This window comes from Oncorhynchus keta, chromosome 15 (genome assembly GCF_023373465.1).
Source record: "Oncorhynchus keta strain PuntledgeMale-10-30-2019 chromosome 15, Oket_V2, whole genome shotgun sequence".
Classification (NCBI taxonomy): Eukaryota; Metazoa; Chordata; class Actinopteri; order Salmoniformes; family Salmonidae; genus Oncorhynchus; species Oncorhynchus keta.
The window spans coordinates 21,160,019-21,271,764 of record NC_068435.1 but is presented as its reverse complement, the minus strand read 5'-3'; the positions used below and the strand labels follow the sequence as shown (position 1 = coordinate 21,271,764).

Sequence of the window (111,746 nt, the reverse complement as noted above, 5' to 3'; positions counted from 1 at the left end):
TATACACCATACTCCATCGTGACAAAGCAAAACAGGTTTTTAGAGATTTTTGCTAATGTATTTTAAAATAAAATACTGAAATCACATTTATATACCCTTTACTCAGTACTTTGTTGAAGCACCTTTAGTAGCGATTAAGGCCTCGAGTCTTCTTGGGTATGATGCTACAAGCTTGGCACACCTGTATTTGGGGAGTTTCCCCCATTCATCTCTGTAGATCCTCTCAAGCTCTGTTAGGGTGGATTGGGAACGTCGCTGCACAGCTATTTTCAGGTCTTTCCAGAGATGTTTGATTAGGGTTACATTTTGGGCTCTGGCTGGGCCACTCAAGGACATTCAGAGACTTGTCCCGAAGCCGCTCATGCGTTGTCTTGGCGGTGTTCTTCGGGTCGTTGTCCTGTTGGAAGGTGAACCTTTGCCCCAGTCTGAGGTCTGTATCTTTCTGGAGCAGGTTTTCATCAAGGATCTCTCTGTACTTTGCTCCATTCATCTTTCCCTCGATCCTGTCTCCAATGTCCTTGCAGCTGAAAAACTTCCCCACAGCATGATGCTGCAACCAACGTGCTTCACCGTAGGGCGGGTTCCAGGTTTCCTCCAGACGTGACGCTTGGCATTCAGGCCAAAGAGTTCAATCTTGGTTTCATCAGACCAGAGAATCTTGTTTCTCATGATCTGAGAGTCCTTTAGGTGCCTTTTGGCAAACTCCAAGCGGGCGGTCATGTGTTTTTTACTGGAGGAGTGGCTTCTGTCTGTCCATTCTACCATAAAGGCCTGATTGGTGGAGTGATGATGATCAGTCTAAAACTTTGCACATACACGGCCTCCATCTAGTGGCCAAAATCTCAATTGCATCTCATTTTTTTATTTATTATCTTTTACCAGATCTCATGTGTTATATTCTCCTACATTCCTTTCACATTTCCACAAACATCCACAAAAGTGTTTCCTTTCAAATGGTATCAAGAATATACATATCCTTGCTTCAGGGCCTGAGCTACAGGCAGTTAGATTTGGGTATGTCATTTCAGGCGAAAATTGTAAAGAATATTGTTTTGTTTGTGACTAATTATTTGGCTACACAATAATATTGTCACGCCCTGGTCAAAGTATTTTGTGTTTATCTTCATTTATTTGGTCAGGCCAGGGTGTGACATGGGTTTTTGTATGTGGTGTGTATGTAGTGAGATTGTAGCTTAGTGGGGTGTTCTAGGTAAGTCTATGGCTGTCTGGAGTGGTTCTCAATCAGAGGCAGGTGTTTATCGTTGTTTCTGATTGGGAACCATATTTAGGCAGCCATATTCTTTGGTTGTGTTGTGGGTGATTGTCCTTAGTGTCTTGATGTCCTTGTCCTGTGTTAGTTGACACAAGTATAGGCTGTTTTCGGTTTTCGTTATGTTTATTGTTTTGTAGTGTTTTTGTATTGATTCGTGTTACGTTTGTTCTATTAAACATGGATCGCAATCTACACGCTGCAGTTTGGTCCAACTCTCCTTCATCACCATTAGAAAACCGTAACAGAATCACCCACCGTAAACGGACCAAGCAGCGTGTCAACAGGCAGGAGCAGCCCAAAGAGGAGATACGTAATAACAGAGTCAGCCGGAGAGAGGAGCCGGCGATATGAGGGAACACGGTTGGCAAGGAAGCCTGAGAGTCAGCCCCAAAAATTTATTGGGGGGGGGGGCTCAGGGAGAGAGTGGCAGTGTCAGGAATCAGACCTGAGCCAACTCTCCCTGTTTATTGTGAGGAGCCAAGGAGGAGACCAGAGCCGGTGTTGGAGGTGAGCGAAGCAGAGACTGTGAAGGAGTTAATGGGGAAATTAGAGGAGAGAGAAATGAGGGAGTTGCTGTGTTGGTGCTTTTTGCATGGAATTCGCCCGACGGAACGTGTCAGGGATTTGATGGCACCTGGGTCAGCGCTCCATACTCGTCCTGAGGTGCGTGTTAGTCGGCTGGTGAAGTTGGTGCCAGCCTCACGCACCAGGCCTCCTGTGCACATCCCTAGCCTTGCACGTCCTGTGCCAACACTGCTCTCAAGATCTCCAATACGCCTTCACGGTCTAGCCCATCCTGTGCCACCTCCACACACCAGCCCTCCGGTAGCAGCTCCCCGCACCAGGCTTCCTGTGCGTGTCCTCGGCCCAGTACCACCAGTGCCAGCACCACGCATCAGGCCTGCAGTGCGCCTCGCCTCTCCTGCGCTGCCGGAGGCTCCTGTCTGTTCAGCGCATCTAGAGCCTTCCTCCTCTACAGCGCTGCTGGAGTCTCCGGTCTGTTCAGCGCATCTAGAGCCTTCTTCCTCTACAGCGCTGCGGGAGTCTCCTGTCTGTTCAGCGCAGCCAGAGATGTCAGCCTGCATGGAGCAGTCAGAGCTGTCAGTCTGCATGAAGCAGCCAGAGCTGTCAGTCTGCAAGGAGCTGTCAGTCTGCAAGGAGCTGTCAGTCTGCAAGGAGCTGCCAGTCTGCAAGGAGCTGCCAGTCTGCAAGGTGCTGCCAGCCTGCATGGAGCAGCCAGAGCTGTCAGTCTGCAAGGAGCTGCCAGTCTGCAAGGAGCTGCCAGTCTGCAAGGTGCTGCCAGCCTGCATGGAGCAGCCAGAGCTGCCAGCCTGCATGGAGCAGTCAGAGCTGTCAGTCTGCATGGAGCAGCCAGAGCTGTCAGTCTGCATGAAGCAGCCAGAGGTGTCAGTCTGCAAGGAGCTGCCAGTCTGCAAGGAGCTGTCAGTCTGCAAGGAGCTGTCAGCCTGCATGGAGCAGCCAGAGCTGCCAGTCTGCAAGGAGCTGCCAGTCTGCAAGGTACTGCCAGCCTGTATGGAGCAGCCAGAGCTGCCAGCCTGCATGGAGCAGTCAGAGCTGTCAGTCTGCATGGAGCAGTCAGAGCTGTCAGTCTGCATGGAGCAGCCAGAGCTGTCAGTCTGCATGAAGCAGCCAGAGATGTCAGTCTGCATGAAGCAGCCAGAGCTGTCCGTCTGCATGAAGCAGCCAGAGCTGTCAGTCTGCAAGGAGCTGCCAGTCTGCAAGGAGCTGTCAGTCTGCAAGGAGCTGTCAGCCTGCATGGAGCTGTCAGAGCTGCCAGTCTGCAAGGAGCTGCCAGTCTGCAAGGAGCTGCCAGTCTGCAAGATGCTGCCAGCCTGCATGGAGCAGCCAGAGCTGCCAGCCTGCATGGAGCAGTCAGAGCTGTCAGTCTGCATGGAGCAGTCAGAGCTGTCAGTCTGCATGGAGCAGCCAGAGCTGTCCGTCTGCATGAAGCAGCCAGAGATGTCAGTCTGCATGAAGCAGCCAGAGATGTCCGTCTGCATGAAGCAGCCAGAGCTGTCAGTCTGCAAGGAGCTGCCAGTCTGCAAGGAGCTGTCAGTCTGCAAGGAGCTGTCAGCCTGCATGGAGCTGCCAGAGCTGCCAGTCTGCAAGGAGCTGCCAGTCTGCAAGGTGCTGCCAGCCTGCATGGAGCAGCCAGAGCTGCCAGCTTGCATGGAGCAGTCAGAGCTGTCAGTCTGCATGGAGCAGTCAGAGCTGTCAGTCTGCATGGAGCAGTCAGAGCTGTCAGTCTGCATGAAGCAGCCAGAGCTGTCAGTCTGCATGAAGCAGCCAGAGCTGCCAGTCTGCAAAGAGCTGTCAGTCTACAAAGAGCTGCCAGTCTGCAAGGATCCGCCAGTCTGCCAGGATCCACCAGTCTGCCAGGATCCGCCAGAAGTGCCAGTCAGCCAGGATCCGCCAGAAGTGCCAGTCAGCCAGGATCCGCCAGAGGTGCCAGTCGGCCAGGATCTGCCAGCCGGCCAGGATCTGCCAGAGGTGCCAGTCAGCCAGGATCCGCCAGAAGTGCCAGTCAGCCAGGATCCGCCAGAGGTGCCAGTCGGCCAGGATCTGCCAGTCGGCCAGGATCTGCCAGTCGGCCAGGATCCGCCAGTCAGCCAGGATCCGCCAGTCTGCCAGGATCCGCCAGAACTTCCTGTCGGCCAGGATCTGCCAGTCAGCCAGGATCTGCCAGTCAGCCAAGATCCATCAACCTGCCTGAGCTTCCTCTCACTCCTGAGCTTCCCCTCAGTCCCGAGCTGCCCCTCAGTCCCGATCTGCTCCTCAGTCTAGTGGGGTTCTGGGTGAGGACTACTAGGCCATGGTCGGCGGCGAGGGTGGACTATCCAAGGAATCGAGGAGGGACTAAGACAGTGGTTGAGTGGAGTCCACGTCCCGCGCCAGAGCCGCCACCATGGACAGACGCCCACCCGGACCCTCCCTATTGTTTTGAGGTGCGTTCGGGAGTCCGCACCTTAGGGGGGGGGGTTCTGTCACGCCCTGGTCGAAGTATTTTGTGTTTATCTTCATTTATTTGGTCAGGCCAGGGTGTGACATGGGTTTTTGTATGTGGTGTGTATGTAGTGGGATTGTAGCTTAGTGGGGTGTTCTAGGTACGTCTATGGCTGTCTGAAGTGGTTCTCAATCAGAGGCAGGTGTTTATCGTTGTCTCTGATTGGGAACCATATTTAGGCAGCCATATTCTTTGGTTGTATTGTGGGTGATTGTCCTGATATCCTTGTGCTGTGTTAGTTGACACAAGTATAGGCTGTTTTCGGTTTTCGTTTCGTTTATTGTTTTGTAGTGTTTGTGTTTATTTGTGTTTACGTTGTGTGATTAAACATGGATCGCAATATACACACTGCAGTTTGGTCCGACTCTCCTTCACCACATGAAAACCGTGACAGAATCACCCACCGTAAACGGACCAAGCAGCGTGTCAACAGGCAGGAGCAGCCCAAAGAGGAGATGCGTATTAAGGATTTCTGGATATGGGAGGAAATCCTCGATGGGAGAGGACCCTGGGCTAAACCAGGGGAGTGTAGCCGCCCAAAGGTGGAACAGGTGGAGGCAGCGAGGAGAGCAGAGGCAGCCGGAGAGAGGAGCCGGCGATATGAGGAGGGAGCACGGCAGTGCGACAGGTACGAGAGGCAGCCGAGGTGTGGTACTAAGCCAGGTAGCAGACCTGAGCTCACGCCTCGTGCTTATTATAAGCAGCGCATTACTGGTCAGGCACCGTGTTATGCGGTTAAGCGCACGGTGTCGCCAGTGCGTGCCCATAGCCCGGTGCGCTATAGGGCAGCCCCCCAAAAGTGCCATGCGAGTGTGGGCATTGAGCCAGGGCGTATGGTGCCTGCTCAGAGGGTCTGGTTGCCGGTACGCAGTTTTGGTCCAGGTTATCCTGTGCCGCCTCTGCGTTCTGTGTTTCTGGGGCGCTGGGAGGGTGCAGTGCGTCCTCTGCCTGCGCTCCGCTCGTGCCGGGCAAATGTGGGAGTGGAGCCTAAGGGAGAGGTGCGTGTAGTAAGCACTAGATCTCCCGTGCTTACCCACAGCCCGGTTCAACCTGTGCCTGCGCTCTGGAGGGTCCGGGCTAGAGTAGTTGCCCAGCCTGGGGAAGTGGTGCCAAGGTTGCGCACCAGAGCTCCAGTGCTCCCCCACAGCCCGGTCCTTCAGGCTCCTCCTAACACCAAGCCTCCTGAAGGTTCTCCCCAGCCTGGTGGTTCCTGTGGCAGCCCCACGCACCAGGCTGTCTCTCTGTCTCCTCCCTGCAGGTGGTCCCACCTGTCCGGCGCTGCTGCCGGAGTCTCCCGCCTGTCCGGCGCTGCTGCCGGAGTCTCCCGCCTGTCCGGCGCTGCTGCCGGAGTCTCCCGCCTGTCCGGAGCTGCTGCCGGAGTCTCCCGCCTGTCCGGCGCTGCTGCCGGAGTCTCCCGCCTGTCCGGCGCTGCTGCCGGAGTCTCCCGCCTGTCCGGAGCTTCTGCCCCTCTGTCCAGAGCTTCTGCCCCTCTGTCCAGAGCTTCTGCCCCTCTGTCCAGAGCTTCTGCCCCTCTGTCCAGAGCCTCTGCCCCTCTGTCCAGAGCTTCTGCCCCTCTGTCCAGTGGGGTCATTGATAAGGGTGGCCATGGTGAGAAAGCCATGGAGGCGGACAATAAGGCGGACAAAGACAATTGTGAAGTGAGCTCCACGTCCCGCGCCGGAGCCGCCACCATGGACAGACGCCCACCCGGACCCTCCCTATTGATTTGAGGTGCGTTCGGGAGTCCGCACCTTAGGGGGGGGGTTCTGTCACGACCTGGTCGTAGTATTTTGTGTTTTTCTCCATGTAATTGGTCAGGCCACGGTGTGACATGGGTTTTTGTATGTGGTGTGTAGATAGTGGGATTGTAGCTTAGTGGGGTGTTCTAGGTTAGTCTATGGCTGTCTGAAGTGGTTCTCAATCAGAGGCAGGTGTTTATCGTTGTCTCTGATTGGGAACCATATTTAGGCAGCCATATTCTTTGGTTGTATTGTGGGTGATTGTCCTGAGTGTCTTGATGTCCTTGTGCTATGTTAGTTGACACAAGTATAGGCTGTTTTCGGTTTTCGTTACGTTTATTGTTTTGTAGTATTTTTGTTTTGATTTGTGTTACGTTTGTTCTATTAAACATGGATCGCAAACTACACGCTGCAGTTTGGTCCAACTCTCCTTCATCACCATTAGAAAACCGTAACAAATATTATCCTGTTCGCTGCTCTGGCCCCCCAATGGTGGAACAAACTCCCTCACGACGCCAGGACAGCGGAGTCAATCACCACCTTCCGGAGACACCTGAAACCCCACCTCTTCAAGGAATACCTAGGATAGGGTAAGTAAGGGTAAGTAATCCTTCTCACCCCCTTCTCCCCCCAAAAAAAAAAATATTTAGATGCAAGTGGCTGTTCCACTGGATGTCACAAGGTGTATGCACCAATTTGTAAGTCGCTCTGGATAAGAGCGTCTGCTAAATGACTTAAATGTAAATGTAAATGTATCCTAACATCATCAAATACATTGATTTGAATACAAAGGACTATTGTTCTGTGTTAACGTAATGTCTTTCATTTACAGCTTCATTGGAACCTAGATTAATGAATCATTACTTAGCCTTTCATAGTTTATTCATAATTTATATATTTAGTTTTATTGAATTATTGTCACGTCCTGACCATAGAGAGCCCTTATTTTCTATAATAGAGTAGGTCAGGGCGTGACTGGGGGGTTTTCTAGTCATTATTTTCTATTTGGGGTTCTAGTTTAGTTTTTCTATGTTGGTGTTTGGTATGATTCCCAATTAGAGGCAGCTGGCTATCGTTGTCTCTAATTGGGGATCCTATTTAGGTAGCATTTTTTCCACCTGTGTTTGGTGAGATATTGTTTATGTGTAGTTGCATGTTAGCACTCCATTGTCATCACGTTTCGTTTAGTCTTTGTTTTGTTGTGTGGTTCACTTATTTTTAATAAAAGATGTGGAACCCAGATCACACTGCACGTTGGTCCAAGTATGCTTCCAACAAACATGACAGAATATCCCATCAAACCAGGACCAAGCAGCGTGCCCAAAGAGGGAAGGATTTCTGGACATGGGAAGAAGTGATGAGGAGATGTGAAACCCTTCGTTGGCGACAGACGGAAGGATATTATGGAGGACAGCGACGACGACAGGGTTCACGGCTACAGAAAGCCCAAGGACACCCCAAGTTTTTTGGGGGGAAGGCACATGGAGCTGGCGGCTGAGCAGAGGGAAGAGCCAGAGACTGTCAGGGAGACAATGGCGAAGTTGGGAGAGAGTGAGATGAGAGAGATGTTGTGCAAGTGTGTTCTGCTCAGCATCCGACCAGAGGATCCGGATAGCAGTCTGGTGCAACCTGTGCCGGTTCCACACATCTGGCCTCAAGTGCACCTTTCCAGTCCGGTACGTCCTGTGCCTGCTCCTCGCACTCTCCCTGAAGTGCGTGTCCCCAGTCCAGTACGTCCTGTGCCTGCTCCTCGCACTCTCCCAGAAGTGCGTGTCCCCAGTCCAGTACGTCCTGTGCCTGCTCCTCGCACTCTCCCTGAAGTGCGTGTCCCCAGTCCAGTACGTCCTGTGCCTGCTCCTCGCACTCTCCCTGAAGTGTGTGTCCCCAGTCCAGTACGTCCTGTGCCTGCTCCTCGCACTCTCCCTGAAGTGTGTGTCCCCAGTCCAGTACGTCCTGTGCCTGCTCCTCGCACTCTCCCTGAAGTGTGTGTCCCCAGTCCAGTACGTCCTGTGCCTGCTCCTCGCACTCTCCCTGAAGTGTGTGTCCCCAGTCTAGTACGTCCTGTGCCTGCTCCTCGCACTCTCCCTGAGGTGCGTGTCACCAGTCCAGTACGTCCTGTGCCTGCTCCTCGCACTCTCCCTGAAGTGTGTGTCCCCAGTCCAGTACGTCCTGTGCCTGCTCCTCGCACTCTCCCTGAAGTGTGTGTCCCCAGTCTAGTACGTCCTGTGCCTGCTCCTCGCACTCTCCCTGAGGTGTGTGTCACCAGTCCAGTACGTCCTGTGCTGGCCCCACGCATCAGGCCTCCAGTGTGACTCCCCAGTCCATTTCTTTATGTACGGGTGGTCCCGTGTTATAGGATACTAGTGTCACAGTTTGGAAGAAGTGAAATTTGATGGGAAAAAACGGGAGAACGCTTCCTCAGCAGTAAGACAGCACAACTTAAACTATGCTGTCTTACAAATTAACAATGCTCTGCAACAGGGTCAACAACAGGGTCACTAAAGCTTCATGTTTGTTCACTGATCACAAAAACAAGCCAACAGTGGTTTCACTAAACTACATTATCTCTTAGGAGGCGTTTACTATACTTTTCACCAAACAACATTCAGTTTGTGTAGTTTAAACACAAGTATATGCCCCAAAAAGAATGTTGGAGAGTAAAGTTTCACACACTGTTTATCTCTAGAATGTGATCTTTATCTGAGGTATGAGTGTTGAATCGACACTTAGCAACAGCTCTGATCAGTAGGTAGAACCTTCCAAACATGTTTATGTGTTTTTCATATTGAATCATTGTTTAACCATATCACAGCAAATACAACTTCTAAGAAAGGATTTGTCCTGAAAAACAACATCTTTGAACAAAGTACAGTTTCTCATATAATTAAGTAGTTTTACTTTGCCTACTCACAGGAAGGTTCACAGGTCTGTCTGTCTGTGAGCTTGCTTCATTGCGCTCCAAGTACAGTCGGCATGTCCTGTGTGGGAGGTTCTAGATAATAAGAGGTGCCCGAAATTCATTGTCCACTCTGCTGAAGGGAAAAAATATTTAGCCTTTGACTGAGCCACTGCGGACATATTGTAACGTGTTCGGGCAAGCTGGACTCCTGCCCCTAGTTATCATTTTTACAGGCCGTTTTTCCTCGACGTTTTGCAATTTTGTACGAGGCAATTATTATTTACGGATAGGCAACGTCACTGATACTTGGGGTATTTTCTTCCGTGAAAAGAGTAGTCTACAGAGTAGGGACACCTCCGCGAGTTAAGGTTTTTTTATCTAGAAAAAGCGCACGGAATAGTTTGCCTCAAATGAGGTTCTGAAATTATTTCAAAAATATATATATTTTAGAAAACACGAGTCAAGGTAAGATGATGTACGTTATTTTCTAAAATGATTATCCAGCATGTCTGGTAGGTCTATGAAGGCTATGTCAAAAATGTACGAAAAATGTATGAATATCCAAGAGATTCTACAAAAGGGGATGGGGAATGGGCTGGGTAACTTTGGGTGGGTATAGCGGCAGTCGGACAGGGCTAAGCGAAACCGATTCACTTTGGAAATTCACTCGTATTAAATAGGCCTACATTGACGTTTCTGTGTTTATCTTTACCAACTTTACGTTCCTATATTGTCCAGCCGTAGTCCCAATATTAATGGCAATTTGACGCATTTTGGTTGGTATACTTTGTATTTGTTTGTCCCCCATTTTATTCTACTGTCTGTCGGCTACTTTCTATAACAGCGTAGGCCTTCCTCCCTACCATAAATGAAGTTTTCTTTGACATGTTTCAGAGGCTGAAAGTTAGTTAGGTTAGTCTATTCTTAAATCTAGGCCCTATTCCATGATGTCATTTTGTGATTTTGAAGGGGATATATTGTATCAATAATAGTTACAGCCTATATTAGGCTCCCGAGTGGCCATACTTCGAGTGTGTCTCCCCGAGGTAGCCTAAAATGTACCATGTCAATCGATATGTGCTAGATTATGTACAGTATACATAGATTTCTAATGTAATCGCACAGATGCTTAAATGGCAGATTGTTTAATTGAGCTAGACTTTTGCATGGGAGTGTCTCACAGCACTCATTGATATATATATATATAATAAATATTTTATTATTTTTTATTATTTAACCTTTATTTAACTAGGCAAGTCAGCTGCAACAAATTCTTATTTACAATGACGGCCTACCCTGGCCAAACCCACAACGGCCCGTTGTGATAGAGCCTTGAATCGAACCAGGGTCTGTAGTGACGCCTCTACAGACGTATTCAGACCTTTTGCTATGAGACTCAAAATTGAGCTCAGGTGCATCCTGTTTCCATTGATCATCCTTGAGATGTTTCTACAACTTGATTGGTAAATTAAATTGATTGGACATGATTTTGAAAGGCACACACCTGTCTATATAAGGTCCCACAGTTGAGTGTCCATGTCAGAGTAAAAACCAAGCCATGAGGTCGAAGGAATTGTCCGTAGAGTTCGGTGACAGGATTGTGTCGAGACACAGATCTGGGGAAGGGTACCAACAGTTTTTTTGAAGCATTGAAGGACCCCAAGAGCACACTGACCTCCATCATTCTTAAATTGAAGAAGTTTGGAATCACCAAGACTCTCCCTAGAGCTGGCTGCCTGGCCAAATGGAGCAATCGGGGGAGAAGGGCCTTGGTCAGGGAGGTGACCAAGAACCAGATGGTCTCTGACAGAGCTCCTCTGTTCCTTTGTGGAGATGGGAGAACCATCCAGAAGGACAACCATCTCTGCAGCACTCCACCAATCAGGCCTTTATGGTAGAGTGGCCAGACAGAAGCTACTCCTCACTAAAAGACACATGACAGTCCGCTTGGTGTTTGCCAAAAGGCACCTAAAGGACTCTCGGACCATGAGATGATGAAACCAAGATTGAACAAGCTTGTAGAGTCATAGACAAGAAGACTCAAGACTGTAATCGCTGCCAAAGGTGCTTCAACAAAGTATTCAAGGGTCTGAATACTTATGTAAATGTGATATTTCAGTTTTTAATTGTTTATAAATGTCCAAAAATGTATAAAAAAACGTTTTTGCTTGGAAGTTATGGAGTGTTGTGTGTAGATTGAAAAAACAATTAAATCCATTTTAGAATAAGGCTGAAACGTAACAAAATGTGGACAAAGTGAATGGTCTGCATACTTTATGAATGCACTGTAGATTTTCGATGCACCGATTGCATGGCGTTCCGCACCGAGGCGCAGAATGATTTGTTGAGCTGCTGTGTAAGAAAGCACTGCCACCAATCCTGATAGCAAGCGTGGCACAGACAGCACACAGCTAATGTTATTCATTGTGATCTAAAAGCCGCAACGTATCCTAAGTCAGCACTCCTACGCTGAGACGCTTGACACATACGCCCCTCCCCCCACCTAGTCCGGTGTGTGTCCCCAGTCCGGTACGTCCTGTGCCTGCTCCTCGCACTCTCCCTCAAGTGCGCCTTCCCAGTCCAGAGCTTCAGGCGACGGTCCCCACTCCAGAGCTTCAGGCGACGGTCCCCAGTCCAGAGCTTCAGGCGACGGTCCCCAGTCCAGAGCTTCAGGCGACGGTCCCCAGTCCAGAGCTTCAGGCGACGGTCCCCACTCCAGAGCTTCAGGCGACGGTCCCCACTCCAGAGCTTCAGGCGACGGTCCCCACTCCAGAGCTTCAGGCGACGGTCCCCACTCCAGAGCTTCAGGCGACGGTCCCCACTCCAGAGCTTCAGGCGACGGTCCCCACTCCAGAGCTTCAGGCGACGGTCCCCACTCCAGAGCTTCAGGCGACGGTCCCCAGTCCAGAGCTTCAGGCGACGGTCCCCAGTCCAGAGCTTCAGGCGACGGTCCCCAGTCCAGAGCTTCAGGCGACGGTCCCCACTCCAGAGCTTCAGGCGACGGTCCCCACTCCAGAGCTTCAGGCGACGGTCCAACCGAATGCGAGGCGCAGAATGATTTGTTGAGCTGCTGTGTTAGAAAGCACTGCCACCAATCCTGATAGCAAGTGTGGCACAGACAGCACACAGCTATGTTCTTGTTTTAAGGACAAAAGTGGCCTTGTTAAAAGGCCTTAGTCAGAGTAGGTGGGATAAAATGACTGTCTTTGATTAGGAGATCCTGTCTGGTAGATATAACTAGAATGTTTAATAACATAGTATTTACATTGTCTTAAGGACAGGAGTCAACAAGTGAACCCCCTCTTGTATTTGATTTTACACACACACACACACACACACACACACACACACACACACACACACACACACACACACACACACACACACACACACACACACACACACACACACACACACACACACACACACACACACACAGTGACTTCAGAGGCTTGTTAATAGCACACAGAGAACTAGTGGTGTTGTTGGGCTGACCCAATCAGTCACTTCCCCTAGTTACATTGTTATGACTTAACAGCGCCATTATCACTGGGCTGACCTAGGACAGTGTCCCAAATGGCCCCCTATTCCCTTTATAGCACACTACTTAAAAAGTAATGCACTAGGGCTCTGGTCAAAAGTAGCACACTATAAGGGAGAAGGGTACCATTTGGGACACTAGACTAGGAGTGTCTGGATAATATCATACTGTAATCATGGGGTCATAGACCTATTACTATATGAAGCATCCCAGAGTAGGAGTGCTGATCTAGGATCAGGTCCTCCCCTGCCATGTAATGTTATTCATTGTGATCTAAAAGCCGAAACGTATCCTATGTCAGCACTCCTACTCTGAGACACTTGACACATATGTCTCCCCCAGTTGTCCGACTGATTCAACAGATGGCTGACGATGCCCTTCAGATTTCCCAGTCACATATGAGTCACATTTCAAGCTAGACCCCCAGTCCTGGCAGTGTTGACTGAATTGAGTGGTCCTAGATTCTTCATGGGGGAAATTCTTATGAGTCATGGACACTGCGTTTCATGGGTTGAGGTCTGGATCTGGAACAAGGGCCTATTAAGTTGGAATGTATTGTCTCATTCTCTGAGTACAAGCTAGACCAGCCCCCACCCCCAACTCCATTTCTGAGAGCAGTTACACGTTTTGTGTTGAAAGGGGGCTTTTTGTATCAAGCGTCTCAGAGTAGGAGCGATGATCTAGGATCAGTTTAACCTTTTAGATCACAGTGAATGAGATTCCTTGAACAGGAGGAGACCTGATCCTTGATCAGCACTGCATTACAGCTCATATCATCTTAAGAAGGCAGCTCTCATTCACATGACTGAGTAGCTTACTGGCTAGTAGCTCGGTAGATGCCCCCTGTTAAACATAGAAATTAACTGGATAAAGAAGAAAAAATCCTCAGTTTAGGTTGGGTTTCCTCAATATTCCCTTGTACTCACCGGTATAACTGAATGCTCTTCCTGATCCATCCACACAGTGCTGTTAAGAGAGCACGGCGTGCACAGCAGTTTAATTAAGGAAATGGCTTCATTCACTGCCCTGCTGCTAGGAGAGCTAATGGACAGAGGGAGAGGGGAGCGGGGAGGGGACTGTGACACAGGCAGTGGGGGTTGGGTGTTCGTTCACCTTACTTAGACTGCTAACTCAGCACAATTAAAGATGCAAACATATTTTGTGTGGTTATCATTCATAGCAACCATTCCCGCATTAAAAGTGTTGAGATAATCTATAGACTCAAAAGCACGTACAAATTTATTTAACACGCTAATCTTCATAATGAATACCATCAAATGTACTTGTTTTGTACTCCTCCCTATTTGCATGCACCGTGCAGTCCAAGGTGGTCTGTGGACGAGAACATTTTCATGTGGTTAACCGGCGTCGTAGAAGTAACAGCGAGGTGAGTGAGGCCGTGAGAAAATCCATGCAGGTGTGCTCTCTGTTAATTACAGTCAGGTTCAAGTGGCTACATCACCAGATCAAAGTGTTAGATAGTTTAGCTACCACTTAAGATGAAACATCCCATAGACACAACCAACTGACTTAGGGAATAGGTGTTAGGTCTTGTACTTTCTCCCCCTCTCTAAACAGGTTTGTGTTATTCATTTTTTTTAATGAAGTAATGTTTGTTTTTTAAACGGAGCTGTTGATCTCTGCTTGCTTTTTGACTGCGAAAATGATGTTGACTCAGAAAATATTGGTGACCACTGGCTTAGAGGATTGAGTTACCTCTAGTGTCCTCTCTGGGCTCTGTTTTAGACCATAGAAATCAATTTGTCTGGTCAGTGGTAGACTGGGGTAATATAATGTAGAATTTCTTTTGAGTAGGGTTTTCATTGCAGTGAGCTGTGGTTGTCTTACCTACCTTAGTTGAATACACTGACTGTAAGTCACTGTGGATAAGAGAGTCTGCTGAATCACCAGAATGTTATTGTGAAGTCCTTCAGTCTTCAGTTGTCTCGATCTTGGAAATGAGCAGACCAAGGTGCAGCGTGAGTATAAAACAAAAATAACTAAACTTACAAAGACCGTGAGGACGTAGTGCCCAAACACACTAACAAACAATCAATAATCCCACAAAACACAGGTGGGGAAATAGCTACCTAAATATGATCCCCAATCAGAGGCATCGATAAACAGCTGCCTCTAATTGGGAACCACATTAGCACCAACATAGAAATAGATATACTAGATCCCCCCCCAAAGGTGCGGACTCTGGCCGCAAAACCTGTAACCAAATGGGGAGGGTAGGGGGTGATTAGTGGCGGTGGCGGCTCCGGTGCAGGTCGTAGCCCCCGCCCAGACCCCGGATCCAGCCAGGGCGCCGGGCTGAACGCCGTGCCTGGACTGGGCACCGGTGCAGAGGAGGGCTCCGGCATTGGAGCGGGACTGGACGCCATGCCTGGACTGGACACCGGCGCAGAGGAAGGCCCCTGACCTGGAGCTGGGTTGGCCTCCATGCCTGGACTGAGCACCGGCGCAGAAGAAAGCTCCGGCCATGGAGCTGGACTGGATGCCGCGTCTGGACTGGTCATCGGTGCAGAGGAAAGCTCCTGCCCTGGAGCTGGACTAGACGTCGTGCCTGGACTGGGCACCAGCGCAGAAGGCTCCAGCCATGGAGCGGGACTGTACACCGTGCCTGGACTGAGCACCGGCGCAGAGGAAGGCTCCGGCCTTGGAGCTGGACTGGGCACCGGTGCAGAGGAAGGTTTCAGCCTTGGAGCTGGCCTGGACACTTTGCCTGGAAGCTCCGGAAGGTTGACCCTCGCTGGAGGTTCCGGACCGTGAACCGTCTTAGGAGTTTCCGGACCGGGGACCACCACAGGACGCTCTGGACCGCGGACCGTCGCCGGAAGCTCCGGACTGTGAACCGTCGCCGGAAGCTCTGGACTGTGAATGCGCACTGGAGGCCTATTGCGTGGAGCCGGTACAGGTGGCACCGCACTGGAGATACATACTTCAGGGCGAGTGCGGGAAGCTAGCACCGGACGTACCGGACTGGGAAGGCGCACTGGAGGCCTAGTGTGTGGAGCCTGCACAGGTGGCACTGGACTGGTGGCACACACTTCAGGGAGAGTGCGAGGAGAAGGCACCGGACGTACCGGACTGGGAAGGCGCACTGGAGGCCTGATGCGTGGATCCTGCACAGGTGGCACTGGACTGGTGACACACAATTCAGGGTGAGTGCGTGGAGCAGGCACAGGACGTACCTGACTGGGGACACGGACCACAGACCTTTAATGACTGGCAGAACGGGTGTTGTATGTGGAGGATGAGGGCTGCAATAGATATCTCAGATAGGGGGGAGTGAGGCCTAAGAGAGTTTTATAAATATGCATCAACCAGTGGGCGGGAGCATTGGTGGCAAATCTGATGGCCGAATGGTAAAGAACATATAGGCGCTCGAGAGCACCCTTACCTGCCGATCTATAAATGATGTCTCCGTGATCTAGCATGGGTAGGATGGTCATCTGAATCAGGGTTAGTTTGGCAGCTGAGGTGAAAGAGGAGCGATTATGATAGAGGAAACCAAGTTTAGATTTAACTTTAGCCTGCAGCTTTGATATGTGCTGAGAGTAGGACAGTGTACCATCTAGCCATATTCCCAAGTACTTGTATGAGGTGACTACCTCAAGCTCTAAACCCTCAGAGGTAGTAATCACTCCTGTGGGGAGAGGCTACCCTCTCAATCCACATCAAAATGGTTTAAACTATAAACACATTGACAGAATGTTGCTCAATTGGCGGAATTGTCTCTTATTGCTAAATTTTGCATACCAGTTCTAGCATGCTCTCCAGTGTGGATTAGTTTAGGCTACATGAGAAGGATGGGTCTATATGTGGTGCTATCTGCTGTTATCAGTGCAGAGGTTAACATGCATGTTTTAGTTTTCTGGGCTCTGTTTCACCAGAGATATCCCCTCTCTCCAACGGTCGATCTGAGCCTCATGGGTAGTAGACCTAGACTGCTCTAGGGTTGCGTCCCAAATGGCACCCTATTTCCTACATAATGCACTACTTTTGACATTGGCCCTGGTCAAAAGTATTGCACTATATAGGGAATAGGGTGCCATTTGGGACACGGCCTAGATCAGTCAACCCCCTACATTTTTGGTGCTCTATACAAGATGATACCCTGAGCTGCAAACAAAGATACTGTTCAGGAAGTTTGGGAGGAGTCTAGATTATTCGAGGGACTGGCATTGCTGCCTTTGGGTTGGATCATGTTTAACTGTCAATTTCATTAGTGCACATCAAACTATAGCAAAACTTTTTGCAAAGGAAAAAGAAGTTCCGGTAGATCCATTTTTCACTCCATTTTCTTCTGTTTGGTGTCTACTAGTGACTATGACCCTGATGTCTCCCTTTTGGATTTCATATTTTATCAAAGCAGCAGCTACTCTTCCTAGGGTCCGCATAAAACATGACATAATAGCTTGATAACATTTAAAGGGAAATGGAAACACTAGGCTTTAGATCACTAGCTAACTCGAACTGTAAATCGCCATATTGGCATTGTTATATCACTGGCTGAATCCCAAAAATGTCTGAGAGACCTGAACTCTGCATGCATTATTGAGCTAAATTTGCTGGTGTCAAACCATATATGAAAACATGATGCATATTTTGAAAGCTGAGAAACAGCCCTTTCAATTAAATGGTTATCAGTCAAACACCTATGAAAATGTGTCTTTTATGCAAAAAAATCAACAAAGAAAATTCTAAACAACTGCCATTTACTCAACTTCCTAATGAAGATTAGAGAATAAACTAAGAGCAGAGTTTTCCTTATTTAGTAAGGATGAAAATTAGTAATATCTTTTACTGTGAATGAGTTATAGCTGTTTTAATGAATTCTATGGAATGTTCCGTTATCAGACGCATATCTGAATCAAAACATATTACAAATGGCATTTAGGAAAGAGATACACAAATAATATAATATGAATAAGTCAATAACTTTATTGATAGCACCCCATAGACCCAAATTTAACCAGGCAAGTAAGTTAAGAACAATTCTTATTTACAATGACGGCCTACCCTAATCTTGTGATTCATAAACGCTACTGATGATTTAGGCTAGGTCTAGATGGCCAACATCCCTCTCTCTCTTTTACACTTTTTATTTCACATCTTGGATGGGACTGCTGAAACCACTTGTGACCGAGTGAAGATTTGAAGTCCGCTTGCTCTCTCTCTCTCTCTCTCTCTCTCTCTCTCTCTCTCTCTCTCTCTCTCTCTCTCTCTCTCTCTCTCTCTCTCTCTCTCTCTCTCTCTCTCTCTCTCTCTCTCTCTCTCTCTCTCTCTCTGATGGTTATCACTGAAGCTCTTTGGGGGGCTTTGAATTAGATGGCCTGGCCAGTACTCACAGGACGTGGTTATTTTTCTATAGGCTAGACAACACGACTGCATTCATAGTTGTGTACAAAATCAAATAGCTGTAGAGTCTGTGGTCTAAACCAGAGACAAAGCTCCTGCCCAACCTCATCATTTTTCCAAGGTTAACAAACATCACATTTCAGGGTGTACTTTGACATATTTCAGTGATATGTTTGGATGACAGACATACTTGTCGTGTTAGTGAGGAACAGGAACAAAGCCTTTCCTAACCCTCAGTCAGACATACTGTAGGTTGTGTCAAGAAGAGAAATGGTTCATGCTCTCTGACTGCTCTCTAATCAAGTTGTTGCCGGCACTGTTTGTCTCTCTGGTATGCTGTGTGTCTTCTACCGGGCTGAGAGAAGACCGGGAGGGAGGAGGGTGAGGAAGAAGAAGAGGAAGAGAGAGAAAGGCTGACTTCATCATTTAAATGGGAGGAGGACTTGGCAGGCCATCAGAGGAAATGTGTCACTGGTGGGAGAGCTGGAGTGGGTAGGAGGAGGAGGACTGGGCAGGGCAGGCCATCAGAGGAAATGTGTCACTGGTGGGAGAGCTGGAGTGGGTAGGAGGAGGAGGACTGGGCAGGCCATCAGAGGAAATGTGTCACTGGTGGGAGAGTTGGAGTGGGTAGGAGGAGGAGGACTGGGCAGGCCATCAGAGGAAATGTGTCACTGGTGGGAGAGTTGGAGTGGGTAGGAGGAGGAGGACTGGGCAGGCCATCAGAGGAAATGTGTCACTGGTGGGAGAGCTGGAGTGGGTAGGAGCAGGAGGACTTGGGGAGGCGTGTAGCTGCCTGACCAAATATGGGAGTAGCAGATCCGCACCTCACCATTCTCTGTTCTGTGTTAGGAAGCAGTGGACTTGTCAAGGCCTGCTTCCCAAATGGCACCCTATTCCCTACATAGTGCACTGCTTTTGACCAGGGCCCATGGGGGACTTTCTATGGGATATTGATGCCATTTGCGACAAAGCCTAGGTCTGTTCTGCAAAGACATAGTCCAATAGTAATGTTAGTCATAATCAAGCCTGTTTCCTAGGTGTTTTCAAATGCAGACCTCTTATGATGACAATGATTAGAAGAATTCCGTTGATGACTTTTTCTTGTCCTGTCTTTTGTTCAGTGCCAATGGGGGAGTCGTTGGTGGAGTGCTGCATTAGTGGCCAGGCCTATTTGTGTTATATGTGATCAAGTGGCACGAACTTAGACAATGTCTTTAAAGTGCTTCTGAAAACGCAATGACTTTGTTATGACCCTGGGGTGTGGAGCTCCTTATCTAAAGATTACCTGACTAGATATTCACATCCCTGCCACTCTCCGACTACCTTTGGCTTGCTTAAACAGCAGTCTATCCATGCAATAAACTAACAGTCTTTGTTCATGTTGTGCTGAATGCATTACACACTTCTCAAAACTCCTCATGATATAACCGAGTATAATCTCTTGGTCTCCCGAGACTGATATTCTCACGGTACAACACGTCCTCACACTTAAAAGCATGTGACTTTTTTTACCATGTTTGTTAATCAAGCAGGCTGTAGGCCAGTGAAACAAAGAAACATGTCCTTGCAGTCCCTGCAAAGCTATCTGTGTGAGAGAAGCGGCTGGAACGATCCTAAGTGGTTGTTTTCATGCTGTTTGAAGACAGGTATACCATATGAGATTTGCTTCACTAAATTCATGTCCAGTAGTGTGAATCAACCACTCTGTTTTGTCTCCTTTCAGATGGATCTGAGGCTATTTTCAATAGCAACATTATTAGGAATATTATGTTCCTGCAGTGCACAGCAAGGTAAGGTTATTTGACTTACACACACACACATTGTTTTAGGGCTACATTTGACATTTTTGTGATACACCTAAAACATGAGTCTACTTTGTGCATCAAAAAGCAATGAATAGAAGACATTCTTCAGACTACGATATTGTGGTAGAGGAGGTTGGACTAATGGGATGATGTCATATATTGAGCTGCCTACAGATACCAGCTGCCTGTCCTCAGCAACATGACTCGCAATTGAACAGATTGGAAGAAATTAAAAACCATGTTGAGCCAGGAAGAGAGGAAAAATGTAGTTAAAAATCTGCATCCCAAATGGCATCCTATTCACAATGAATTGCACTACTTTTTGACCATAGTAAAGCAAAATAGTGCACTATGTAGGGAATAGAGTGCCATTTGCAATGCACATTTTCTGAATGCTGCCTCTTGGCAAATAGTTGTGGCTGTCTTCAAAAAGATGTATTGTTTCTTCCTTTCAGAGGGCAGTGATTGCATCAAGGCCAATGCACAATCATGTGGGGAATGCATCCAAGTGGCAGAGAAATGTGGATGGTGTACAGACACTGTAAGTTGTTTGAAAGCACATGCTTACAGAGGCACAGTCTTGAGACTTATCTCACTGGAAGCAGCGAACACAAGTGTTTGTGTTAGGAGTTGAACAATGGCAGGGATATGATTTGAATACCAGTGTATGGGCACTTGCTGTGAAATAGTTGCCGCCAGCCCAGAGCTGTTGTGAGTCACGGGAACAGAACTCACCCTGACGCTTCCTGAGGTTTACCGGTGGTTGGCATCTAATATGTTGCATTACCGCTGCCAACTGAACTATACATTACTCTTTGTGATACAAAATGGGAAAAGGGGAACCCCAAAAATGTATTATATACAGTACCAGTCAAACGTTTGGACACACCTACTCATTCAAGGGGTTTTCTTTATTTTTACTATTTTCTACATTGTAGAATAATAGTGAAGACATCAACACAATGAAATGACACATGGAATCATGTAGTAACCAAAAAAATGTTGAACAAATCCAAATATATTTTATATTATTCAAAGTCGTCACCCTTTTGCCTTGACAACAGCTTTGCACAGTCTTGGCATTCTCAAATCAAATCAAATCAAATTTTATTTGTCACATACACATGGTTTGCAGATGTTAATGCGAGTGTAGCGAAATGCTTGTGCTTCTAGTTCCGACAATGCAGTAATAACCAACAAGTAATCTAACTAACAATTGCAAAACTACTGTCTTATACACAGTGTAAGGGGATAAAGAATATGTACATAAAGATATATGAATGAGTGATGGTACAGAGCAGCATAGGCAAGATACAGTAGATGGTATCGAGTACAGTATATACATATGAGATGAGTATGTAAACAAAGTGGCATAGTTAAAGTGGCTAGTGATACATGTATTACATAAGGATGCAGTAGATGATATAGAGTACAGTATATATGTATGCATATGAGATGAATAATGTAGGGTATGTAACATTATATTAGGTCGCATTATTTAAAGTGGCTAGTGATATATTTTACATCATTTCCCATCAATTCCCATTATTAAAGTGGCTGGAGTTGAGTCAGTGTCAGTGTCAGTGTGTTGGGCAGCATCCACTCAATGTTAGTGGTGGCTGTTTAAGATAGAAGCTGTTTTTCAGTCTCTCGGTCCCAGCTTTGATGCACCTGTACTGACCTCGCCTTCTGGATGATAGCGGGGTGAACAGGCAATGGCTCGGGTGGTTGTTGTCCTTGATGATCTTTATGGCCTTCCTGTAACATCGGGTGGTGTAGGTGTCCTGGAGGGCAGGTAGTTTGCCCCCGGTGATGCGTTGTGCAGACCTCACTACCCTCTGGAGAGCCTTACGGTTGTGGGCGGAGCAGTTGCCCACCAGGAGGCTCTCGATTGTGCATCTGTAGAAGTTTGTGAGTGCTTTTGGTGACAAGCCGAATTCTTCAGCCTCCTGAGGTTGAAGAGGCGCTGCTGCGCCTTCTTCACGATGCTGTCTGTGTGAGTGGACCAATTCAGTTTATCTGTGATGTGTATGCGGAGGAACTTAAAACTTGCCACCCTCTCCACTACTGTTCCATTGATGTGGATAGGGGGGTGTTCCCTCTACTGTTTCCTGAAGTCCACAATCATCTCCTTAGTTTTGTTGACGTTGAGTGTGAGGTTATTTTCCTGACACCACACTCCGAGGGCCCTCACCTCCTCCCTATAGGCCGTCTCGTCGTTGTTGGTAATCAAGCCTACCACTGTTGTGTCGTCCGCAAACTTGATGATTGAGTTGGAGGCGTGCGTGGCCTCGCAGTCGTGGGTGAACAGGGAGTACAGGAGAGGGCTCAGAACGCACCCTTGTGGGGCCCCAGTGTTGAGGATCAGTGGGGTGGAGATGTTGTTGCCTACCCTCACCACCTGGGGGCGGCACGTCAAGAAGTCCAGTACCTAGTTGCACAGGGCGGGGTCGAGACCCAGGGTCTCGAGCTTGATGACGAGCTTGGAGGGTACTATGGTGTTGAATGCCGAGCTGAAGTCGATGAACAGCATTCTCACATAGGTATTCCTCTTGTCCAGATGGGTTAGGGCAGTGTGCAGTGTGGTTGAGATTGCATCGTCTGTGGACCTATTTGGGCGGTAAGCAAATTGGAGTGGGTCTAGGGTGTCAGGTAGGGTGGAGGTGATATGGTCCTTGACTAGTCTCTCAAAGCACTTCATGATGACGGTACCTTAGCTTTCTTGGGAACAGGAACAATGGTGGCCCTCTTGAAGCATGTGGGAACAGCAGACTGGTATAGGGATTGATTGAATATGTCCGTAAACACACCGGCCAGCTGGTCTGCGCATGCTCTGAGGGCGCGGCTGGGGATGCCGTCTGGGCCTGCAGCCTTGCGAGGGTTAACACGTTTAAATGTCTTACTCACCTCGGCTGCAGTGAAGGAGAGTCCGCATGTTTTCGTTGCAGGCCGTGTCAGTGGCACTATATTGTCCTCAAAGCGGGCAAAAAAGTTATTTAGTCTGCCTGGGAGCAAGACATCCTGGTCCGTGACTGGGCTGGTTTTCTTCTTGTAGTCCGTGATTGACTGTAGACCCTGCCACATACCTCTTGTGTCTGAGCCGTTGAATTGAGATTCTACTTTGTCTCTATACCGATGCTTAGCTTGTTTGATAGCCTTGCGGAGGGAATAGCTGCACTGTTTGTATTCGGTCATGTTACCAGACCCCTTGCCCTGATTAAAAGCAGTGGTTCGCGCTTTCAGTTTCACGCGAATGCTGCCATCAATCCACGGTTTCTGGTTAGGGAATGTGTTAATCGTTGCTATGGGAACGACATCTTCAACGCACGTTCTAATGAACTCGCACACCGAATCAGCGTATTCGTCAATGACGCAATACGCAACATATCCCAGTCCACGTGATGGAAGCAGTCTTGGAGTGTGGAGTCAGCTTGGTCGGACCAGCGTTGGACAGACCTCAGCGTGGGAGCTTCTTTTTTTAGTTTCTGTCTGTAGGCAGGGATCAACAAAATGGAGTCGTGGTCAGCTTTTCCGAAAGGAGGGCGGGGCAGAGCCTTATATGCGTCGCGGAAGTTAGAGTAACAATGATCCAAGGTTTTTCCACCCCTGGTTGCGCAATCGATATGCTGATAAAATTTAGGGAGTCTTGTTTTCAGATTAGCCTTGTTAAAATCCCCAGCTACAATGAATGCAGCCTCCGGATAAATGGATTCCAGTTTGCAAAGATATATATATATTATTACCCTACCAACTAACCCTATACTCATTAAAACCATCACCTTATTCCACTACTTTAAACCTATCTGATCCTACCCCAGGCCAACGGCCTGAGAGGACGGGTCACTACCACTCAACACAAGTCAAATCTCGTACCTCGGGCCGCCCAAGTGGCGCAGAGGTCTAGGGCACTGCATCGCCGTGCTTGAGGCGTCAATACAGTACTGGGTTTGATCCCAGGTTGTGTCACAGCCTGCCACAACCGGGAGACCCATGAGGCGGCGCAGAATTGTCCCAGCATCATCCATGTTATAGGCTGACCAGACCGCTCGCATCGCGTGCGCTAACGAGCGTCTGCGTTGCCAAGGGCTAAAATAGAAGTCATTCCTATTTCTGATGCAGATCGCGCTGCAAGTCCTGCCTCTCTCATCTCCTCATTGGTTTATAGAAGCAGGCACCCACGTGCTATCTCCTCATTGGTTATACCCACGTGGGTGATTGAAAGACTAACTGTTTTGCCGGTTGTCGTGGTAATACTATGAAAGTGTAGATGCCAATCACCATATAAGTTCAAAGATGAAAAAGCCTGGAAGGAGGAAAGATAACGAGAAACGATTCGGTTGACCGTTTTATGTGTGGATTAATTGTCGGAGTAGAGGACCTTGTGCATTTCAGGTAAAATAACAACTCAATGTTTATATCCCAGGACAAATTAGCTAGCAACAGCAAGCTAGCTAAATAGGACAAATTAGCCAGCAAGTGCAAGCTAAATAGCTAAATTGCCATACATGTTTAATGCTCTATGTCCCCAAATTAATGTTGTCATTGGTTCAGAGTTTGTTTTGATAATTTAACCTGCTTGTTGTGATCGCGTTTGGTGTAGGGGGACAAAATAAATGTGTGCACGATGGCACACGATGGTGCACGATGGCGCACGATGGCGCACGCACCCAACGGGTTTGGGTTCCCTGTTAGGGGAGGGTTTGGCTGGCCGGGATGTTCTTGTCCCATCACGCTCTAGCCACCCTTTGTGGCGGTCTGGGCTCATGCACTCAGACTTCGGTCACCACTTGTACAGTGTTTCCTGGTGTGGCTGGTTTCTGGGTTAAGTGAGCAGTGTGTCAAGAAGCAGTGCGACTTGGCAGGGTAGTGTTCCGGAGGACGCATGCCTCTCGACCTTTGCCTCTCCCGGGTCCGTTTGGGAGTTGCAACAATGGGACAAGACTGTAACTACCAATTGGATATCACGAAAAAGGGTTAAAAAAAGTAATCTCGTACCCGTAAATATTTCTCTGCAGCTGTCACCACAACATCTATCTTCTGTGACTTACCTTCCATTTCTGCAGTACAGTTGATAACCATTGCTATGAACACTAAGAAGCCAACCTTACTGAAACATACAAAGCGGACAACCCTTCAAATGATTTGATTCAGGTTTTTCAGCAACACCCGTTGCTAACATGTGTGTAAAATCGAGCACACAGCCATCCATCCAATCTCCATAGACAAACATTGGCAGTAGAATGGCCTTACTAAAGAGCTGTGTCTTTCAATGTGGCACCGTCATAGGATGCCACCTTTCCAACAAGTCTGTTCGTCAAATTTCTGCCCTGCTAAGGCTGCCCCGGTCAACTGTAAGGGCTTTTGTTGTGAAGTGGGAACGTCTAGGAGCAACAACGACTCAGCCGCGAAGTGGTAGGCCGCACAAGCTCACAGAATGGGGATTCTGAGTGCTGAAGCGCATAGTAAGTAAAAATCGCCTGTCCTCGGTTGCAACACTCACTACTTAGTTCCAAACTGCCTCTGGAAGCAACATCAGCACAATAACTGTTCGTCAGTAGCTTCATGAAATGGGTTTCCATTGCCGAGCAGCCGCACGCACACAAGCCTAAGATCACCATGTGCAATGCGAAGCGTCAGCTGTGGTGATGTAAAGCTCACCGCCATTGGACTCTGAAGCAGTGGAAACGCGTTGTCTGGAGTGATGAATCACACTTCACCATTGGCAGTCCGACTGATTAACCTGGATTTGGTGCATGCCAGGAGAACGTTACCTTCCCCGATTCATAGTACCAACTGTAAAGTTTGGTGGAGGAGGAACAATATTCTGAGGCTGTTTTTCATGGTTCGGACTAGGCCCCTTAGTTCCAGTGAAGGGAAATCTTAACGCTCCAGCATACAATGACATTCTAGACGATTCTGTGCTTCCAAATTTGTGGCAACAGTTTGGGGAAGGCCCTTTCCTGTTTCAGCATGACAATGCCCCTGTGCACAAAACGAGGTCCATACAGAAACGGTTTGTTGAGATTGGTGTGGAATACCTTGACTTGCCTGCACAGAGCCCTGACCTCATCCCCATCTAACACCTTTGGGATGAATTGGAATGCAGACTGCAAGCCAGGGCCTAATCACCCATCATCAGTGTCCAACCTCACTAATGCACTTGTGGCTGAATGGAAGCAAGTCCCTGCAGCGATATTCCAGCATCTCGTGGAAAGCCTTCCCAGAAGAGTGGAGGCTGTTATAGCAGCGAAGGGTAGACCAACTCCATATTAATGCCTATGATTTTGGAATGAGATGTCCGACGAGTAGGTGTCCACATACTTTGGGTCATGTAGTGTATATCACTCATTGCCCTATACCTCTGTTCTGGTACATATGTACTATTCAGAGGGATCCTCTCAGAATCCTTTATTCATCTTCACCCTTCATCCTCCCTCCTCTACTTTCTTCTACTTTCTTCACTGCTTCAGCATACCACACCTTCTGCACTACTCTGAGGCTGGCAACCTCAACCTTCCTTTCTCGCACCGAACACCGCCGATCCCCAGCAACATGAGCACCCCTAGAGTTGACCCGCAGCTTTTCCCACCGAAACTATACCACTCCTCTGTCCCATCTCTGCACATATCCCACATTTTGGAATCCCCCGACTACACACTGCTTCTACATGCCCATAAACGTGACACCTAGAACACCGCAGTGTAGTCGGCACAAAAGTTCTAACAGCATAACTCATATATCCTAACATTCCTTTGTCAGGTAAAAACTAAATCAAAGTTCAAAATAGCAGGCTGTCACCTGTTTCACCACGCTCTCCACTGGGTCTGAGTCACACCAAACGGCAGGTGTCACAAACACCAGGAATCTTCAACTTCAATTGCTTCACCTCCGCACTTAACGGTTTCCCAGAAATCCCTCCATTTAATGGTGCCCTGTACCTTAGCTCAAAGCAAGATACAGGTCTTTCCCCAAGTTGCGTCGCACGGAGAGCCTGCTCCCTCTGATCTGAAGAAACACAAACAAACGTGACAATTCACTTCGGGTTAACTTCACCCACTCGACAGCACCCACAATATTTTCCACCCAACTTGAAACCACTCATGGATCTGACTGAACTTCTGACCGAACTTGCTCCTTCTTCATACTGCAAAATCATCAGAAATGTCATATCACAATGAGTGCTTCAACATACACTTCAATGAGTGTATGTTGACTATTTTGAAAACCAATAAAAGAAGTAATTACAAATAACATAACCCACATTTTCTTGTTTTTTATTTGTCATATTTGTCTCTGTGCAGGACTTCCTGAAGCAGGGAGAGTCTAAGTCAGCACGCTGTGATGAGCTACAGTCCCTGATCACGAAGGGCTGCACTAAGGCCAGGATTGAGAACCCCCGGGGCAGCATCTCCATCAACAAGAACAAGGCTGTCACCAACCGCAAGAAGGACATGGCAGAGAAGCTGAAGGCTGACCAGATCACTCAGATCCAGCCTCAGAAACTCACCCTCAACCTCCGATCCGGTAATGACCTGACTCCTGACATGTGCTGATATTTGATCAGTTTGACCTTTTAGATCATAACGAATAAGATGGACATAGGAGGACCTGATCCTCGATCAGCACTCCTACTCTAAGAGGTTTTGTGAATATGGGCCCTGCCTCCTGACCTGACCAGCTCATTGGCCATGTAGCTATATGATACTTTATCTAAACATGGCATATTAGAATATGCAATCTTTCTTTTCTGAATCCAAGTTTTCAGGCAGAATCCTGTTGATGTTTGTAAAATATTGAATGATGAAGAGTCTTCATGTTCTCTTAATCTATTCCATTCCCTTCTCACATGAAGGTGAGGCCCAGACCTTTAAGTTGAAGTTCAAGAGAGCAGAGGACTACCCCATCGACCTCTACTACTTGATGGATCTCTCCTTCTCCATGAAAGACGATTTGGAGAACGTCAAGAATCTGGGGACTGACCTGATGCGTGAGATGAAGGAGGTCACCTCAGACTTCAAGATCGGTAAAAGACATGAAACTTCACATACTCAAAATGTTCAAAGTAAGGTCATTCAGAAAGAAGGAAGGTAAAACCGCTCATTGGGTACTTCACTGTGGCTATCCTCTGTTCCAACCTGTGTTTGTGTATTTTGTAAGGGGTTGGGATCAGAGCAAAAGACAGATTTCAATGGACTGCAAGGGAAATGGATCAATGAAGTATCTTGTTGTTCTTCTTCTCAACATTGGCTGTTTTCCTGACCAGGTTTCGGCTCCTTTGTGGAGAAGACGGTGATGCCATACATCAGCACTACCCCAGCCAGACTGCTGAACCCCTGCACCAGCACCAACAACGACACCTGCACCAGCCCCTTCAGCTATAAGAACGTGCTGAAGCTGACTGAGAACGGGCAGGAGTTCAACAGCCTGGTCAGTAAGCAGCAGATCTCTGGAAACCTGGACTCCCCTGAGGGAGGATTCGATGCCATCATGCAGGTGGCCGTCTGTGGGGTGAGTGACCTGACCTGGGCCATAGTGGGATAGTCTCACTTCAGGGCCTGTAATCATAAAGCATCTCAGAGTAGGAGTACTGATCTAGGATCAATGTAGCCTTTTTGACCATGATGAATAAGAGTACATGGACGGGGGGACCTGATCCTAGATCAGCACTTCTAATCGAATACACTTTTTAAATACCAGCCCAGAAGTACAGAAAGCTTCATAATCGGCTAGAATGGTTCATGATTGGTTCATGACCAGTCAGTCCAATGCATTACAACAAATAATTAGGATTCACTGAAAAAGCTGGATGCATTTGTTTTCTTTTGGGGGCTCTAATTGGATGTGTTTTACCCCTCCCCCTGCAGGATGCCATTGGCTGGAGGAACGTCACACGTCTGCTGGTGTTCTCTACTGATGCTGGCTTCCACTTGGCTGGAGACGGCAAGCTGGGCGGCATCGTTCTGCCCAACGATGGGAAGTGTCATCTGGAGAACAACATGTACACCATGAGCCATTACTACGTATGTGTTTCTCTACTTACTCTATACTTTCCAGCCATTTTGTATTGCATTTGTTTTTATTGTAGTGTATTGACATTGTGTATTTTGCATGCTGAACTCACAAAATGACTTTCCATGTACACGGACAATAAAGTTTAGGGCTGACCCCATTTAGTTTACTGGTCGATTGTTGGGTCAATGGGCTGTTGGTCAACCGATATTTCTTATTGTTGGGTCAATGGGCTGTCGGTCAACCGATATTTCTTTAGTCGAGCAGTAGCAAAAAATGTTATCATAATAATATCATGGTGTACAAGACACCTGTCGGATTTGCGCCTATCTGAGTGGACTGATCCATTGTGGAGGCTGTGGGGATGGCACAATCCATCACTCTAAAACATGTGCTGCTGAAATTGTATATGGTTATATTACACAAGAACAGTGGTGCAACACAAATAAAATAATATTATTTTATAAAAAATAAGCTTTCTCCCATGTTAGATAGTGGTCACTGTCTTAAGTCAGTTAGGATCGCCACTTTATTTTAAGAATGTGCAATATCAGAATAATAGTAGAGCGAATGATTTATTTCAGCTTGTATTTCTTTCATCACATTCCCAGTGGGTCAGAAGTTAACATATACACTGAATTAGTATTTGGTAGCATTGACTTTAAATTGTTTAACTTGGGTCAAATGTTTTGGGTAGCCTTCCACAAGCTTCCCACAATAAGTTGGGTGAATTTTGGCCCATTCCTCCTGACAGAGCTGGTGTAGCTGAGTCAGTTTTTTAGCCTTACTTACTCACACACACTTTTTCAGTTCTGCCCACACATATTCTATAGGATATTCTATAGGATTGAGGTCAGGGATTTGTGATGGCCACTCCAATACCTCGACTTTGTTGTTCTTAAGCCATTTTGCCACAATTTTGGAAGTTTGCTTGGGGTCATTGTCCATTTGGAAGACTCATTTGTGACCAAGCTTTAACTTGACTGATGTCTTGACATGTTGTTTCAATACATCCACATCATTTTCCTTCCTCATGATTCAATCTATTTTGTGAAGTGCACCAGACCCTCCTGCACCAAAGCACCCCCACAACATGATGCTGCCACTCCCATGCTTCACAGTTGGGACGGTGTTCTTCGGCTTGCAAGCCACCCCCTTTTTCCTCCAAACATAACGATGGTCATTATGGCCAAACAGTTCTATTTTTGTTTCATCAGACCAGAAGACATTTCTCCAAAATGTACAATCTTTGTCCTCGTGGGCAATTGCAAACCATAGCCCTTTCATGTACTCCCTGTTCACCCACAACTGTGTGGCCATGCACGCCTCCAACTTAATCATCAAGTTTGCAGATGACACTACAGTGGTAGTTTACCAACAACGACGAGACGGCCTACAGGGAGGAGGTGAGGGCCCTCGGAGTGTGGTGTCAGGAAAATAACCTCACACTCAATGTCAAAATAACAAAGGAGATGATCGTGGACTTGAGGGAGCAGCCACATATCCACATTGACGGGACAGTAGTGTAGAGAGTTGAAAGTTTTAAGTTCCTCGGCGTACACATCACGGACAAACTGAATTGGTCCACCCACACAGACAGCGTTGTGAAGGTGGGGCAGCAGCGCCTCTTCAACCTCAGGAGGCTGAAGAAATTCGGCTTGTCACCAAAAACACTCAAACTTTTACAGATGCACAATCGAGAGCATCCTGACGGGCTGTATCACCGCCTGGTACGGGAACTTCTCTGCCCATAACCGTAAGGCTCTCCAGAGGGTAGTGAGGTCTGCACAACGCATCACCGGGGGCAAACTACCTGCCATCCAGGACACCTACACCACCCGATGTCATAGGAAGGCCATAAAGATCATCAAGGACAACAACCACCCGAGCCACTGCCAGTTCACCTCGCTATCATCCAGAAGGCGAGGTCAGTAAATGTGCATTAAAGCTGGGACCGAGAGACTGAAAAACAGCTTCTATCTCAAGGCCATCAGACTGTTAAACATTTTTGGTTTGTTTTTGGTCAAAAAAAGACTGAAATCACAAGGAATTCAGCAAAAATATATATATATATTTAGGAAATCTGTTCCCAAGTATTCCTGCAAATAAAAAAAAGAGACATGATCGTGTCTCAATGTTATCGAAGTATGAAATGATTGTTATTTTCAAATACATTACATTTTTGGGCTAAGTTGTAGTCAATTTGCAGTGTACAAATTATTACAATTATGTTCCGGCGACTCTACCATCAGCTCTGACAAAAATCATCCCTTGGCTGAATCTAGTTGCCTACCCCTAGTATATGGTATAACATGCTGTATGACTGGCACGTCTCAGTGGTATGGATCATTGGATCTTTGTTTTGACATTTTCATCTTGCATTTCTTTTCAATTGACAGGACTATCCATCCATTGCCCATTTGGTCCAGAAACTGAGCGACAACAACATTCAGACCATTTTTGCTGTTACTGAGGAATTCCAGCCTGTTTACAAGGAACTGAAGAACCTCATCCCCAAGTCAGCAGTAGGAACTCTGTCCTCCAACTCCAGCAACGTCATCAAGCTCATTATCGATTCTTACAACGTGAGTTTAACTCCCTAACTTTGACTTGGAATGGCTGTTTGATGTAAAGCTAATAATTACTGTGCAGGAAATAAATACCTGGGATGGTTCCCAAATGGGACCCTATTCCCTATATAGTGCACTGGGCCCTATTCCCTATATAGTGCATTGGACCCTTTTCCCTATATAGTGCACTGGGCCCTATTCCCTATATAGTGCATTGGACCCTATTCCCTATATAGTGCATTGGACCCTTTTCCCTATATAGTGCACTGGACCCTATTCCCTATATAGTGCATTGGACCCTTTTCCCTATATAGTGTACTGGACCCTATTCCCTATATAGTGCACTGGACCCTATTCCCTATATTGTTCACTGGACCCTATTCCCTATACAGTGCATTGGACCCTTTTCCCTATATTGTTCACTGGACCCTATTCCCTATACAGTGCACTGGACCCTATTCCCTATATTGTTCACTGGACCATATTCCCTATATAGTGCACTGGACCCTATTCCCTATATTGTTCACTGGACCCTATTCCCTATATAGTGCATTGGACCCTATTCCCTATATTGTTCACTAGACCCTATTCCCTATATAGTGCACTGGACCCTATTCCCTATATAGTGCACTGGACCCTATTCCCTATATTGTTCACTGGACCCTATTCCCTATATAGTGCACTGGACCCTATTCCCTATATAGTGCACTGGACCCTATTTCCTATATTGTTCACTGGACCCTATTCCCTATATAGTGCACTGGACCCTATTCCCTATATTGTTCACTGGACCCTATTCCCTATATAGTGCACTGGACCCTTTTCCCTATATAGTGCACTGGACCCTATTCCCTATATTGTTCACTGGACCCACTGGATTCCCTTTTCCCTATTCCCTATATTGTGGCTACTGGATTCCCTATATTGTTTGACCCTATTCCCTATATAGTGCACTGGACCCTATTCCCTATATTGTTCACTGGACCCTATTCCCTATATAGTGCACTGGACCCTATTCCCTATATTGTTCACTGGACCCTATTCCCTATATAGTGCACTGGACCCTATTCCCTATATTGTTCACTGGACCCTATTCCCTATATAGTGCACTGGACCCTATTCCCTATATTGTTCACTGGACCCTATTCCCTATATTGTTCACTGGACCCTATTCCCTATATAGTGCATTGGACCATATTCCCTATATAGTGCTTTGGACCCTATTCCCTATATAGTGCACTGGACCCTATTCCCTATATAGTGCACTGGACCCTATTCCCTATATAGTGCACTGGACCCTATTCCCTATATAGTGCACTGGACCCTATTCCCCATATAGTGCACTGGACCCTATTCTCTATATAGTGCACTGGACCCTATTCCCTATATAGTGCATTGGACCCTATTCCCTATATAGTGCACTGGACCCTATTCCCTATATAGTGCACTGCTGTTCTTCTATTGACATATTTTGTGGAAATTATCTGTATGTTGTTTGATATTCTCTGTCATCTGTAAACTTCTCTGTGTGTTGTTTGATATTCTCTGTCATCTGAATAACTTCTCTGTGTGTTGTTTGCAGTGCTTGACTTGTACTAAAATAAGTGCCGGTAGTCATTTTGGATGCCGGTACTGTTTATATTGAGGTGCAGGAGCTCCACAATACTTTTGATCTAATATTCTAGAAGAGGAACAGGAACTCAAGCAGCAGAACATTAGAGGTGCTTGTACTCCGCTCCAGTGAGCTCCTGCCCAGGTCAAGCATTGGTGGTTTGATAGTCTCTGTCATCTGAAGATATTCTCTGTATGTCGTGTGATAGTCTCTGTCATCTGAAGATATTCTCTGTATGTCGTGTGATAGTCTCTGTCATCTGAAGATATTCTCTGTATGTCGTGTGATAGTCTCTGTCATCTGAAGATATTCTCTCTATGTCGTGTGATAGTCTCTGTCATCTGAAGATATTCTCTGTGTGTCGTGTGATAGTCTCTGTCATCTGAAGTCATTCTGGAAAACGGCAAGCTGCCTGAAGGTGTATCCATAACATACAAGTCCATCTGCGAGAACGGTTGGGTTGGAACAGGAGAGAATGGAAGAAAATGCTCGAACATCTCCATTGGAGATGAGGTAAGTGTGAGCTAGCACAGCCTTCCTTAGTCATCTGGTCTCTATTGAAATATGGGTTGAGAATAAAAATGTGTTACATCTGGAAAAATGTCTAAACCATCCAAGATATTTTAGGAGTTTACTAATGAAAAACAAGAAGAGGGGATATCGTTGAGACTATTTATTGTCAACTTTTCTGCTCAAGAGGTCTTTCCCAGTGCCAGTGTCCAGGAGTTTACTGACGGGTGATTCCAGCTGTTGAGGAAAACTCGTTCCAAGGATCAGGCAGAGCTCATTATCCAGTCAATAAGAGTTTATTCAATCAAATGCATGGGAGATTACACTCAGAATACATCTGAGAGGAAACTCAAAGTTACAGAGTCACACACAGTCATTATATACTTCTTACACAAAGAGCTGCTTGAGAGATGAAGGGTACTTAGCTCCACTTCCTTAAAGCATTATACACCAGTTCTCACAGCCTACATGTCTAAGAGAGGGGTGTGATGAGTTCTTTACAGCCTATTCAGCTGCATGAAGATTTTAACATTGAGCAAGGCCTCTGGAGTCCATAGAGATAAAGAGCCAGCAGCAAATCACTCCTGTGAGAAGAGGAAAACTAAACAGTCATGGAAAATTACCAGTTGAATAGCACTATATAACTCAACCATTTTGCATATCATTTAGACTGTAACAAAACCATTTTACACAGCATTTAGACTAACAAAACCATTTTACATAGCATTTAGACTAACAAAACCATTTTACATAGCATTTAGACTAACAAAACCATTTTACATAGCATTTAGACTAACAAAACCATTTTACATAGCATTTAGACTGTAACAAAACCATTTTACATAGCATTTAGACTAACAAAACCATTTTACATAGCATTTAGACTAACAAAACCATTTTACATAGCATTTAGACTAACAAAACCATTTTACATAGCATTTAGACTAACAAAACCATTTTTTGCCGCAATACAGCATAATGGACGTTTAGTTTGGAAATGACTAACATTTTGTGCATGCGCAGGTTGACTTTTCGACTAAATCGCCCTAATACCTTCATCCTATCATCTAGGTGTCGTTTGAGATTGCCATCAAGTCCGAGAAGTGTCCGCCTCAAGGCAAGTCCGAGACCATTACAATCAAGCCCCTGGGTTTTACTGAGAATGTAGAGATCGTCCTCAACTTCATCTGCGAATGTGAATGTTCCAAAGATGGAAAACCTCTCAGTGAGATGTGCCACAATGGCAACGGGACCTTTGAGTGTGGAGCCTGCAGGTATGATATAAAAACAGTTGTTTTAGTTCTACTTTTTTGGGTGTGAAATGTTGTTCTGAAACCATACGCTGAGTGCATGTGTGCATCCCAAATGGCACCCTATTCCCTATATAGTGCACTACTTTTGACCTGAGCCCTGCAGGCCTAGGGTGTCGATACGGGTGTCATTTGGGATGCATACTAAGTCTCTTGCTTTCTCTCAGGTGCAACGAGGGCCGTATTGGCAGACTGTGTGAGTGCAGTACAGACGAGGTGAGGACGGACGACCTGGACGCTAACTGTCGGAAGGACAACGGTACAGACATCTGCAGCAACAACGGAGACTGTGTTTGTGGAACCTGTGAGTGTAAAAAGAGAGAGAACCCAGAAGAACGTTACAGTGGGAAGTTCTGCGAGTGTGACAACTTCAACTGTGACCGCTCCAGCAACAAACTCTGTGGAGGTAGGACCCGTGGCTTGCCCCCTTAGTTTGAGTACTTTTATACAAGTTTTCATTGACACATTGAATTCATTTGACACTGCTGCGTACTGTAACATTACCACAACCATTATGAGTAGGCTAATTTAAAGAATAAACAACTGAACGAACCTCCATTTTCTCCACCCCTTTCCTCAGACATGGTCTGAAAGAAAATGTTTTAGATTTGGTGATTCTTCAAATGGGTGGTTGAGTTGTGTAGGCCTAGCATTGATTGAACCTTTTATTTTCTCCCCTCCTCCTCTCTACTAGGACATGGACGTTGTGAGTGCAGAGTGTGTATCTGCGATGCCAACTACACAGGCAGCGCCTGCGACTGTTCCCTGGACACCTCCACCTGCCTAGCAGCCAACAAGCAGATATGTAATGGCCGGGGCACCTGCGAGTGTGGCGTCTGCAAATGCACCAACCCCAAGTTCCAGGGCCCCACCTGTGAGATCTGCCCCACCTGCCCCGGAGTCTGTGCTGAGCACAAGTGAGCCTGACAACACAGGGTGTCTAAGCAGTCTTTTAGTTTGTTTGTGCGATCTGTTTTTAGGTATTTTGTATGGACTTTTATCATGTTACCCCTGGTTACAGACCAAATTTAGCTCTGGGACAATGACGTTTGTTTTATTGATGATTGTCCTCTACAGGGACTGTGTTCAGTGCCGGGCTTTTGACACAGGAGAGAAGAAGGACACGTGTGAGAGGGACTGCAGCTACTTCAACCTGATCAGAGTGAAGGACCGGGACAAGCTACCCCAGCCAGCCGACCAGTCCTACCCCCTATCCCACTGTAAGGAGAGGGACGCCAACGACTGCTGGTTCTACTACACCTACGCCGTCAGGAACCACACAGAGAGAGAAGTCTACGTGGTCGACACTCTGGGTGAGTGGACGGATGTTGCTGCTCAACTCTCTGAAAGAAATACAAATATTTGATTATCCATTTTAAGAATAGCCTGGCCTAATGGCTCGATGTCTGTATAGCATTTTACAGGCTGTGTCACTAATCAAACCTTTTGACTAGGGCCCTGTGGTCTCTGGTCAAAAGTAGTGTACTACAAAAGGAAGTTGTGCACTACAAAGGGAATAAGATGCCATTAGGGACCACACACACAGTGTAGGCCCATGTCCATTGTATGTGATTATCTGTAAATGCAGAATGTTGCCATTGACTCTACATATGTGTGTGTGTGTGTGTGTGTGTGTGTGTGTGTGTGTGTGTGTGTGTGTGTGTGTGTGTGTGTGTGTGTGTGTGTGCCCTTTTGTGCTCCAGAGTGCCCAGCGGGTCCTGACATTATCCCCATTGTGGCTGGCGTGGTGGCGGGCATCGTGCTGATCGGCCTGGCCCTCCTTCTCATCTGGAAGCTGCTCATGATCATCCACGACCGCAGGGAATTTGCCAAGTTCGAGAAGGAGAAAATGAACGCGAAGTGGGACACGGTAAGGCGGATCACACCAACAAACTTGCTTTCAGAAAATAAAAATAATTGATATCAGTGCCTTTGGATGGTTTTTATGTGTGCCTTGTTATCTCTTTGGCTCAATCTCCCCTTTATTTATGTTCTGTGCCAACAACTGCAGCACAGAAACATGGCCCTGGCATGCTGCTCAGGCTGAGACAGACTTTATTCACCTCTACCTCTATGGGCCTTTCCCTGGCTAGGCTAGGCTAGGGTGGCAGTGCTGCCACCATCTGTCCACTCATCAGTACTACATGTCCATAATAGGTAATAAAGCTGATGTTACCAAAAGAAGCTCAATCTAGCTGCTCAGTGTGCTCTGAAGTCATAGCAACAGTATTCCATGTTCATAGTATAATGACAGTGCACTTGTGTGCTAAGAGAGACTATAGCCTCTGGTCTAGGGCCAAATGGCACACTATTCCCTATAGAGTGCACTACTTTTGAACAGAGCCTTGTGGGCCTTGGTCAAAAATTGTGGAAGTGCACTATAATTGGAATAGGGTGCTATTTGGGACATAATCTCAATCTCAAGAGCATGGCTTTTGCTATACCATTTTGGTTGGATATGTTTGTATTCTGTATGTACACTATTTAGTAGGTTAAATACTTCAACTTGGATTTTATTTTACTTTTTTTAGTAAAAACAGTAGAAAAACAAACAAACATTTGTTTTTACTAAAGAATAAATTAAAACAAACAGAATTTGATAAAGAACGAAACAGAGTTGTGATGTTGTATTGTTAACAAGATATTAGTTAATCAAGTCTTCCTGGTTTGTGAATGATATCCATTTCTCCCAGTTACTTTCAAATACTGGTTTTTGGAGTCTTTAGGCATTTGTCAAGTTTCCATATTAAACATTTATTGGATTATACTTTGCCATTCTTCAAATTGTGCGGCTTCTACTTTATACCAGTTCCTGGTAATGGTGGCTAAGCCTTTCTGCTTTGCTTGAAACCATCCCTCCATCCTGTCATCTTTTACTGCTTCACCTTCTTTTCATGCTCTTTCTTGTCTTTCTTTTCTCGAACCCCTGTTTGTCTCATTATCGACCATAGCAAGAGAATCCTATATACAAGGGCCCTATTAATACGTTCCAGAACCCAAGCTATGGGAGTAAAGTCGTGGTCCTATAAGGCTCATTTTGTGTTGCCCATCTTTCTTTTCCCTTCTTCCTGCATGTACTTTACTTTCCCTTTGGAGTGTTTTCCACCCCCCGTTTTCAGCTCATATGTTCATTCTCTTCTTCAAGACAAAAGCTGTAAGAAAACCATTTTCTCATTTCAGCAGTGAGTTTAAGGTTTATGGTACTGAGGCAAATTGAACAACACATTTGTCTAAGAAATTAACTTTGACTAAAACATAAAGAGAAAAAAAAGACGACCACATCTATTAAATGAGTTAAGGTTTAACATGTATTTCACTGCATGTTGTGTGTGCCATTAACATGCTATATTATTGGACATGTGACTGCTTTGTTCAGAAAATGTTGAAAATATTATTGTCCAAACCATGGAGCGGCTGCTCTGGATCGATTTAATTTGAAACAAACTGTGATTTGTGAAGTGGCTCCAACCTGATTATTCTCTTTTTGGGCTACATTCCAAATGGCACCCTGTTCATTCCCCTATGGGCTCTGGTCAAAGGTATAGCACTATATTGGGACATTTGGGACAAAGACATAGTATTTGCCTCACTCTCTCTCTTTACTTGTCTTTTGCAGGGAGTGAATCCCATCTACAAGAGTGCCGTAACAACTGTTTTCAATCCAAAATACGAGGGCAAATGATGGAGCTTCCTCTGTCATTACAACACTGTATGCAAAAGAACATGGAAGGAGGGGTGTTTGTATGTTCACTTTGTTTTTTTAGTTGCCAAATAATAGCAGGGCATTTAGCCACTATTTCAGTATGTTTTACTAACTGCTTTTTCTATGCATTGTTTGAATTGTACAGTATGTATAAACTTGGGTTTTAACTTGTTTGTGGAACTTGAGAGAATCCTTTAAAACTGATGTTTTGCCCCTGGATTGGTAGGGTCATTGAAGGTGTGGTTGTGCCTTTCAAAGAACCGTGGAGTCATTCTTTCTGTTTTGAGGGTGAAATTGGATGTCGATATTGGACAAGATATGTAGCGATGGGACAGTAATAAATTGTTATGTGTACAGTTTGTAGGCAATGGATTCTGTCTAAGCCATATTTTAGTGACAGAAAAGGTCTGGAAGCAAAGGTATGTTTCTTTTCAATGACTTTCTTCAACCTGAACAATCAGTTTAATCATTTTTGGGGTTTGTCACGATATTTGTGAATCTTTATAAATTAAATGACATCAAGTACAGTAGTGGTATTATGGGTTTCAGGTTTACATTTTTTTGTTTTAAAGAAGACTCAGGTCCCTATTAAACTCCTCATTAATAGCAATGCCAAATATGACATAACTCACTGCCTTCTCGTTTTAAGTGTTTTGTTTCAGTTACAGAAATGTAATTCTGAATGGGGTTCTGAATGTTTTTTTAATTGACCTAAAGCCCCAGCTTTCTTTTTTGCTGTCAAATCATTCTCACCTTAATCCTTTTCTAATGATGGTTGATGGTTTGATCAAACTCGTCTTCCATTGAATAATTGTAATTACATTTCAGTTATAAACATCAGTGTTATGGGAATGACGTCAGTCAGATCTTTGTAAAATTTCAAACATCCCACTTAGTTGTAAGAACACGCCGTGCTCTTTGTTTTTAAAGGGTATTTTTAATCATCTTTTATTTCACATTTTGCAATACTTTATTTCTTAAATAAAGTTCCAATACAAATTACCCTAACATTGCTACATGCTGCATGTGTGTGTGTTAATGATTGTTTAATGTGTCCTTGCTTTATCTTACTGTTAGAGAGAATCCAGTGGAATGTATCCAATGTTACAATGTTCAGGGAATCCAGCTTTCTACTCACTGCCCATCTTGTGCTACCCACATGTTTTCTACAGTTAAAGGTCCAATGCAGCTGTTTTTATCTCAATATCCAATCATTTCTGGGTAACAATTAAGTGATTGTTTTCAATTAAAATGATCAAAAACAAACAAATAGCTTCTTAGCGAAGAGCAATTTCTCAAGCAAGAATTGTTATTGTCTGGGAGTGGTCAAAGTGGGGAAAGGAAGAGAGGATTGGAACTCTTTCTTATTGATCGATGAACTATACTAAACTAAAATATTAATGCTACGTGTAAAGTGTTGGTCCCATGTTTCATGAGCTGAAATAAAAGATCCCTGAAATGTTCCATACTCACAAAAAGCGTATTTCTTTGAAATGTGCACAAATTTGTTACATCCCTATTAGTGAGCATTTCTCCTTTTCCAAGATAATCTATCCACCTGACAGGTGTGGCATATTAAGAAGCTGATTAAACAGCACGATCATTACACAGGTGAACCTTGTGCTGGGAACAATAAAAGGCCACGTGTAACCACGCCAGCCCAGGACCTCCACATCCAACTTCTTCACCTGCGGGATCGTCTGAGACCAGCCACCCGGGCAGCTGGTGAAACTGGGTTTGCACAACCAAATAATTTCTGCACAAACGGTCAGAAAACGTCTCAGGGAAGCTCATCTGCGTGCTTGTCGTCCTCACAAGGGTCTTGACCTGCTCCAAAACCATCATTTAAAAAAGCCAGACTACGGTTTGCAACTGCACATGGGGACAAATATCGTACTTTTTGGTGAAATGTCCTCTGGTCTGATGAAACAAAAATAGAACTGTTTGGCCATAATGACCATCGTTATGTTGGGAGGAAAAAGGGGCAGGCTTGCCATCCCAACCAAGAAGCACGGGGGTGGCAGCATCATGTTGTGGGGGTGCATTGCTGCAGGAGGGTCTGGTACACTTCCAAATAAATGAGATCATGAGGGAGGAAAATGACGTTGATATATTGAAGCAACATCTCAAGACATCAGTCAGGAAGTTAAAGCTTGGTTGCAAATGGGTCTTCCAAATGGACAATGACCCCAAGCATACTTCCAAAGTTGTGGCAAAACGGCTTAAGGACAACAAAGCCAAGGTATTGGAGTGGCCATCACAAATCCCTGACCTCAATCATATAGAATATTTGTGAGCAGAACTGAAAAAGTGTGCGCGCAAGGAGGCGTACAAACCTGACTCGGTTACACCAGCTCTGTCAGAAGGAATTGCACAAAATTCACCCAACTTATTGTGGGAAGCTTGTGGAAGGCTAACCAAAATGTTTTACCCAAGTTAAACAATTTAAAGGCAATGCTACCAAATACTAATTGAGTGTATGTAAACTTCTGACCCACTGGGAATGTGATGAAATAAAAGCTGAAATAAATCCTCTCTACTATTATTCTGACATTTCACGTTCTTAAAATAAAGTGGTGATCCTAACTGACCCAAGACAGGGATTTTTTTTACTAGGATTCAATGTCAGGAATTGTGAAAACTGAGTTTAAATGTACTTGGCTAAGGTGTATGTAGACTTCCAACTTCAACTGTTAGTATATTTAAAACTGAATACTTTTAGACTTTCAAGAATTTTACTGGGTGACTTTCACTTGAGTCATTTTCTGGTAAGGTATCTTTACTTTTACTCAAGTGTGATAATTGGATACTTTTTACACCACTGGATGCTTGAGTTGTGTGGCAGCAACATTGCCACTGCAGCCAGGGAGGGGAACAAGGGCATTCCACAGGATACAATTGAGTTGGAGGCACAGCGTTCTATTAAATGGGTTTGAGGGACCTGCACTCCAATGTCGGTTGGGAGAATGCCCAATAGTTTAAATTAGTTTTGGTTGAAAGTGTTAGGAAAATGTCTACATTGTGAAAGAGGTCTGACCTCAAAGGGTCTTCCTGGTTGAATTTTTTTTTTTTAAATAGTTCCATCACATAAAATGTAAATCCCAGGTATATTCACTGATTTATGTGAAAAGGTAAGTTTTGTACAGATTGACCTCTCCCTATCCCGAACCTGAATGAAGTCAGGCACCAGCAGGCAGCACTGCAATTGAAAAAGACTGCTTTTCTATGCGTCTATTATTTATGTGTCCGTTAGGTAGTCCATTCCCAAGGTAATCAATCACCTAGATAGAGGACTCATGTTCACTATACTATGTAGCTACAACAGATGGAACGTTCTCCTTTTGGGATTTGAGCTCATCAACACAGCGCGCTCTACAGGTGATTGGTGCTAGCCGCCGGCCAATCAGGATGCGTCTTTTGTTGCAAAGTTGTTAACCCCCAACAAGACAGTTATCTTCTCCTATTCGTTAGCCAGCTAGTTTTGATAGCTAGCTAATCTTCTTTAAAATTAACCTTGTAATTTCCTGATTTCAACAACGGATTAGTTCGGCGTAGGCTTTCCGATACGAAAATCCGAAAACAACTCCATTGAGATTTTTTGACGATACTGTTTGCTACGTTTCACTTATGCCGTCTGGCCATTTGGGGATTCAATCTCATGATCATCAGAAATGTTCTCACCCATCCTGGAGTAAATGTAATGGTACGTTTTTCTGATATCTTTGACTTCATCAATTTACTGATCGAAACTGTCTCGTGAAAATCGGTTTGTTTGCAAGATGGGTAGCTAGACAGTTACAGTTATTACAATTTAATCGAATGGCAAGTTGGCTTGCTGATCGACGTGACATCGGTGGTTGGCTAACGTTATAGTCGCGAGACAGCTTCATTGTTAGCTGACGTCATTGTTTTTGTCTTGCTAAGTACAACTGTGTTCTATTGTTTTGGCTTGCGATTGTGTTGTAACTTGTCATTGGTTTTCAAAGGTTGTTCGTTCTGACGTGCGAAATGGAAAACAAAGTGTTTTTTTTATATTGTGTGGAAAAAAAGGTCAACCAGCTAACGTTGCGGTCATTTCCAGAAAGTGTCATACTAAAATCTGATGTATCAACTGGGCAATACCGTTGTAAATTGGCTAATACGTTTTATAACCACTAACGTTAATGTGAATGTCACGTTATAGCTAACTAGTTTACGTTAATGCCATCAAGGAATGCATTTGATAGCTAAACACTGCCAGCCAACTACCAGTGATCTAAAAAGGAACTGCACACATTCAGATTTAGGGTGTGTTTGTAAATTCAATCTGCAGTGCCAGAATGCGCTCTAGGCGTTCGTAAATTCAGAGCGCACACACTGGAAGGTCAGACTGAGGAGTAGGGTTGATCCGAGCGTTCTGACCTCACAACAGCAGTCAAGCACCCAGGCTAGTTGGCTAGCTACTTCCAGACACAAATGAGAACATCTCGCCCTAGCAGTGCTGGTTAGGCTGTTTTTATCAGTGGAGGTTGCTGAGGGGAGGACTGCTTACAATCATGGCTGGAATGGAGTCAATGGAGTGGGATCAACCACATGGAAACCATGTCTTTGACAATTCCATTGACTATTCCAGCCATTATGAGCTGTCCTACCCTCAGCAGCCTCCTGGTTTTTGTTATCCAGAGCATTGGTGACTAATTTTGCTGCTGACAATTTAATTATGCGCTTTTGCAGAATTTTATTGACACCTGCTGTATGTTGAGCATTTGTAAATTCCTTGGTTATTCTGAGCTCTGGCACACTCGTCTGAAATTGGAGTAGATAGCCAGAGTGAATTTACCAACGCACCCTTAGTAGTTGAAATTCGACTGAAGGAATCTGTGATGACCAATGCCAAGTCGTTTGGAATGATGGTAATTAACATAATACACCTGTGGAGTGGCTTGCTCAAGCTACCCCTAGCCCTGGCCCCTGCATGTCAGAGACAAAACACTATACTTGTCCTGGGCCTGTATTAAATGATGTTGGTGAAGGAGGGATGATTTCAGGATCAGTTTAGCCTTTTTTGATCATGATGAATAAGATGACATGGACGGGGGGACTGAGTCTTGATCAGCACTCCTACTCTGAGGCACATTTTGATTTAAGTTGCTCTTTGCAATTGGAATCGCTGTCCCAGTCCCATCCTACCAACATGATGACCCCTATAATTACCAACACTCAAAGAAATTATAACTCATATGTGTTTTTTATTCCCATTCAGATCCCAATAATGCTGTCTTTTGAAATGGATTACCCAGGGTGGAATCTACAGCTCTTGGATCCTGGCTAGACCCGATGTCTGCCATTACTATAGGTAAGCCCAGATAATGTTTTTATAATATGGGCTTTAGCACCAGATGCCTCTGCTTGCCATTCAGCATTAAGGAGTTATAGGGTTAAGGCCCTGTGACAGACTAGCATACTTTCCAGCAGTACACTGTGATCATGACTCTCAGATCCATTAAATTACACGCGGGTCATTTGGAGGAAGGCATCTTCTGTACAAGGGAGTTTTTTGTTAAGAGCCGTACGCTCGGTCTGAACATTAACACGCATGCGGTACAGTTTTGGAAGCGTCAGAGAAATACATTTCACAAAACACTGTTTAATAATATACATTTTTAAAATCTCCCCCTTCGATATTGTCTCATTGTTGTAGCTCCCCAATGGACTCTGGAGGCGAAGGTCGAGTCAGGCGTCCCCTGAAACATGACTCGCCAAACCGCGCTTCTTAACAACATCGGCATCCGGCCCGCCACAAGTAGTCACTAGAGCGCGATTAGCCAAGTAAAGCCCCACCCGGGCCAGACCCTCCCCTAAGCCAGACGACGCTGAGCTAATTGTGGTCGTGATACAGCCCGGGATCGAACCCGTGTCTGTAGTGACACCTCTAGCACTGTGATGCAGTGCCTTAGGCTGCTGCGCCACTCGGGAGGCCCTGATACACACCTTTTTTATAGGGTTAGGGTTCCCACACAGTCATATTTCCATGTTACAGCACTTGTTTACGGAAACAGACAGAAGTCAGTGGACTAGGGATAATTAGCTGTCTGCGCCTCTGAAGACCAGTGTGTAAACGGAAGACGGACGCCATAAACGTGTTGTCATTGAAAAATACTGTCGGCTGCAACTGAGTTAAAACAGTGTACAGTACAGTGAAGTTATTTTGAAATATGAAAGAGATTTATGTTTCTAGAATGATACCGTTATTAAGAATTGATTGACGTTAGATGGGAGTATTGGCTGTTTTGGCTTCTAGAGCCAAACAGAACATGTAAGGTCCTTGGACTAAGGAGTAAGGTTAGGCTCCTTTAGTTCAATATTGGGCTTACATTAAAGAAACTGGAGATTGGTCCATAGGGCAGGAGCCTCTGGCTTGGAAAGGCTTACTTATTCAAGGTACCAGAACCCTTTATTTTGAGATTCTTAATTTTTCCAAATATTAAAATTTGAACCCACATAGTTCTGTTGGAGAGGGCCACTGTTGTAGGATTGATCACAAGAAGGTGACATTTTTTAACTTTGAAAATACTTTTGGAAGCTTTTCAGTTTTTACCTTACTGGTAATTTAGTCACTATTTAGTGAATGATCACTATTTAGTGATGGTTTATTTTAAATTTATAATATAATTATTTAAAAAAAACTTGTTCATGTTTCATCTCAAAGGTTTTATTTTATTATACATTTTATATAGGATCTAGGTGTGTTATCACTGCATCAGCAAGATACAGCAAACCCCCTCTAAATGTACAAATCACACGTAAAACAGAAGCAGGAGAAAAATGTGCATGATAATACACCAGGTACACTCTTACCTTATTTGCACACACTGTATATAGATTTTTCTATTGTGTTATTGACTGTGAGTTTGTTTATCCCATGTGAACTCTGTTGTTTTTGTTGCTTTGCTTTATCTTGGCCAGGTTGCAGTTGTAAATGAGAACTTGTTCTCAACTGGCCTCCTTGGTTAAATAAAGGTTGAAATAAATAGAATGTTACTGTGACAATTCAGAATGATTTAGTCACTGATGATGAATTGGCAAATGTAGGCTATTTAGTTTGCAATCAATTAGGGACATGCAGCAAAATATTCTGTAGTGTCAATGCCCCTTTGTTATTGCAATCCCAAATGTAACCTGAATCTAACTAGTTCTCCAAATTGTTTACTTGTTTACTTTTGGGGCACTGTGGGGGCGCTTCGCCCCACCCCCACCGTCGCGCACGCGCTCGGAACCGTGTGGGAATGGCTGTTCGATGATCGGTGGGTTGGGCTGCTCTGTGCGAACGGAGCGTTATAAAGAGTTTTTAATGTCCGCCATGTTGGCCATGGCGTACTCAACCACCGATAGACAGCGAAGCCTCTGAAAAAATAGACCGAAAGAGAGCGACCAAGATCCGGGCCTTCCCGGCTCCGTTCGACGCCCTAAATATAGCTTTCAACCAGTCGAACCGTAGATTTCTGAAAAACAACAGTCATCCATGAAAGCGCAACAAGAGACCGTTGTGAATTTTAGGAGATCGGATAGATTTATGTTGCATCTCGAATTATAAAAAATGAGTAAATTGTCGTTTCGTGCACGGGCGCTGGACGCGTCCAAGCCACTACCCGTCTTCCGATGTGAGGATTTACCAGACCTGCACGAATATGCATCTATTAACCGGGCAGTGCCGCAGATGCCGACGGGGATGGAAAAAGAAGAGGAATCGGTATGTTTTATAGTTCGAAATTCTGAGAAGAAACACGTTAACTTATTTTTATATTTTGAGAGGTGTTACTCTTTTTTTCTGCGCAAGTTTGCACAAAATGGCTGCCAATTGTATTTTCAAAAAGACGACGAAAAAGTGATGTAGATACCATGCTAATAATACACTAATACACTTTACAAATCACTACGAGTTATTAGTTCTATTTATTGTACTATATTCTGGTTTTAGCTGTTTGTTTTCGCTTGAGATGATTTTCAAAGTACAAAGGAATCACGTGACTCCCGTCAATCCGACATTTTGTTCTGTCTTTGGGATGGGCCTTGTGTTGGCGTAATGGCAAAGGACCGGTGCAAGGGGGAGCTAAATATCGGAAATTGTTTATGTCCTCCAACTGTGCCTGTGGGATGATGGCGATACTGGGGTGGGGGGGGTGAAAACTTTGTGCCTTGCGTGAATCGTCTGTCCTTTTTAGTTTCAACCATAACTGTGCGCTCCAAATAGCCTATGCATTGACTCACGGGGTGATCTGTTGAATTATTATAAATTAGCGCGACAACGAATGCATGAGAGCAATCACTCATGGCTGCACTGTTTTGCTTTACTTTCAATAAGCATATGGTTGGCGATATACAATTTGTATTTTGCTGGGCACCTACCTCTAGGTTCATATTTGGCTTCACGCTCAAGGATTCAAGTCCCAGCAAGTGTTGGCTAGGCACGTGGCCTTGTTATGACGTGGACGTTTGTACCTGTCAATATGACATGTAGCCTCTGTTTTTGGTTATCCGCTGTCATGTTTCTTGGACCGGTCTGTGTTTACATTTCAGTGCACTAACTTGTATAGCCAGCTATGTAGTTTTATTAGTTAAAAAAATAAATATTGTTTCCATATTTTATGCATGCCATGCTTCAGTTGAAACCTGTTTCTAGTGATTGCCTACCTACCTAAGGTAAGATGTTCCCTGCAGACCAGTTGTCAAAAATACCCTTTCTTTATTTCACCCTTTGTGTACTTTACTGTATTTATACATGGGATATCGCACTTCAACTGAAGTTTTATTTAAAACATTTTTTTTATTTTATCGCTGGAGGACTACTTTAATTGCACATTTCGACTTGAATGTGTTGATTTATTAATGGCTAGGCCAGGACATCAGGACATGTCTTCTTGACATTCCTCTGTGACACAATGTATCTTAATGCTCTGAGGCTCACAGCAGGAGTCCCAGCAGTGGGCCTCTTCACAAAGATGCCTCCACTCCAGTCTTATGTACTGTGTTGCATAATAGAGGCACATAACAGTTGGTTGGAGTGGTCTGTTTATTTATGCAGTATTCTGAGCACCCTGTCAAATGGGAGCTGTCTGTTGCCAGACAGCTTCTCAGTGACTGGCATGGGAAATGAGATAAGCATGGTATCCACCTTATGTCACAGAGTAGTTTTTAATGGATGTTTTGGGTGGGGGAATCCACGTTCAAGCTTGCGCTATGCGTGTGCCTTATTCCAATTGATTGCTCATTAGACTTATTTTTCAACCTGGCTGCTCAACTTTTTATAACGGTTAACTGTGTCAGTCCACACAGCCAGTGTTTGTTGGGTGAACTCACTGTCACTGGGTCAATGTCTGAGACATGATGCAGAGGGAATTGGAGGGATATGTTTTGTCTGAGTGCCAGTTTTCCTTGAACACACATGTTGGCAGTCGACCAGTTTCTCACTGCTGTGACCGCATTCACCTGTAATGTGTTGCGTGATGGGCTATCTATCCTACCTGACAAATCTCTGCTGTGATACAGCTGAAATCAGGTGATAAATGGTTTCACCACAAATGCGTGACTATCTATATGACCTGTTATCCTTTGAGAGAGCCAGATGGTTTTTGCCACAAATAGCAACTTACTCCCTATGTAGTGCACTTCTTTTGGCCAAGGCCCATAGGGCTCTGGTCAGAAGTACTACACTATATAGGGGAAATGGCTGCACTTTGGGATTCAGCGACATTTCATCTTCCCCTCAGAGGTGTTGAGCCTTGGTGAGATTAGCACAGGGGCTGTATTTATCAAGAGTCTCAAGGGTAGAAAGGCTGATTTGGGATGAGTTTTTCCTTGTAGATCACAATGAATAAGATTACTTGGACTGAAAGGGACCTGCCGCTAGATCAGCACTCCTACACTGAGGCGTGCATTATATATGTCCCCAGATGGTTTCAGGAAACAATTTATAGAAGTAGCTGTGTAGACCACTTCTTAGTCTCACATGCTCTGTGTGTATCCCAAATGGCACCCTATACAGTGCACTAATTTTCACCGGGGCCCATTTTATTTTTTGTACTCATCCAGAGTCTAACAGTAGTCAAGTTATGAATTCTACTCTCCAGATGTTCTGATTCTCCGTGGCCCTGTCATTCAGTCCTTGCCCCCTGTGGCAGGCCATGTTAAGTGACATTTACAACGGCTGGAACTGTAGCTGCCTGGTAGGCAGAAGGACAAGAGGAGCAGCCGTGGGCCCCCAGAGCAGACCTGACAGCAATCAACACACATTTTAAGGGATCGCCTATTTCTAGATAGACTGTTGTGGTCTGGAGGAAGAGACGGATGGTTCAGTCAGTTTATCCTCTGCTAGCCCATTGCCATCGCTAGGGAAGTAGCCTATATAAAGGGAGTGTTTTGATAAAATGTATTCTTTTTAGCCAGTAGATTTTAAAGTAGTGCTCACAAGCCAAAAGTGGTCCCTGAAAATGGAATGCTAGGTGGAAAGGGGGATACCTAGCCAGTTACACAACTGAACGCATTCAACTGAAATGTGTCTTCTGCATCTAACGCAACCCCTCTGAGTCAGAGTTGTGAGGGTTGCCTTAATCGTCATCCATGTCATCAGCTCCCAGGGAGTAGTTGTTGTTGAGGGTTAACTGCCTTGCCCAAGGGCTAAACGGCAGATTTTTGGGTTACTGGCCCAACACACTTAACCACTAGGCTACCTACTATGTAAAATATGTGCACCACATCATTGCTCTCGCTATGCTGTGGTGGGTGCATCTTGCTAGCTGTCACTCATATGGCCAGGGGCTGAAGCTCATTGGTTGAACTCCAATTGTTAGGAGACTGGCACACATGGGGGAACATGGTGCAGCACAGCTTCCAGAAAAATGGTTGCTTTCAAACTAGGGATTTTGTGGTGGAGGTAAAACAGTAATTCTGATCAAAGATTATGCATATATGAACGACGCATTGACAAATCCAGCCTAAAACAGAAGGTAAAAAAAAAAATGCTTAGTAGTCACCGACGTTTCGGACATGTCCTTACAAGCCCCTCAAGGCTTTGAATGAATGCAATGGAAACTGAAAATACTGAAGTGTCTAGAAGCTGCATAGCCTATATTGGAGCTGGCCTTTGAAGCCGATTCCAGAGTACTGAAAATGAAAAATGTAATTGGTTGTCAACAATAATTTTCTCAGCAAGCCTTGGAGAAGGCTAACAGTCTATTGATTTCTATGCAAACCACATATCTATTGTAATGTAGGAACAAACTTGCTGGGAAGTGCACTATTCAGCTCTTGTGAAGAGTAAGGTTGCATCACGATTCTCCACACTTTTCCCAAAGTCTACACTCCCAGTCATGTATTTAATGTAGTACCAATTGGCTGGAGGAAGATATCATGACTGAGAGTGTGCAATTGCAGTCTTTGGTAGAAGGGTGGAGAATCGGGATGTAGCGAAAGGTTTCTGTAGTGTGGATTTAAGGCATCGATTTAGCCTCTGTGTGCTGCAGCCAAGGCAAACCTGCAGGTGACTCTGTCCATGTAGGATTTACTAATATTCTGGGTTGGGCAGCAGAGATGGTGTTCGTTGCTTTGTATGGGAAGGGTTCTGTTCCTCTTCACCTACGCTACCGCCAACCCTTTGCAACTAGAGAGAAGTAGGTTTGGGCGGAATCTAGATTTTCATATCGTCCTTCTCTCATCCTGGGATTTATGGTATTACCGGCATGGCACACAAGGGTCACAAAAATGCAGGAGTAGACACCTAAATCATGCTCATAAAGTTATATAAGCATAGTTAGTAGCTACCGAATGTTATTTTCGGTGAGTGGACATTTTACAAGGGAAATTGTGCAAATAAACAAAGTTGTGACACATGCATTTCTGAAAGAAGAGCATGATGTGTACATGGAGCAGATGGGAGAAGAACAGAGAAGGGGAAACAACTATAGGAAACACAGGGGGCAAAATGGCAACTGTACAGATAAATATAAATAATAAATAAATATATGCCATTTAGCTGACGCTTTTATCCAAAGCGACTTACAGTCATGTGTGCATACATTCTACGTATGGGTGGTCCCGGGAATCGAACCCACTACCCTGGCGTTACAAGCGCCATGCTCTACCAACTGAGCTACAGAAGGACCAGAACTCATCCAGAGCTCTTTGACTTCGGGCAGAAAGTCATAAGATATCTGTTGGCAAACATTTAGTAGTGAATTGCATACAGGTGTGACTTCATCACCTCATGTGAGCTGCATAACAGACACTCGCTGATAGATAAAGAACACTTAGACTCACCAGCTCGCTTTCTCCTGTTGTGCTAATTACAAACACATGACTGGCTCACCTGTTCTGGGGAACCACAGTACGTGTCATAATGTGACTGGTGAAATGAATGCTAACGTATTGCACAAGTTGACTGCAGGTATTTAACTTAAACCATCCTGTGGCTTTTTCCAAATACCCGTATACTGCCCAAGCCTAGAGAGAAGCTCACTTTATTTGGCATATACAACTAGGGCTGTGATTGTCATGGAATGTTGAAGGTTATTGGTATTATTATGATGATTTGGTTGTTTTAAGAGGAAATACTGTGGTGATTGGTCAAATTTGCTAACCCTCGTAACAGTGTGGTGAGGAGTAGGAGCTCTGCTGTACACATTGTGTCCAGAAGTAATTTAGCCATTCATTGTAGTCATGCTCTGTAGAGCTGCTGTTTTCTTGTGTCAATTAACCCATGACATTCCTGGATTACTCATTATATTAATAAAGTCTGATTTTAATCAACAAATACAACATTACGTTTTAAAACGTTAAGGGTACATATATATATATATATATATATATTGGCAAAATCACTACATATCACATCAGGCCAAGCGGGGAGAGGCTGCCTGGTGTCACAGTTCCAAGTCAAAAACATCCATGATATCCTTTGCCCCCGTAGTCTTCTGACATATCTCAAACCAGTCATTACCATTCAACAGAATTATAAAACAAATAATTAAGTTTCTTTCCAGTTAATTTCTGAATTACATAATTGTAGAACTAGCAAAGGAGTTTTGAAGTTGAGGTTGTAGTATTTATGAAGTTTGACAACTAGCGCTAGCAAAGTTGTCAAACAAGCTTGGACTAGGCTAATTTAGGAGACTTGACTGTACTTTTTATGCCCTGCTATCAGGAGCCAGCAGCAAAGTTTGATTAAACAATTCAGAGACTGAAACAAATAAATCAGAATGCTTATATTTGAGTGAGAATTGATATACAATCCCAAAATCGGCTACAACTGTCAGTAAAACAAAGCTTAAAATGATGTTTGAGTGAACCCTGAATACAGAAAATGAATGATGAAGTCTCTTCTGGACACGGTAAACACCACCTCACCACTCTACACTGAGTATACCAAACATTAGGAACACCTTCCTAATATTGAGTTGCACCCTGCCCCTTTTTCCCCCTCAAAACAGCTTAAATTCGTCAGGGCATGGCATCTACTAGCTGTCAAAAGCATTCCACAGCTATGCTGGCCCATGTTGACTCCAATGCTTCCCACAGTTGTCATGTTTGCTGGATGTCCTTTGAGTGGTGGACAATTCTTGATACACACTGGAAACTGTTGAGTGTGAAAACCCAGCAGCGTTTCAGTTCTTGACACAAACCGGTGTGCCTGTCACCTACTTCCATACACCGTTCAAAGGCAGTTAAATCTTTTGTCTTGCCCATTCACCCTCTGGTTGTCTACACTTGACACTTACATGTGACTTTCACCATCATTGAAAAGACACAATCCATGTCTATTGTCTCAAGGATTAAAAACCGATCTCTCCTTTTAACTACACTGATTTTTGAAGTGGAATTAATAAGGGATCAGACCTGGTCATTCTCATGGAAAGAGCAGGTGTACTTAGTGTATATGCAGGGAATTGTTGATCAATCGTGGAATCCTGGAGGGGACTAACTATGGCTTCATCCCAAATGGCACTCTATTCCTTATAGTGCACTACTTTTGACCAGAGGCTTGGACCCTAGTTGAAGCTTGCTAGGGACCCCAGAGTAGAGCTGTGGCGAGCGGCACAGTGAAACCATAATCACACACTCCGGAGAGATTATATGTACAAATCTGGGACCACGCTGTGCTTCTGCTATCTTGACAGGCTGCCAATGGCACAATGCCCAGGTCTGAGAGCCAGAGGCCCGTTAGTTTTACTACTGTCAGACGAGTACCCCTCCAGAAATCCTATTCAGATGATGGTAATTCATCTTAAAAGAACATGCAACTCGAGGATGCAGCAGCGTTTCAAGTTTTATTGGTCGTATACACGGGGTACTTATACATTGTCCAACAAAATGCTTACTTGCAGGTTCCTTCTCGACAATGCAACCACAATAAACGATAAGAATACGTACTTAAATTAAATAATATAATAAACATTTTATCATAAGTATAACACAGGAAGGCACTGTTTATAGTCCAATTTTTGGGTATGGGGTGTAATGTATAATGAGTAGGCTTGGGTGGTTTACTGGGGTATTTCGATAAAGCCGCAATGCTTTTTCAATACCGTTGAAACTATTTCTGAAGTTGTTTTAAGACATTTTAATATTTGTAACTATTTAAGTACCTGCAGTCAACTTGTGCAATAAGTTTGGAAATAAAGTTCATTGCTTTCTTCATTTCACCTGTCACATTATACATTTTACGGTAGTCCACAGTCACGTGGTTTTTGTTTACAAGCACACAACGACGAGAGACCGGGACCTTGTGAGTCATTCACTGTTGTGCATCATGCGCCAGGTGATCTAATTACAGTATGGAATTCACAACTAAATGTTTGCCAGCTAGATACCTTCACTATCAACTGTCTAAAATGTACTAAATGCTCAGAAGTTGTGCATTTGGTAGGCTAATTTAGTAGCTAAGTGGTAAGCTTCTACCAAAATCGAGCATTTGCTTGGTAACAGCAGATAATCCTCTCCTGGATCAAGAGCATTGCTGGTTAATATTTGTTTTGTGCGTACAGCAAACTGTGAGTATCATTTTTTTGTTTGTTACTTATATAGTTTAGGCCAGAAACTGTAAAAAATGTTCCCAATGCACTAGTTAAAGAAAAAGGAGAACCGCACTCTAGGAACTCAATTATTGCATCTGAGCTTCTAGAGTGTGCGGCTCTCCTTTTTCTTTTTCAAGTGTTATACTCCACTAGCCAGCACCTCGTCTAAATAGGTGTTTATTTCGCCTCCAGCCCAACGCACTAGTTAGCATTTAATTAGCATTCTCTATGGGATTTGTTAGCATTGCTAACCTTCGGATTACAGAGCATCAGTGGGGTTTGAAAACAGCGGCCGTTGTGGTCAGTGTCCCTTATTACTGCATATCCCGTTATGGCACAAGACCGGTATGACAATCTGGATACTGTCCAAGCCGATATTTTCCTTGCCAAAAAAACACAAACTGATTTTTATAAGAAATTGCAGCCTTTTTATGCATTCTAGTACAGTTAAATAGTGGACACACACACTGACTGACCAAAAAGTTAATTTGTTGGGATTTACGCATGTCCCCATTACCAGTAAAACATAACCAAAACCCATTTCTTTCACTTACTTGCTGTGCTGTTTCGTTCAGTCTCAACCAGGATTTCGTCAAGCAGTGAAGTTTCAGCTGTCTGTGGCCTCTTCCTCTGTGCGCACTGTCACTGTTTCCATTTTTACCATTTTGTTCAATATTCTTGAGCATGCAATACGGATTTCCCCAGTATGAAATCCTAGTAGACCCACTGTGCTTTCAGACTCAGCATGCTCATGGGGCTGACATCGCTGGTCCAAATGTCAGTTGTGAAGCTAATAGTAGTGACGCCCGTAGCAAGTAAATCCAAGTTTATTTGTCACGTGCACCGAATACAACCGGTGAAATGCTTACTTACAGGCTCTAACCAATGGTGCGGGGGAAAAAGGTGTGTGTGTAGGTAAGTATAAAATAACTAAAACAACAGAAAAAATACATTTGAAAAAAGAGTATCAAGGCTATATACAGACACCTGTTAGTCAGGCTTATTGAGGTTGTATGTACATGTAGGTATCGTTAAAGTGACTATGCATATATGATGAACAGAGATTAGCAGAAGTTTAAAAAGAGGGCAGGCGGGTGATGGGACACAATGCAGATAGCCCGGTTAGCCAATGTGCGGGAGCACTGGTTGGTCGGGCCAATTTAGGTAGTATGTACATGAATGTATTGTTAGTGACTATGCATGTATGATAAACAGGGAGTTGCAGCAGCGTAAAAGAGCAGTGGTGGTGGTGGGGGGCACACAATGCAAATAGTCTGGGTAACCATTTGGTTACCTGTTCAGGAGTCTTATGGCTTGGGGGTAAAAACTGTTGAGAAGCCTTTTTGTCCTAGACTTTGCCACTCTGGTACCGCTTGCCATGCGGTAGTAGAGAGAACAGTCTGACTGGCGTGGCTGGGGTCTTTAACTCATAGATGTGCGTTTCAACAATACTGTCTAACTTCGGTATGGCAACATTTGAAAAATAGCGCCTACTTGGTAGTGTGTACCGGTGCTCGACCAGTCGGCGAAAGCCAACATCATCCACGACAGAACTGTTTATTGTCAAGGGCAATGAATTCCATTATCTTGCCGTTATTGGATTTTGCCTTTGCATTGTCTCGCTGAAATGTTCTTACTCTTTCAAATGACTGCTCGGCTTGTTGACTGCTCGATCCACACAGCATACATTGGGCTGTGTTGTACGTGTAGTGCTATATTTTTCGTGGCGTCATTACGTCATCTACCGACGTTATATAGGTATGCACGGTAGCTTTGACATCGGTTTTGCACATCGCTGTTAAACTAGACAGTCGGGCCTATGCCGATATTGGAATTTGTAGCTAATATTTGCCGCTTACCGATATATCGTGCACCCCTCATTTCTATCAGAACTCCCGTTCCGATACCGTCTGACCAACCGATAAGGGAGAGAAGAACTCATGGCTGGTGTGTGGGGTCCTTGATGCTGTGTGCCTTCCTCAGACACTGTTTTGAGTAGATGTCCTGTATGGGTGGGAGCATGGTCCCAACGGTTTTCGTCCTTGCTGAATTTATGATGCACTCTTTGAAGATGTTAAAATAACTGTCCATTTACTTTTCCTCAGCCAACAAGACAAGTAACTAACAGCATAATCACTAGCTTAATTCAATCTACTATTCCCCCATAGTACAACAATTGACCTGTCTGGGACCGTTGTGGGACAATGATGCCCAAATTCATACAACCGGTATATAAAAAAGAAATGTAAAAAATACACTTTTGAAAAGCAGGCTGATGCAGCAGACCAGAACGTTTGGCTTAGTGTTCATATACTATTATTTCTTCACATAAGCATAGTAATGCACACCCGGCAGTAGGCTGCTCGCAGATGTTTGTTCCGTAATGCAATTAGCGGGACACCAGTTTCCAAAAGCGCACCCCACATGTGAGTGGATTCATGTGACGGAGATTAAAATATCCATGAGAAATAAGAGGGGACATCTGAAGATTCAACAATTCAGATGGGTTGCTAATATGACTAGGATTGTGCCACTGACTTCTGAACAACGAGTTGATTTGAAAACCAATAGAACATGAGAGAAATAGGCTACTTGTTTCAATAGCATAATATAATTGGTTCCACGTTTCTATTGTCAGGTTTTTGCTAGGCCACCTTAAAGCAAGATAAGACGTGCCTCATAATATGAAGTAAAATGTTAAACGTGGAAATCTAGCGGAACCCCTCGACAACATTCCGCTGAAAGGGCAGCCCGTGAAATTCAAATGTATTTTTTTGAAATACGTAACTTTCACACATTAACAAGTCCAATACAGCAAATGAAAAACTCCTTGTTAATCTACCCATCGTGTCCAATTTCAAAAAGACTTTACAGTGAAAGCACAACATATGATTATGTTAGGTCAGCGCCAAGTCACAAAAACACACTACCATTTTCCAGCCAAAGATAAAGTCTCACAAAACAGAAATAGAGATGAAAATGAATCACTAACCTTTGATCTTCATCAGATGACACACATAGGACATCATGTTACACAATACATGTATGTTTTGTTCGATAATGTGCATATTTATATCCACAAATCTGGTGCATTGGTGCATTACGTTGAGTAATGTTTTGATTCCAAAACATCTGGTGATTTTGCAGATAGCCACATCAAATCCCAGAAATACTCATAATAAACATTGCTAAAAGATACATGTGTTATGCATGGAATTTTTAGATCCAATTCTCCTTAATGCAACCGCTGTCAGATTTTTTTTATTACGGAAAAAGCATAATCTGAGTAAGTCGCTCAGAGCCCAATCCAGCCAAAGAAATATCTGCCATGTTGGAGTCAACAGAAGTTAGAAATAACATTATAAATATTCACTTACCTTTGATCTTCATCAGAATGCACTCCCATGAATCCCAGTTCGACAATAAATGGCTGATTTATTCCATAAAGTCCATCGTTTATGTCCAAATAGAGACTTGTTGTTAGCGTGTTCAGACCCGTAATCCATCTTCATGGGGCGCGAGCACTACGTCCAGACAAACTCAAAGTTCCATTACAGGTCATAGAAACATGTCAAACAATGTATGGAATCAATCTTTAGGATCTTTTTAACATAACTTCAATAATGTTCCAACCGGAGAATTCCATTGTCTGTAGAAAAGCACTGGAACGAGAGCTAACTCTGTCGGGACCTCGTGTCACGAGCCTGAGACTCTGCCAGACCACTGACTCATTCATTTCCCATTCCCCCCTCCTTTATAGCAGAAGCCTGAAACAAGTTTCTAAAGACGGTTGACATCTAGTGGGAAGCCTTAGGAAGTGCAATATGACCCCATAGACACTGTATATTCGATAGGCAATGACTTGAAAAACTACAAATGTCAGATTTCCTACTTCCTGGTTGGATTTTTCTCAGGTTTTTGCCTGCCATGAGTTCTGTTATACTCAGACATCATTCAAACAGTTTTAGAAACTGTTAATAATAATAATAATATGCATATATTAGCAACTGGCATATATAGCATATATTATTCATCCAAGCTACTCAGTCCCAAAGAAGTTAAAGGGTATTTCTTAATTTTTATTATTTTCTACATTGTAGAATAATAGTGGAAACAGAACAAGGAATCAAGTAGTAACTAAAGTGTTAAACTACTCAAATATTTTATGTTTGAGATTCTTCAAAGTAGCCACCCGTTGCCTTGACAGCTTTGTGCGCACTCTGCATTCCCTCAACCAGGCAAAGGCAAACACACGATTGCATTTGTTATTTCATAGTTTGGATTTCTTCACTATTCTACAATGTAAAAATAAAGAAACCCTTGAATGAGTAGGTGTATCCTAACTTTTTGACCAACAAAACCCTTTGCTATGAGACTTGAAATTGAGCTCCGTTGCATCCAGTTTACATTTTTTCATCCTTGATATTTTCTACAACTTGATTGGAGCACCTGTGGTGAATGTAAATTGATTGGACATGATTTGGAAAGGCGCACACACCTGCCTAATATAAGGTCCCACAGAAGACAGAGCAAAAACTAAGCCATAAGGTCGAGCGAATTGTCCTTAGAGACAGGATTGTGTTGAGGCACAGATCTGGGGAACGGTACCAACAAAATTGTGCAGCATTGAAGGTCCCCAAGGACACTGGCCTCCATCATTCTTAAATGGAAGAAGTTTGGAACTACTAACACTCTAACTAGAGCTGGCTGCCTGGACAAACTGAGCAATCAGGGGAGAAGGGTCTTGGTTAGGGAAGTGACCAAGAACCTGATGGTCACTGACCGAGCTCCAAAGTTTCTCTGTGGAGATGGGACAACTTTCCACAAGGACAACATTCTTTGAAGAACTCTACCAATCAGGCCTTTTTATGGTAGAATGGTCAGACTGAAGCCACTCTTCAGTAAAAGGCACATGACATCCCATTTGGAGTTTGCCAAACGGCACCTAAAGGACTCTTATGCCACGAGAAACATGATTCACTGGTCTGATGAAACCAAAATTGAAGTCTTTGGCCTGAATGCCAAGACTGGGCAGGGACTGGGAGACTAGTCAGAAACGTGGGAACGATGAACGGCGCAAAGTACAGAGATCCTTGATGAAAACCTGCTCAGGACCTCAGACTGGGGTGATGGTTCCCCTTCCAACAGGACAACGACCGTAAGCACACAGCCCAAGACAACGCAGGAGTGGCTTCGGGACAAGTCTCTGAATGTCCTTGAGTGGCCCAGCCAGAGCCTGGACTTGAACCTGATCGAACATCTCTGGAGAGTCCTCAAAATTGCTGTGCAGCAGCACTCCCCATCCAACCTGATGGAGCCTGAAGAGGATCTGCAGAGAAGAATGGGAGAAACTCTCCAAATACAGGTGTGCCAAGCTTGTTGCGTCATACCTAAGACTCCTCGGGGCTATGAACACTGCCAAAGGTGCTTCAACAAAGTACTGATTAATTGTTCTGAATACTTATGTAGATGTGATATTTTTATTAGGAAACATTTCTAAAAGCCTGTCTTTGCTTTGTCATTATGGGGTATTGTGTGTAGATGAGAGTGGAAAAAAAACAAGGCTGTGACCTAACTTTTAAAGATTTTGTTAAGTGGTCTGAATAATTTCCAAATGCACTGTATAGTGCATAGTTTTTCAATTTATCAAATCAGTTTTCTTGCTCAAACTGTGAGCAACACCTGTCAAACTCAGACATACTTTCTAAACACATTGATGTCGATTTGCACATGGCTAGTATTATCAGAGGACCGTGGCCTTTTCCAATAAACAGTAGGTTATTCTGGCTGGATTTGTTACACTCCTCCCATGTAAATATTTCTGCCACCGCAGATTTGAACGGGACTAATGATGGTGTTTTTATGCTCGTGTACATAATTACCTTGTCCGACCTCCCACAGTAAAACTAATCTAGTCTTATTAGGTCTAAAGTCACCATTGGCCTCATGATGAAATTCCTGAGCGGTTTCCTTCCCCTCCGGCAACTGAGTTATTATGAATGCCTGTATCTTTGTATTGACTGTGTGTATTCATACACCAAGTGTAATTTTCAATTTAAACTTTTTTATTTTAACCCATCTTCCAATAGGGTCCCTTAGTAAGGCATTGGGAAACATCTTTGGTTGAATCTGTTTGAAATTCACTGCTTGACTGAGGGACCTTTTTTAAAGAATTGTATGTGGGGTACAGCGATAAAGTAGTCATTCAAATCATGATAAATACTATAATTGCAAACAAGGTGAGTCGATGCAATTTATGTGAGTTAAGCTAATGTTTACTTCTGAACTTGTTGGTGCTTGCCATATCAAAGGGGTTGAATACTTATTGACTCAACATATTTCAGCTTTTTTTTATTTTGTTAATATAATTCCACTTTGACATCAATCAAATTTATTTTTGAAGCCCTTTTTTACATCAGCTGATGTCACAAAGTGCTGTACAGAAACACAGCATAAAACCGCAAGCAATACAGGTGTAGAAACACGGTGACATGGAAAAAGTCCCTGGAAAGGCCAGAACCTAGGTCGGAACCTAGAGGAACCAGGCTATGAGAGGTGGCCAGTCCTTTTCTGGCTGTGCCGGGTGGAGATTATTGCAGAACATGGCCAAGATGTTCATAATGACCTGCAGGGTCAAATAATAATAATTACAGTGGTTGTAGATGGTGCAACAGGTCAGCACCTCGGGAGTAAATGTCAGTTGGCTTTTCATAGCCGGTCATTCAGAGTATCTCTACCGCTCCTGCTGTCTCTAGAGAGTTGAAAACAGCAGGTCTGGGTCAGGTCAGGGTTCCATAGCCGCAGGCAGAACAGTTGTAACTGGAGTAGCAGCATGGCCAGGTGGACTGGGGACATCAAGGAGTCATCATGCCAGGTTGTCCTGAGGCATAGTCCTAGGGTTCAGGTCCTCCGGGTAAGGGAAATAGAAATAGAGAGCATACTTAAATTCACACAGGATACCGGATAAGACAGGAGAAGTACTCCAGATATAACAAACTGACCCTAGCCCCCCGACACAAACTGCCACAGCATAAATACTGGAAGCTGAGACAGGAGGGGTCGGGAGACACTGTGGCCCTGTCTGACGATACCCCCGGACAGGGCCAACTCCACCCACTTTGCCAAAGCACAGCCCCCACACCACTAGAGGAATATCTTCAACCACCAACTTACCATCCTGGGACATGGCTGAGTCTAGCCCACCGAGATCTCCCCCACGGCACAACCCAAGGGGGGGCGCCAACCCAAACCGGAAGATTACGTCAGTGACTCAACCCACTCAAGTGATGCACCCCTCCTAGGGGGAGAGCACCAGTGACTCAGCATGGAAGAGCATGGAAGAGCACCAGTGACTCAGCCCCTGTAAAAGGGTTAGAGGCAGAGAATCCCAGTGGAGAGGGGAACCAGCCAGGCAGAGACGGCAAGGGCCGTTCGTTGCTCCAGTGCCTTTCCGTTTACCTTCACACTCCTGGGCCAGACTACACTCAATCATAGGACCGACTGAAGAGATGAGTCTTCAATAAAGACATGAAGGTTAAGACCTAGTCTGCGTCTCACATAGATAGGCAGACCATTCCATAAAACTGGAGCTCTGTAGGAGAAAGCCCTGCCTCCAGCTGTTTGCTTAGGAGTTCTAGGGACCGTAAAGAGGCCTGCGGCTTGTTACCGTAGCGTACGTGTAGGTTTGTACGGCAGGACCAAATCGGAAATACCGGTAGCAGTAAGCTCATGTAATGCTTTGTAGGTTAGCAGTAAAAGCTTAATCAGCCCTTGCCTTAATAACAGGAAGCCAGTGTAGAGGCTAGCACTGGAGTAATATGATCACATTTTTTGGGGTTCTGGTCAAGATTCTAGCAGCCGTGTTTAGCACAAGCTGAAGTTTATTTATTTAGTGCTTTATCCGGGTAGCCGGAAAGTAGAGCATTGCAGTAGTCTAACCTAGAAGTAACAAAAGCATGGATTATTTTTTTTGACAACGTTTCTGCTTTTTGCAATGTTATGTGGGGAGGGGGGGGGGGGCTGTCCTTCCTTGAAACAGTCTTGATATGTTCGTCAAAAGAGATCAGGGTCCAGAGTAAACATTGCAAAAATCATAAAGTAAGATTAATTGTCAGATTCAACAGAAGATCTTTGTTTCTTGGGATCTAGAACAAGAATCTCTTTTGTCTCTGAGTTTAGAAGTAGAACACTTGCTGCAATCCACATGTCTAAAACACAGACTTCCAGGGAGGGCAATTTTCGGGCTTCACTGTGTTTCAGCGAAATTTGGGTTTCCAATCTCTCAGTGTGTGTTGATCGGTGGTATCAAAAGCAGCAATGAGGTCTAGGAGCAGTGCCTATGATGGGGTCTAAAACCTAACTGAAGCGTTTCGTATACGTTGTTTCTCTTCAGGAAGGCAGTGAGTTGCTGCATAACCGATTGTTCCCAAAAGTTTGAGAGAAATGGGAGATTCCTATTTGTAGTTTAAAAAAATATTTTCTGGGTTAAGGTTTGGCTTTTTCAAGAGGCTTTATTACTGCCACTTTTAGTATGCAGATTGAAGGTTGAGGGCATGATTATTTTCATAATTGTGTCGATACTAAAGTACTAAAACACTTGAGTGTCTCTCTTGATCCTAGGTCCTGGCAGAGTTGTGCAGACTCAGGACAACTGAGCTTTGGAGGAATACGCAGATTTAAAGAGGAGTCCGTAATTTGATTATCGGGTATTGTGTATAGGCCAGTGACACAATCTCAATTTAATCTATTTTAAATTCGGGCTGTAACATTTTGAAGAAGTGAAGGGGTGTGAATACTTTCAGAAGGCACTGTAGGTCGTCTGATTTTAATCCGTGTTGACAGTGGAGAAGTCAACTGCTCCTTTCTGTGTAGAAAAGCCTTTCTGTGTAGAAAAGCCCTGCTTCTTTCAGTCAATTCTGTGTTGCAGATAGCTGAGAAAATGCCTCTTAAAAGGAAACTTGAAGCCTGTGGAAGTTGGCAGACTCGTACAGGATTCTTTAAAGTCCAAGTGCTGTCTATGTATTGTCCTGTGGTTTATATATTGTGCAACTGATCAAATTTTTGTACACTTTTAGTGCTCGTTCAATCGGTGTTATTTCCTTGTAGTTGCTGGTAGGGGTGTAGTGGTTCACCGAACCCATGGTTCGTTTTGGGTTTTTGGGGTCACGTTTTTGCCACAGATGTTTTTTTAATGGGTGCGTGCAATTCACATGCTGACTGCAGGTATGTCCACCAGAGTTGTTGCCAGAGATGTTTATGTTCCTTTCTCTACAATAAACTTCCTCCAATGTTGTTTTAGAGAATTTGACTGAACTTCCAACCAGCCTCACAACCGCAGACCATAATGACCACGCCAGCCCAGGACCTCCACATCTGGCTTTTTGACCTGCGGGATCGTCTGAGACCAGCCACCGGGACAACTGATGAAACTGGGTTTGCACAACCAAAGAATTTCTGCACTAACTGTCAGAAACCATCTCGGTAGCTCATCTGTGTGCTTGTTCCCCTCACCAGGCTCTTGACCTGACTGAAGTTAAGCATTGTGTCTGACTTCAGTGGGCAAATGCTCACCTTCGATGGCCACTGACACACTGGAGAACTGTGCCCTTCACAGGTGAATCCTGATTTCAACTCTACCGGTCAGATAGCAGACAGTGTGTGGGCAAGTGGTTTGTTGATGTCAACATAGTGCCGTGGGGTTATGGCATGGGCAGACATAAGCTACATACACAATTGCATTTTATCGATGGCAATTTGAATGCAGAAATACTGTGACTAGATACTGAGGCTCATTGTCGTGCCAATCGTCCGCTGCCATCACCTCATGTTTCAGCGGGATAATGCACAGCCCAATGTCGCAAGAATCTGTACACAATTCCTGGAAGCTGAAAATATCCCAGTTCTTCCACGGCCTGCATGCTCACCAGACATGTCACCCATTGAGTATGTTAGATGGTCTGGATCGACGTGTACGACAGTGTGCCAATATCCAGCAACTTTGAAGAGTGGGACAACATGCCACAATCAACAGCTGGAAGAACTTCATGTGAAGGAGATACACAAGGCAAATGGTGGTCACACCAGATAGTGACTGGTTTTCTTGTCTACCTTTAAAAATAATAAGTATCTGGGACCTACAATGCATATCTGTATTCCCAGTCATGTAAAATCCATAGATTAGGGCCACAGGAATTGACTGATTTCCTTATGAACTGTAACTCAGTAAAATCTTTGCAATTGTTGCGTTTTTATATTTTTGTTCAGTGTAATTAACAACTTTGGCTTGGTTATATAGGCTAGAGCAGGTACTACCTGTTTGCTGAAATGGGTGCGAGAGGGATGTTTCGAACGTGGCCATGACGTTCTCAACCACCTAGAATGGCATGGTCAGAATCGACTGAAAAGCTGCTTGAATGCAGAGGAGATGAAGTTGTCTCTGCATTTCTGTCTTGCTTTGGTGGTAGGAAAAGTGGGGTAATTTCAGTGTAAACGTGTCAACATGTTTGAAGTGTTGGCAGCTACATAGGCTATTGAACAGTGGTGACGTACTGTTAACATTTCATCAATAACTCTCTGTCCATCGCCGTTGAAATCTACTGGGAAGCTGAAGTGTTCCCAAACTAGAGATTTAAACAATGGAGGAGAATCGTCCACCACTCACCATATTGAGATAAAAACGGCTGCATTAGGCCTTTAAGAATTAATCTGGATCAGTGAAATAAATGGCAAACTGCAATTCATAGACCAGAGTTGCAAACACTTGATATTCTGATCTTTGTGGCAATTCATATCTGGCAGTGAAATACTTTAATCTCAAAAGATGTGTTAAAGGTCATATGAGCCAAGAGCCCCCCAATACTCAACTGGTAGACCAAATCAGGACCCAGAACGTGGTCAATATGGACCGCAGGTTGGGCTTCGACCCCTGGTATCATATAACCCACACATAAGACATGGAAGAATGTGTAGAATTGCGGAGAATTTGCCTTTAAAATGTCAAATATATTTTCTCCATGTTAAATGTGTATAATTGCTTTAAACTGCAAAATGTTCCCTCTGCCAACAAGCGGGGTGTGAACAGTTTTTTTTTTTGGGGGGTGCATGGGTTGTGAGGTGGGCGTTTACTACGCCGTTTTAATTACATGATCCACCTGGACCTTTGTGACTGGACCTTCTCAAATAGTACTTGAGTGCCCCTGGCCTAGACGATATCCAAAGACAATTAGCAATACACTAAATTCATACATTTTCTGTTTTCAATTGTAAACACAATACCACACTTTTCCAAAGTAGTCCATGTTGCTGTTATTTCCAATTAAATCAAGGCATTAGAATATACCGGAGGGCTTACGCTGGTTGTTGTTGAGCAAAACGCACCTGCGAGGGTCTAATGCTGCATACAGAGCCCTCCACGCACTGTAGGCTACAATTCCTTGAGTTTCCCCGTATGTTTGATTTTCATTAAATCATACATGGTTGTTTTTCTGGCCTAAAATACATTAGTTCATAAGGGCAGAATATTGTGTGTGGCCTACAGAAGTTTGATCAGTTATACCATTATTGCAAACATATTTGGATCAGGTAAAAAGCAAACATTGGTAAGAGACCAGGCTTTATGGAATCTAGCGCTGAATACATTGATTCACCGAAGGTCAATACTTAAAAAATGTTTTATGGCATGCCCACCGTGTACCTATGTTTGTCCTCTGTAGTTGCTTGCACATCTTTGTTTTCTGAAATCCATACTTTTTCAATAATTGTTAATCAAATACCAGTACCGACTGTTTCCTTGTTGGGATTCAATTGGTGCATTTGCTCGGCGTTGCAATCTTAGAGCAACAGCAATGAGCAAACAGTCGGTGGTTGCCTGGCGGACTACTTTTTCTATTTGGCTAGCTACTCGTGGAAAACATTGCAATGGGATTGCATTTTTTTAATAAACTTTTTAATTTTTAAAAATAAATCATTTTTTTATTGGCCATAAGCTGGCTTTTACCGGCTAATGGAAACCCTGTTCCACTGGTGGTTTGTAGTGATTTGAGATGACGGTCATTATTTGTTGCTGTAAAGTGCATAATCTGCCAGGTGCCTCGTCCAAACTAGCTCCCAGACTTTGAAACAGAAGAATATGAATTTTTAGTTACGAAATTGGTATGAGTTAAGCCTACATTTTGCTTTGGTTTTCAAGTGTACTTGGGTTTTGCACCTGGGGAATAGCCTAGTAAATCGGTGACTGACTACCATTCCAGCACTTTTACCCTGGCCTTGCCAAGTCCTGCTGTTTTATTTTCCATTTTCCAGTCCTTTGTCTTTCTAGTACTCTCTCTCACAATCACCTAAAAACTCTGAAGGTGATTCTGTTTCTATCAGTAATGATTTGACCCTTGATTTAATCCTAGCAAACGGATAAGATCACACAGTGCTTGAGATTCACTCTGACTTATGTAGTCTAGGCGTCAATTACTTCAACTTCCAGCTGACCCTGTCAATTGACCTATTAAAGTGGTCCGATTTGATTGTTAAATCCTAGGGCCTGTTGGGCAGAGGTATGTTCATTCATTTGACCTCATTCCTCTACTCTTCTCTGTGGTTCTGTGTGGCACAGTTGATAGAGCATGGTGACTGCAATACCAGGCTCGAGGGTTTGTTTCCCGCTGGGTCCACCCACATGAAAATGTTTGCACGCATGATTGTAAGTCGCTTCAGATAAAAGCTTCTGCCGAATGTGTTGCTTATTATTAAGATCTCTTTCTCTAGGAACACCATCTCCAGAGGGCCATGTCGGCTCAGTCGGTGTATGGAGAGAAACACAACATGGTCATCCCTGTCCCGGAGGCAGACGGCAACATTGCTTACTACGAGTCCCTCTACCCCGGAGAGTTCAAGATGCCAAAGCAGCTTATTCACATACAGCGTGAGTAGTGGACCTGGCTGCAAGGCTCTAGTACCCTATACTACTGCTCAATCTCAAATCGACCCAAACACTCTCCCTATGCACTTTGGGCAATCTGACAGGATTTGATTGGTATAAGTAATAAGATTAATCTTCCACCTAGCCTATCGGAGGGTCCGGTGGAACTGTTTCCATATTGATTGCAGCTGGCACATCCTCTTAGATCTCCACAAGTCCCTAGGAAGTTGGGTCTAGGTGTCCATTTGGGATTTGGTCATACCTCAGCTTGGTTTATGGAGAGGTGTTGATAACATCTGAATATGTGGTTTATCTGTTGCTAGGCAACAGTGATGAGTAGTTTTAGCCCTGGTGGCAAAGTTGCATGAACCATTTCAGAGACTAACTAATACATATTGAAGGAGAGCCAATCTATATACAATTACAGCTGACTTTGAGACTGTCAATAGTAAAATGTTGTTTGAGTGAACCTGAATCTGGAAAATGAAAGGTCAAATTGCTTCTGTAGACTCCTCCTCCCCACCACTCTATGGCAAGGAGTTTTGTTGGTAGTAGTTGAGACTTATAAGGCATAATTCTTAAGCGTTGTGGGATCTAGCCTTAGTAGTAATTTAGTAGGCCTAATCCTCTCGTACATGAATCATTTTATTTGTTATTGCTCAAGATAAGAGCTCAGCTAAATTTGATTTCCTGGGCTTATGTCATTATTGTCCGATGTGAGATGGGCCTGGGAATTGCTAGGGAACTCACAATATAATATCACGATACTTAGGTGCCGATTCGATAATGTGCTTTGATGTTCCCAACATATTGCTCACCATATGTCTGCTGCAGAGAGGAAAGACTAAAACCAATTTTGATCAGTAAGGGAAATAAGTTCTGAAAAGTTGTTGCTAACTACAGAAGCACAACAATTGTTACTTAGAGTCAAATATCTATATCCTCCCAAAATAATATTGTAACTAAATTTTTTTCCCCACAACCTTTTTCTGTGTCATTATATCTAGGCAATTGCGTTAATTCACGTTACCTTGTTAGTAGAGGCTGCCGAAAACTCAATCTAACATGATTGGAATTTAATTGATTTATATGAAGGTGTGTTAGTTTTGGATTCAGCATTGTCATCTGTCTTGGGCTTTGAAAGCTAAATTTAAATGCAGTTGCCAAGATGCTGCCATAAAGTGGCTTGATTTGCTGAACCGACCAAATGTAAATTAATCACTTTACCCAATCAATACAACCATTGCTATAGTCAGGATTTAAATACTAGTAGCTCGGAACATAAGTCAGCATTATGTCAAACTGGGAAGATCGGCTAGAAGGTCTCCTGTATCCCGTAATAGGAAAGGGGAGCATCCAGCTCTTCTTTTGAACTGTTGGAATGGAAATGCATTGGCTTAAGCACCGGGCTACTGTGATGCTACTACGTTAGCATGTGTGCTCAGTGGTAACAGGAGAGCTACACTGGGGCGTCATGGACGTGTAGCTTTTGCAGGCGTGGGCAGACCTTAAGTTCTCTAGGATAGGGGGCAACATTTGGAATTTTGGATGAAAAGCAGGCCCACATTCAACTGCCTGCTACTCATGCCCAGAAGATAAGATATGCATAGTATTAGTAGATTAGGATAGAAAACACTCTGAAGTTCCTAAAACTGTTTGAAGCATGTCTTTGAGTATAACAGAACTTACGTAGCAGGCGAAACCCCTAGGACAAACCATTCCGATTTTTATTTTGAGGTCACTCTCTTTCCAATGGGTTTTCATTGGAATCCAGATTTCTAAGGAACTTGCTTGCAGTTCCTACCGCTTCCACTGGATGTCAGTCTTTAGAAATTGGTTGAGGTTTTTCCTTTGTGTAATGAAGTAGCCCTGTTCAAAACGAGTGTCACTTCATGTGTACTGTTAGAGGCGCCTGACCAGAAAGCTAGCGTCAGTTTGTTTTCCTGTATTGAACACAGATCATCCTGTCTTCAATTTGATCGATTATATACTTTAGAAAGTAACTAAAGTTGTATTACACAAGTAGTTTGAAATGTTTAGGCGAAGTTTACAAGTATCTTTTGAGATATTTTGTAGTCACGTTGCACAAGTTGGAACCAGTGTTTTTTCTGGATCAAACGTGCCAAATAAATTGACATTTTGGATATATATGGACGGTATTCATAGATCAAAAGGACCATTTGTGATGTTTATGGGACATATTGGAGTGCCAACAAAAGAAGCTTGTCAAAGGTAAGGCATGATTTTATATTTTTATTTCTGCGTTTTGTGTCACGCCTGCATGGTTGAAATGTGCTTTCTCTCTTTGTATACGGTGGTGCTACCCTCAGATAAAAGCATTGTTTGCTGTTTGTATTTTTGAAATCTGACACGTTGGCTGGATTCACAACAAGTGTAGCTTTAATTTGGTATCTTACATGTGTGATTTCACGAAAGTTTGATTTTTATAGTAATTTATTTGAATTTGGAGCTCTGCATTTTCACTAGCTTTTGGCCAGGTGTTCCAAATATCCCAGAGAGGTTAAGAGTTCTCCGGCATGAGCCTCATGCCAAATTGTTGAAAATAGAACCAGAGTGTAAATTTGCAAGGTTGTTGTAGCTATCAATTGTTTCATTAACTTCTCTAGGGTAGGGGCAGCATTTGGAATTTTGGATGAAAAGCATGCCCAAATTAAACGGCCTGCATATAACTGGTAGGAAAACACTAAAGTTTCCAACTGTTAAAATGGTGTCTGTGAGTATAACAGAACTGATTTGGCAGGCGAAAACCTGAGAACTCCATTCAGGAGGTAGTTTTCTATTCAATGCCATTACAGTATCCATTGACTTAGGACTCAAATTGCAGTTCCTATGCCTTCCACTAGATGTCAACAGTCTTTAGAAATTCGTTCAGGCTTGTATTCTGATAAATGAGGGAGTAAGACCAGTCTGAATGATTGGACCCTGATGTGTCAGAGCCTTTCCATGCGCAATCCCGAGAGAGTGCCTTTCTTGTTAACCTTTTTATATTGATGACTTTATTGTCCGGTTGAAATATTATCTATCATTTAGGTTAAAAACAACCTGAGGATCGTCTGACATGTTTCTATGAACTTTACGGATACAATTTATATTTTTTTGTCTGCCTACTTCGACTACGTTTGAGCCTGTGGATTACTGAAGAAAACAAGCGGGAAAAAACTGAGGTTTTTGGATTTTAACCTCAACCACCCATCCCGGATCCGGTATAATTGTCATCAGCAACGCTGAATAGCATAGCGCAACAGTCAAATAATATTACTAGAAAATATTCATTTTCATGAAATCACAAGTGCAATATTGCAAAACACAGCTTAGCCTTTTGTTAATCCACCTGTCGTCTCAGATTTTGAAATTATGCTTTATAGTGAAAGCAATACAAGCGTTTGTAAGTTTATCGATCGCTCGACAAAACAATAAGTACACTTAGCATCCGGTAACTTGGTCACAAATCAGAAAAGCAATCAAATTAATCGTTTACCTTTGATCTTCGGATGTTTTCACTCACCAGACCCCCAGTTAAACAGCAAATGTTCCTTTTGTTCCATAAAGATATTTTTTTATATCAAAATCCCTCCGTTAGTTTGGTGCGTTATGCCCAGGAATCCACCGGAAAGAGTGGTCACGTCAACGCAGACACAAATTCCAAATTATATCCATAATGTCCACAGAAACATGTCAGATGTTTTTTATAATCAATCCTCAGGGTGTTTTTCAAATATCTATTCGATAATATATCAATCGGGACAGTTGGCTTTTCACCAGGACCGGGAGTATCAATGGCCGCCTTTCTCTTTTGCACACAATTCACTCTGAGCCCCCACCTATCCACTTACGCAATGTGGTCGTTCACTCTCATTCTTCAAAATAAAAGCCTGAAACTGTCTGAAGACTGACACCTTGATGAAGCGATAGGAAAAGGAATCTGGTTGATATCCCTTTTAAATTGAGCAATGGGAGGCTATGGAACATGGAGTTTTCCAAATAGAAGCCACTTCCTGGTTAGATTTTTCTCAGGGTTTTGCCTGCAATATCGGTTTTGAAAACTTTAGTTTTTTATCCTAATCTGTCAATTATATGCATATTCTATCTGGTCCTGAGAAATAGGCAGTTTACTTTGGGAACGTTATTTTTTCCAAACATAAAAATAGTGCCCCCTAGCTTCAAGAGGTTAAGAGACTTTATCGAACAAATGGAACATTTATTGAGTAAATGAATGTCTTCTGAGTGCAACCATATGAAGATCATCAAAGGTAAGGGATTAATTCTATCTCTATTTCTGAGTTGTGTAACTCTTCTGCTTGGCTGGTTACTGGTTAATGATTTTTTTCTACTGGCCTATGTTCTCAAATAATAATAAGGGTTGCTTTCGCTGTAAAGCATTTTTAAAATCTGACCCCGTGGTTGGATTCACAAGAAGTTCATCTTTAAACCCATGTAAAATATGCTTTATTTTTGATTATTTCCTTATTTGAATTTGGTGCGCTGCAATATCACTGGATGTTGGCCAGGTGGGACGCTCGCGTCCCACATACCCTAGAGGGGTTAACCTCTTGCTCCTACCTGGCACGCAGGCGTCCCATCTAGAGCTCTGGAAATGCAAATGCGCTACGCTAAATGCTAATAGTATCAGTTAAAACTCAAACGTTCATTAAAATATTGAATTGGTATTGAATTAAAGCTACACTCGTTGTGAATCCAGGCAACAAGTCAGATTTTTAAAATGCTTTTCGGCGAAAGCATGAGAAGCTATTATCTGATAGCATGTAACACCCCAAAAGACCCGCAGGGGACGTAAACAAAATAATTAGCATAGTCGTCACTACACAAACCGCACAAATAAAATAAAACATTCATTACCTTTGACCATCTTCTTTGTTGGCACTCCTAGATGTCCCATAATCACTATTGGGTCTTTTTTTCGATTAAATCGGTCCATATATAGCCTAGATATCGATCTATGAAGACTGTGTGATAAACGGGAAAAAATTGCGTTTCATAACGTAACATCATTTTTTTTTATTCAAAAAGTCGACGATAAACTTTCACAAAACACTTAGAAATACTTTTGTAATGCAACTTTAGGTATTAGTACACGTTAATAAGCGATAAAATTCATCCGGAGGCGATGTCAATTCTATAGGTGTCCGTCTCGAAAAAATGTCTGGAGAGAGCTCGACCAAAACATCCGGTCGGAGACCGGAGGGAATCGGTTCCCTTGATTCGGTTAGACTAAGAATCAAAGCTGAATCAATTTTTTTTATTTATTTTTAATTTGACCTTTATTTAACCAGGCAAGTCAGTTAAGAACATATTCTTATTTTCAATGACGGCCTAGGAACAGTGGGTTAACTGCCTGTTCAGGGGCAGAACGACAGATTTGTACCTTGTCAGCTCGGGGGTTTGAACTCGCAACCTTCCGGTTACTAGTCCAAAGCTCTAACCACTAGGCTACGCTGCTACGCACTCTAGACAACGTGTGGAAGCTGTAGGCACTGCAATCTCGGCCTCATTTAATTGGGTTCACTTTGAACAATTCCTGGAAGTAGCGCAAGGATATTTATTTCCATTTTCAGTGATCAGATTTTCCTGCACTTTTCGATGAAATGCACGTTCTGTTATAGTCACAGCCGTGATTTAACCAGTTTTATAAACGTCTGAGTGTTTTCTATCCACACATACTAATCATATGCATATACTATATTCCTGGCCTGAGTAGCAGGGCGCTGAAATGTTGCACGATTTTTAACAGAATGTTCGAAAAAGTAGAGGGTCGACTTAACAGGTTAACAATTAATCACCCATATTAGCAAACATTTAATTTCAAACTTCACATTTCTCTAGTATATCTAGTACTTATCGTCATGAACAATATCAGCAAAGTACCTGTGAAAATGATAGGTATGGTCTGTCTAACTTTAGATTTGTCACCCCATCTCTACTCCATTCTCATGTCTGAAGTTCTCACCTCTCCCTCTCTCACCTGTAGCTTTCACCCTGGACACAGAGCAGCCGGACTATGACCTGGACACAGAAGACGAGGTGTTTGTGAACAAGCTAAAGAAGAAGATGGAGATCACCTTCCTGCAGTTTGAGGAGATGGTCGACCGTCTGGAGAAAGGCAGTGGGCAGCAGGTAAGTCTTGGACTCTGCATCCTAAATGGCACACTATTCCCTACATATAGTGTACTACTTTTGACGGGAGCCTTAAGTGCCTTGGTCAAAATTAGAGCACTACACAGGGAATAGGGTGCATTTGATGGGATAAGAGGGAGTAGCCTGCAATGGGCAGTCATAGCATCAGACTAGCATCCTGTCCAAGGGGTGTACTGTCTTGCACATCAAGCTGTGTCACGCTACAGAAAACAGAAATTGTTACTCTACAGTTAGGGGATCAGAACAGAGACCCTGCCGCCTCCCAAATGTGACTCCCTGCTCCTCCCTCACCTCTTCCCCCGATCAGGCGGTGAGCTTGCAGGAGGCCAAGCTGCTGTTGAAGGAGGATGACGAGCTGATCAAGGAAGTGTTTGACTATTGGACCAGGAAGAGGAAAAACGGCAAGCACGGCACGCTGCACCCCACTGTGAAGCAGGAGAAGAGGGACGGCTCCAGCACCTCAGACCCCTACGTGGCCTTTCGCAGAAGGACGGAGAAGATGCAGACCAGAAAGGTAGGTTCCCACCTCTAGACCAGGGCAAATCAAATTTTATTTGTCACATGCGCCGTATACAACCGGGTGTAGTAGACCTTACCGTGAAATGTTTACTTACAAGCCCTAACCAACAATGCAGTTAAATGATTTGATATCTATATATATTTTTTTAAGAGCAGCAGTAAAATAGAGTCAATGTGCGGTGGCAGTGGTTAGTCGAGGTAATATGTACATGCATAGTTATTAGTGACTATGCATAGATAATAACAGAGTAGCAGCACTGTAAAGGGGGGGCAGCAATGCAAATAGTCTGGGTAGCCATTTGATTAAATGTTCAGGAAGGAGTCTTATGGCTTGGGGGTAAAGAAGCTGTTTAGAAGCCTCTTGGACATAGACTTGCCGTGCGGTAGCGTAGCAGAGAGAACAGTCTAAGGTGGCTGGAGTCTGACGATTTTTATGGCCTTCCTCTGACACCGCCTGGTATAGAGGTCTTGGATAGCAGCTGGGCCGTTCGCACTACCCTCTGTAGTAGAGGTCGACCGATTATTTGGAATGGCCGATTTCAAGTTCTCATAACAATCGGAAATCTGTATTTAAATGCGCCGATTTAAAAAAATATATATATATATAGCAACCTTACAGTTAACTAGTCCAACGCAATAACGACCTGCTTCTCTCTCGTTGCACTCCACAAGGAGACTGCCTGTTACGCGAATGCAATAAGCCAAGGTAATTTGCTAGCTAGCATTAAACTTATGAAAAACAGTCAATCATAATCACTAGTTAACTACACATGGTTGATGTTACTAGATATTATCTAGCGTGTCCTGCGTTGCATATAATCTGACTGAGCATACAAGTATCTGACTGAGCGGTGGTAGGCAGAAGCAGGCGCGTAAACATTCATTCAAACAGCGCTTTCGTGCGTTTTGCCAGCAGCTCTTCGTGTGCGTCAAGCATTGCGCTGTTTATGACTTCAAGCCTATCAACTCCCGAGATGAGGCTGGTGTAACCGAAGTGAAATTGCTAGCTAGTTAGCGTGCGCTAATAGCGTTTCAAACGTCACTCGCTCTGAGACTTCTAGTAGTTGTTCCCCTTGCTCTGCATGGGTAACGCTGCTTCGATGGTGGCTGTTGTCGTTGTGTTGCTTGTTCGAGCCCAGGGAGGAGCGAGGAGAGGGACGGAAGCTATACTGTTACACTGGCAACACTAAAGTGCCTTTAAGAACATCCAATAGTCAATGCTTATTGAAATACAAATGGTATAGAGGGGAATAGTCCTATAATTCCTATAACTACAACCTAAAACTTCTTACCTGGGAATATTGAAGTCTCACGTTAAAAGGAAACACCAACTTTCATATGTTCTGAGCAAGGAACTGAAACGTTAGCTTTCTTACATAGCACATATTGCACTTTTACTTTCTTCTCCAACACTTTGTTTTTGCATTATTTAAACCAAATTGAACATGTTTCATTATTTACTTGAGGCTAAATTGATTTTATTGATGCATTATATTAAGTTAAAATAAGTTCATTCAGTATTGTTGTAATTGTCATTATTACAAATAAAAAAATAACAAACAATTGGCTGATTAATCGGTATCGGCTTTTTTGGTCCTCCAATAATTGGTATCGGCGTTGAAAAATCATAATCGGTCGACCTCTACTCTGTAGTGCCTTGCGGTCAGAGGTCGAGCAGTTTCCTTACCAGGCAGGATGCTCTCTGGTGCAGCTGTAGGACCTTTTTGAGGATCTGATGACCCATGCCAAATCTTTTTAGTTTCCTGGGGGGGAATAGGTTTTGTCGTGCCCTCTTCACGAATGTCTTTTTGTGCTTGGACCATGTTTGTTGGTGATGTGGACACCAAGGATCTTGAAGCTATCAACCTGCTCCACGACAGCCCCATCGACGAGAATGGGGGCCTGCTCGGTCCTCTTTCTGAAGTCCACAATCATCTCCTTTGTCTTGATCACATTGAGGGAGAGGTTGTTGTCCTGGCACCGCAAGGCCAGGTCTCTGATAATATTATAAGGGGTAGTTGACACGATTCCCGTACACTGATAAAGCCTAGTCCTGGTCATTAGAAATTCCTGCTGAGCATGGTTTTTAGTTTAGGACTAGGCTTTGTGTCCAGGAAACTGGCCCCAAGTGTGTGTGTGTGTGTGTGTGTGTGTGTGTGTGTGTGTGTACCCCTACGCATTTTCATTTCAACTGATTTATAGGCTTACCCTAGGTTATTGACAGCAGCTGAGTTAATTAATGGTGAAATTGCCCCCCTCAGAACCGTAAGAACGAGGAGGCTGGGTATGAGAAGATGCTGAAACTGCGGCGGGACCTGAGCCGAGCCGTCACCATCCTGGAGATGATCAAGAGGAGGGAGAAGAGCAAGAGAGAGCTGCTGCACCTCACCCTGGAGATCGTAGAGAAGAGGTGGGTACTACTCATAGATGTACTCAAGTTTTTTTTTTTTAAGTCATTGCTCGGATGACAGTCATCTTAGTCAGGACAACTTTCATTCTGGAAACTGATCAAATATGGTAAAATAATGTATACAACAGTGCCTATGTAGATATCTGCTTGGGTATATACACTGCTCAAAAAAATGAAGGGAACACTAAAATAACACATCCTAGATGAATGAAATATTTTTATTAAATACTTTTTTCTTTACATAGTTGAATGTGCTGAAAAACAAAATCACACAAATTATCAATGGAAATCAAATTTATCAACCCATGGGGGTCTAGATTTGGAGTCCCACTCAAAATTTAAGTGGAAAACCACACTACAGGCTGATCCAACTTTGATATAATGTCCTTAAAACAAGTCAAAATGAGGCTCAGTAGTGTGTGTGGCCTCCACGTGCCTGTACGACCTCCCTACAACGCCTGGGCATGCTCCTGATGAGGTGGCGGATGGTCTCCTGAGGGATCTCCTCCCAGACCTGGACTAAAGCATCCGCCAACTCCTGGACAGTCTGTGGTGCAACGTGGCATTGGTGGATGGAGCGAGACATGATGTCCCAGATGTGCTCAATTGGATTCAGGTCTGGGGAACGGGCGGGCCAGTCCATAGCATCAATGCCTTCCTCTTGCAGGAACTGCTGACACACTCCAGCCACATGAGGTGTAGCATTGTCTTGCATTAGGAGGAACCCAGGTCCAACCGCACCAGCATATGGTCTCACAAGGGGTCTGAGGATCTCATCTCGGTACCTAATGGCAGTCAGGCTACCTCTGGCGTGCACATGGAGGGCTGTGCGGGCCCCCAAAGAAATGCCACCCCACACCAAGACTGACCCACTGCCAAACCGGTCATGCTGGAGGGTGTTGCAGGCAGTTGAACGTTCTCCACGGCGTCTCCAGACTGTCAAGTCTGTCACATGTGCTCAGTGTGAACCTGCTTTCATCTGTGAAGAGCACAGGGCGCCAGTGGCGAATTTGCCAATCTTGGTGTTCTCTGGCAAATGCCAAACGTCCTGCACGGTGTTGGGCTGTAAGCACAACCCCCACCTGTGGACGTCGGGCCCTCATACCACGCTCATGAAGTCTGTTTCTGACCGTTTGAGCAGACGCATGCACATTTGTGGCCTGCTGGAGGTCATTTTGCAGGGTTCTGGCCGTGCTCCTCCTGCTCCTCCTTGCACAAAGGTGGAGATAGCGGTCCTGCTGCTGGGTTGTTGCCCTCCTACGGCCTCCTTCACGTCTCCTGATGTTCTGGCCTGTCTCCTGGTAGCGCCTCCATGCTCTGGACACTACGCTGACAAGACACAGCAAACCTTCTTGCTACAGCTCGCATTGATGTGCCATCCTGGATGAGCTGCACTACCTGAGCCACTTGTGTGGGTTGTAGACTCTGTCTCATGCTACCACTAGAGTGAAAGCACCGCCAGCAAAGTGACCAAAACATCAGCCAGCAAGCATAGGAACTGAGAAGGCGCCTGTGGTCACCACCTGCAGAACCACTCCTTTATTGGGGGTGTCTTGCTAATTGCCTATAATTTCCACCTGTTGTCTATTCCATTTGCACAACAGCATGTGAAATGTATTGTCAATCAGTGTTGCTTCCTAAGTGGACAGTTTGATTTCACAGAAGTGTGATTGACTTGGAGTTACATTATGTTTAAGTATTCCCTTTATTTTTTTTGAGCAGTGTATGTTTGCTAGCCATCTTGCCAACATTGATTAGGCCTATAGGATCTCTATGGTACTACTGTAGTGGAATAGTTAGGATCTGTTTAATAGAGTTGTACTTCTGTTACAAAATAGTTTTGATTGTCTGGTGATTTGATTGAAATCCAGTTATTTTATTAAAATTGTTGATTATGACTTTGACCTTTGCCCTTCCAGGAATGTTATGTCGGACTTCGGTGGTGAGATCATGGCTGAAGTGCTGGCCCAGCGAGCTCTGGCCAAGCCTGCCCATATTATTCCCCTGGCGCCGCTGACCAACAGCAACCAGTACAGACATCAGGACCACATGGACCTCAAGGAGTACAAGTCCAAGGTGGGTGTGTGAGTTGGAGAGAAAAGAGGTTGATCTCTCATTGGCCCGTATTCACATAGTGTCTCCTAGTAGGAGTGCTGCTGATCTAGGATCAGTTTTGCCTTTTGGATCACAATGGAGACAGTGACCTGATCCTAGATCAGCATCTCTACTCAGATACTTTGTGAGTACGGGCCAATTACTCAAGGGGTTTTTCCTGCTTTCCCTCCCAAGAAATTGCTAGTAAGTGAGTGACAACTTGAAATGTCTGTCTTTCCCTTCTAGCCGGAGAAGACTGAGGTCGTCAGGCAGAAGAGGAAGTATGAGAGGAAGCCTAAAGTCTTACCCCTGTCAGCTGCTGCCCCTCACTACTCTGGCCCCTCTGTGTTCAATGCTAAGGACGTCCACCAGTATGACTTCCCCAGTTCAGATGATGAGCTGCACTCCCAGGTAGGCAGAGCGGTTAGACATGGGTCTAAGGGTCCATTTGGGACGCAACCCAACGTCCTATGCACTTGTAGATCTGAGAGGATTTGATTAGTATAAGCAATATGTTGAGACTTCCACCTAGACTATCAGAGGGCAAGATGGTTTATGGCCATATTATTGTCATCTGTCAAATCTCCAAGTGCTTCGGGTGAATTTGGGATTGGGCCTTGGACATCTGTGAGGGAAACTTTATTTGGTCATAATGTACTTTTGGTGACCTTTGACTGCTCTCCCTCTCTAGATGCACTCCGGCTCTTCAGAAGCTGAGGAGGAGAATGACCCCGACGGTTCCTTTTCATTCCGAAGGAAAGCAGGCTGTCAATATTATGCTGTGAGTATAAATGACTCATCTGATAACTTGTGTAAATGTACAATAAATTAAATTTTGTACCCAATATCTGTACATTATATACTATATGACCAAAAGCTTGTTGAACATCTCATTCCAAAATGATGGGCATTAATGTAGAGTTGGTCCACCCCTTTACTGCTGTAACAGCATCCACTCTTCTGAGAAGGCTTTTCACTAGATGTTGGAACTAGGGATGCACGATATATTGGTGAACAAATCGGAATTGGGCAACATTAGCTAAAAATGCCAACATCGTTCTGATTTCTAGTTTAATAATTCTTGGAACTACCCATCCCGGATCCGGGAGAATTGTCATCAACTACACTAATTAGCATAGCGCAACGGTCAAAAAATATTACTCGACAATATTCATATTCATGAAATCACAAGTGAAATATAGTGAAAAAACAGCTTAGCCATTTGTTAATCATCCTGTCGTCTCAGATTTTGAAATGATGCTTTACAGCCAAAGCAAGACAAGCGTTTGTGTAAGTTTATCGATAGCCTAGCATAGCATTATGTCCAGCTAGCAGCAGGAAGCATGGTCACAAAAATCAGAAAAGCAATCAAATTAACCGTTTAAGACTCCTAAATCATTGTTAAGAATAATGAAAATGACTGCAGTTTCTACTGGTCATTGTTTTTAGGTTGGTTGTATTGGTGCTAGCTAGGTACCAAGCTAAAGCTAGCTACCCCCAGGAGTTGCGGTCGAACAAATGATGCGTTGGCAGTGCTACTGTGTTCTTTTTAACACGCAAAGACCCAAACGGCATTCCATAGAAATCCTGGTTGAGAATGAAACGACTGAACAAATGAACGAAACAGCACAGCAAGTAAGTGAAGGTAATACGTTTTGGTTATGTTTTACTGGTAATGGGGGCATGCGTAAATGCCAACAAAATAACTTTTTGGGTTAACTTTTTAAAAATTAACTAGGTAAGTCTGTTAAGAACAAGTTCTTATTTACAATGACGGCCCGAACGATACTGGGCCAATGGTTTGCCGCCGTATGGGACTCCCAATCACAGCCTGGATTCGAACCAGTGTCTTTCAAGCCTTTTACACTGAGATGCAGTTCCTTAGACCGCTGTGTAACTATTTAACTGTACTGGAATGCTCAAAAGGTCACAAACATTTTAAATATCTGTTATCAGTATAATTTTTTGGGGCAAGAAAGATATCGCTATAAGCCAAAAATGCCGTATCAGCGCATCACTAGTTGGAACATTGCAGGGACTTGTTTCCATTCAGTCATAAGAGCATTAGTGAGGTCGGACACTGATGTTGGGCAATAGGCCTGGCTCGCAGTCAGCATTCCAATTCATCACAAAGGTGTTTGAGGTCAGGGCTCTGTGCTGTCCAGTCAAGTTCTTCCATAACTTATCTCGACAAACCATTTCTGTATGGACCTCACTTTGTGCACAGGGGCACTTTCATTCTGAAACAGGAAACGGCCTTCCCCAAGTTGGAAGCACAGAATCATCTAGAATGTCATTGTATGCTGAAGCGTTAAGATTTCCCTTCACTGGAACTAAGTGGCCTAGCCCGAACCATAAACAGCCCCAGACCATTATCCCTTATGTGGCCTACCACTTTGCGGCTGAGCTGTTGTTGCTCCTAGACGTTTCCACTTCACAATAACAGCACTTACTGTTGACCGGGACAGCTCTAGCAGGGTAGACATTTGATCAACTGACTTGTTGGAAAGGTGGCATCCTATGACGACGCAATGTTAAGTCACTGAGCTCTTCAGTTAGACAAATATTGCCAGTAGAATGGCCTATGGAGGTTACATGGCTGTCTGCTCGATTTTATTCAACTGTCAAACAACGGGTGTGGCTGAAGTAGCCGAGGTCACTGATTTGTAGGGGTGTCCACATACTTTTGTATTTAATTCAAAACAAAATGCAGGAAATTGAACACACATGTAATCATATTGTCCCTGTGGCATTCTGTCTGGCCATGTATTGTAACTTGCATTATAAATTAATATATGCCATTTAGAAAACGCTTTTATCCAAGACTTGTTAGTCATGAGTGCATCATGTTTTTACGTGTGGCTGGTCCCAGGAATTGAGCCCACTATCTTGGCATTATAAGCACCATGCTCTACTGAGCTAGAGACCAAACTAAAACTTCTAAAACTTGTCCTATGTCTAATGGCTCCTCCTGTGTCTGTCTCGCTAGTCTCGGTTGGACCACTGCGGCAGCTGGCCGTGGGTCAGTCCGTCAGAGGGAGGTCTGGGAGACACTCGTTACCGCTACTGCCTCACCACTCTCACCGTGCCACCACGCTGCCTTGGCATGGCACGACGCCGCCTGGGACGGGGGGGCAGGTAGGTTACTGTAGGGTGAAAGGGGCAATCTAGGATTCAAACGGAGGGTTGCCCCCGCCACTGTTTGGGTAAACAGCTGAGTGATGGGCCAGGACAAATATAACCACTCTCCAATTCATATTAAGATCTGTTAATGTGAGATCAATGTAATAGTTTTCTGTGACCAATGGCATGAATGAATGCCTTGCTAACTGAAGGACTTAACCCTGTTCTCTCTCCCTCAGGGTTTTGCTGGACAGGGCGCACACAGACTTTGACAATGTATTTCATGGGCTGGACTCTGAAATGCTTGACCTGCCTGCCCACTCTCCAGTCACAGACAAGTTTGCTAGTACCTCACAAACAAATACCTCGGACAGAACCTCTTCTTATTCTTCCTCTTCTGCGGACCTCAGTCGGATACTGTTGAACATTAAGTTGAGCCGATGGAGGCACTTTAGGCCCCGGACACTATCACTACACGACGAGGACAACACAATCACAGATCCTTTGTTCAGGAGGCTGGGCAGGGGCCAGAGTCGTATCACCGCTACCCTGGCTGGCACCACTGGCCCCCTGAGAGGAGCTGGCCACACGGCCCCCACAGCTGGTGAGTAGGGCCTGAGGTTATAGGTTTATCTGCGCACACACGCCGTTCCATAGACAAGCACACAGTCCACGTCTATATACACACACACACCATTCCATAGACAAACACACAGTCCACGTCTATATATACACTGTTCAAAAAAATAAAGGGAACACTAAAATAACACATCCTAGATCTGAATGAATGAAATATTTTTATTAAATACTTTTTTTCTTTACATAGTTGAATGTGCTGACAACAAAATCACACACAAATTATCAATGGAAATCAAATGTATCAACCCATGGCGGTCTGGATTTGGAGTCCCACTCAAAATTAAAGTGGAAAACCACACTACAGGCTGATCCAACTTTGATGTAATGTCCTTAAAACAAGTCAAAATGAGGCTCAGTAGTGTGTGTGGCCTCCACGTGCCTGTATGACCTCCCTACAACGCCTGGGCATGCTCCTGATGAGGTGGCGGATGGTCTCCTGAGGGATCTCCTTCCAGACCTGGACTAAAGCATCCGCCAACTCCTGGACAGTCTGTAGTGCAACGTGGCATTGGTGGATGGAGCGAGACATGATGTCCCAGATGTGCTCAATTGGATTCAGGTCTGGGGAACGGGCGAGCCAGTCCATGGCATCAATGCCTTCCTCTTGCAGGAACTGCTGACACATTCCAGCCACATGAGGTGTAGCATTGTCTTGCATTAGGAGGAACCCAGGGCCAACCGCACCAGCATATGGTCTCACAAGGGGTCTGAGGATCTCATCTCGGTACCTAATGGCAGTCTGGCTACCTCTGGCGAGCACATGGAGGGCTTTGCGGCCCCCCAAAGAAATGCCACTCCACACCATGTCTGACCCACCGCCAAACCGGTCATGCTGGAGGATGTTGCCGGCAGCAGAACGTTCTCCACGGCGTCTCCGGACTCTGTCACATGTGCTCAGTGTGAACCTGCTTTCATCTGTGAAGAGCACAGGGCGCCAGTGGTGAATTTGCCAATCTTGGTTTTCTCTGGCAAATGCCAAACGTCCTGCACGGTGTTGGGCTGTAAGCACAACCCCCACCTGTGGACGTCGGGCCCTCATACCACCCTCATTGAGTCTGTTTCTGAGAATTGTGCGCCACCCTATGGGACTCATAATCACTGCCGGATGTGATGCAGCCTGGACTGTAGTGACGCCTCTTGCACTGAGATGCAGTGCCTTAGACCGGAGCGCCAATTTCGGGATCAAAATGCTCCTGATCAGCCTCTACACCCCCCAAGCCACAAGACTGCTAAACAGCTGATCAAATGGCTAAACGGGCTATTTGCACGTGTATATTGATGCCTCACACAGACACACTTTCATACTTCACATAGGCTGCTGCTAATCTGTTTATTATCCATCCTGATGGCCTTGTCACTTTTACCCCTACATTCATGTATACTGCACAAAAATATGAACACAGCATTTAGTGTTGATCACAAATGTTCTATATGCACAAAAAGCTTATTTCGTTAAAATAGTGTAGACAAATTTGTTCATCCCTGTTCGTGAGCATTTCTCCTTTGCCAAGATTATCCAACCACCTGACAGGTGTGTCATATCAAGAAGCTGATTAACCTCTTACAGCTCCCCCCCTACTTTGTGCAATTTCCGCCTGAAGACATACCCCAATGTGAATTGAATGTAGGAGAATATAACACACTAGATCTGGTTTAGATAAAACCATTTTAAAAAACATGTTGTTTTTTTTTCAATTTTATTTTTGTATCATCTTTAAAATGAACAAGATAAAACAAACATTCAGATAGGATGATGGGGACAATTTCAGTGAAAAACATAAGAGGGCAACAGTACTTGTGCAAAGTTTCAGAATGATAACTTCCAAAATGCTACATGACATTTATCATCAAGTCACCGATGTGTCGTCGTCCTCGCCCCCAAAAAAAAGGAGGGAAAAATACTATTATTGATAAAAATATATATATACATTTACAAAATAGCATGTAACTATTTACACACTTTCAATATTTGGAAGAACCTCAGTCCTTTATCAATTCAAATCTACTTATATAGTCTCAGCCTAAAACTCCAAAAAGCAAGCAATGCAGGTGTAGAAGCACAGTGGCTTGGAAGAAACCTAGAGAGGAACCAGGCTATGAGGGGTTGCCAGTCCTCTTCTGGCTGTGCCCGGTGGAGATCAGTGGTTGTAGAGGGTGCAACAGGACAGCACCTCGAGTAAAAATGAACAGTTTATGGTTCCATAGCCGCAGGTCAGAGAGAGAGAGAGACTTTATTATATTACAAGACCAGCTGTATCTACTGTCTCCATTTCACTTTTGCCATTGATGTGGTCCTGCCCTCTCCTCAACAGCATCAAATAGGCATTACATGTTTATATATTGCTTCTAAAATGTAACAAAAGAATCACAAATAATATTTTATATTAATTTCAAACAAGGGCATTAATATATGCCATTTAGCAGACGCTTATCATTAGCATGATAAGAATTTACCAGTCCAAAACTGTCCTCTCCCGTTCAAAAAATATTCCTGCACAATCGCTAAATTAATCGTTCTACAACAATCTCAGTCTCACCTTCCCAATCAATTTATTCTAAAATTGTGTGTACATCTGTATATCAAGACTTAGATTTAGCTTTCCCTGACTTAGTCGCCATAATGATTGATATATAAACAGCTGAATCTGCACGTTCACCAAACAATGCGTGCGTAATATGTGTAGCTCCTTCCAGTATGAAAATTCAATAGCGCATGACTCTCTTTACACTGGCGCTTACTACATGGGTTGGTCTTGCAACACATAAACATGGCTTATTGCCGTTTAGCTCAGCTCATTGGCTATCTACCCAGCTAGATTTCAAGACTATCAGTGGTCATTGGGTTAAAAGACAGTCAATCAACGAAACAGCGGGTAAATCATTGGTGCACAATGATGTCATGACTTGTCTTCAAATCGGTTTCTTTCAGTCAATATGTCCCGTGAAATGGCCCATCAGGTTTGATTGTGTTACAAACAAACCAGTTAATTGCAGTGAAACCAAACATGACTGGAAAAGCCACGTTCTCTGTGGGTAATTTATCTGGAATGTGTCGTCGAAAATGAAATGAGACGGAATTCACGACACAAGCGGTTCACAATGTTTCGTGTTAGGCTATAAAAACGGATTTTATCAAACAAAAGATCATTCATTGTGTAACAATGAGCATTGGAATTGCAAACAGACGAAGATCGTCAAAGGTAAACGATTTATTTTAATGCAGTTTGTGATTATGTTACGCCTGTGCTGTTTTTTTTTTATTGGGCTCTATGCTCAGATAATTGTATTCTTTCGCAGTAAATCCTTTTTTTAAATCTGACAAAGTTGGATTAGCAAGATTCTAGGCTTTCGATACATGTGAGACACTTGTATTTTCATGAATGTTTAATATGACTATGTAGCGATCACTATGTTGTGGAATTTCAGCCCGCTAGCGGGTTCCGTGCGCTGCGTCTCAATCACCACATCCGCCAATATCGCCCTTCCGCATCTGCTGAAAGGTAGCAGAGCTAGAGTGATGTTTATCAGACCATGAGACATCCCGAAAATGGGTCTTTTCACAAAATGGTGTGTGGTGTCCAAACGGTTTGGCCTAAACCATTTATGACCACTATTGGAAGATGAGTCTCTCATGAATACGACGGTGTTCTCCTTTTTGCTCTTGGATGCCCACAAGATTCGTCTGAAGTCTGTACAGCCTTTTCTGCCAGTAGCAGCCTCGAGACTTGTCTGACGGCCCCGGTGCCATTTTGAAAAATGAATGGAAGTGTATGTATGGAGATAGAATGGTGCCTAAAATAAGGGGATATTTTGTTACGGTACAGCCTTATTCTAAAATGTATTTTTATTTTTAACCTCAATCTACACACACTACCCCATAATGACAAAGCAAAAAAACTGATCCCACATTTACATTAGTATTTAGACCCTTTACTTAGTACTTTGTTGAAGTACCTTTGACAGTGATTACAGACTCAAGTCTTCTTGGATATGACGCTACAAGCTTGGCACAGCTGTATTTGGAGTTTCTCCCATTCTTCTCTGCAGATCGTCTAAAGCTCTGTCAGGTTGGATGGGGAGCATCGCTGCACAGCTATTTTCAGATCTCTCCAGAGATGTTAGATTGGGTTCAAGTCCGGGCTCTGGCTGGGCCACTCAAAGACATTCAGAGACTTGTCCCGAAGCCACTCCTGCATGGTCTTGGCTGTGTGCTTAGGGTCGTTGTCCTGTTGGAAGGTGAACCTTCACCCCAGTCTGAGGTCCTGAGCACTCTGGAGCAGGTTTTCATCAAGGATCTCTCTGTACTTTGCTCTGTTCAGCTTTACCTCGGTCCTGATTAGTCTCCCATTCCCTGCCTCTGAAGAACATCCCCACAGCATGATGCTGCCACCACCATGCTTCACCATAGGGATAGAATTGGCCAGGTGATGAGCGGTGCCAGGTTTCCTCCAGACATGACGCTTGGCATTCAGGCCAAAAAGTTCAATCTTGGTTTCATCAGACCATAGAATCTTGTTTCTCATGATCTGAGAGGCTGTCATGTGCCTTTTACAGAGGAGTGGCTTCTGTCTGGCCACACTACCATTTAAGGCCTGATTGGTGGAGTGCTGCAGGGATTGTTGCATGGTTGTCCTTCTGGAAGGTTCTTCCATCTCCACAGAGGAACTCTGGAGCTCTGTCAGAGTGGCCATTGGGTTCTTTACCAAGGCCCATCTCCCCTGATTGCTCAGTTTGGCAGGGCGGCCAGCTCTAGGAAGAGTCTTGGTGGTTCCAAACATCTTCCATTTAAGAATGATGGACGCCTTTCTCTTCTTGGGGACCTTCCATGCTGCATAATGTTTTTGGTACCTTTCCCTACATCTGTGCCTCGACACAATCCTGTCTTGGAGCTCTACAACTCTTTCGACCTCATGGCTTGGTTTTTGCTCTGACATGCACTGTCAACTGTGGGACCTTATATAGACAGGTGTGTGCCTTTCCAAATCATGTCCCATCAATTGAATTTAACACATGTGGACTCATATCAAATTGTAGAAACCTCTCAGATCAATGGAAACAGGATGCACCTGAGGGTTGTGTAGATTTGAGTACACTTTTTTTTTTTAATTATCCACTTTATAATAAGACTGTAACATAACAAAAAGTGGAAAAAGGTCTGAATATTTTCTAAATGCACTGTCCATAAAAATATTGTTGACTGATTATTATTTTTTTTTTGTAGGACGGACACATCAGAACAAGCTTTAGATTTGGGGGGAACGTTATTCAATGTGTTTCTATTGGCTGACACCGGTAATGCCAAATTCAATGATTCATCCAATAATTTTTTTGATACATTAAGGAGTCTTAAATTTCAAAATTAAATATAAATAATCCTTGGTATGACCATCTTAAAACAATTCCATATGTTAGTGGCTAATATTGTGTTGATTCTAAGCTTTCAATGCAACATTCCAGAAACCAAAAGGAACTGTGCAAAACTTTGCATGACATTTTGTTGTAGGCAGAACACATTGGAGTAGGATTCTATTGCACTGACAGTCATAACTCTACACAGTACTCTACACAGATCGGTGTCGTAACCAATCAAAGTTGCAGTTGGCCTATATGCAAATAGACCATTGCCATAATATATCTGTGCCATTCACTTTGAACTAGACTGTTTACAGTATGAGCAGATGCAGCTCTCGCTTTCAAAACAAGCGCATGTAGTGACTTGGGCACATTTGTTCATATCCTTTACTAGTTAGGGAGTTAAAGGCCCAGTTATAGCTCATTTGTAGTGAGCAATGGGGTAGTGATTGCTTCTTACAAGAGTACAGAACATGTACATTTCTAGACCTATGTGAAAAGTGATTTGGGTAAAGAGCTTTTTTTTGTTCTTCAACCGGCAGTGTTGTATTTTGAGACTGGCTTGAATAAGCTAAGTAGCCAAAGGGCACAGGGGTAGCATCATTTCTGATTTCTTTGAAATAATGGTGTGGGAATACTAATGCATTTTATTTTGTAAAGTGGTTTCTTGCATCAAACAACACATTTTCTGTCACCTTGTCTGAAGGACGAGTGGATAAACCGATTAATGTCGAGCCCTGCATGGTTTTTATTTCAAAAGTCTCATGGAATATAGGTCTACATTGGCTGCTAGTATAGGCTGAGTGATAGAACACCTATTTCCATGTTATGGGATGCATTCCCCATTTGTTTTTTGGTGGTAGGTCTACATTATGATCATCCACAGTAGCCTACTTGACTAATGTCTGAAACTAACTTAAAGCGGGTTCAACCTCCGTGTTCACAGTAAACGCACGCTGGAAGTTGCACAGAATTTTCACAACATTCAAGTTTGTGCTCAGCAGACCTGAAATTTGCACAGTGACAAAAAGATTGGACGGAAAATTGGTTGCACCCCATATTGAAGTGACCGGTTCTCTTTTCTCTCTCCGTTTCCTGCAGCTTTCACCGCCCAACAATACCAGCAGCATCAGGAGCAGCTGGCCTTGATGCAGAAACAGCAGCTTGAGCAGATCCAACAGCAGCAACAAGCCAACAGCGCCTCCTCCACTGCCAACAGCACACAGGTTAGCCTGCTCTCTGACCTGGGCTGTTCAGTATTGGATTACTGATCTAGGAGGGACCTGATCCTAGATCTGCACTCCTACTCTTGAGATGCATGTTACATATAGCTCCATTCTCTGTCCATCTCAGGTTGTCTCTTCAGTTTTGTGTTAATAAGTTCTTGTTGTCCTCCGCTCCAGGTTTTGGTCTCCAAGACGTTAGATTCTGCCAGTGCCCAGTTTGCTGCAACTGCCCTGGTGACCACAGACCAGCTGCTGGCCTTGAAGACTAAGGATGAGGAAGGGCCGGGGTGTGGGGTCAACGGAGTCCTTTCACCCTCAGGTAACATTGACTGCACCAAAGCGTTTGTATTAAAAGAAGAGCTTGAAAGAAAATAGAAACTCGCACATTGCTTTTGTAGGTATTACTTTGGACTTTGTAAACTGACCAATGCCATAAGGCCGGTATGTAGCCAAAGTCAATCTGGTAAGGTTAGTGTGCAAGTTTCTTTTTCTTTCAACATATCATCAAATAATTCCCACTCACCTGCAACAAGTAATCTCAGACGTGCAAGTGCTTTTCCAATTAAACGCAGAGCTTTCACAGAAGCAAACAAAAGGTTGGAACTGATCAAAGGGGATACTGCTTGTATAGCTTCAGCGAGAACCATGCAGACTTAATGATTTGTGTTCTGTTCTCCCTTCCAACAGGTGTCTACAAGGGCTTGAACCTCACTAGCACAGCATCACTGTCGCCTGCTGCCCCCACCTCCACCCCTAGCCCTCTGACCACCACTACCCCCTCCTCCCCCTTCCTCTTGCCCAGCACTTTCAACAACGGCACCCCCCACACCAATGCTGCCAAGTCCACCGCCACTCAGGTCCTGATGGGGAACAACAACAATCTCCGTCTGAGCATGTCCTCACATGGGGGTCCTGCTGGGGGGGCCCTCACCAAGCGCCACATACCCCGGACACTAAGCCACGCCCACGTCGCTGTGTCGTCATCTGCCTTAAAGCTGTCCGCTAACTGTCAAATGCCCAAGGTCTCCACAAACACTCCGTCAATGGACATTGTGCCAAGGTGAGAGGGGGGGAGGGAATGGATGTGTTTGCCTGTCACAAATGGCACCCTAATCCCTTCATAGTGCACTATTGACCAGGGCTCTGATAGAGCTGTAGTATACTATACAATGTCTGCCATGAGAGGTGACTGTATAGTTCCCCTAAGGAAAAGCACCTTTAGTAAATCTGCATTCTCTGTGAGAGCTTCCCATGTCTGGAATACACTGCCATCAGACACACATAACTGAACCACATATCACACTTTCACAAAATGCTTGAAGACATGGCTAAAGGTCAATCAGATTTGTGAACATGGTCCCTAGCTGTGTGTTGCCGCTTTCCATGTTGTCTGTAGCTTGTGAGGTATGGAAACACTTTGTTGCTTTTATGAATTTTGTCTTGCTGCTTTTTGTTCTATGTTGCTCTGTCTGTATGCTATGTATTGCTTGTCCTATGTTGCTATGTCTATGGTGCTATTGTCTATATTGTAATTGTTTTTAATAACCTGCCCAGGGACTGCGGTTGAAAATTAGCCGGCTGGCTAAAACCGGCACTTTTACTGAAACGTTGATTAATGTGCACTGTCCCTGTAAAAATAAAATAAAAAAACTAAACTACAGAGGGAATAGAGTCAATTTGGGACACAGTGTAGAGAAATGGACCATTACTCAGTGTTCAGATCACCGTGGCTTAAACTGCTGCTTCAAGAATATTACCTACCGGTCCATTTGAGTCAATAATGAATGTAGATACTGTTGAGCAGTCTTTGATTTGTTCATATTTTCTCCACCTGCATCCAGGGAAAATCAGGATCAAGACAAGCCAGCACTAAACAGCATATCGGACAACACAGTGGCCATGGAGGTCACGTAGCCTCCGAACACAGGCAGGACTAAGGGCTCAGCCGGGAACTCATTTAGGTGCTATGCATCGTAGAGTTGTGAATGCAAGGAAGGGGCAGTGGTATGCGCACACACAGCATGCAACACTGTCTCCATGGCAACTGTTGGGACTTAATTGCAATGCTTGTCTTTTTCTTTTTTTTTTTTTTTACTGTTAAGAAATATCAACGTCTGTAAATTATGAATATGGCAATTGTATGTACAGTAGTGCATATTTGTAATACCCTACCACCCTTGTATATAACATTACTTGAATACAGAAATTGTTCATTTGTGATGTTTTGCACTTGGGATTAAACATTTTCAAAAGACAAACTGCAAGTGGTGTGAGGAGTTATACAACAGTGTCGTCACGTCAGTGCATGGTGTGGAACCTGCTGTTATCTATTTATTGTGCAGTGTTTAGGGGGGAAAAAATCTGTTTTGTTTTTGTTTTAATTGTTATTTTTTTGTAAACTCTTCCCTCATTGCTTCCCGTGCTGTAGTCGATGTGTTTAGGTAGCTATGAACTTCTCTGTATTTTGTGTATTGTGAACATAACCAGGCGGTCCTCTCACAGATTCCTGGTTGTTGGTTCATTGTATCATGGAAACAAATGGTGACATGCATTCATACAGAGTTGGTGGCTGTGGATTTAAGGCATCAGTTTGTCAGTCGGTGGGTAATCGGTTGCTTAAGAACTTCCATTTTTAATTGTTTTTGAGACAAGTAACAAAATGAGGATGAAGTTTCTTCTCAGAAGTCACTGCTGTCTGACTTATCTAAGCACTAGTTTGTTTGGGTTAATGCTGCTTTTATGATTTAGCTCTGGTTTGTTGTCGGATTACCTGTGTTTAAGATGCCTTCCCCAATTACTTTGAATGTTTTTATATTTTTGTAACCCCCCTGTTTTTGATGATTGTATGCTCCTTAATGAAACTTCATTATTTTGTTACTTGTTGATGAAATATAAGGGAGACTAATGCAGTAACTGTTTGACTACATGTATCATTCCAGTTTATACATAAGGAAAAATGTATAAAAATGTCTTTGCTTTTAGAATAATTCTCCTGAAGGCTGCCAGGCCGAGGTAAACAACACGTATCGGGTGCCTTCCTCTTGGAAATACAAGCTCTCTTCTGTGAAGAATACGGTACTTAGCAAGGCTACTGGTTAGTTTTTGTACCACAATCTGAATGCTCATTCCAATGGCATCAATCGATCCATGAGGTTTTTCCTTTGAGACCCTCTAAATGAATGAGAAAATCCTCCTGAATTGTCACAAATAAAACCCAGGGCATTGTTTGGACCAGCATGTCTTGTTTTTTGTCTTAAATTCACATTGTCCCATGTGTTCATGGTAGGGTGAAGTTACCCTAGACGCTGATCTTGGTTTAGTTTTGCATTCCCCCCACTAATGGTTTGGATTGGGGGAGAGGAAGCTGATGCTAGATCTGTACCTAGGGGAACCCTCACTCCAGATCCTAGGAGATGCAGGGTTGTATTCATTTTGCAACCGAAAACAATGTCTCATTGGACAAGTTCTGGTGTTTTGGTCGGTTTTCTTCTGTTTGCTATTCAAGTGCGACCCTGAGTTTAGTCGTGATGGGTTAATCTAAACTACAGTTTAATAGAGATTTGTTGGAACTGGTGATGACATACCAAATGGCAACCCTATCTAGTAAACAATGTCTTACCAGGCCTCAAGCCGACTAGGTGAAAAATATGTGCCCTTGAGCAAGGCACCTAACCCTAATTGCTCCCGTAAGTCACTGGGTAAGAGCATCTGCTAAATGACAAACCATTTTTCCCAAACTTGATCCTGGGGACCCAAAGGGCTGCACATTTTGTTTTTCCCCTAGGACTACACAACTGATTCAAATCAACGCTTGAGATCATGAATTGAATCATGTCTAGTGTTATGGCAAAAAAAAACGGAAGTGCAGCCTTTGGGGTCCCCAGGACAGAGTTTGGTATACGCTGGATTAAAATGTAATGGGGCTCGGCTCTGGTCAGAAGTGGTGCAGTGTCTAAAACATTAGGAACATCTTCCTAATATGGAGTTGCACCCCCTTTTGCTCTCAGAACAGCTTTGATTTGTCGGGCATAGACTCTACAAGGTGTCAAACGTTCCACAGGGATGATGGCCCATGTTGACGCTAATGCTTCCCACAGTTGTGTCAAGTGGGCTGGATGTTCATTGGGTGGTGGACTTTATTTAATTTGGCAAGTCAGTTAAGAGAGAATTCTTATTTACAATGACTGCCTGCAGGACTGGGATTAAAAACACAAATCAAGACAACACAATACTACATAGAGAGAGACCTAAGACGACAACCTAACAAGCAGCAGCACAAAACATGGTACAAACATTACTGGGCACAGACAACTGCACAAAGGACAAGAAGGTAGAGACAATACATCACACAAAGCAGCCACAACTGTCAGTAATTGAGTCATTTACTATTGCGACCTGGCCAAGATAAAGCAAAGCAGTGTGACAACACAGAGTAACACATGGAATAAACACATAGTCAATAATACAATAGAGAAAGTCTATATACAGTGTTTACAAATGAGGTAGGATAAGGGGAGTGATGCAGTAAGTAGGCCATAGTGGCAAAATTATTACAGTATAGCATTAAACACTGGGGTGATAGATGTGCAGAAGATGAGTGTGCAAGTAGCGGTACTGGGGTGCAAAGGAGCAAAATAATTAACAATATGGGGATGAGGTAGTTGGGTGTGCTTTTACAGATTGGCTGTGTACAGGTACAGTGATCGGTAAGCTGCTCTGACAGCTGATGCTTAAAGTTAGATAGGGAGATGTGATTTTTGCAATTCGTTCCAGTTATTGGCAGCAGAGAACTGTAAGGAAAGGCGGTCAAAGGAAGTGTTGGCTTTGGGGATGACCAGTGAAATATACCTGCTGGTGTGCGTGCTATGGGTGGGATTTGTTATGGTGACCAAGGCGGGGCTTTACCTAGCAAAGACTTATAGGTGACCTGGAGCCAGTGGGTTTGGCAACGAATATGTAGTGAGGGCCAGCCAACGAGAGCATACAGGTCGCAGTGGTGGGTAGTATATGGGGCTTTGGTGACAAAAGGGATGGCACTGTGATAGACTGCATCCAATTTGCTGAGTACAGTGTTGGAGGCTATTTTGTAAATTACATAGCCGAAGTCAAGGATCGGTAGGGTAGTCAGTTTTACGAGGGTATGGCAACATGAGTGAAGGAGACTTTGATGCAAAATAGGAAGCCGATTCTAGATTTCATTTTGGATTGGAGATGCTAAATGTGAGTCTGGAAGGAGAGTGTACAATCTAACCAGACTCCTAGGTATTTGTAGTTGTCCACATATTCTAGCTCAGAACCGTCCAGGGTAGTGATGCTAGTCGGGCGGGAGGGTGCGGGCAGCAATCGGTTGAAGAGCATGCACTTCGTTTTACTTGCATTTAAAAGCAGTTGGAGGTCTCAGAAGGGAGTGTTGTATGGCATTGAAGCTTGTTTGGTGTTTTGTTAGCACAGTGTCCAAAGAAGGGCCCGATTTATACAGAATGGTGTTTGCGTAGAGGTGGATCAGAGAATCACCAGCAGCAAGAGCGACATCATTGATATATACAGAGAAAAGAGTAGTTGAAGCCTCGAGTCTAGTTATGACGCTTCAAGCTTGGCATACCTGTATTTGGGGAGATCTTCTCAAACTATGCCAGGTTGGATGGGGAGCGTCGCTGCACAGCTATTTTCAAGTCTCTACAGAGATGTTCGATTGGGTTCAAGTCTGGGCTCTTGCTGGGCCACTCAAGGACATTCAGAGGCTTGTCCTGAAGCCACTCCTGCGTTGTCTTGGCTGTGTGCTTAGGGTCATTGTCCTGTAGGAAGGTGAACCTTCTCCCCAGTCTGAGGTCTTGAGCGCTCTGGAGCAGGTTTTCATCAAGGATCTCTCTGTACTTTGCTCCGTTCATCTTTGCCTCGATCCTAACTAGTCACCCAGTCCCTGCCACTGAAAAACATCTGCTGCGACCACCATGCTTCACCGTAGGGATCCTATTGGCCAGGTGCCTCGTTTCCTCCAGATGTGACGCTTGGCATTCAGGCCAAGGAGTTCCATTTTGGTTTCATCACACGTTAAATGCCGTTTTGGCAAACTCCAAGCGGGCTGTCATGCCTTTTACTGAAGAGTGTCTTCTTTCTGGCCACTCTACCATAAAGGCCTGATTGGTGGAGTGCTACAGAGATGGGTGTCCTTCTGGAAGGATCTCCCATCTCCACAGAGGAACTCTGGAGCTCTGTCAGAGAGACCATCGGGTTCTTGGTCACTTCCCTGACCAAGGGCCTTCTCCCATGATTGCGCAGATTGGCCTGGTGGCCAGCTCTAGGAAGAGTCTTGGTGGTTCCAAACTTCTTGAATTTATGAATGATGGAGGCCACTGTGTTCTTGGGGACCTTCAATGCTGCAGAATGTTTTTGGTACCCATCCCCAGATATGTGCATCGACACAATCCTGTCCCTGAGCTCTATGGACAATTCCTTTGACCTCAATGGCTTGGTTTTTGCTCTGGTGGACTCCTATTAAGTTGTAAAAACATCAAGGATGATCAATGGAAACAGGATGCACCTGAGGTAAATTGAGTCTCATAGCAAAGGGTCTGAATACTTACATAAATAAGGTATTTACATTTTTTATAAATTTGCTAAAATGCCTACAAAACAGTTTTTGCTTTGTCATTACGCGGTAATATGTGTAGATTGATGAGGGAAAAATGTATTCAATCCATTTTAGAATAAGGCTGTAACAAAGTGAAGGGGTCTGAATACTTTCTGAATATACTGTACCACATGTGCACACTACATAAACACATGTACACAAAACCAAAGCCTGTGAGCTGAGGTAACAGACACTTATGGTCTCCAAGAGGTCTAGAGGTCTTCACAGATCCATCTACACTCGAATACCCAAGACTATCCAGGATTTGAGATGGTCCGGATCCAGAATTCTAAATAATGTCATGGGTCTGGGTCAGACCTGATTGTCTCAGGTATGTCATTTTAACTGACTTGTCCAGAAGGACCGGTACAAATCCGAACCAGGCTGCTGTTGTTAGGCGCACGCACGCACGCACGCACGCACACACATGCACGTCAGAAGTTTACATATCAAATGTCAATCACATTTATTTATAAAGCCCTTCTTACATAAGCTGGTGTCACATTGTGCTGTACAGAAACCCAGCCACGTTTCATCTTCAATGCCCTTGCTGGTGGACGGAGGCTTTCACTCAAAATCTCACGATACATGGCCCCATTCACTCTTTCCTTTACACGGATCAGTCGTCCTGGTACCTTTGCAGAAAAACAGCCCCAAAGCATGATGTTTCCACCCCCATGCTTCACAGTAGGTATGGTGTTCTTTGGATGCAACTCAGCATTCTTTGTCCTCCAAACACGACGAGTTGAGTTTTTACCAAAAAGCTCTATTTTGGTTTCATCTGACCATATGACATTCTCCCAATCTTCTTCTGGATCATCCAAATGCTCTCTAGCAAACTTGCTTGTTTGTAGGTGACCAAATACTTATTTTCCACCATAATTTGCAAATATATTCATTAAAAATCCTACAATGTGATTTTCTGGATTTTTTTTTCTCATTTTGTCTGTCATAGTTGAAGTGTACCTATGATGAAGGCCTCTCTCATCTTTTTAAGTGGGAGAACTTGCACAATTGGTGGCTGACTAAATACTTTTTTGCCCCACTGTACCTACCACTCCTGCGGTCTCGAGAAAGTTGAAAACAGCAGGTCTGGGACTGGTAGAACGTCCGGTGAACAGGTCAGGGTTCCATAGCCGCAGGCAGAACAGTTGAAACATACACCTTAGCCAAATACATTTAAACTCAGTTTTTCACAATTCCTGACATTTAATCAAAGTAAGTATTCCCTGTCTTAGGTCAGTTAGGTTCACCACTTTATTTTAAGAAAGTGCAATGTCAGAATATTAGTAGAGAGAATTATTTATTCCAGCTTTTATTTCTTTCATCACATTCCCAGTGGGTCAGAAGTTTACATACACCCAACTAGTATTTGGTAGCATTGCTTTTAAATTGTTTAACTTGGGTCAAACGTTTTGGGAAGCCTTCCACAAGCTTCCTACAATAAGTTGGGTGAATGTTGGCCCTTCCTTCTGACAGAGCTGGTGTAACTGAGTCAGGTTTGTAGGCCTCCTTGCTCACACATGCTTTTTTCAGTTCTGCCCACAAATTTGCGACAGGATTGAGGTCAGGGCTTTGTGATGGCCACTCCAATACCTTGACTTTGTTGTCCTTAAGCCATTTTTCCACAACTTTGGAAGCATGCTTGAGGTCATTGTCCATTCGGAAGACCAATTTGCGACCAAGCTTCAACTTCCTGACTGATGTCTTGAGATGTGGCTTCAATATATCCACATAATTCTCCTCCTCATTTTGCCATCTATTTTGTGAAGTGCACCAGTCCCTACTGCAGCAAAGCACACCCACAACATGATGCTGCCACCCCCGTGCTTCACGGTTGGGATGGTGTTCTTCGGCTTGCAAGCCTCCCCCTTTCCCCGCAACATAACGATGGTCATTATGACAAACAGTTCTATTTTTGTTTCATTTCCCCAAAAAGTACGATCTTCGTCCCCATTTTAATTTTTTTATTTCACCTTTATTTAACCAGGTAGGCTAGTTGAGAACAAGTTCTCATTTGCAACTGCGACCTGGCCAAGATAAAGCATAGCAGTGTGAACAGACAACACAGAGTTACACATGGAGTAAACAATTAACAAGTCAATAACACAGTAGAAAAAAAGGGGAGTCTATATACATTGTGTGCAAAAGGCATGAGGTAGGCGAATAATTACAATTTTGCAGATTAACACTGGAGTGATAAATGATCAGATGGTCATGTACAGGTAGAGATATTGGTCTGCAAAAGAGCAGAAAAGTAAATAAATAAAAACAGTATGGGGATGAGGTAGGTAAAAATGGGTGGGCTATTTACCGATAGACTATGTACAGCTGCAGCGATCGGTTAGCTGCTCAGATAGCAGATGTTTGAAGTTGGTGAGGGAGATAAAAGTCTCCAACTTCAGCGATTTTTGCAATTCGTTCCAGTCACAGGCAGCAGAGAACTGGAACGAAAGGCGGCCAAATGAGGTGTTGGCTTTCGGGATGATCAGTGAGATACACCTGCTGGAGCGCATGCTATGGACGGGTGTTGCCATCGTGACCAGTGAACTGAGATAAGGTGGAGCTTTACCTAGCATGGACTTGTAGATGACCTGGAGCCAGTGGGTCTGGCGACAAATATGTAGCGAGGGCCAGCCGACTAGAGCATACAAGTCGCAGTGGTGGGTGGTATAAGGTGCTTTAGTGACAAAACGGATGGCACTGTGATAAACTGCATCCAGTTTGCTGAGTAGAGTGTTGGAAGCAATTTTGTACATGACATCGCCGAAGTCGAGGATCGGTAGGATAGTCAGTTTTACTAGGGTAAGTTTGGCGGCGTGAGTGAAGGAGGCTTCGTTGCGGAATAGAAAGCCGACTCTTGATTTGATTTTCGATTGGAGATGTTTGATATGAGTCTGGAAGGAGAGTTTACAGTCTAGCCAGACACCTAGGTACTTATAGATGTCCACATATTCAAGGTTGGAACCATCCAGGGTGGTGATGCTAGTCGGGCGTGCGGGTGCAGGCAGCAAACAGTTGAAAAGCATGCATTTGGTTTTACTAGCGTTTAAGAGCAGTTGGAGGCCACGGAAGGAGTGTTGTATGGCATTGAAGCTCGTTTGGAGGTTAGATAGCACAGTGTCCAAGGACGCCCGCAGCCACATCATTGATATATACAGAAAAAAGAGTCGGCCCGAGGATTGAACCCTGTGGCACCCCCATAGAGACTGCCAGAGGACGGGACAGCATGCCCTCCGATTTGACACACTGAACTCTGTCTGCAAAGTAATTGGTGAACCAGGCAAGGCAGTCATCCAAAAAACCGAGGCTACTGAGTCTGCCGATAAGAATATGGTGATTGACAGAGTCGAAAGTCTTGGCAAGGTCGATGAAGACGGCTGCACAGTACTGTCTTTTATCGATGGCGGTTATGATATCGTTTAGTACCTTGATCGTGGCTGAGGTGCACCTGTGACCGGCTCGGAAACCAGATTGCACAGCGGAGAAGGTACGGTGGGATTCGAGATGGTCAGTGACCTGTTTGTTGACTTGGCTTTCGAAGACCTTAGTTAGGCAGGGCAGGATGGATATAGGCCTGTAACTGTTTGGGTCCAGGGTGTCTCCCCCTTTGAAGAGGGGGATGACTGCGGCAGCTTTCCAATCCTTGGGGATCTCAGACGATATGAAAGAGAGGTTGAACAGGCTGGTAATAGGGGTTGCGACAATGGCGGCGGATAGTTTCAGAAACAGAGGGTCCAGATTGTCAAGCCTAGCTGATTTGTACGTGTCCAGGTTTTGCAGCTCTTTCAGAACATCTGCTATCTGGATTTGGGTAAAGGAGAACCTGGAGAGGCTTGGGCGAGTAGCTGCGGGGGGCGGAGCTGTTGGCCGAAGTTGGAGTAGCCAGGCGGAAGGCATGGCCAGCCGTTGAGAAATGCTTGTTGAAGTTTTCGATAATCATGGATTTATCGGTGGTGACCGTGTTACCTAGCCTCAGTGCAGTGGGCAGTTGCAAACCGTAGTCTGGCTTTTTAATGGCGGTTTTGGAGCAGTGGCTTCTTCCTTGCTGAGCGGCCTCTCAGGTTATGTCGATATAGGACTCTTTTTACTGTGGATATGGATTCTTTTGTACCTGTTTCCTCCAGCATCTTCACAGGGTCCTTTGCTGTTTTTCTGGGATTAGTTTGCACTTTTCGAACTATAGCACATTCATCTCTAGGAGACAGAACGCATCTCCTTCCTGAGCAGTATGACGGCTGCGTGGTCTCATGGTGTTTATACTTGCATACTATTGTTTGTACAGATGAACGTGATACCTTCAGGCATTGGAAATTACTCCAAGGATGAACCAGACTTGTGGAGGTCTACAAATTTTTTTTCGGAAATCTTGGCTGATTTCTTTAGATTTTTCCATGATGTCAAGCAGAGGCACTGAGTTTGAAGGTAGGCCTTGAAATACATCCACAGGTACACCTCCAATTGACTCATATGATGTCAATTAGCCTATCAGAAGCTTCTACAGCCATGACATAATTTTCTGGAATTTTCCAAGATGTTTAAAGGCACAGTCAACTTAGTGTATTGTAACGACCCTGGGTTTATAAGCGCGGAAAACGACTGCCGCACGAGCATGCTTTTGCGGCACAGTCGATAGCGCACCGGACCTCGGGCTAGAAGGTCGAGGGTCCGAGACCTGCTCCCTGCTGTTTCATTACAGTATGTAAACATCTGACCCCATGGAATTGTGATACAGTGAATTATAAATGAAATAATCTGTCTGTAAACAATTTTTGGGAAAATGACTTGTGTCATGCACAAAGTAGATGCCCTAACTATAGTTGTTAACCTCTCTAGGGTAGGTGAGACGCTAACGTCCCACCAGGTCAACATCCAGTGACACTGCATAGTGCTAACATTCTAAATACACCATTTGCTATAGTAAACATTCTTGTAAATACATGTATCTTACATCATTTAAAAGATGAACGTCTTATTAATCCAGCCGTTGTGTCAGATTTCAAAAAGGCTTTACTGAGAAAGCAAGCCATACCATTTTCTGAGGACAGCTCCCCGCACACACAAGTATTACTAGCATTTTCCAACCAAGCATTAGCGTCACGGAAGTCAGAAATAACAATAAAATAAATTGCTTACCTTTGAAGATCTTCCTCTGGTGGCAATGCCAAGTGTCCTAACTACACAGTGAATGTTTGTTTTGTTTGATAACATCCATTTTTATAGCCTAACACAAAACATTTGTAAACCGCTTGCGTTGTGATTTCCGTCTCATTCAACTTTGGACGAAGCATTCGTGGTAATTACACACACTAAACAAAAGTTTATCCAGTCATGGTTAGTTTCATTGCAATCCTCTGGTTGTTACCGGGACGTATTGACCGAAACAAACCGATTTGAAGACGCCAATCAATGACCTCATTGCGCACCAATGGTAGGACCGGTCTATAGTTGATTGACTGTATTTTCGCCCAATGACCACTGATCATCTTGAAATCGAGCTTGGAAGATCGCCAATGAGCTGAGGTAAACGGCAATATGTAATGGTTATACGTTCGAAGACCAGCCTTTGTCGTAAACTCTGGCGTAAAAGAGGGTCATTCGCCATTGCAAATTCTACTTGACAGAGTAGATCAGGAAAGCTAAAACAAAGTCTAGGTATACAGATTTAACCCAAATTATAGAGAAAGCGAGAGAGTAAATAGTTACCCTTGTTATTTATTTATTTAGTGTGTGTTAAATGCTATATGTATTTTGTATATAGTTATTTCCTTCAAAATGTACCACTACCAATTCGGCCACATTTGGTTACAATTGTGTGGGACACCTGGGTGACTTCATGCTCAATGTCATGTACCTCGCTCATCTTTGAAGTTATCTGTCTAAAACTTTGCTCAGCTATTGATGCCATCTTATTTTCTTCATTAAAATGATCCCCAGCATCCTATCTGTATGTTTGGCTGTTCTTAGTCATTTGAAAGATGATGCAGCAACAATAAAAAACAGAAAACGTATGTTTATTTCCTTGTATTTTCTTCTACCAGATCTATGGTGTTATATTCTCCTACATTCAATTCACATTTCCACAAAATTGAGTGTTTCCTTTCAAATGATACCAAGAACATGCATATCCTTGCTTCTGGGCCTGAGCTACAGGCAGTTAGACTAGGGTATGTCTTTAGGCGGAAATTGAGAAGGGGGGGTACCCCAAAGAAGTTAACAAAAATGTGTGGCGTGGTTGAAAAACAAGTTTTAATGACTCCAACCTAAGTGCATGTAAACTTCTGACTTCAACTGTATAAAGAGAGACATGTTATTTATGCTGATGCTCATGCGTTTCACGAGAGTGGGGCAAGTAGCTTGTCATCAAAGTGGCAACAGGCTCAGTGTGTGGCAAAAGTTAGGAGATATCTAATCAATGGAATATGGAATTAAAATTATTGAATTACAAGTATACGTTACAATGACCAAGAGCCAACAGGTAGGCTGCCAGTTAGCTAATATTTTGAAAGGAGTTGTTGTTTCTGTGTAGGTGGAGAAAGCACATGCCTCGATTAGCCTAGCTAGCTTCTCCTGGTTTGATGCAGTCGAGACAGCTACAAGTAATCATATTGATGATAAATAACCTAGCTATGGCAGCCATAGAGCACCACCTAACGGTCAAACAGGGAAATAGTTCCAATAGTTTTTCCACCATACATTTTTTACATAGGGGATTTTAGAAACAATTTAAGGGCCGTTTCCTGTCAGCTTAACCTGGCGTGACGTTTTGATAAGTGTACATCTCTCAAGGACAAGATTACTATTATCAATATACAGTGGGGCAAAAAAGTATTTAGTCAGCCACCAATTGTGCAAGTTCTCCCACTTAAAAAGATGAGAGGCCTGTAATTTTCATCATAGGTACACTTCAACTATGACAGACAAAATTAGATTTTTTTTCACCAGAAAATCACATTGTAGGATTTTTAATGAATTTATTTGCAAATTATGGTGGAAAATAAGTATTTGGTCAATAACAAAAGTTTCTCAATACTTTGTTATATAACCTTTGTTGGCAATAACAGAGGTCAAACGTTTTCTGTAAGTCTTCACAAGGTTCACACACTGTTGCTGGTATTTTGGCCCATTCATCCATGCAGATCTCCTCTAGAGCAGTGATGTTTTGGGGCTGTTGCTGGGCAACACGGACTTTCAACTCCCTCCAAAGATTTTCTATGGGGTTGAGATCTGGAGACTGGCTAGGCCACTCCAGGACCTTGAAATGCTTCTTACGAAGCCACTCCCGGACGGTGTGTTTGGGATCATTGTCATGCTGAAAGACCCAGCCACGTTTCATCTTCAATGCCCTTGCCCCAGCTCTCTGCAGGTCATTCACTAGGTCCCCCCGTGTGGTTCTGGGATTTTTGCTCACCGTTCTTGTGATCATTTAGACCCCACGGGTGAGATCTTGCGTGGAGCCCCAGATCGAGGGAGATTATCAGTGGTCTTGTATGTCTTCCATTTCCTAATAATTGCTCCCACAGTTGATTTCTTCAAACCAAGCTGCTTACCTATTGCACTGAATAGTCTTCCCAGCCTGGTGCAGGTCTACAATTTTGTTTCTGGTGTCCTTTGACAGCTCTTTGTTCTTGGCCATAGTGGAGTTTGGAGTGTGACTGTGAGGTTGTGGACAGGTGTCTTCTATACTGATAACAAGTTCAAACAGGTGCCATTAATACAGGTAACGAGTGGAGGACAGAGGAGCCTCTTAAAGAATAAGTGAGAGCTAGAAATCTTGCTTGTTTGTAGGTGACCAAATACTTATTTTCCACCATAATTTGCAAATAAATTCATTAAAAATCCTACAATGTGATTTTCTGGATTTTTTTTCTCATTTTTGTCTGTCATAGTTGAAGTGTACCTATGATAAAAATTACAGGCCTCTCATCTTTTTAAGTGGGAGAACTTGCACAATTGGTGGCTGACAATACTTTTTTGCCCCACTGTATTCGCCTGTATTTACCCCCGAAAATGAAACGCTAATTAGCTGCTAATGTGGCTATCATAAAGAACTACAACACGTCATGATCTGGAAGAAACCGATAAGAACCTGTGGATTAACTGTTGGCTACATTTCTTTAAAATTCTGTGAACTGTCTTGTGCAAGTTTTAATTTGACACAAACCTGTTGCTGTCAGCTACAGATGACGTGCAGGGATTTGTAGTGTTGCATGATGTCTACTTTGATGCTAATGTGCATCTTCAATTCAGAGTAAATAGAGCCAAATATATCACCATGTCCGAGAGATTTACATGATTATCAAAACGGCACACCAGGGTAGCCTACACGAAACACAGCCCTTATGTGAAATGTTTCCATAAAATCCCCTTGGACCGCTAGGTTTTATGACACCTCTACTGCATCCAACAAGTATGCTTCATTTTTGAAGAACCACGTAAATGGCAGCATCAATTTAGGTTTGAAGTATCAAGGTGTCTCTTTCGGGTTTGAAGCATTTGCTTTTTCAACTGCATTTTTGACGACCCTCTCACTCTGTCTGCCGTATTCTGTTATTTCCTTATTAGGATGCTGGTGGGCGGAGTTGGGAGGGTCGTCAGCTACATGGGAAACACCTGGGCCCGGTGTCTCCCAGGATAAATACACCACTTCCCCATTCATGGAGGAGACTCTCTCCATACAGACACCTTTTGTAGATTGTGTTGTGGTTCTTGGTGGCCGTTTGTTTGCTTGCTTTGGCACCTTTCATCACCCTGCATTATCACATTCATACATGCAAAACACTCACTTACACTACTGATTACTGATTACACACACCATTGTATATTATACTTAGTTGCTTTAGTTAATAAATACATATTTTGCTACTCCTTATCTCCCCGTTGTCTCCCTTTGTTACGGGCTTTGAGCCGGTTCGTGACAAGTGGGGCTCATCCGGGATATTTGAACTATTGGTTTGGGAGACTGTGAAGGTACGTGTTTGGTTTGCATATTTTGTTTGAGTTTGATAGGCCCAGTATTGGTTGCCTTTGTTGTTAGGTTTGTGTGCTGTGTTGGAGAGAGTATAGTGGTTAGTTTCCAGGCCCTGCCTAGCCTGAACTCTTGTTCTACTTTCTGTTGGGACGTCAGTCTGAGGTGAGTAATCTGCTGTGTACCTCGGTGGGAGATTTGGGTAGGGTAGTGGACCTTGCTACCCGGAGCTGTAGCCTTTTTCCCCTGATAGGTTTAGCAATGTGTTTCAATTTTTGGAATATGTTGGGCATGGTTAATGTTTGTTATTTTTGTGTGGTGTCTGTGGACTGAGCAGTTGTCTCGGGGGCACATCCGTGGCTTGGTGGAATTTGCCAGCATGCTGGGGAGTTCTATTTCCTTGCCAGCGGGCTACAGTGCGTAAATTCCCACCGCAAATCTGCACGAAGACTAGGGTTGAGTTATTGTAGGTTTTGGGGAAGCTCCATATCTCATCTCTCTTCTGTGGTGCTCAGGGTGATTGTCAATTCTCGGGTTGTAGTCTGGTGTGCTCAGCAGAAGGGAAGAGCGAGATTTTTTTTTGTGTGTGATTATGGCGTCTTATGTAGATAAGTTCATTCGCTCTCCATCAGAGGAATTGTTAGATTTAGGTACTAAAGAACAGCTGTTGAAGGTTGCGGAACACTACAAGGTTGAGATTAGTGATAAACGTCTAAAGAATTCTATTAGGTTGATATTGAAGGCCAATCTGATGGAGAGTGGTATTCTTGAAGTTACCACTGGGCCAGCCTCTGCTGAGGATTTGTCGTCTCCCCATAACGTTACAATGGCCATTCCATCGGTTAGTCCTAGTAGCCTTCTTTTTGAACAGCAGAAAGAACTGCTTTTGTTACAGCTGGAGCATGATCGTGAGGAGAGAGCATGATCGGCAGCATGATTGTGAGAAGCTAGAGCATGATCGTGAGAAGCTAGAGCATGATCGTGTAAAATATGAAAAGGAATTGGCATTTAAACAAGATATGGAGTGTACTAAAATCAAGTTGCAACAAGAACGTATAGAGTTGGTTAGGGAAGGAAAGATCTCAGGGGAGAGTTTGTTTTGGGAAGGTGACCCAGATTTACCTAGGGGTAGTTCTGCTTTTGGTCGTGCCCCAGAGACATTTTATATTGTTGGGAATTTACGGTTATTGCCTCGGTTTAATGAAAGGGACCCCGAGACATTCTTTTCGTTGTTTGAGTGGGTTTCTGACGCTAGGAGTTGGCCTGATTCTGACCGCACTTTAATGTTGCAGTGTGTGCTGACTGGTAAAGCGCAGGAAGCATATTCAGCTCTTAGTGTACACGACAGTGCCAGTTATGATAAAGTTAAAACAGCTGTGTTACAGATTTATGAATTGGTCCCTGAGGCTTACCGCCAACGATTTAGAACTTTAAAAGGGATGATAACCAGACTCATGTTGAGTTTGCGCGACAGTTATCTTTACAGTTTAATTTCTGGTGTTCCGCCTCTGCAGTTGTAACTTTCAAGGGCTGTGTGATCTGATTGTTAGAGCAATTTAAGGACACAATTCCTGATCGTATTGCCACGTATATTAATGAACAGAAAGTAAAGAATGTTGCTGAAGCTGCGGTTTTGGCGGACGAGTATGTGTTGACTCACAAAAGTGTCTTTGCAGAACCCCGTATTCGGAAAGAGTGGGGGCGTTCGGATAGATTTGGGCTTCGCTCACCGAGATACTTTGGTTCTCGGGCAGAATTCTATTCAACTAGGGTTGAACCTGACTCTCATGGTAAAGCTGACTTTGGGCAGGAGTGTCACTACTGTCAAGGTTCAGGTCACTGGAAAACGAATGTCCACTTCTCAGGTCAAAGGGTGCTTACGCTAAATCTAAGCCAACTGCGTTAGCTGCACCTGTTCCACATCAGTTCATTCATGACTCATTTCCTCAGGCCCAGGAGAATGTGAAAGTCCATATTGATCCAGACTATTTACCTTTCATTACAGAAGGTTTTGTGTATGTTAGGAAGTAAAGACCTGGTGCCAGTGAAGATCCTGAGAGACACAGGTGCCTCTGAATCATTTGTGTTGGAGTCTGTGTTACCCTTTTCTGCTGAGACTGATTCGGGGAATAGTGTTCTAATTAGGGGAATAGGTTTGAACACTGTCAGTTCCATTGCATAAACTGATGTTGGATTGTGGGCTGGTGAAGGGTGAAGTTGTTGTGGGTGTGCGTCCTTCGTTGCCTATTGAGGGTATCGATGTTATCCTTGGGAATAACTTGGCTGGTGAGCGTGTATGGCCTGTCGTGTTTCCACTAAGCCGTCATTTGTTGGGATTCCTGATGAGAGTGTACAGAGTTTCCCAGAGGTGTTCTCTGCGTGTGCAGTGACACGTTCTATGAGCCGTGGCGAACTGGTCACTGCGCCGACTAATGATAATAATACAAAGTATGTCACTGTTTTCCCTGTTATCCCGTTATCTGTAACCCGCTCAGATCTAATCAATGCGCAACGGGATGACCCCACGTTGGAAGAGTTGCGTGATCAAATTGTGCCTATAGAACAGTTGGGAGATGTCGCCCATGGCTATTTTCTCCAAGAGGATGTCCTGATGAGAAAGTGGTTGTCTCATGATAGTGTTTTTCTGGGGAGGCAATTAGTCAGGTTGTTGTACCAGTTAAGCTTCGTGAGTTGGTGTTGGAAACTTCTCACAGCGACGTTGCTGGACATATGGGGGTGAGGAAACCCTACAATCGCATATTAAGACATTTCTTTTGGCCTAGATTAAAGAGGGATGTTTCTGATTTTATCAACTTGTCACACCTGTCAATTAACTGGTAAGCCTAATTAAGCTATTAAACCAGTACCATTGTTTCCTATTCCTGTACTCAGCCAACCTTTTGAGTATCTGATTATTGACTGTGTGGGTCCTCTGCCTCGTTCTAAAAGGGTAGCAGTTACCTGTTCACTGTGATGTGTCAGACCACTAGGTTTCCTGCTGCCTATCCTCTCCGATCTATCACGACTAAATCGATGTTAAAAGCTTTGACTCAGTTTCTCTCATTGTTTGGAATCCCTAAGGTCATTCAGAGTGATCAAGGATCTAATTTTACCTCTAATCTGTTTGGTCAGGTTCTTCAACAGCTCCATATTAAACATAATTTGTCTAGCGCCTATCACGCGCAAAGTCAAGGAGCACTGGAACGTTTCCATCAAACACTTAAGTCTTTGTTGAGAGCTTATTGTACTGAGATGGATAAGGATTGGGAGGAGGGGTTGCCTTGGTTACTGTTAGCCGCTAGGGAAGTTTCACAGGAGAGCACAGGTTTCAGTCCAAATTACCTTGTGTTTGGACATAGGGTGCGTGGACTTTTATCTGTTCTCCAGGATGACTGGAAGTCTCCCGAGCCTCCTCAGTCCCTGTTATCGTATGTGTGTGATTTCCGGCGACGGCTGTATGCCGCTGGTGAAATGGCTAAAGAGAAGTTATCATCTTCACAGGAGAGGATGAAGGGCATATTTGATCGCCGAACTGAGCCTCGTCACTTTAGTCCAGGTGACCAGGTTCTTGCTCTGCTGCCAATTGTTGGTTCTCCTTTTCAAGCCAAGTTTCAAGGTCCATATACAGTGGTGCGCCAGTACACTGAGCAAAATTATCTAGTTGCCACTCCAGAACGGAGGAAAGCACACCAGCTGTGCCATGTAAATCTGTTAAAACCCTATTATGCACGTTCCTCTGAGAATGAACAGTGGGATTCTACAGAGGACGGTAAAACCTGTTCTTTTGGCTGATACCTTTGTTTCCTTGGGTTCTTGTCGTGCTAGATCCGTGCATGAGGAGGAAGATGTTCCTGGTCCTGACGATTGTATATTGCAGGGTAGATTGAAAAATTCAGAAACACTGGATATTTTAGACAGTCTTCTCACTCACCTACCTGTTGATGGGCGGAAAGAGATGGGTGGTCTGATTCAGAGATTTCCAGGTTTGTTTTCTGATACACCTACACGTACAAACTTAATAGAACATGATATTGACATTGGAGGTGCTGACCTTCTTTCTCCAGTTGGGCTTCTCCCTGTATCTTGGTCAGTAAACCGGATGGAACAAACCGTTTTTGTACGGACTACCGTAAGGTAAACAGTGTCACAAAGCCAGATTCATTTCCTCTTCCTCGGATGGAGGACTGTGTTGATCAAGTCGGTGCAGCTAAGTTTGTGAGCAAATTTGACCTGTTAAAAGGCTATTGGCAGGTGCCACTAACGAATAAGGCACGTGAAATCTCTGCCTTTATTACACCCTTTGGTCTGTACTCGTATTCAGTTATGAGTTTCGGTCTGCGCAATGCACCTGCCACTTTTCAGCGACTTATGAACAGGGTTGTCCCCGGTCTGACCGGGTGCGCTGTTTATTTGGAGGATGTAGTGATCTATGCAGATACTTGGGAAGAACATCTGTCCCGTATTCAAGCCTTGTTCGAACGTCTGGCTGCGGGTCGCCTCACAATCAATCTGGCAAAATGTGAGAGTTTGCTCAGGCGACCGTTACATACCTTGGAAAAGTGGTTGGGCAGGGTGAAGTGCGTCCTGTTCGGGCTAAAGTGGTGGCTATTGATGCTTTTCCACCACCAACTACTAAAAAGGAACTGATGCGTTTCTTGGGCATGATTGGTTATTACCGTAGTTTTTGTAATAACTTCTCTACTGTGGTCGCTCCTTGACAGATATGCTGAAAGCTAAGGCTGTTTACGTTTGGTCTACTCGTTGTCAACACGCTTTTGAAGATGCAAAGAGGTTGCTTACCTCAACTCCGGTGCTGGCTGCTCCTCGCATGGATTTGTCATTTACCTTGCAGGTGGATGCTAGTCATGTGGGGGCAGGTGCAGTTTTGCTGCAAGCAGATGTGTCTGGGATTGAGAGGCCTGTTAGTTTCTTTTCCAAAAAGTTTAACGATTATCAGTTGAACTATTCGGTTATTGAAAAGGAAGCGCTAGCACTCATTTGGGCGCTACAACACTTCGAAGTGTATGTCGGGTCGGGGGTAGTACCTATTGTGGTCTACACCGACCATAACCCCCTCACTTTTTTGAGGTCCATGATGTGTCCAAACCAGAGGATAATGCGATGGTGTTTATTTTTACAATCATTCCATCTCGATGTGAGGCACATCCAGGGGACTGAAAACGTGATTGCTGATGCGCTCTCTCGTGCGCCCTGTTCCTAAATGTTTACGTGACTGACCATTGTTTCGTATTGTCATGTTGTCATGTTCTCTCTGTCCTGTCTGCTCCCTCCTGGTCTTGTTTTCTTCTTTCCTCTTAAATGTTGCTTCCTGTGCGAAGGTCGCTGAGGTCTGGGGAGGAAGTTGAATGGGGCAAATTGTAAGTGTGAACACGTAAACCCTCATCAATTTGTGGCGCAGAAGCTGTGTCAATTTGGAACTTAGAGGCTGGTATTTTGTTCCGGGGTCCTTGTTGGTCCACGGTTTTTATGGGGGGATGTGACGACCCTCTCACTCTGTCTGCCGTATTCTCTGTTATTTCCTTATTAGGATGCTGGTGGGCGGAGTTGGGAGGGTCGTCAGCTACATGGGAAACACCTGGGCCAGGTGTCTCCCAGGATAAATACACCACTTCCCCATTCATGGAGGAGACTCTCTCCATGCAGACACCTTTTGTAGATTGTGTTGTGGTTCTTGGTGGCCTTTTGTTTGTTTGCTTGCTTTGGCACCTTTCATCACCCTGCATTATCACATTCATGCATGCAAAACACTCACTTACACTACTGATTACTGATTACACACACCATTGTATATTATACTTAGTTGCTTTAGTTAATAAATATATATTTTGCTACTCCTTATCTCCACGTTGTCTCCCTTTGTTACGGGCTTTGAGCCGGTTCGTGACACATTTATTATTTTGGATTTGTGTGCACAAACTGTTTTTACCAAGTAACATAAGGAGACACAATGTTACAGTTACACTGCATTTCATAAATGCAAGAACAGAAAAGTAAATGTTTTATGTCATACGATTTTGGACAAATCCGTCAAGACACCGACCATGATAAAGGGTTAAATCAACTTGTGAATTTTATTGAATATAGCTATGACCCTGCTTATAACTTAATGAAATGACAAAAAAAATGGCAGATTATCAATGACTTAACAGCTGTAACAAGATGTCCGGTGTAGGAATTCCTCCCGGTACCCTAGTTTATATATATTTTAAAAACACACTTCCTCCTGGGCTTCGTTGCCATAGAAACGCTAGCTTCAAGACACAATTCTACTCAAGCTGGTCATAGCTAATAGGATCCAGCTTGTCAAATTTACATCAAAAGTTTATATTTTTTTTGCATTTTAGCTTTTTTGCATTTTACCCTTTTCTTAACCTAATTCTCCTAACCGGCTACATTAATTCCCCTAACCTTAGGACCGTTGTGAGGGTCACTGTCTGATGGAATGTACAGGTGTTATACATACATGTACAGAATCATTCAAAAAGACACCCACAAGAATCTATATAATCCTATGAATGAAACGGAACACATACAAATATAATTTTTATACCAATCACAAACTTGTATTTTCTTGACAAGGCCAAATTACAAATAAATAAGGAACGAGACACTTGTGAAAAGGCCAGTAACCCACACAAAAGGAGAATGATAAAGACCCCAAAAACTGGTCAGAGGTATTACACCTGTACAACTGGTATATTTTCAAAAACTTTGATCATATTAACCCTTCCCCTCCCAACATATTTACAGTACGAGAAACAATAGGAGTGGTCAAATTCATCTGTACACCACACTGATGTACCGAAGGATGCCAAAGTAATTTGTGGATGACGTCACTACTAGGACACATTATGTATATACACATGTATCCTCAGAGACAAAGCACTTTGTATATTCCTATGAACCATGTAGAAATCTTCTGACCCGTGTAACAAGACAACCCACCAATTGCAGGCTGGTATGGGATGGCAGAGCAGCGGACTGGATCGACTGGTTGGGAGTTGAATACAATGAACCAATGAAATGTACAGAGAAGGAAATATCAGGAAATGTAAGAAGGGAACTAGCATGCATCTGGGTTCCCCATTCGTAAACAGTAGCAGTATTTTAGACTCAAAACAGGGGAGTGTTTGAATGCTGATATTCCAAGCGATATCAAACCTCTGAGAAGGGGACTTTCTTTGACTTTGTTCATACCATCAGTGGATTTGTGAGTGTACCAGAGCTGTGTTCACAGATAACGAGTATAAATCATTCAAATTCACCAGACTAAACTGTCTTTGGACTTCACAATATTATTTGCCCAGAATTGTTGACAAATCAAGTAATGAAATGTTTAATTGGGACAGCTGAAGACTCCAGTTGAGACTAAGGATAACCACTAGTGTTATTGACCCTTGTTAAAAATATATATATATTTTTTAAATTGTCTACAATCCCAAATACAAGAAATGTAAGTCAATACATTTCCAAATGTACAGCCGTTGACAAAATATTGAATACCCAAGTTGTTCGTCTCCTAGACTGTACATTGCACAAATCAAACACAGTAATTAATTTGCAGACAACAGATACAATATGGCAGCCTATACATATGACCCAAAGATATTTATGATGTTTTTGATCTTCCTGAAATTAAATCCATAGAATGGTCCTTTTGGGGAAGGATGTCTAACATACCTTTGAAGTGCGTATCCAAAATAACTTGACAAATACCTAATCAAAGTTGGGAAATGTTGGCCTTATCGATAAAACTAATGTAAATATATTCACAAGGAATCATGTAACCCAAATCACTGTTCACCTGCAGTACCTTTTTCTTCATCATTAGCTAAAAGTTGTATCCAATTAGTGACAGATTTTCATGCAATTATTCTAAAATCTGCATAAAAAGATATAGTGTTTCCATCAAATTGACTTGTTGTAGACAAAAGGCTGTGCGTGATGACAGTGTACATAAAAAATATTTTTAAATCCATTGCATTTTAAACTGTACTGATGGTTTTGTCACAAATGTTGCATTATATGGTGAATGCGCACACTGGGCTTGGCACTTGCGCTCTAAACAACAGCTTGCAGATAAAGTGCGGGTATAGCCTACACATGAGATTATTAGGGACAAAAGAGTGAGGTTATTTTGATTTGTCGAATGGCAGCCAGTCATCGATAATCAAGTCACAAGAATAAGATGCTCAATATTTATTGGAAAAGAGCATCAAGCTCATCACTGTGCACTTTCACCACCCTGTGAAGTTCATCATAATGTATTTCA

At 43.9% G+C, this 111,746-nt stretch overlaps 2 protein-coding genes across 5 annotated transcripts; both read left to right on the top strand.

The window, feature by feature from the left end:
• The first annotated feature begins 9,039 nt into the window (after positions 1–9,039).
• Positions 9,040–39,827, top strand: LOC118370782 (integrin beta-1-like). 3 transcript variants are annotated; one of them, XM_035755922.2, is made up of 15 exons: positions 9,040–9,401; positions 19,568–19,634; positions 20,105–20,190; positions 26,951–27,173; positions 27,502–27,672; positions 27,913–28,157; positions 28,514–28,669; positions 31,058–31,243; positions 33,213–33,353; positions 34,422–34,624; positions 34,828–35,066; positions 35,355–35,577; positions 35,738–35,973; positions 36,364–36,530; positions 38,277–39,827. In XM_035755922.2, the coding sequence occupies exons 2-15, from the start codon at positions 19,568–19,570 to the stop codon at positions 38,340–38,342; spliced, it is 2,409 nt and encodes an 802-aa protein (XP_035611815.1). In that variant the 5' UTR covers positions 9,040–9,401; the 3' UTR covers positions 38,343–39,827. The 3 variants fall into 3 exon arrangements, with proteins under 3 accessions (XP_035611815.1, XP_035611817.1, XP_035611816.1); XM_035755924.2 differs by having other exon boundaries at positions 9,040–9,411; XM_035755923.2 differs by lacking the exon at positions 9,040–9,401 and adding an exon at positions 15,299–15,644.
• A 1,987-nt stretch (positions 39,828–41,814) lies between these two features.
• On the top strand, positions 41,815–90,677 carry LOC118370783 (enhancer of polycomb homolog 1-like). Of its 2 annotated transcripts, XM_035755926.2 has the most exons (15): positions 41,815–42,066; positions 43,606–43,698; positions 66,164–66,320; positions 72,325–72,470; positions 72,799–73,005; positions 75,272–75,420; positions 77,340–77,496; positions 77,761–77,925; positions 78,206–78,295; positions 80,504–80,652; positions 80,877–81,241; positions 87,730–87,854; positions 88,032–88,173; positions 88,542–88,914; positions 89,696–90,677. In XM_035755926.2, exons 3-15 carry the CDS (start codon positions 66,185–66,187, stop codon positions 89,766–89,768), a joined length of 2,277 nt encoding a protein of 758 aa, XP_035611819.1. In that variant the 5' UTR covers positions 41,815–42,066; positions 43,606–43,698; positions 66,164–66,184; the 3' UTR covers positions 89,769–90,677. The 2 variants fall into 2 exon arrangements, with proteins under 2 accessions (XP_035611819.1, XP_035611818.1); XM_035755925.2 differs by lacking the exons at positions 41,815–42,066; positions 43,606–43,698 and adding an exon at positions 45,636–46,092.
• Positions 90,678–111,746: the final 21,069 nt, after the last annotated feature.

Excerpts from the sequence above, each read along its gene's own strand:
- LOC118370782 (XM_035755922.2), top strand. The coding sequence starts at position 19,568 with ATGGATCTGAGGCTATTTTCAATAGCAACATTATTAGGAATATTATGT. Across the intron at positions 28,670-31,057 it reads ACACCATGAGCCATTACTAC|GACTATCCATCCATTGCCCA; the intron begins GTATGTGTTTCT and ends TTCAATTGACAG. Across the intron at positions 33,354-34,421 it reads ACATCTCCATTGGAGATGAG|GTGTCGTTTGAGATTGCCAT; the intron begins GTAAGTGTGAGC and ends CCTATCATCTAG.
- LOC118370783 (XM_035755925.2), top strand. The coding sequence starts at position 45,940 with ATGAGTAAATTGTCGTTTCGTGCACGGGCGCTGGACGCGTCCAAGCCA. Across the intron at positions 77,926-78,205 it reads ATGATGAGCTGCACTCCCAG|ATGCACTCCGGCTCTTCAGA; the intron begins GTAGGCAGAGCG and ends CTCCCTCTCTAG. Across the intron at positions 80,653-80,876 it reads CGCCTGGGACGGGGGGGCAG|GGTTTTGCTGGACAGGGCGC; the intron begins GTAGGTTACTGT and ends TCTCTCCCTCAG.